Genomic DNA, 140861 nt, shown 5'->3' with positions numbered 1-140861 from the left:
GCTGCCGGAGCGAAGATCGAACACCTAAGAAGGCTTTGAAATTCTAGCAGGCCTGAAGGGGCTTGGAGAGTTCTGTAATTTGAGACTAGGACCCTGCTCCCAAGGCCCCTGGGACACTAGCCATCAGTGTGCCTTCTGAGGGAGAGCCCCAGGTTAGAGTCCCAGTCAAGGCACTGCACCAACAGCCCCCGTCTGTGTGTTAGTGAGACCTGTGTGTTTAATTAGGATGCTGAACGGGCTCTGGCAGACTAGACAGAAGGTCTGCTGATCTACTTCTGAGAGCCACCCAATGCACAGCCCATGGAGCACGGGGAGTGGGATCACGGAGAGGGTGCACGTCTGGAAAGTGTGGCGTCTGCACGAGTCAGGCCGACTTAGTGAGTGTTCACAACCACAGAGGAGCTGTGTAACACAATGGGTTACTAACCACAAGACCGATGGTTAAAAACCCACCTTAGGAGAAAGATGAGACTGTCTGCTTCTGTAAAGACTGACAGCCTCGGAAATACCCAGGGCCAGCTCTGCCCTGCCCGACAGGGTTGCAGTGGGTCGGAGGCAGGGCATGCGAGTTAAATTCTTCTCCCTGGCACCTCTTGGCCTGGCACGTTCCTCAAAGCAGGTCCCTGTGTCAAGTGCAGGGGACCTCACTCAAAGCCCACGTGCCATCACCACGCAGTCTGCCATCTCTGGGCCCTGGCACCCTGTACTGAGCAGGGCACTCAGCAGGCTGTGCTGACAGTTGGAGCTCCAGCTCTGCGCCCGCAGCCACTCTGTGCCCCAGCCATGGCCAGGCCTTCACCCCTCACTCTCACTGCTCACTGGAGAGACAGCAGATCTCTAGATGGACACACACTGCCCAGACCATCAGCCAGCGGGCCATCAGGTTGGCATGGGCCACGAGCCCAGAGCCTTGCCCCTCATTGCAGGCAGCAGGCACAGGGGAAGCTCTCATACCAGGTGGTGGGCACTGACCTGTCTGTGTCTCCTGGCAGGTAGGTTCCAGGAGGCCCGTGCTGGTCTGGACATTCTGCCTCCATGTTCAGAAGACATCTGGTGGGACAGTGGCTGGGGGAAGCCACATGGAGCGGGGACTGAGGTGGCTGCTGTAAGCCTTGCCACCTTTACCGATGCAGAGGCCCGGGGTGGTCACAGCCCAGCCTAACAGGTCCCTTCCTGACTCCAAAAAAAATGGAAAAACCAAACTCACTGCCATTGAGTCAGTCGACTCTGACCCATGGCGACCCTGCAGGGCAGGGCAGAACTGCCCTTGGGGGTTTCTGAGACTGAGACTGTAATTCTTTACTGACGTGGAAAGCTCCATCTTTCCTGCGGAGCGGCTGGTGGTTATGAACTGCTGACCTGGCGGTTGGTAGCTCAACGTGTGACCCACCGCAATCCCCCAGGGCTCCTCGAGCCCCAGGAAAGTGGCCACTGAAGACATCGGTGAGGAATGGGAGGTGGCTCCTGGGGCTTGCTCCTCCTGCCGACTGCTGGGGGAGGGATGGCCACCTGGCCCGGGCCTTCTAGCCCGTGGTTCCCCATCTCTCCTCCTTTCAATGGTCTGGGGATTTCCCTTGCATCTGCCCCTTGCTTGGGAGTTGTAGGGAGTGGAGATCAGAAAGCTCAGGGGAATTAGGAGATTCAATAAAATCACAGCCGAGCATCCGAAACCTTCCATACTTCCTCACTCCCTCTAACTCAATTTATTTTTCATTTTGTGGACAGAGATTTAGACCGGGTATTAGTTTACGATTTCTTTTTTTTTGCTGAAGGAATTACTCAACGCATCCACATATAAAAAGGAAATATTATTTTTATCATTATTTGGTGCCATGTATACCAGAAGAGAAGGGGGAGGGGGAGCAACACAAGACAAAACAACAACAACAAAAATACCCACAGAAAAAAACGGAGCGAAATCACCTCAGTACCGCTGTGTTTTTCATTACAAAGTTATTACATATAGAAATTACTCCAAATTATCTGAAATGAATGGAAATTATGAGGTTTAAATTCCCCAGGTTATAGCAGGCACAACTCTGGAAATTTATTTTGTCATCTTGCTGAACATAATTGCTACAACAAAATTTCTCCCATTTTACAACTGCAGCATAACTTATTTATATCGGTGTAGCTGTAATTTTACATCAATAAGTTGCATGGGAAGGAATACACAGGTGGTAATTGAAAACAATAATTTGTACGGAGGTCCAGGTGGAACGGCTGGCTTGGAAAAAGGCGCCAGTGACTGCTGGGAAGAGTTCTCTATCCCGGCCGCCTCTTCCAGTCCCTTGGACAAGGTTGGCCTGACCATCCAAAGTCCTTCCATCATGTCCCTTAAAGCAGCCATGGTGGGAACAGGCACTTCAGACTTTGAATGGGGGTGGGGGTGAGGGACGATGAGGGGACCGGCCCTGGGGAAGCGGGCTGTGCTGTCTCTGTGCCGACTCCCATCCTTTCCTTTCAGGGTTTGCAATCTGCCTCTAGGTTGGGTGCATTTAGGTACCCAGCGCTAATGACGGTGTTTGATAGCGCCTGCCAGAGACATCGACAATTCTAATCCCCAAACACAGCACCGAGTGCTGGGACCACTGTGCTTTCTGGTTACCATGCTCCCTCTCAGCCGGAATGTGCGGTCGGGGTGCAATACCCAGCCAGTCCCCAAACGGGCGTCCTCACTCTTTACATCGCTAATTGTTCCTGCTAAGCAGATACAAATAATGAATCTGCAAACGCGGAGGCGAAGCCCCAGCAGACAAAGCCATTCCTTTGAATCCAGAGGCCCAGGCCCAGATCGGAACCCCAAGCCCGTAAATCTGCCCTAGTTAGATGTCAGGCTGGGAGGGTGGTCTGCAGACTGGTCTGAGTCTGGCTTCTCCACCCCTCTCTGATGCCCCATTTTATGACCGTGTGGGGATATGAGGGGATGGGGGAGGGAGGTGGAAAGAGAAAAAGAGGGAGAGAGAGAGAGAGAGAGAGAGAGAGAGAGAGAGAGAGAGAGAGAGAGAAATAGGGATACACACACACACACACACACATAGAGAAAGGGAGAAAGAGATAGATAGATAGATAGATAGATAGATAGATAGATAGATAGATAGATAGATAGATAGATGGAAAGAGGGAGATAGAGAAAGATGGACATAAATTTTTATATATATATATATATATAAATATATATATGAAGAGGGAAATAAAGACAGAAATGTAGATATAGATAAATAGGGAGAGAGAGAAAAATAGAAATATATAGACATATATAAACATATATGTATATTTTAAAATATATTTAGAGAAAGAGAGAGAAAGACAAAAATATATAGAGAGGAATATATTTGGAAAGAGGGAGAGAGAAATATACTGAGAGAAGTGGAGAGGGAGAGAGAGAGAGAAATAAATATATACAGACATATGTTTGACATAATGGATATATGGATTGTTATACGAGCTGCAAGAGCCCACAATAAAATTATTTATTAAAATAAAAAAGAACATGAAAAGTCAAAAATATATATAGAGAAATATATATAGAGAGAGGGAGAGAGAAAATATATAGTGAGAGAAATGGAGAGGGAGAGAGAGAACAGAGATAGAGAGACAGGGAAATGTATATTATATATATAACCATAGAGAGAAAAGTACATATTTAAAGAAAGAAATATATATGGAAATGTATAGAGAGAAGAGTGAAAAAGGAGGGAAATATATATAAATAGAAAGGGAGAGAAAAATATATGAATAGATAAGTGTGTGTGTATATATATAAAATGAGAAGTAGAGAGGGAGAGACAGAGAAGAGAAAGGGATATGTATCTATCTAGATAGAGATAGAGATAGATAGATAGATAGATAGATAAGGCAAAGCAAGGGGTAACCCCCAAAATGGATTATTTTTCAAAGCTGTGTATTTACATTTTTTTTTACAAAACAACCTTATCACCTTCAAAGCATTCTCCATTATACTTAATACATTTGTCAAATCTGCATTTCCATTCTTGGAAATGTTTTTTTCAAACTCATCTGTTTGGATGGTTGACAGCACCTCCTTCATTTTTTTTCTTCACCTTTTCTATTTCATCAAATAGCTGTCTTTTCATGTCCCTCTTCATTCATGGAAACAAAAATAACTTGAAGTGAGTGAGGTCAGGTGAGTCAGGTGCAAGGGGCAAGAGAGGCATGCTGGTTTTTTGCCCAAAACTAGCACACTGAGATGGCTGCATGAGCAGGTGCATTATCATGGTGGCAAAATCTGTCCCCTGTCTGCCACAAATCAGACCTCTTTTTGCTGCACACTGTTATGCGATCTTTTTAGAATCTCTCAATAGAAAGTGGGATGAACAGTCTGACTTGGTGGAACGAGCTCCACACCCACTATGAGTCGACATTTTTGTCTGTTCGAAGGATGCTAGTCATAAATCGACATTTCACCTTTTTGAAATGAGAAAACCACTCATACACTCGATTTTTCCATTTAACGCTGTCCTTGTAAGCTGTGCTCAACATCACAACAGTTTCTGCGGCATTCCCCCCGTGAGCAGGACACAAAATTTCGCAGTTGCATGCTGTCCTTTTAAATTTGCTACCATAAAAAAAGAGGTTTGGGCGTAACTTCTTTTATGAAAAGAATCATTGTGAGCAGAAAGAACCTTCCCAGGCAATGCCACTGGGTGCACTAACTCAGAGAGGGTTGCTCAATGCTCACCTAGCAGGAAAAATGCATACTACGGAAGCTCTGACAGCAGATCATTTTTCTGGGTTTTTTTTGTGTGTGTGTGTGGAGGGTGGGGACGACCCCTTTGTATATATGTAGAAATAGAAAGAGAGAGCGAGACATAGAAAGGGAGAGAGAGAGAAAGGGAGAGGGAAATAGATAGAGAGAAATAGACATATATAGAAGTATATGTATATATATAGAGAAATATAGAGAAGTATATGTGTGTATATGTGTATTTATGTAGAGAGAGAAAGGAGAGAGAGAAAGGAGAGAGAAGTATATATATAAATATAGAGAGAAAGGGAGAGAGAAATATATATAGAAAAGGATATATAAATATAGAGAAAGGGAGAGAGAAATATATATAGAGAAGTAGATATAGAAAAGTTATAGAGAAGTAGATATATACATATATAGAGAAGGAGAGAAAAAATAGAGAGAAATATATATATATATGTAGAGAGAGAGAGAGAGAGAGAGAGATAGAGATATGTCTAGAGAGAAGGGGAGAAAGAGAAATCTATACAGAGAAGACTATAGCTAGAGAGGGAGAGGACAAGGACACGAGGGCTTTGTCTCAAGTTCCAAGAGGCAGTGTGTCGGCCATGCCCGCCTCCAGAAGCCAGGGGCTTGCCACCACCCTGCAGTCACGTTTTCCAGGCCGAGTGAGCTAATATCAGGGCGCACTGTAGCCCAGCCCTTCGTTTTCCCTGGTGGCACTCATTATCTTTGTTGCAGCAAATCGAGCTGCCTTGTAAATTGAGCTGAAAGTGTGTCTTCCAGCCGACGCTGTGCTTTTTCTGTACACAATGGAGCAACTTCTAGAACTTCCCGGGCCCCTTTAGAAGAGCACACCCAGCTTCCTCGCAGCCCCTGCCCAGACACACTGCCCTGCAAGACAGAGGCTTGCTTGGTGACCACTGGTAACCTCAGCCCTGGGCTAGGAAACAGAGGCAAGGCCGCTGAGGGGCCTTCCAGGGCGCCGTGTTCAGCGGGCAGCAGCCAGGCATTTGGGAAAGCCCTGAAAGCAGTCACAGGGAAGGGGGAGACCCAGCAACACTGCTCCCTTCTTTAGCTCAGGAAGGTGGGGTTGCCACATAGGGTAGGCTGGTTTTGATTTTTTGTTTGTTTGTTTTGTTTTGAATTTTGGTAGTCGCCTGCCCATGCAGTATCTACTAGCAAGCCTGCCTCTCTGTTCTTCCCGGATGGAAGGCTGCCCCGCTCTCCCTTCCAGGGCTCGCTTGGAGCGGTACCTCAGCCCAGGTGCCCGGGGTCTGGATTTGGGTTCTGAGTCAGTCTTTCCTGCAACTCCAGCTTGCTCCGCCTCAGGAGAGCAACTCTTGGTGAGCTCAGCCTCCAAGGAGCCTGGTTAGGAAGGTGGGCAAAACTGCCTTCAATGCCCGACCCCTGCCGGCTCCCAGTTCCAGACATGGCTGGCTCAGACACCACAGCAGTGGCAGCGAGTGACAGAACTGAACATTCCCCTCGGGATCTAGCTCTTTCCTCCAAGGAACCATTCCTACTTCCTTCCCCACGCCCATCCTCCTGCTCCATGGGGAGTGGATGGATGGCCACCAGGCTGCTGAATTCACATAGGCCTCTGTGTGTGTGTGTGTGCGTGGGGTATTCAAAACAGTGCCTGGCGCGTCTCAGCACGGTGTGTGTTCAATGACACCTTTGGGAGACTCACTGGCGAGGGGGAAGTAACACTGAGACCCTTTTCCATCACACACACACACACACACACACACACACACACACACACACACAGCATTTGGATCCCTGGGAATGAGGCTTGTGGTGGGGCCTGGGCGCCTTCCTGAATGATATTTCTCCCAAGTCAACCAATTGGGTGATGCCAACCCCAACCAAATTTGAATTGATGATTCAACTAAAGAATTAAAATTAGCAAGGCAAGAAAATTCCAAATGAGGTGAGAACGCTGTGGAAATAGTTTCAGATTGTCTAGTACGGAGCCATTCAATATCATCTCTGGTGACAGGGACAGAGCGAGGAACATTTGATGTGGGTGTGAACCTTTCTCCTAGACGGAGAGCTGGGTAAGGATTAAAAATATATATATTTTTAAAGGAAAATAATACATGATTCAGGAACCACGAAGTCACTTTAACCCCTTGTGGGCTGCAGCTTTACAGGCAGGGCGCATGGACGCCTCTAGGTTTTCCTGGCTGGCCCTTCCACCTCACATCGTTAAGCGTTGCAGGAACCCTTCCTTGTACTGAGCTGACTGATGTGACCTGCAGAAAAAGGGGAGGAAAAGGGGTAAACATGGAGCCACATTTTAACCAAAGCCAGGCTGTTACATCTGCAGCAGGGGGAGGAGGATCCAAACAGTCCTTGGAGGCGAGTTTTGTGCTCGTTAGCATCGGTGCCCAAACCTGCTACAAATCCAGCCACGCCTTGGGGGGGGCTTTTGGGGCACCCCGACACTGGCTGCCACCTTTCTGGAATGACATGAAAGAAGAGATATGCCAGGAAGGCTCCCAATGCCTCTTTTGTCTTTTGATGCTCCTGGGTTCGCCAGCTCCGAGAGATTCTAGGAAGGGGTACAGGCCATCTTGGAAGCCATAGGAATTTGTACAGAAAGATGATTTGAACAGAGCTTTGGTGGGCCACAGTTTCCTCCCAAGTTAGAACAAGTCAACTGATGGATCAGATTTATCCTCATCTCTGGTCCCTCAGGCGCACAGATACCGAGGGGCAGATATTAACTGACACACTTTGTCTGGGACACATTGGCAGACACACAGTGTTGGATACAAAGAGAACCGTCTATTCTTTGTTGGGGTGCTCTTTGTTTCAAAGCACTTGAAATCCTAAAGCTCAAGATGATTTGGTAAACTGCATTGTTTGAGTTTTTATATTGCTACAAAGTTACCTGGTTGCATTGCACAGGGTGGATGAGAGAGAGAGAGAGAGAGAGAGAGAGAGAGAGAGAAGGAAGAACACAACAAATAAAATGTCAATTTGATTTCTGCAGAAACACTGGCAGTTCAGATTTCTATCCATGTGTCTTATCTCGACGCTTCTCAATTTTTAATTTTTTTTGTGGGTAAAGATGTCACACAAAACATCCATGCACTGCAGACAAAGATCACTTTGTAGGGTCTTCCAGAGAATCCCAGCGCTAAGAGGCAAAGGATGTTAACCAACAAGTCTGGCTTTAGGTCACATGTCTGTTTAAACTGCCCCCTCTGCTCAGCTGTTCCACGTGGACCATAAGGAATGAGGGAGCTCTTATTTGGTGAAATGAGATTCTCTCCTATTTGATGAAGAAATTAAAAGTGGTGGAGAATATATTGGAGGATTAGTTGCTGGTAGACCCTGGGAAGTCACAAAAAGAATAAAAAGAGGCAAAAAAATATTTGTGGGTTCAAAGAACTTTGTCGTCTTCTCTAGACACTGCAGAAAAAACGTCACAGCGTGGGCTCTGAGGGCACCAAGCCCCAGAGTGGCTCCCAGTCCTGGAGCGCGCCTGGAAGGGGACTTTTCCCTGTCATGTTTTCTTCAGCATGGTAGGCACCCCTCCAAATGCGCTGGTCGCTTTTGTGCAGCAAGGTCACTTTTCCTGTATGGAAGCCTTGGCCATCCAGGAGCAGGTCGAGCGCTGGGGCCTGCTCGGCGGGGAACTGGATTCCTCAGGTCCCCGGGACTGGGCAGTCCGCAGCAGCACCTCCCTCCCCTCGCAGCCCGCACCCCCACTGGGTCGGCATTCCCGGGTCTGGGGCTGGAGGTACTGTGAGCTAGCTGCCAGAGGCCAGCAGGGTCGGCCTGGAGGCGGCTATTGATCCGACTTGGAACGCGAGGCAGGGAGCGCAGCAAGACTTCAGGGGGAGCTGCGACACCAGACATGAACAGCTTTCAGCGCTAGTGACGCCCGTGCCAGACGGGCAGAGGGGAAAGGAGGAGAGAGGAGCGGCAGCTGGGATCGCGCTGCCTGTGCCCGGCCGCTCGGGGAGAGGAGGAGGCGGCGGCGGCGGCGGCGGCGGCGGCGGCGGCGGCGGAGGAGGCGCTGGAGGAGGTGGCGGCGGAGGAGGAGGAAGAGGCAGAGAAGGGCGCAAGGCCGCCTCCCTGGGCCGCCGCGAGGTGGAGCGCGCCGTCGTGTCCGGCCCAGTGCCCTGCGCCCGCGCGTCTTCTTCCCGCCGTCGGGGCAGCGCGGGGCCAATGAGGAAGTGCTCCCAGGCCACCGGGCCCGCGCCGCCCCCTGCCCGCCACTTCCTGCCGGAGGATGGGGCGGGTGCCCCCTTCCCAGATCCTGCGCCCCTGCGCGCGCCTGCGGGGCCGCCACTGCCCAGGCACCAGAGCGCGCGCGCTGAGGACCCCTTTCTTGAGGGGGGTTGGGGTGGCGAACCCGCTGTAACTCGCCACCGAGGTGCGCTAGTCTTGTTATTCATCCCCCAGAGGGGGGATGTCTGTCTGGATTGCAGCCCGGTGGATAGGCGGCAGCATGGAGCTGCTGGCACCCCACGGGGTCGTGAGTTCATCTCGGATCCCCGCGTGCTGTGGGACCTTGAGCAAGACGCTAACCTTTCCTGGGCTACACACGCCGAGGCTCCCAGAGAGCGGGCCAGTGGGGGCCCCAAAGCTCCCGAGCCTAGGCTAGTTGCGCCAGCCTGTGTTCAGCTTCTGAAGAACTTTATCCGAATGGAGCGCGGGCACTTTCCTTACTTCGACCACTTTCTTGGGGTGGTTTTCACAGCGGAGAGCTAGGCTGGGTTGGACTTCGGACCACGTGGAGGTTGAAGGAGGACAGGGGTAGCCATCCGAAACCTAAGAGGGAGGTAGGAGTCCCTATCTGGATCCCCCACTCTCTCTGAGGCCCTGTCTGAGGTCCCCACTGTCTGCAGAGATGCTGGGGGGTAATAACGCTACTGCTGTTACTATTTTGGGGTGTGTGTGTGTAGGTGGGGCAGCGCCCTCCTGTCCTTGCGCAGGAGAGCTGCAAGCTTCTGGTGCAGGCGCCCCACCCAAGGCCGGGGGTGGCATGGGGGTGGGGACAAACTGTGTACCCCTTGAGGGAAGGAAGGCCCAAGGGAGGTGGCACGCTCTGAAGAGACAAGGCCGAAGGAAGGGGGGTGTCGCTGGCTCACCGCACAGCCCAGCCCTTAGCCAGGCCTCGACCCGCCCAGGCCGCCTCTGGGCCCAGGCGGTGGGAGAAGGTTGAGGCGTGTGGTGCTCCCAGCCGGCGAGGCCGCGGCCTGAAGCAGGGCAGGGCAGGTGTCCAGGGAAACGCCGCCTGGCCTCGTCCACGGGCCACGCACGGACCCCCACAACGCCGGTTCTCGCCCGCTGCAGATCCAACGACTGGCGAGGAAGCGGAGTCCTTCAGTCTCCAGTTTGGCCCCAGCTGAAGAGCGCGCGCGGAGGCGGCGGCGCTCCTTCCTAGGTGCACTTATTGTCCAGGTCAGGTAGGCAGCCTGCGGGGGGCTGGAGGTGGGGGCGGCGGGGGCGGGAACCAGGTGTCACCCAGCTGCAGAGCTGCCACGGTCTGGCCGCACCTACTCCAGGGTCAGTACAGCTCAAGTTCGCCTCCCACGTGTAGCTCCGGTGCCCTCACCCCCTCACTTCCCACGACCTCAGCGGCGTTGGGAGGGGCGAGTTTGACCCCAGGACTCAATGGAGTTAGAGGGTGGGCGGGGCGGAGGTCAGTCAAGGCTCCGGTGAGTGGTTCTTCTGGCCAGGGAGCCAAGGAGGTGGTGGTGGTGGGGGTCGTCCATCCCTCTGGCGCTCTGGTCCATTTCTTCTCTCAGCATCTTTGATTTTGTCCCTTCTCCCTCAGAGTCTGTAAAATCAGAGTTTCAATGGAAACACTTTGTGGAACTTTAACCCTTGCCCCCCAATAAAACAAAAGAAAAAGCAAGCCTGTCGCTTTTCTGGGGAAGGGAGGCGACTGACCATCCCCTTCAGTCCCCAGTGGGTCCAACATCGCCCCTCCCCTCCTGACTCTCCCCCCTCCCTCAGCCCAAATAAGCTTTCGGGTGGGTGGGGACTTGCATTGAATCAACTTACTTCCCGCACACAGCACCCCGCCCCCTTTCTCTGGGGGTCCTGCTCCCGGGAGGGAGGGGAATCTGGAGGATTTGCTTTCTTTAACAATCTCCTGCCCATCGCCACTCCTCCCCCCCACCCCCCCACCCCCGGGGCCTCTGCACCTCCGGTGCACTGGGAGCAGAGGAACGCACAAAAACGCGGTTTGCACGTGTGGTCGGCCTGGGCTGCGGGTGTGCGCTCTGGCTAGAGAGAGAGAGAGAGAGAGAGAGAGAGAGAGAGCGCGCGCGCGCGCGCACGCCAGTGTCTCTGTGCGTTCTTGTTCTCTTGCAGGGTACAATGTTAAAAAGCCACCGCTAGTCGCCCCCAGTGCTCCGACTCTCTGGGTCTTTTTGTCTCTCGTGCAGATTAAACGTCACGTCCGCACTTGAACTTGAATTTTATCCCATTGTACAGAGGCAGCCCCAGCCATAGAGAGACCGAGAGCTCCCGGAGAACCCGGACTCCGCCATCTTCACGTTGCAATCTATAGCTCCCAGTCCGCGCCCTCACCGACCCAGGCGCACTGGGCGAGCCGCCCCTCCGCCCCGCTTCCCCCGGGCCCGCGGCGCCAGGGGAGCGCTCGCGGGGACCCGGCAGCCCCTCCGGCCGGCGCCAGGCTGCCAGGTGAACTGGAAGAGCCGCTCCCGCAGTCCCCCACAGCCGCCGGAGGGTCCAGTCTCGGAGAAAAAGCAGGCAGCCCGCAGAAAACCCAGAAATCTCCGAATCGCGGCAGTTTTACAGTGCTTTGGGGTTTGTGAGGGGGCGGGGTGAGGGGGTACGAGACAAGTCCCCAAGTTTTTTTTGGCTTTTCCCCACCTTTCCTTTTTCTTCTTTTATTTATTTTTTATTTGTTTGCTCCCCCCCACCCCCCGCCGGTAGAAGTGCGCGCTCCACCTACCAGCCCCGAAGGAGTACCGGGAGCCAGTGCAAAATCGGTTTAAGTTCAAGAAGACATTTGCAAGTCCAAGAGGCCAAGCAGTTTGAAGAAGTACAAGATAATCTATTTTTTTCCTTCCAAGGAATATATTTGTAGAGAAACCAGCCAGTCCACGGCCAAGCATCAGCAGTTGTTTTTATTTTTGTGTTTTGGCCTCTCCTATCTCCGACCGAGCGGCTCTGCTCGCGTTTTGTTTTTCTTCTCTGTTTCTTTTTGCAAACAAAACGAAAGACAGCTTAGAGGACAGCGCAAAATAAAGAAGAAGAAGAGCAGGAGGAAGAGAGGGCAAGAGAGGAAGGAAAAAAAAACCGCACACACACGCTCACACACCAACCCGGGCCGAGGAGGAGGCGCGGCGGCGGCGGCGGCGGCAGCGGCGCGGCGGCGGCGGCTCGACCCCCTTCCCGGCTGCCCATCGGAGCAGCTCTTCGGGCCGATGCCAGAATAGATGCCGGGGCAATGTCCCGCCGCAAACAGGGCAACCCGCAGCACGTGTCCCAGAGGGAGCTTCTCACCCGTAAGTGTATGCGGCGTGCGCGCAGGGGCCGGAGCATGGGCTCGCGGCGCCCGGGGCTGGGGACCGCACGGCGGCGGGCAGCGCGGCGGCAGCCGGAGCTCGGCTTGGCGCGGGGCCGGCGGCCCGGGCAAAGTTTCTGGGCCGCCCAGGAGCCGGGGCGCGGCGCGGCCGGTGGCGCGGCGGCCTCGGGGGCCCAGGCAGCGGGCGCCGGGCCTGGGAGGGGGCGCGCTGGCTGGAGCAGTGTGTGCGCGCCCGGCCCGCTGGCCGCTCGCCCCTGCGAGCGGCGTGTGTGGCGGCGGCGGCGCTGGTGGCGGGGTTTGGAGAAGAGGGGGAGGGGGCTGGGGGAGCGTAGGGGGAGGGGGAGCTGGGAAGTGGGGAAAAGTTGGCGAGCGCGTGGGTCCGCGCTGACGGCGCGGGCGGCGGAACGCGGGGCGCGCGCGGGCCCCGGGGAGCCGCCGCTTCGGGCCGGGACCCGGGCCGGGGCCGGGAGGGCGCCGGCCACACAGCCGGCGAACGCCGCCGCCGCCGCCTTTCTCCTCCCCTCTCGGCGCTGTTTGCAACAGCACCGAGCCGGGGCTCAGCACCCCCTCCCCTGCACTTCCCCACCTCCGTCTGTCTCCTGGGATGAGCTAGTCTTCTTTCCCCCCACTCCCAAAAAAGGTGGGGGGTTTGGGGCTGGTGAAAAATCCCCGCCACGGGAAAAAAATAGGTTGTCAGCTAGGAGTGGGAAGAGCGGGATGCGCTCGTAAAATAGTTAAAAAAAAAGCGAGGGGCGCCCCATCCATTGTGGCTCCGTCTTCCCCTCGCACCATCTACCATCGCCCTCTCTAAATAAACAAGCGGGGCGCCGCGCCGACCAACCCGCGAGGGTCGCGTGGATCGCTGGCAAAGTGGCGGCGCGGGCCAAGTCCGGCTGCCCGGCAGCTGTGCAGCCGCTCCCCGCGCCCGGGTGGGGAAGTGGTGGGCCGGGAGTTAAAGCGAGCGCGAGCCGGCTAGGTGCCCTGGTCGCCCGAGCCTGTCCCGGGCCCCGCACCGCGGCGCGGGGAAGCTGGGCGCGCGGCGCTCCCCGCGGCCGCCGCCGCCGCCGCCGCCGGGCCAGTGCTCCTGCCCGTCTGCCGGCTCTTGAGCTGCCTGCCGGGGTCGCCGCGGCGTTTGTCTTCGCGAGCAGCTACGGGCAGAGATGGACACGTCTATGTATATTCATTTTTATTGCCAATAGAAATAAGACATCCTCTGGGCACTGTAGCGACCGCGGACAGCGTGTGTGCCTGCCAGCCCTCGCCGGGTTGGGGACGAGCTGCCTGCGCGGAGCTGCTAAGGGCTGCGCGCCCAGCCGCTGCCGAGGACTGGCTGCCAGGCAGCCGAGGGCCGAATATTTATGTTATATTTTAGACAATTTAAATAAATAAATAAATAAATATAAAGGGGTTCTTCCCGCCCCGGAGAAGTCGGCGTCGGACGCATCTTCTCGGGCTCACTCCTTCTCGTGCTCCTTTGTTACCGGCAGATACTGTAGTAAGAATCTGTGGGTCTAATTTTTGGGGTGGGGTGAGGGGGTGGGGAGGCTGGGTGGGAAAAAGGTAGATATTAACGTGGGCTTCTGGCTTGGGAGAGGGTTGCATCTTTTTTTTTTTTGAAGGGAGGACTAAGGACATCTCTTATCATTGTCCTGATTATTTTATGCCGTCCTCAAAGATCAGAGACCAGCTGGGGATGGTTGCATTTGAAACTAAATAGTCTGCAGCCCAGTCCGAGCCTGGTTCGTGTCAAGGTCTTTTTCTCTACTTGCCATTTTGAGCCTTACCAAACCGTGGTGGCCATCGCTTAGCCTGCCTGCTCCCCCCCACCCCCTCCCCATTATTATTATTTTTTAAGAGGTTGTCCAAATGACTGTACTTGCAGGCACCTAATTTGTCCAGGAGGCAATTTGCCTCGCTAGCCTCCGTATAATTGCAAGGGTTGTTTTTGAGGAGGGGCAGGTGTGGGCTGGAGAAGGCGAGGGGGGGGGGGGGGGGGGGGGGGGGGGGGGGTCCTTGTGGAGTGCGCTGCTAGGCAGGCTTCTCCAGGAACCAGGACAGGTAGCGGTTATAGTAAGGGGGGGAGAAGCAGGCAGGCAGGTTTGACTTGCATTCTTAGCTCTGGCCTTGGCTGGGGTTCTTGGGCCAGTAGGAGAAAGCCCTGGGCACCATCACTGGCTGCAGCTGGGCGTATGGTGGGAGGCTGGGCGTCCAGGAGTACCCGAGGGGGGCACCTACATTCTTTATGTGTTCTGTGTCTCTCTCAGCCTGCCTTTGCTGGGTGCTGGGGACAGCCTGCTGGGGACACTGACTGAGGATTCTGAAGCAGTGGCAGGCTGGGAGAAGAGGGGCAGATGGAAGGCCAAGGAGGTTCCGCCCGCCTTCCAGGGACACCCTTGACACGAGCAGGGCCATTGAGCAGGGAGAGTAGTCCAACCAGTTTTCACACAAGGCTGGTTATCACACAAAAAAACCAACACGATATCTCTTCCTCCTGCCTCCACCCAGGAAAGGCAGCAGCCTCCACTGCAGCTTTCTGCTGCTTGGCCTGTGGATGTGTCTCCCAGGCCACCGATGCGTTTAGGGTGCTCTGGAGGCCCGGCTAGCAAGATGGGTGCTGCCGCAGTCCGCACCCTCACCCCGGCTCATTGTTGAGATGAAATGTGAATGCTTTCAGCCAAGAGGTGCGACTCTCTCAGGTGCTCCAAGGCTGATGCAACTTCGCAGAGCCGACAGAGCGGGCAGGGACACACCAGTAGCTCCGGCCATCTTGTCCCCAGCCCTGACCAGCTTATGCAGTGTACAGAGAGGGCCATCGAGAGAGGGGTGAGCTTTTGAAGGGAGTTTGGGAACCAGCTGGGGGTGCTGGCCAGGATTTCTCCTTTGCCTCAAAATGTTTTCCCAAGATGCACATGGTTGTAACAACCGGCTGCTAGGCACAGTTACTCATGAAAAAACAAACCCACAAACTCACAAACAGCTCAGGGAGAATGGGGACAAGGAGGAAGAGAGAGGGATAAAAGACTGACCAGGCAGAGGGAGGAACCTGCCAGCCAGGACAGAACCCCGGAGAAGGAAAGTGGATTTCCCGGAAGGCCGGAGTACTGTTACTTGCAGAAGAAAAATCAGATGTCGGTGGTGCATCATACAACCCCAAACAAGTTGTATCATCCCCAATAAGCCACCAACAGGTTTCCTGGGAAGACGTGTGTGTGTGTGTGTGTGTGTGTGTGTTTACCCATTCTGATTCTGTGATTTGTCCAAGATTCCCTCTCCCCCAGACCCGAGATGGGAGCCCTGAGTTCGCTCACTGAGTTCAGTCCCTGGCTGACTTTCTAGTGAGTTTTGCTGTGGCTGTGCTTTGAAGGGGGCAGATTGTCCTTGTGGGCACTCTCTAGAGGCTATCAATGGAGTCCATCTCTAATTGTCCACCTGTCTTTCAAGACAGACGCACTCCCCCCCACCCCTGGTACCTTTCTAAGGGCTTGGGCCGTCTCTCTCTTTTTTGGGGTGGTGGTGTTGTTGGTGTGGGATATAGACTTCTCTCCACTGCACAGAAGGGAACCCCCTCTCAGTAGGTGTGTAATGTAACGTTTGCCCGCCGCTCCCATTCCAGGAGAGAATAAAGAAGGTGTTCATCCAAGGTGCGATGCCAGGTGAGGTTCTTCACGTGTAACTCACACCTGAGAGAACACAGCCCGGGGCATATTTTAACAACCCCTAATATTTTTTAAGGGCCTGTGTGTATTTCTTCTCTCTCTTTTCGGATGGGTGGCGGGGACTATGCATATTTCCTTTCTGTTTTGGGACAGCAGGGAGAGGTTGCTTGCCAGCCAGCATTTGGGCCTTTGGCAATTTGGTCCTGGCTTTGCACGCTTTCCCTCACCTCCTTGTCCACCTCGTCCTGCCTAGCGTACTGCGGGGGTGGGGTGGGTGGAGTGGTAGTGGTAGGGGCTGCCATTGCCCGCCTCGGTAACTATTCGGCCTTAGGAATACCGAGGCGGCTGGGGTCGGTGACGGCTGCGGGAAAGCCGCTGGACCGACGATGTGGGATGAGGGGAGGCCGAGGCATTGCCCAACGGTTCCCCGAACGGGTGCCAAGGCATATGTGGGTGCCCAGCACTTGGTCCGAATTTAACTCGCACCAGCGTTATCCTTCCCGCCAGCCCCCGACGACCCTTTGGGGTCCTCCTGGCCTGTGCTTGCGACCAAACACTTTCCCAGGTCAACTTTCCGCGCGCACCGCGGGCCCCGGCGCCGCGCACGGATGGGCGCCTGTGCCGGGTGGACGGCCGGCTGGGCAGCGGCGCCTGCCGCCGGCGCGGCCGCTAGGGGGCGCTCGGCGCCCGTGTGATCGCCCGGCTGCCGCGACGACGGGTGGACGGGCGGGCGGCCGGCCACCGGCGGGCGGGGGCGGCAGTTACGACGCTGCAAAATGTCTTTTAAGTGTGAAGTTGTAATATTGATTTTCCTGCCGAGAGTCGTGCCGGACAAAATGAGAATATAAGTTTGAGAACTCGGGTGGTCAGGGGGTCGCCGCTGATGGACAAGCCCGCGCTGGGTAGATGTGGGGTGGGGGTGGGGTGGGGAAGCGTGTTCTTTTGTAAAAAGAAAGAAAAGAGAGAAAAAAAATAGATGTGCTTGGGGACAATTAGCATGGTTAGCTGCTCTGCCGGTGTGTTCCCGCCCCAGCCGCAGGAGCCTGGGGTCGGGCCTGATGAACACACTGTTAGCTCCAGAGGCGGGGTGCGGGCTGTTGTTTGTGAAAAGTGGCTATTCTTTTGGACAGCAAGTCTCGCGGCCTGGGGAATGGACAGCTGAAAATCCCGCGGCGACCCGGAGCCCTCTCCCCGAAACCGCTGGGTCGCACGGATCCTGTCCGCTCCCGGTTTCTAACCTGGGATTCTCGATCTCATTGGTTAGGTAACCTTCCAGCCATCCGAAGGGAAATACACCCTACCCCAAAGAGATACAATGTCGCCAGCCAGCTCCAATCAAGTGCAGGACTTTCTTTGGGAGGGACTATCTGATCTTGCAAGCTGGCCCCTCTGGTTCCCCAACGTGGGGCTCTGGGCTGGCCTTCTGCTCACGGGCTTGCCCATCTCCAGAGTGATCCTGTCTAAATTGGAGATTGCTTCAGATAGTGCAGCAGCCATGTCTCTGTTCCAGAGCAGTTGATGGGCAGGGCTAGGGAACCAGGGACAGGACAGCGGCTTTATTCTAACGCAGGAATGGGGACCGGGTTGGAGTCAGGGCTCTGCTTTTGAGAGCTCAGGGGCCGGCCATGCAGCCAAACGCCTCTCATCTTCCTTGCCTGTTTAGATCCAGCCGGGTGGACGCTCAGAGTGGCCTCTGGTGCATTTGAATACTCCGAGGTGGGGTGGCACGCTGACTTTGCAGCCTTGGTGAGGGCAGTGGCCCCTGACTAGGGACAGCCATTATGGACAATAATAAAAAATAAGCAAAGAACTTGTGACGGGGCTTGGGGTGGGGGTGGTTCGCAAGCCCCAACTCAACCCAGGACACAGGCACCGAAAAATAACCCCTATATACAGAAGAGGGGAGAGAGGGTGGCGACAATCTGTCCTTTGGGGCCTGTCTGTCCTCATCTCCCTGGCTTCCTGCAGGCTGTTCTGACTGTCTAGTTAAGCCCATCTCCCACTGGTCTTTGGCCTGTAGGTTTAATGATGACATCTGGACAGATGAGGGGCAAACAGCCCTCCCTGGGGACAGCCGCCCTGCCTCACGCCATGGAGTGCCTGATGCAAGCAGGCCATCCTTTCGGGGTGAGCTGCTGGCTGTAGACACACAGACATTTGTGCATGTTGTCATTGGGTGGGGGGGGCTGTTACAGAAAGACATCATGGTGTCACCTGTAGTCACCCCGAGTGTGGCTTTCTCGTCACCTGCCAGCACAGTTCATTTGTGCCCAAGATGAGGCCTGGAGGTCTGGTGTGCCCTCTTCCCAGCCCCCTGCACCACCAAGCCTTCTCCTGCTAACCACCTTGGGGTCTGCTGCCCTCCCCCAACGGGGAGCCATTCTCAGAGGGTCTTCCGGGATGGGCCGTGGTGTGTGGGGGCTCCGTTCTGGGGACACGGGAAGGCCGAATGCCGTGGCCGGAGAGGGAGACAAGCAGGGGCCTGGGTGTCGTTTCCACTGGCAAAGTGACACCAGATGGAGGTTTGATTAACGGTACCACCTTCACGGGGACGTCGGCAGCGGCGGCAGCTCCACGCACTCGAGGCTTTTGTGTGTAGCTGCTGAAATTCGAGAAATTCATTCTTGGAGCCTTTTTCTTCTCCACTGCCTGCCCCCCCCTCCCGCCCCCCAGGCAGCCGATCATTCGCTGGGGTGTCGAAGGAAGCCGCCGGAGTAATTTCTCTGCGGCGAAATCCCAGACCACACAAAATTAAGCCACCTCGAGTAAAATCATCATCATCACGACCATCACCATTACCATGATGTTTTACATAACTTTTTTATGAGGTGCGAGTGCACGTGTGCACACACACAGACACACACACACACGCACGCGCACGCACACAGGCACGCCGCCCCTTCCCCTTCTGTGGCACCTCGGAAACACAGATGTGTTTGGGAAAGGATCGATTGATCGAATGGGCTCTTCCCTAAAAGAAGAACGGAAAATGACTTGAGAAAGTTGAATGCCAATGTCATGACGGCTCCCGGCTCTCTCTGAAGTGGGTGCCCCACGCAGCCTTAGAAAAACCAGGGAACAAGCTGATGTCTACACCACTCCCCTGGGGATGGGATGAGAGCTCGCTGCTGCTCCGGCCCTGGCTGCCTGGCTGTGGGCCCCAGAGGGCCCGGCTTTGCCCGAGCGGGCTTGTAGCTCAGCATCATGGGCACAGGGTATCTATCTCTCCTTCTCTCTTCCTCTCTCTCTCCCCTTCTGCTCAGCCAGCGTTGAAGAAGACAAACAGCCTCGCTTGGGCCACAGAGGAGGCTGAAGATGTGAGGCGTGCATCTGTAGTGGGTGTTTAGACTTTAGAAGGGTTTCTGTGTAATAATCATAACAATACAACCAATGGAGTTGATGTTTTATTTCTACAAACAGGGCCTTGGCTTCTCAGTGACCTCGTCAACTTAAGCGGGCCCTTGGAGAACACCAGACCTGTTTCTTATTCATTTGTTCCCCCCCCCCCTTTTAACCTCCTACTGCTAACCTGGAATTTTATGGGACAAGGAGTCCTGGGCTGGGGGTTGGGGTTGTTGGGGGAGGGTGGGAGAGGGGTGGATGTGGATGAAGTTTGTTCAGCAAGTTAGGGGGTGCTTCTGGGGGCAGTTTTCAGTGGGCCGAAATGCCCTACGGGCAGGGTGGATTTTATAGGACAAGTCTGTGTGTGCGGTGGAGGCTGCGGTGATGGGTGCCAATCAGCCTCTTACCATATGTTCTCCACACGAAAATTATGTTCACGAGGGTCTTCCCGTCTCCCAAAGCCTTCCCAGGTGCAGGCCCGGCCCGGACATCGGCACTCCTTGGTCGTCTGCGGAGTGGAGAGGTTGCTGGCATCCTCGGCCTTTGGCCCAGACGGCTGGCCTCCTGAGCATTTTGTGTTCAGGGCTGTGCTGACCTTGGCATGAGAAGAGAGGACTGCTGGGCAGTGGCCTCGTGTTGGTCTGGTCTCTTTAGTGGCTCTGTGGACAGTAGGGAATTGGTGGCCTTTCAGAAGATCTCAGGGAGACGGCGAGGCAGTTGGTCAGGGAGGGACAGATTCCCCAGCTGGCCAACAGTAGCTGTGGACTTTGACAGGTCGTGGACTGGCTGGGACTCAGCCTTGGGGCTCCCTGGACTGGGAAAGGTCCTGGCCCCCTGTGGTTGGGCTGGGGGCTGCCAGACACCTCTGACGGCCATCACGCTCGCTGTCCCCTTCTATTCTGTCTCTGGTCTCCCTCTCCGCCAGTCATTTCATGACTCTGTCGGTTCGGAGACCTTCATTCAATCCCTGTCTCAGCTCCAGTGTCATCTAGTCATAGGTTCTGTCTTCACCAAGGATTAATGTGACCCCCACCCCCACCCCCAGTGATTTCCCTTCTGTGAGTTGTGATCTGGGGCAAGGCTCCCTGGAGTTTGGGGCAGAGGACCCTGCCCGGAGGGAGCGAGGGAGAGTGGATGACTTGGGGCTTGAATGCCAGCCTTCGTAGGAAGCAGGTGCCAGGCCCCGTTAGAAACTGAGCTGCGGCGGGCGTGCGGGCGCCTATGGAATATTCCTTGTAAATGAAGCACACCAGGATGGTGCCCGTGACAGCCGCCATGGCCCCCGCCCCTGCCCCCTCATGGAAACAATACATCTGTCATGCTTCTCCCTGATGGTGGCTGGCCCACGGAGCGCAGCGGTGGCATGGGGCTGGTGCTAAGGGCAGGGGGCTCTGTGGACAGCAGGCAGCTGCCCCTTGCTGCAGTCCCCAAGGGGCAGCGGTTAGGATGACCCTGGAGTCACTGGCCAGGTAAGGCCAGGTCTAGCCCTCCAAGGTGCCAGGGGTTTGTGGCCCAATCATTCTGCCTCCTGCCCCAAGTTCCTGCACTCCTGGCCAAGCTGAGACGTGCAGTTTGCCTTGGGATAAAGTACTTCCTCCTCCTCACACCTCCGTGATTTGGGAACCCCGCTTTCACTGTACCCCAGTGCCTTTACTTGCTGGGGGCAGGCCCAGCCTCATCAACGCAATGTGGCCGGGCTGTAGAAGGAAATTGAACCCTGCACGCGTATGCCTGCGTGTGCTGTGAGCGCCGGCTTGCCCTGCACGTTCCGGTCACTGTTCTGGACCTCACTGGGCCCTCCGAGAGGGGCTGCACCCCAAGTTCTTTGTTTATACCCCCAGCCCCCCTGAAGGAGTTGGGCACTTCCGTCAGGGCATGCCGCGGCCCCTTCCCTCCAGCCGGGAGAGCAGCCTGCCTTTGGGGCCGCTAGTCTAGAAAGCAAAATCACACCCCCTGCTATAGGCCTCGCTCAGCTTCCCCTTGAGTTTTCAGGCCTGTGTTGGCCCCAGGAGGTGTCCTGGTGGGGGTGTCGGTGAGGGTGGGCTGTAGGGCTTGGGGATTTGAAAGGCTGCAGTCGTTTTTTGTGTGTGTGTTTTGTTGTTGGTATTTTGTGCTTTTCTCTCTTCCTGGTGTTTCCTCGCTGTCTCTGGGGGTGGTTTGAACAGTGCTTTGTGGTCCAGGCTGTCCCCCCACCCCACTGTGGCTGCGAAGAGCCCAGAGGCCCCAGCACCTACAAAGAACCAGCCAGGATGCTTCTGGCGGCCCAGGCCTCTTCCCACCGGGCCCTTCCCAAGGATGGGCAGGGTGGGTGCTTCTCCTTGATTTCTTCCTGATCGATGTAGTTGTAGGGAGTGCCATATACACACACACATATGTACACACAGGCACACACATGCACTCACACACGCTCCGTCCACGCCCAGCCCAGCATCCGCCTGCCAGCGGAAATGAAACCACAGCCGTCTTTGGAGGTGTCTGCGCCCCCTTCCCCCCGGTTCCCTCCCTCGGCCTTCGGGGGTCCCGACAGCTGTGCTGCTGTTTGCAAATCGTGGTGGGTGTCCAAGCTAGCACGGCTGCTGTTAGGGACACACATCAGGAACCAGCGCCATGGACTCTCACCTGTCCCAGGTCCCCCCATCCCCCAGCCCAGCGCCTTTTCTAGATGGTTCCTGTGGGTGGGATGGGACAAGGTCCCCCCTTTGTGTCTCCCGGCCTGCCTGCCTTCACCCGCGGCCGCGGCGGCTTGTTTTGAAGTTCTCCAGCGGTGGCTGTCGCATCCCTCCGACATTCTTTCTCTCTGGGGCCCAGTAGCGCCGCAGGCTGTGGGGCTGCTTTGGTCCGAGGCTCTGTCCAGCTGGGGAAGCACCCTCGGGGCTTTGCAGGGCTCAGCTGTCCTCGGTGTGCCAGGAGAGGGACAGTGTGGGGACCCAGGGTTTGCCGCTCCTGGGAAGTAAAGGATGCAGCGGCAGGAAGGGGCACCACCAGCCTGAGCAGTGTCGGGAGACGCATTCTTGGGGTTCCGGATCTTCTTCCTCTCCTCCAGGGGGTTTCTCCTCCTCTTCTCCTTCGCTGCAAGGGAAAGGGACTTGGGCTTTTTTTGTGTTTTCTTTGGTTTCTTTTCCTTCCTCAGTTTCAGCCTGAGCTGGGTTTGGGAGGGGAGGTGGGATGCAGAACAGCACCCATGGTGACCCTGAGACTGCACCCAGGAGCCCCACAGGGCCCTGCTGCCCCAGCCTGCTGGTGTGTGCGTGGGGCGCTGCCTCTGTGGACCGAGTGGCTGTGGGTACTTTCAAAGTCAATGAGTGTGGTGCGCGGCTGCATTGCAGGAGGAAGGTGAAAAAAGCAGGGGACTGTCCACAAAAGGGAAGAATACCAGATGTTACCAAAAAAGAAAAAAAATGTGTGTGGGGTGGGGGTGGGGGGAGCTCTGGTACAGAGTCCTTGGCAAAGCAAAAGGGGGAGGAGGCAAGGAAGATGGCTTGGGGACAGGCATGTCATTCCTAAACGTCTGTGCCGTGTTTGAATCAGAAAATGGGTTTGGAATGATATAACTGAAAACCCGGGGGCAGAGATGGGGCGTGGGGGTGGTGGGGTGGGTGGGGAGGTCCGGTGTTCCTGCCGGCTGGCTGTCACTCCCACCCAGGAGATCCAGGGATGGATGGGGTGGGCGGGCAGGACTGAGAAGTTAGCTCATTACAAGTGCAAAAGTGAATACGAAGTCAGTCCTGCGGCCCCACCACCTCCATCCTCAAGCTGATGACGAGACCCAAGCCGGCCCCCCACCTGCAGGCTGCCGCCTCGAGTTGTCACCGGACGCGCTTGCCGGAGGTGCCCCAGGCCCTTCAGAGCGTCCCCGCGATGGGCCGTTCCACACTCCCGGCCGCACACCTTGCTGGGGCACCACGTGAACCCCCAATTTTATTCTGGCCCCCTGTCTCATCTATCCAGCATTATGATTATTTTATTTTATGTTTCAGTTCATTTCCTTTGTGCCTTTTTCCCGCTGAAACCAAACAATATTTTGACACCCTCCTCCCGTTTATTAGAGCCCGTTTTCTCAAAACGGCGCACAATACGTCCTTCTATTTGTAAAGCACTGTTTTCACAGCCTCTCCTTTGGCTCTGAAATTATGTCTCTGTAATTGGTAATTAAAGGTGCGAGCTTTTCAATATACACAGTATTGCTCAATGCTGGATGGCGGAAGGGGAAAGAGGCTCGGAATAATTGCCTTTTACGTCCTGACAGGCCGATCCCAGAAACCCGGTTTTCCCCTCAGAACCGCCATGCAGGGTGAGGGGTAGAAGATGACTTTTTTTTTTTTTTACCGGCATTAAAGCCTTTTCTCATAAAACAAGCAGGTGAAATAATCACGTCACATTGTCCTTGGGACTCCTTCGGAAGTCGACTCCGATTCCCCTTTGGCGGGTACTGACGGCTTAGTGAGGGCCGTGTTGTCTCTTTGTGGGTCTCTGCAGACACAGGTTTGGGATTTCCTGGACGTCGGCCCCTGCCTGTGTGTGGCTTTGGACTCCAGGGCTCCCTCAGCTCTGGGGGGAAGCGGAGCCGCCCCATCTCCTGGGGTCATTCTGCTGGCCTCAGCATACCTCCAGGTCCCCCCGCTGGCCTAGGCGTCTGCCCGCACGGCACATGCCACACGTCACATGCCCTGGATTCCATTTTACACATGAGCTTGCCTGCCAGGGCCACGCCGGAGCCGAGGGTGGAAGATGCCACGGCATATTTTCCTCAAATTATCTGTTTCTAGGCTCCAGCCCGTCAGTAACTACTTTCCCTTGAATGTGGTTCTTGCTCTTCCTTGGCCTCCAGAACCTTCTGGAAAACACCCCACCACGGAAAACCGACCTGCTTCCCGGGGACCAGACCCTTTCCTCCCCCCTCCAGTTCCCCCCTCGACCTCCCCCACCCGGCCCCACCACTCATCCAGGCCGCCACCAGGGTCTCCTCTGGCAAGATTCCAGCCCCTTGTCACTCAGACCCCGAGGGCAATCTGCCCATCGATTCTTTATGACACTTAGGCTGCAGAACCCGCCAGGTGTCCTGGGTGGTGGTGGTGGGGGTGGGGGTGTCCACTTGGGGTGGCATTTATTAGTTTCAACAATATTTGAGCCCTCTTCTTCCTCCTCCCAACCTCCTCCTCTCTCCAAGAACAAAACACAACACAACACAACAAAACAAAACAAAACACAAGAGATACAAGCAAAGGGAAGCAATCCGTCGACTGTTGGAGGAACAGCACCACGTCGTTTGCCCCCTGAAAGCGTGGCGCACGTGGTTATCAAGGAAGGATTGCTGTCAGAGTCTGAAAGATTTTCTTTTCTTCTGGTTTTTTTTTGGGGGGGTTGTTTGTTTTCTGGCATGAAAATAACACCAGCAGACAAAACAAGACAGTGGGCAGCTCATGCGTGTGGGGAGATCAACAAAGCAAGGCCTGGCTGTCCCTGGACTTGTGCGTCTGGCAGGCCAGCGTCCCTCCCTACGTAGTCACTTTCTGTCCCTCTCCATGTCTGTGAGTGGACGCACTCTCACTTGTTGCTCTCTGAACACGCGGGCCTCTTCCTCCTATCCGAGGGCCACCGATGCCCATGCCCACCTGGGTGGGGTTCTGCGTCTGGGTTTGGGCACCGTCTGGGCTCAGGTAGGGGATGCAAGGAGGGGGGCATGAATAGGCAGCCCATGAATGAAAGGTGGGGGGAGAGCTGTGGAGGCCCCCCCTAACAGAGAGGGGCTCAGCTCCTGCTGGCAGTGCCTGTGGTGTATGTGTGTGTGTGTGTGGGGGGGGGGTGGAATCTAAAGCCTACTGTAGTGTGATGCTGTTGTTCATTAGTCTGGGGCATGATCAGGGGGTGGGGGCATCGTCAGGTGCTCTTTCTAGTGTCCCGGACGGTCCGATCTGGCTCTTTGGAAAACCAGGGTGTGCTGTGTGTTTGTCTGCAGACCAACCATGAGACCTTCTGTCGGTCAGTGAGCTCCTGGAACGGTTTCCGGAAGTGTGCACAGCCCCGGAGCCTCTGTCTGCCCATCTGTCCGTGGAGATGGAACGCGGGGCTGTAGGAGGGCGGGGTGTGGGGGCGGGGTGAGCTGGGGTCCGGCTTTGGAGGCCAGGTGTTCTGATTGCCTAAGCCCACTCTGTCTTCTCTGCCCCTCCCTCTTTCTGTCTCCAGCAGAAGCTGACCATGTGGGGACCACCATCCTCGAGGAAGACGAGGGTCTGGAGATAGAGGAGCCGCCTGGCCTGGGGCTGATTGTGGGGGGCCCCGACCCCGACCTGCTCACGTGTGGACAGTGTCAGATGAACTTCCCCCTGGGGGACATCCTGGTTTTTATTGAGCACAAGAGGAAGCAGTGCGCGGGCCTGGGTGTCTGCTATGGCAAGGGCCTGGACAAGGGCAGTCCGCCGCCCGCCGCGCGCTCCGAGCTCAGGAAAGTGTCCGAGCCGGTGGAGATCGGGATCCAGGTCACGCCCGATGAAGACGACCACCTGCTCTCGCCCACCAAGGGCATCTGCCCCAAACAGGAGAACATTGCAGGTACGCACTGTCGCCACTGCTCATACCACTCTCCCCGCTTGTCCCCTGATTGGGGCTGGTGCTGGCCGGGACTTGTGGGCCACAGGCTGGGGCTGACCCTTTCAGGTGGGAGTACCCCAGATGGGAGGGGATGGGCCCGGGGACTCAGGGCTGCTCGGCCAGCAAGGTGGCTCTGCTTTTGGTGAGGGGCCTCTGGCATTGGGCCCCATCCCCGGGGGATGGCCAGGCACATAAGCTAGACCTGTGGAAGTTGGCTGGGGGCTCTGGCTCGGCTGCTGGTGGCCGCCGTGTCCCTGGCCTTGGAGTAAGGCTGTCTTGGGTTCAGATCGGTGTTTCTGACACCTGGGTCTCCCCCTCCATGAAACCGAAGGGAACAGACTCCCACCCAGGTGGGGATGCTGGGAGAGTGTGCTGAGCCCTGGAGGCCTCAGTCTCCCAGCTGTCAGTACAGGGCCAGGCCCCGGACCTCAGGCCCCTTCTGATGTTGTCTGAACCCGATGCGCTGGGGCGCTGCCTGCTTGGGGAGGCTGGACTTGTCCTCTCCATAGGCCTGCTTGTCTGACCACCCAGACAGCTGGTGCCCACCTCCTGCAGAATAAGGCTAGTGGTTCCTCTGCCCTGAGCATGGCCTTGTCTCCTTGAGGGGGGGGGGTGTCACTCACGCTCCCGTCCCAGGGCTCATGCCTCCGCCCAGGGGCAGCTTTGGCTTCTGGTTTACAGGGCAGCTTTGGAGGGCTTTGAGTCCTGCTGATGGACTGCTTCTTGGGCCTGAGCCTCAGTTTCTCTTTGTGTCAGCCGGTGTGGGGGAGGGTATGTGTGAGATTGGGAGCAGATGCAGTGAGCAGGACTTGGAGAAAGTGGCTCTTGTCTCTGGGGTCCCCTCTGGTGGCCAGCTGGGAGGCTGGGAGCCTGAGCTCCCTTGTGTTTGGTTCTGGGGGCTGGTGAAGGCGTTGGAGGGGGCAGAGGCCTGGGGTGTGGTGGGGCTTAGGAACTGCATCACCAGGTGGTGGCCAGCGGGGATGGGGTGGTGGTGGTCCCTGTCCGCCCCCACTCCCACTCCTCCGGCTCCATCCTGCCCGCCTCACTTTGCCCACGTGTACAATGGGGAGGGTGGGTGGCTTGCGGAGTCCCTTCAGGGCCAGCCTGATGGGAGACGCAGGAAGCCAGAGCAGCTGGTAGGTCTGGCCAGGTGGATCCCAGAGAGTGAGGTTGGTCATTGGCCTTCAAGGGTGCAGAGGCCAGGCAGACAAGACCTTGGTCTCTCTGCAGACCCTGGTCACGAGGACCCGCACTGGCTGGTGAGGCAGGTGCTGGGCCCTCTGGTCTGTGAGCAGCCTTCCCCTTTCCTCCCAACCTCTTGTCGGATACCCCAGGGAGAGGGGTCTCCAGTGGACAGCTTTTCTGATGCAGGGGTGGAAGGGCCCACAGCGTAGGAGAGTCGGTCCAAAGGATGTCCGAGTGGGCCCAGGAAGGGCCCACTACTCTGCCAGGCACATCCCAATGCCCAGCTCCGGGAAAGGCAAGTTTCTTTCTGAGGGCCACAAAGTCTAACCTTGCACAGGGCCAGGTTCCTCTCTGCGGCCCCCAGGTCTCCCTAATTTTCGGGGTGCCCATACCTCGGCGGGATTGCTGTGTGATGTGTGCCAAGCAGAGACAGAGAGGTGCATTCAGGTGTGTGGATTGACCGACTCCAGGCGGATCTGGAAGAGCAGCCCTCTGCGTCTAGAGAGATGTTTGTTCACAGCATCTAGAATGTTGCTTTGATTCAAGGCCCCGCTGCAGTGGCCAGTGTGTTGTGACAGCCAGTCCTCCAGTTTCAGCAGCCCCGTCCCCAGCTCCCGTTCTCCCTCCCTCCCTACTTGGGCCCAACTTCGTGCATTTTATTCCAATCCTTTTTTATTTAATAAAAAGGGAAAGATGAGAGAAGGGGAACTTCAGTGGCTCAAATGCAGGAAGTACTTTCGTAGGGCGGGAGCATTAATTATTTTAGTGTAATTGAATTCTGAGGACTGCAGCCCCGGCGTTGTGTTGTAGCTGAGCCTTGCTTATTACTTCTCTGTTTAGATGAACAGTAAAGGAAACACAGATAACTTGCCCGTTATTTATTGTTAAATAAATGTGTCAATTCATGTGTAAAGCAAGCTGCTCGAAGATAATTGAGTCTTTATATTTGAAGGAGGGGGTTAGGGATGGCAGCCGGCCTCCGATGTCTCTGCCGGAAGTCCAGGCGCCGGCGGCTGCTGCCTGTGGCCCTGGCACACTGGCCTCGAGGTCCCGATTCCTGGCTTTGCCTCCCAGGGATGCTCCAGTCTGTTCCCAGGACAGTGGTTGGTCAGTTGGGGTCCATGGGTCCTTGGGGCCCTCGGCTGAGTGGAATGGAGCTTCCGGTGGTGGTGGTGGTGAGGGTCTTCGTCTTTCCCACTGTCCCCCAACCTGGCTGCTTGTAGGAGTCCGGAGGGGATGGGTTTCTCCAGACTTGGACCCGCTGGGATTGTGTGTGCATCTGGGGCTTTCTTCCACCGCTGGGCAGCCCCAGGGGGGAAACTGCTGGAACTCTCCAGGTGCCATCTCAGGGTGATCCTGCACGGTCATTCTAGGGTGGGGTGTAACAGGAGTGGGGAGGGAAGTTGGTCTTTAGGAGAGGGAGCATTCATGTGTGGTGCGTGCATGCATGCATGTGTGTGTGTGTGGTGCGTGCATGTGTACCTGCTTGCTTTCGTTCATCCGTCCATCAAGCCATCTGTCCATCCATCCTTCCATCCACCCTAAACCTCAGAAGCTGCTTTTCCCTTGCCTCCAGGTGTGCCCCCCCCCCACCTTGAAGGAGGAGACAGGGTCTTCAGGTTAGGAAGGGTGCTTCAGGAGAATGGGGGGCGGGAGCGCGCACCTGAGGGCCCCATCTGCAGTAGACGTGCTGAGGCCTTGGCCTGCTCAGGGAAGGCCCTTTGGATCCAAGGTTTTGGCAGTGGCCTGTATCGTCCCACCCGGTGTCCTTACCGGGGACTTGTTCCTGCGTCGACCACCTTGGGGTAGGCAGGGAAGCCACCCTCCCCCGCCGAGGGAGGCCAGGGACCCAGGACTTGTGAAGAGAATGCTCTACTCAAATTATGTGGGTTGGGAGTCCTGAGGAGGGTGAGGAAGTGGGGGTCAGGTGGGGATAGGGGTGGAGGGCCTGCATGGACAGAATGCAGCTGGAGCCGGGGCCCTGACTGGCACTCTGGTTGTTCATCTGTGAATGTCAAGTGCCCAGAGGCAATCACAGGGTTTGAACACAGTGCTTGACTTAGGGTCTGAGGCCGGCAGGACAAGCTACTTCTCCTCTCCTACTGCCCTTGCTTTCCTGGGTGTGGCATGATAGGCCAGGTGCTGCGCTGCTGGCTTCAGGGGCAATGGTTGGAACCCATCAGCCACTCCTGGGGAAAGAGGTGAGATTCCGCTCAGTGGAGAGGTACAACCCTCAAGCCGGTGGCTGTGAGTTGACAAAGGCTCGATGGCTGCGGGTGTAGAAGTCAAACCAGACCGAACCCATCCCTGTGGACTCTGCCGTAACTCCCAATAACCCTACAGGAGCGGGCAGAACTGCCCCCATGGGGTTTCCGCAGCTGTGCATCTTTGCCACATCGTTTTCCTGTGTGGGAAGCGATTGGTGGGTTTCAGGCCCCTGGCACAATGCTTAACCCACAGTGCCACCAGGAAGCTTCAGCTGCATGGATCTGCTCAAACGTGGGCACCACTTCAGCTGGCGCAAAACTTCCATGAGGGTCTGGGGATTCTGGCATCTCAAACAATATTGGGGTGTTAATACACATCCTTCCCCATCTTCCAGGGGCATACGGTAACACCTGCCCAAAGCCCTTCAGTGTGTGGGAGCGTGGCCAGAGTGGGAGGAGTCTGGCTTGTGCAGGTGGGGTGGGCTTGGGCGGAGCAGCTGCTTGTTCCTCCAAGCCCACCGTTCACTGAAATGTCTCGTCAAACAGATGCCTGAGAGTGGAAGTTTCTAGAAACCTTAGCTCAGCAGCTGGCATGTTCATGGTCATGTCCGGGACCGTTGGTCTCTCTTAGCAATTCCCTCCACAGCCCCCCTGACCGTGCCCCCCAGTAGCTGTGGAAAGAAAGCCTGGCAATCAGGGGTGATTCCTGGTTTCCTGTGTGTCTCCTCCCAGAGCGGACGAGCCCCCATCCTACTGCCTGCCACTCCCTCTGTGACCTCCTCACCCGAATATTCCATCTGCACCTGCAGCCCTGAATGTCAGGCACGGCTGGGGGACCAGGGTCCTTGAAGCAGGCAGATGGGGTGGGGAGAAGCCACATGGGGGTCCTCCTGATCCCACCACGAAGCAAAAGGTGTAGGAGGAAAGATAGTGTCTGACCAGTGGAGGATTTAGACACCGCCCTGAGGATGCTCATTTTGGACTTTCACAAAATAAGTAGAATAAATGAGAGGAAATGACTTGGCTGTGCTGGAAGCTGGAGATAAAACCCCACTCGCAGGTGGACTTAAATAAAGCCTGCCTCCAACATATTTGGAGTTGTTATTTTCCCTCCGCATTAAGATTCGTTAAATCCACGTGTGTTGTGGCACGGATGCTCTGTTCTGTTATTAAGTCGTGGCAGTTCATTAGTAGTGCTGTTGGGCAAGCAGGATGGTGCTTTCCGCTGAAGGGTGTGGCCGAAGCTCAGGCAGAGGGCGGCTCCGCAGGGCTGGCGCAGGTGGGGAGAGGACCCTGTGGCCGCCATGCTGGGCTGCTCCCTCCTTCTGGGTTCATTCCTCAACCTTGAAGCAAATGTTTCTGTCTCACTTTGAGGGGACACCAGCAGTTATACCTTGCACATCATTGTCTAAAACCCACCCTGGGACAAGGACCTGGCTTCTGCTGCCTCTGAGACCTGAGGGAGTCTGCCCGCTGGGTGACACATGTGGTCAGTAGGTGTGGAGTTGGCTCCTTGGCACTTGGGAGCCCGAGGATGGCACTCATGGTTAGTGTGCTGGCTGTTCCCTGAGAGACTGAAGGACCGTGTCCACCCCGTGGTGCCCTGCAGGAAAGGCCTGACTATTACAGAGAACGCACATGGGGTCACCATGCACCATGCATCGGCATTGGTGCCAAGCTGGCCACTGGGTCAATCTGGCTTCCTGATCCAGCTGTGAGGGTGACTGAGTACAGATGTCCACAGACTAGCAGAGCCGTGGTAAGGCAGGCACAAACCCTAGGTCCCAAGAGGGTGTATGTGGAACCCGTCTTGATGACAGCCAATTTAGCTGGGCATCTCCAGCTTGGAACCCCCCTGTGTGCAGAGCCTTTGTGCACTGCCCCCTGCCCCCTGGCAGAGGTCTAGAGGGACTGTGGCTGCATTCCAGCCCCCACTCCCACCGCCCAATGCTAGGCAAGGCAGGCAGGCATGGGTCCCCTGGATGGTGCAAACACTCCACTGCTAGCTGAGAGGTTCGTGGTTCAAGTCCACCCCAAGGACAGGCCTGATGGTGTGTTTTGGAAAGGTCATAGTCCTGGAACCACCCCCACGGCCCCTGGAAGTCCTCCTCCTCACACACGGGGTCTCTGGGAGGTGGGCCGAGCTCCAAGGAGACCCGTCACAGTGCCTGGCCTGCTGGCTGTGGGGATTGGCCAGGGACAGCCACCGTGGGCCCTGGCCCCCGCCCTCCCTTCTCTCATGTAGGGGGTTCTTGGCAGTGCGGCATGGACACCTCACCCAAAGCCAATGCTGCCGTGTCCATCTCGACTCCCAGCCACCCTATAGGACAGAGAGGAACTGCCCCCTGGGGAGTTCAGGGCTGTGGGCTTTATGGGAGCAGACGGCCATTTCTGTCCCACACCGAGCAACTGCTGTGGGCGGGTTCGAACCCCCGATCTTTTGGTAGCAGCACAAGATCTAAATCAGTGTACCACTAGGGCTCCCTTGGTTCAGACCAGCCTTTCCTTAGCTTGGGCCAGGGTAGGTTTCTTTTGCCACTCCAGACTGCCCAGCCATGGGACTTGAAGCAAGCCTCTTTGACCTTTGAAGTGGGGGTCCTTCCTGCCCTGCTGGCCCCCAAGGAACTGACCCAACTGCAGGTGCATTGAAACTTGAGACTCAACCCAGCAGGAGTGACCAGGCGTCGGCAGCCACGGAGGAGAGAGCTGAGCCTTGAGTCCCAGTTGAAAATTTTATTGAATCAAAGATTAACATATAAACAGAAACACACAAGTTACTGGTCAGCCAGAGGGCCTTTTTTTTTTCTTTTAAAGATCTAGGGTTTCTTTCCGTGATTGTACTGTATCAGCGAGAGGGAGGCCACAAGGCCCCCAAGGTGCAGCTCAATTATTAGTTATTAAGGTTTTTATTTGACAATAGATAGTTAACAGTTGACTTAAGGTTTTTTCTTTTCTTTTATGAGGCATTTGACAGTTTTGTTGTTGCTGCTAATTCCCATGCTGGGGCAACTCACAACTTCCGGCTCCCGGAGTCAGCTCTGAGTGGTTCCGTTGGCTTAGCTCTGGCAGGTTGCCTGTCATGCCTGCGTCCTGGGGTTCATCAGCGGGCACAGGGGGACCAGTGATTTTTCTTATTTGGGATTTGTGATTAAGCACGTGCTCCTGAGCGCCTGGTGTGGGCCAGTTGCAGCACTGGCAGTGGCGGTACAGGTGGATAGTGTCCGGCAGCCTCAGGCGGTCGTCCGTGACCCAGTGGAAGCACAGAGATGGCCAACTACTAGCAGAAGGTCACACAGCAGCAGGGGGAGGCCCCCTGGGTGTAAGCCCCAGCAGTCCCTGCGCTTGGAGTGCTACTTTCACTTTACAGATCAGGAAGCTGAGGTCAGCTGCAGCTCCCATACTTGTCCCCAGTAATGTCCAGGCCAGGGCCTTCACAGGGTGTTGGGCTGGGTCATCAGCCCCGGGTCGGGGCGTGGCTCCTGACTGCCTGGTGGCGCTGTGGACTAGGGCTTGGGCTGTTAACCGTGAGAAAGATGAGACTACTGGCTTCTGTAGCGATGGGTGTCTAGATGACTTTACCGTAGTGGGGGGGGGGGGTAGGAGTTGCCATGAACTGGAGGCAGTGAGCTTTTGGTTTGGAGCCCAGGCCCCTTCTTGCTCCTGGGCTGGGAAAGGCTCCCTTCTCAGGGTGGGTCTGGGGGACTTGGGGTATAGGTACACAGGACAGAGGAGCCAGGGTAGCTGTGCTTGTGTGCAGGCAGGCCCTGAAGCTGGCTGGCCCTGTGACCTCACCCTGGGAGATAGAGATAGGTAGGTTTACCCCCCCTCCCTTCCCAGGGCACTAAAGCTGAGAGGGGCCCCTGCCCAGGGCTGACATGCTGTGTGGACTTGGGCAGAGGAACCCCCTTCTCTGAGCCTGAGCTGCAACTTGAGCAGGAAGCTCATGAATGGTTTCCAACAGCTGCAAGATTGGGGGGTGGGGAAGGCCCTTGCATGATCTGCGGAGGGCTGGGGGCCCACAGCCTGCTCAGGGGCTGCTTTCCCACTGGGCAGCCCTGACATGCTCAATTCTTTCCACAAGGCATTTAGGAAGAGCCTGGTATGCAGTGGATAAAGTGCTCAGCTGCTAACCAAAAGGTCTGCCACTCCTTGGGGGTACCCTATGGCTTCTCCTTCCATGGGGATCACAGGCCTGGGAGCCCCGGGGGGCATTTCTCCCCTGTCCTACAGGGTTGCTGCATCAGTGGCCTCGATAGTGGGCTTGGGGCTCTAGCTTCCTGTCAGTCTGCCCTCCCTGGGAGAGTTTGGCTGACCTCTGGTGAAGTCATCGCTGCGTAAGCTCGGGGTCCCTGGTGTCCAGGCCCTCCTCAGAACCATGTGCCTAAGGATGCAGTTATGATTTGGCTAGAGAGCCCTGCCCTCCCACAGTCGATGGCCCCACCCCTCTCCCCGGCACTGGTCCTTACCCATTGAGCCCAAGGAGAATGAGCTTCCAGGAGGCTGTGAGGAAGGGCTGGGGGGCCCCGTGGGGAGTCTTCTGCACAAGGCCTGATGGGATCTTATTCTGTGGAAAGCCCAAGCTGGTTTCTTAGGACCCTGGCTGTCTGCTGCTCCCTGGTTTTGATGGGGGAGGGCGCCAGGAGGAGGAGCCTGGTTAACTGTAGAGCAGCAGGAGAGGAGGCCCAGGGAATGCAGAAGGGAACCCCCTGATGAGTGACTGCTGTCCTGACAGTGTGATCACGGACCATAGTCTTCTTGGTTGGGGTTGTGTGTGTGTGTGTGTGTGTGTGTGTGTACAATCAGAAGCCCCCTCTTCTGGTGTGGAGGAGACAGATATTGAAGGGGCTTGGGAGATATTGAAACTAAACCAACCCCCCTGGCACTGTGGTGGCTCTGTAGGACTGGGAGAACTGCCCTTTGGGTTGCTGAGACAGCACTTCTGTATGGGAGTAGAAAGCCATGTCTTAGGAAGATATGCCAGGGGGTAGATATTCTGATCCCTGGTAGCGCAGATGTTAAGAGTTGGCCTACTAGCCTCAAGGTCTGCAGCTCGAAACCACCAGCTGCTCCGTGGGAGAAAGACAAGGCTTCCTACTCTCATAAAGGATTCCAGTCTCGGAAAGGGATAAGGGGCAGTCCGACCCTGCCCAACAGGGTGGCTATGAGTCGCCATCGACTCGATGGCAATGGGTTTGTTTGAGGAGATAGTGAAGGAGGTAGGGAGATACAGAAAGAGAACGGTATCCAAGGAAGTAGACAGCGAAGGTGGTAGGCAGACTCTGAGGGAGGTTAGGGGCCCCCATGCTTCTCAATGCCACGGCAGTGGGTGACCTTGCCTGGGGAGCCCTAGGCTTGGGGAGGCCTCTAAGGCCTTCCAGGTACAGGTGTGGAGGTTAAGAGTCTTAGCTGCAGACAAAGAACCAGCCTGAGAGGTGCAGGGGCCAGCCATGGGGTCACTGTCCAACCAAGAAGACCCTAGGCCTAGATCACAGCCCAGTACATCGAGTCAATGGCGACTCATAGCCACCCTGTAGGGCAGGGTTGGACTGCCCCTTATACCTTTCCGAGACTGGAACCCTTTATGAGAGTAGGAAGCCCTGTCTTCCTCCCACTGAGCTGCTCCCACGTGGAATGAGTGAAGACCAGTATGTGAAGTCATCTCTCCCACCAGGCCACAAAACACACAAGGACCCTCCTGCCTTCCAGTCCCCAGTCTGCAGGGAAGGTGCAGGCTTTGATACAGGTCGTTCTGGGGGGCAGGACAGAGAATGTAGGTCCCCAACCAGCCCCACCCCCTCCAGGATCGGCTGTCCTGGGATCCGTGAGCACTCGGGAACACTGTGGTTCAGATTTGCCCTGCTTCTTAAGGGAAAACAGGACAAATCTTTGATGTGCCGCGGGGTTGGGAGGCTGGCAAGCTTCATCCAGCTCCTGGGTCCGCGGGCCGGCGGTCCCGCTCGCTGCCCCGCCCACCGACGCTCCATAGCCGGCCAATTCGGATTCTAGACCATAGGGCCGGTCCTATCTCAGCGGCTGACATCCTTGGCTTGTAAAACTTTCCGCTGTCAGGGAGGCGACTTCGACTCGCCCGGAAAAGCTGTAGGTCACGCTCATTTTCCCGAGCTGGCCTTGACACTGGCGACGAGGAGGAAGGCCGGGAGAAGTCGTTCGTCAAGACGCCCGGCCTGAGCCCCGTCCCTGGAAGCCTACATGCAAGCCCAACCCCGGGCTGTGGGGCGCGCCGCGCTGACCCTCGCAGGGGGCCCTTTATTCTAGGCTGGAAGTTGTGCTGCCGCACCTCGAGGCCCGCGTCGCCTGAGATTTTCTTTGGTGGGGGGCAACTTCTCTCCCCGCCCCCTGGGAACTGGGCGCCACCTGCCTCCCCTTAATGGAGTTTGCCTTTTGCCCTACAGTGGCCACCGGCTAGAAGATGCGGCTGCCCTTCCCCCTCTCCAATAGCGCCCCCCCCTGCTCCCCGCCCTCCATACACACAGCATCACCCCTGGAGGCCCTGGTCCAGCCTCCTCCCCTCACCCACCCCAGACAGACAGGCCCTCTCTGCTCCTGGTGGGGAGGAGTGGGGTCCGGAGCTCTGCAGGCCACGGCTGCGGGGGGAGGGGCGGTCCGGGCCTCCCAGGCCCCTTCCCTTGGGGCTCCAAGCTCGGGGTCTTTAGCTCCCCAGGCCGCAGCCAAGCGTGGCGCACGTGGCCGGGTCTTGGGCGGGTGGCCGCATCTCAGGAGGGCCCTTGCAGTCACCACCGCGCTGCCTCCTGGTGCCTTAGAGACAGTGAGCGGGCGGGGGTCTTCGCGGCGCTGCCCCCAAGCCCGGCCCCCAGCCTGTGCTCTGGGCGCTTGGCCGGCCACCCCCCTCCGCTCCCCCTGCTCCTCGACCTGGCCCACCGCGCACGGGGATTGGGTCCCTGGCGGGGGCCAGGGGGCGCCGCAGCCATGCATAATTCGGGCCTTAATGGGCCAGCTGTCCGGGCGAGCGAGGGGGCGGCGGGACGCGCAGCTGACCTGCCCGCTTCCCTTTCTTCCTGCCGGGGCAGCGCCCCTCCCCCTGGGCCCGGGTCCGAGGGAGGCGGGCAGGCGTGCCGAGGGCGGGGCTGCCTTAGTGCACCCGGGCCACTCTGGCTTCCAGGCGGGGGGCGTGCGGGTCTCCTCGGAGCCCGGCAGCCTGGTTCCAGAGCCCTGCGCCCTCGCCCCCCGGCAGCCCCTCAGTGGCCCCCCCGCCCCGCCCCACAGCCGCCCGGCGAGCTCTCCCCTGGCCTGAGGCCAGCCCCCTCCCTGGCAGCCGCCTGAGATGGATGGAGGCGGAGACCCAAGGTCAAGGGCGGGGAGCCCGCCGGCCCGGGGCCCCTTTGTGCACGCTGGGGCCACCCCTCCCCCGCCCGCTGCCGGCCGCTCGGGTGACCCAGCCTGGCGCGAGAAGTTGCATTTCAGGACCCCTGGAAACGCCTGTCAGGAGCCCCCTCCTCGAAACCACCCGAAGGCACCAGGGTAGACCTCACCCCGAGCCCGCGCCCGCGCCTGCGCGTCTAGTTTTCTTTCCGAGGATTTGTCTTGAGCCTCGGGGACCCCTCAACCTCCGCCATGGCTCCCTCCGCAGGCCAAGGCTGGTCCCTGGTGCAGGTGAGGCCTCGTGCGCTCCTGTCCATGGCCAGGTAGCCTTGTCCGGAAGCGGCTCTCATTGCCGCGGGTTGGATTTTTTTCTCCTTTCATTTTCCAGGGTAGGAGAAGGGGGCTTGTCTTTTCACTGAGTGACCCTGAGGCCGGAATTTTAACGCACTTACTGACGAACGTGTCTGCCCAATTATGTGGGCAGGAGCCCTCCACAGGAGCTACAAAATTCCCTTCTGGACTTAACTGGGAATTAGCGCCACTCCTCGCTCTGGCCCCTGCTTCCCTTACAATAAGCCCCTCGTCCCCGCCCCCCCCCCCAAGAGAATTTGTATGCAAATAGTCACCTTGCTCCAGAGTCTCCCTTTATTTTTGCTCCTTAAAAAATTGGCCTCTACTGATTGAAAGCGATTCCAGCAGGCCCTTCAAGACCCAGTGGCTCAGTGCATCTCCCACAACGCTCTTAATTTCTTGTTCAAACATTTTCCCAAAGCTGTTACTCGGGAAATAAAAATGTGTGCTGTGTGCCTATAGAAGATTAAAAGTTTACCATCCCAGTGCCAGCTTCCCAGCCCCGCGATGGCACCACGACTCAATTTTCTGTTATTCACTGGTAGATCTGGACCTAAGAGGTTGGTTCTAGCAAGAATCAAGGTCGTGGTTTTGTTTTTGTTTGGTGTGTGTTTGTTTTGTTCTTTAGTGGGTAGGTCCATCTTTATGATTTGGGTCAGAAATAGGATCCTGCACCTTCTGGGTGAATCAGGCCAAGGTCTTTTGTAAACCGTGCTTCAGGAGCATTTTGCGACGCTGTGGATCTTAAAGTCAAAGCTGGGGATTCCACTGAGCTGAACTTTGGAACAGAGAGAGGACCTTGAGGATGGTGGAATCTGAAGGTATTTGTCAATTTCATTGTTTGAAAAGATCTAGGCATAAAAGGGGAACTGTTTCCACACACTTGGAAACTCCAGGAGGCTCCCAGCCCTGGACAGAAAATATTCCTAACTGCCCGAGCTTGCTGGGGCATTTCTCCGCTGCTGGTTTCTTACAGCCTAACAAGATGGAATCTGCCTTTGAGTATCTGTAAATACGGGGAAAGATCACAGCCCGGACTCATAATGGCCCGAGAAGAAAAGGCAGATTCCAATGTTTGATTAATATTTATGTTACCGGATTTCTGTACAGAGTGAAAGGGTAAACACTCATTGTGCCTGCATGTGCGGGTTAGAGGTCCCCCCATCCCCCCGCTGCCCTGGCGCCCCCCCCCCACCTCCCCACCCCACAGGCAGACTTTGGTGTGATAGACTTCAGGGAGGACCAGCTCATCTTTGCCCACTTCTCTATGTGGACAGTATCACACAGAAACGAGGGATTTCATCTGAATTGAGGTTCAGGCTTGGGGCAGTGTCAGTGGGGTCTTGCCCAGAGCCCTTCAAGAGAAGGGTCCCTCAGCTCATTGCAGGGGGCACACCCCTTTCTTGAGCTTGGGGGTGTGTGATTTTAAGCTCCAAGTTGCACCTATGGGGCACTGGTGGTCTTCCTTGAAGTCCCCTTCACTGTGGGGACTTGGAGGAAGGGGGGCGTGGGGGGCTGTGGCAGGGGGGTTTCCACAGTCGTGCTCTCCCACTGCAGCACCCGCCAGAGTCCTGGTTCCCCCATGGGTAAATATTTGTAGTTGCTGGAGCAATCGGGTGGTGCAGACGGAGCGAACGTCTCAGGAGGGGAAGACTGGCCAGGAGCGAGCCTCGCCAAGATGTTTGCTTCCTGAGCAGCCCAAGGGCGGGCCGCTTGGGCATGTCCTTTCTTCACCTCTACACTGTTCATGGGAGGACTCTCCTGTCACTGTCCAGGTGTGAAGAAAACCATCGGGAGGACTGATTATCTCAAAGATGTGGTTCTTGGTGTGTGTGTGTGTGTGTGTGTGTGTGTGCGCGCACGCGTGTGTCGCTTGTGGAGCAGGTAGCATCGGGAGGGCTTGTGGTCCTAATAGGCGTGACGAATGACTCCACCTTTCCATTGATGGTGGTCCTTGTCCTTCCCCCGCTGTCCAGTGATGGAGTTATGGCCACTCCACGTGTTACAGTCTTGGGAATTCTCATGTGTCTCAGAAACCTTGCCAGGAGGTGGCTGGCTGCGCCCGTTGACCAGACATCCCAACTTCTAACTCTTGACCCTCCATGCCCTTGACAGGGAAGTCATCGTGGCTGACCTGGTGTTGCTGGCCCGAGGAGAGAGGCTGTCTGGGCTAGGGAATGATCTGTGTTGGGCAGGCCGAGCCTAGTGTGTGTGACGGGAGAGGCACAGGTGAGATAGGAAATCGGGAGCAGACCCTGGTGGCTGTGCCTCAGCGCCCAGTGGGTGGCAGGACCTAGTCTCACTGGGCCCTGGCCTCGGGTGGTGTGGGTTCCACTGTGTTGCTGTTTTCTTCTGGAGAATGCTTGCTTTCCCTGGTCAGTGCTGCAAGATCTCAGTTGTTAGGGTTTTAATCAGCAGCGTCTCTGGCTGGGCCTCATCTCACTGGTTTATTTGTGACGTGGCTTTTGCAAGACCAAGACCTCAGGTGTGAGTTTTGGAGTCAGGGTGGGTGCCAGGGGCGCCCTGTCCCTCTCACAGAGGACCTGGTGGAGCCCTTGTCTGTGGCGTCCCTGCCGGGGGGTGGGGCATGGCATGTACCCCAGTGTGCTGGTGTGGGCATGGAGCCAGACTGTGTCTGCCACTCCTTAATTGAATCCAGATCTTAGCAAAACCACATGGGCTGCCGTGATGGGCAGGGGTGGCGGGTCGTTCCTCCCCTCTCTCCCCCATGGTCTGAATCGGGCAGCTCCTAGAGCCCCCAGCCCCAGGAGCCCCTGCACCTGCCCCTGCACCCAGCCCCCATGGTTTGCGCAACAAGGGACAGGAAGCGGGTGACAAAATGCCGCTACGCCCCTGTAAATATTGTTTGTATGAACTGGGCCGTCCATCTTTTGTTAGTGGCAGTTCGTTAATTAAGCAGCAGGTTTTGACTATCCTCTCTCGACACATGCATGCATTGGAGGTGCGGGGCGTGATAAGCTCTTATTCTTCTACAATGAAGAAGTCCGGCCGATTGGGGAGGGAGTGCCCGCATGGTGCTGCCCACCTCACCCATCTAGCTAGCCCCTGCTCATCCTGATCCCTCATTTCTGTTCTCTCCTCCCCACCTTCCCCAGAAACCCAAGTGGGCTTCGGTGGCATGGAGGACAGACACGTTAAACACAGCTAAAGAAATCATGTTTACGCGTGGCCTTCTTGGGAGTGAAGACTCTGTGGGCTGTTTCCGCTTCCTTCTTTCTCAGCATTTGCTTCCTACCTGTTTTGAGCACATGCCCAGAATAGGACTTTTGTCAGATGGAGGGAGAATGCCAGCCAGCGCGTGCTCGCTGCCAAGTAAGCGGCTGGATTGCAAAAAAACAGAGTGACTTTTTTTTTTTTAAATGACACAGATGTGTGTGTGTGTGTGTTTCTCCAAAGAAATTAGGCTGTAGGATGAGGTTATTAAAATGAACTTAGGGGAAAGAGGGACCAGTCAGTCACTCCACAGTCCGGGAATATCCGGGGAGAGAGGACAGCTTTAGCGCTTGGCTCTGAGGACCCGGATGGCCAGGAGATGCCGCGGGAAGCTGCTGCCTGGGTGCCGGTGAGCTGAGTCAGGCCAGCTTGATTTTGGCTCTAAGTTGTTGGACAAAGTTGGGGGAACATGAACACACACACACACACACACACACACACACACACGCTCACACAGGCATGCACATTTTCTTTCTGATTTGTGTCTGGTGTGTTCCCCAGCCTGCCTCCTGCACAGCTCCAGCTGCGTGTCTTGCGGTGGTACCGTTGATTCTAGTGCAAACCTGGCTCGGCAGTGGGCCGCACCCGGCTGTATTCTCATCGCCCATAGACTGCCAGGGCCTGGCTCACCGTCATGCCTGGGGACCGGAGGGGAGTTGGGGGCATCTGGCAACCGCCCCATTTCCCGAAGGGCCCAGGTGGGTCCCTGGGTGCGCATGGCTGGGCAGTGAAGATCCTGGGTAATTACAGTCGAATGGAGGTGACTGCCTTTTCCTTTTTCAAAAAGATTTTTCATTTTCATTTCATTTTTTTTTGAACAGTTAAAATAAATGAGAGGCAAATGAACTCTGGGTCCTCGTCCCGGGAGGCCCCTCGACTTGTCTGATCACAGGATCTTCTTGGGGGTTTCTGCTTCCAGTTTGGTCTGAGGCCCAGCCTGTGGGCTCTGTTTCAGAGACAGCTGAGGGGAGGGGGACATAACCAATCACCATAACAGGCCCCCCAACAAAATCAAAGTCAGCATGCTCCGGTGTGTGTCTCCCCGCCCCTCGTTTCTAATGGGAATACTCAGCAATCGAAATGAAATTTCCATCGAGACGGCATTGCCAGCTTCCGTAATTACAGTAAATAGCGGTATAAACCTCCGCCGCCGCCGAACGCAAACCCTGTTCCAGGGGCTTTGGGAGCCAGGCGGGGCGAGTCTCGCTGAAGGAGCTGCCTTGCTGGTCGCGAGTGCTAATGTGCTAACAGTCTTTATTAAATTAATCCCGCCAAGTGTTAATTTTTACAAATCTTGTTGTGCACACTGTAAAGGCACCGCTGGCGGATTCAAAGATGAAAATGGATTTTACGTCAAAAAAATTTTTTTTAATCCAAGGAAGAAGGTTGCTGTCAGGCTGTTTGTTGGTGTTCCTCTTGGAAGAAAGACTCCTGATTTTTTTTTTGGGGGGGTGCCCCCCACCCCGCTGACAAATGCTACTCTGGCTGCAAAGACAGGCTGGATATGAGACACCATCTCTGTACAGAAAACTCGGTTCAAGGAAGAACTTCGCTGAAAGTAATTATAGGCCTGTTCCGCTTGTGTTTCGTCTCTGACATTTCAGTCTGGGCCTGGAAACAGAGAGAGAGAGACTCACGCCGCTCGTGGGTGGGATTTTTGTTCCTGTGTGATGCGAAACATCAGACCCCCTTATTCTCTGTATGCCGTGGAAAAGGAGGCAGGAAGGGGAGTGACAGAGACACTATGAGCCACGGAATCCAGAGGGGGACTTGTTTTCAACACCGCGGTCACAATTGAGTCGAACGCATCCGTCAACGCCACCAAAACCCAGCTGCTCCGTAGCAGGGCCCGCAGGCTCCCGCATCTTGACAATTCTTACAGTCGCTGAGTCCCTTTCTGGTCCTTTTTGACTGAGGTACTCGGCCGGCCTTCCGGATGGCTGCGGTGTCCTGGCTCCCCTGATGGAATGTTCTAGGCCTGTCTGATGAAGGTGGTGGATGCTCACAGTCTGGCACACCCACCTCTGCATGCACCAGGGACAGGAGTCCCCTCTCCTGGCTGGAGACGACCTCGCAGGATCCCGTGGCTGGGCATCTGACTTCTCCCTCTTCCGTGAGCTTGCTTACTGGCTGTGATGGGTGAATTTTACTTCGAATTCCCCAGCACGCTCCTGGCTCACACTTTCCTCCTGTTGGTCCCGGTCTGCACGTCTGCATGGCAGTTGAGCCGCGGCCAGCGCCAGAGCTCGTGGGATCTGGAAATCGCAACTACCTCCTGCACTCACCCCGTTTCAAACCTCTTTTCTACAGGCCAGCCCTGAGCTCGGTCTGTAGAAGAAGAAGGCAAGAGAAAGCAGGGGCCCCTAGTTCAGACCTTGACGCCGGCCCCCAACTTGCTACGGCTCTGGTTTTCTGTTCTCGGGTGACACGTCTGGGTGATGGGCTTTCATTTAATTTTGCTGTTGCTGCTGCTCAACTGGCGATCCATGGGGAAGTGGCTAAAGCCGCGGTTCTCAGCCTGTGGGTCGTGACCCCTTTGGGGGTGGAATGGCCCTTTCACAGGGGTCAGCCAATTCATAACAGTAGCAAAACGACAGTGATGAAGTAGCAACAAAAATAATTTTATGCTTGGGGTCACCGCCGCATGGGGAAATGTATGAAAGGGTCACGGCAATGGAAAGGTTAAGAACCACTGGGCTTGAGGATGCCCGGCTGAACTTGGCTTGGGGGAGCTGACCTCTGAATTCTATTGGAGGAGAGAACTTGGGGGGGTTTCATGTTTGACCCCAGCCCCAGATTCTTTCTGCTTAGGAAGGAAGCACTGGGTCCCTTTGCCCTTCTAGGATGGCTGGACCTTTGTCACTCTCCATGCAGACACGTGCAGAGCATGCTGTCCATGGCACTCCATGCCACCCTTGATGTGCTGGTCCCGGGGACTGAGGCAAGTTGAGTTTCTAGGTAGCAGCTGCAAAATGTTGAAGCCCAGACCTAGATAAATGTCATCCAAAGGCCTGACTCGGAGTGGAGAGGACATGTCAGGAAGTCCTCTGCTGGGCCACGGGCTAGTTATTTGTGCTGATGGCGTTCTGTCAACCCGTTTATCCCCATCCTCAGACTCTGCATGCACCCAGCTGTTTTGCCATGTCCATGCTGTGTGTGTGTGTCTCTGCGTGCACGAACAGATTGGCGATGTCCCCTCCTGCGATCCCTTGGCCTGCCCATTGCAGGAGGCCCCACTTGCTGAGAGCATGGGGCTGGGGGTGCAGTGGGGGGTGGCTCTTCAGCTTTTTCTCAGTTGTGGTGATTTATATTCGGAGCTGTTCTGGGAGCTCCAGGAATTTCCCTGGGAGGTGAGCCCAAGGAAGGAGCCAGGTTCACAGGTGTCTGCCGAGGGGGTGGTGTGTGTGTGTGTGTATGTGTGCTGGCCACCAGGCCCTGGGAGGAAGATGGCAGAGCACACCCTTTGGCCCGGGAGGACAGGGTCTGCACCTTCTGTGCACCCTTCTTGGGCTGTCCCTGGAAGACACTTTGGCTTATGGTTCAGGAAGGGGTTGTGCTATTGCACCTTGAGGAAATTGAGGTTGGCAGCCATGGAAACAGGTGCTTTTAAACCTGGTGGAGGTGTGTGCCTGGGAGCACGTGCCTGCCGACTTCTGCGTGCAAGACGCAGCTGATGCAATCGCTGGCATGGGTGCGGGCACGGGCTTTCCAACCCTGACACTGCTTGACTTTCATGGGGAGGCATTAGATGTGCAGCCTTTTGGGGACATTGAAAGGTCTCGAGGAGGTGATTCAGGGTGACTTCAGGAGAGCTCGGTGGGAGGAACCTCATGGCAAGGCAGCTGGGGCAGGGATTGGGGGTGAGGGCAGGGAGAGATGTGCTTCTGGCCCGCTGGGGAGGGGGTGTATCCTGGTGCTCACATAGCTCTGTGGGGTCCCTGGTGGTCATGTTGAGAAGTGACCGTACAGGAAGGGCAAGTCCAGAAGATGAGCCATTTTGCCCTTGTTCTTGGAGGCCCCTAGCCAGCTCTTACTGTCCCTCTCTTCCTGCAGCCTGCCACCCCTGTGCCCCCCTTCAGGCCTGCAGGCTCTCTGGACCCTTCAGCCCATGACAGGCCTGACCTGCCAGTGGACCAACTGCAGGGCATGGCGTGGAACCTGTCTCCCTTTGTGACTTCAAAGGACCCCTAAACGCATCTGGGCCAACACCCTGCGCCCTTATCCCCCACTTTGTGTCCTTCAAAAGGACACGTCCTAACCCAGCAGACAGGCCCCTGGAGATGGGGTGGCCCTTAGTACCATTGAATTAGAATAGCGAGGATGGACATGGCCGGTGGGTCTCCTTCTGTCCCCCCTGAATTTTGGGGTACTTTGGTGGAGCTACCCAGCTATGCACACCCCCACCCACTGGGTCTGTCTGGGGCGCATCCTGGACTGGCAGGTATCAGGGTGACAGCCCCTGGTGTCTCTTCCTGCCTTGTGTGTTATTTTCGTTCTTTCTCCGACCCAATGGCGAACAAGGTCTGGTCTGTGGTGGTCCCTGAGTCTCCTTGCGGGAGCCTCAGAAACCGACCCAAAGTCCTACCAGCCACCGAAGGCATTTATTTTCTTGAGTCGCCTCCAAGGCCCCTGGAGCTCTGAGCACAAGCCATACAGAAGGGTGGTGAGAGTCTTGGTCTTCTCTGTGCCTGCGGCCTCAGCCGCTCCCTCGGCCCCCCAAAAGGAAAGGGGTCAGAGAGAGGAGGCAAATGCCCTGCAAAGGGCTCGCCAGGGAAGGATCAGTGCCTGTCTCATTTAAGGTAGCTCTCCACTTCTTTCAAATAGGAAATTGCCCAAATGGATGGCATTGGCTGCTAATTAGATGTATTTTAACTGCAGGATCATTTTACCAGCTAATACTGTTATTGTGTGCTTCAATGTGAACCCATGGTGGGGCTGTTAAAATACGAGCGCATGGCCTTCACAGATAGCTAATGAAGCCTGCGGGAGGGTGGGGGCCCTTGACCTTGGTGGCAGCTGGTTCCTATGGCGTTTGGACCAGTGAAGGTGGCCCGGCCAGGCCGGACGTTCTGGAAGGGCCACGTCCTCTCAGCCTCTCTAGAAGGGCCTGTTTTCCTGGTTCCTTTGTGAGCATTTGACCCAGCACCTGCGTCAGGAGCAAGTTCTAAGCCTTCCAGCTTGTGCACCCCCAAGAATTTCACCCTGAGAATCCTTTGCCTTTGGGCCCTGGTCTGCCCTTAAGTAACAAATGACCCCACGTTAAGGATGTGCAGGAAGAGGCTGCACCTCTGCCCAGTGGTAACCCCACCCCCACCCCCATGGGCCCCAACCACAAGCACGGGATTTCTGTCTGTGCTGGTGAGACTGCCATCTTGCCCCAGCCAGCCGCTTTCCCTCTGGGCTGGGTGGGAGGTGGGCTGGGAGCCGGTAAGGATTTAGAAGTGTGCTGAACATGTGATTTCAAGCTGACTCCCCCTCCTGCCCCTCCCCCTCTCCCCCCCACCTAGCATTTTGATCACCCTTAAGACAAAGTCGCTCGCAAATATTTAACGGATCAGAAGGAACTGTGTGCGAATCGGGTTCTCTGCCTATCTTGCTGATGAAATTTGGGGGCTGCCTAGCCTGCCCAGTCCGAGCGCCTCTCAAATCTTTCCCGGGCTCCATTTCCATATTTCTGCGTGCTTGTTCTTTGTTAATCACTTGGCAAGCGCTTATTTGAATATTAAAAATTTCTTTAATCATCAAAGGCAGGAGCACAGCCTCATGAATATTCATATTATCCCCTCCCCCCCCAGACTGGATTCTAGCTCATTACCCTGCAGTAAAAGCCAAACAGCCATCAATCGCCCTCGTTACAGGCGCTGGCGTTTTGATTGGCTGCCTGCTGCCCAGAGCTTTTTAATTTTTTTCCACCCTTTTCCTATGAGCTCTCTTGTACCTGCCAACAACGCGCCCCCCCCCCGTCCAGAAAAATAAACAGTGCAAGAATAAATTTCTCTGGTTGAAAAACAACTTTGCAAACTTGTCAAACAGCTCTGGGGTCTACCTTTGCAACTGGACCACCAGCGCCATCGGCGCCCGCCCCCACCTGCCGCCTCAGATGCCCTTATGCTCCCCGCCCTCTCTGGAAAAAATGTGTGTGCGCGCGCGTGCGCGCGTGTGGTGTGGGGGTGGGGGTGGAGAGTGGAATTAAATAAATAAATAAAAAGGGAGAAACTTGAGCCTGGGAGATGAATATTTGTCAAGAGAGTTGACGTAAGTTTCATTTGCATAATGACTTTGTACTTCTGCATTAATAAAATTTGCATATGAAGCCATGTTAATTACTCCTGATCATGCTTTTTGCATTCATGCATAGTAATTTTCCCCGACTTGTGAGAATTAATGTCTTGGCATGGGGGGAGGGGGCGCGGGGGCTGTCAGGTTTCTGAGCCTGGATCCCCTTGCCCGCAGCCTCCGTGGGAGCTCCGGCCGGGGGAGCTCGGCCTAAAACGCACGGCCCGGAGGCGCTGCGTGGAGCAGGCAGGCAGCTCTTGCACTCTGCCCGCGCCGCTGCCCAGACCTCTCCAGCTGGGAAGGCCGAACCTGCAGGCCCAGGGGTTTAGGGCGGCACCCTGTGAGGACCCTCCCAGGCCCGCCGGGCTTCTCCAGACGTTTGGGGGAGCACAGCTCCAGGGTGGGCGCGTTCGGGGGCCGGCGGGCTGCGCGGTGCGCATGCGTGCGGAGGGCGGCGGCAGCCCCACGTGGAAGGCCTGGCTGGAAGCGGAGTCGGTTCGGACCCTGGTGGGATGCTAATGCTCACCACGCGGTGGAGCTGGGGGCAGGCAGGCGCTTTATTTGTTGCAGTTCAGCCGCAAAGCCATCCTGTGGGATGGCGTTGAACTGCCCCACAGTCCCCAAGGCTGTAGTCTTTATGGGAGAGCATACCTCCACCTCGTTCTTCCACCCAGGGCCTCGGTGAGGTCAGACCTGGAACCTTGAGGGTAGCAGCCGGAGTGCTTAGCTTTGGCGCCAGCAGAACCCTTTCTGTGACTCACCGCGAGCATGAGCATCCCAAGCCTTTCCTGCTAAGTCCGTACCTCACTCCAAGGGACCCTCCAGGGGCAAAGTGAAACTGCCCCTTGGGGCTTCCAAGCCAGTAACTCCGTACAGCAGCAGACAGACAGCCACCTCTTTCCGCAGAGCGCCTAGCCAAGGCGCCAGCAGGCCTCCCCGGGCTTTTGTTTGGTGCACCTGAGGCAGACCCCAGTCCCACTAAACCAGGAGGTCCGGTGAGTGCAGTCGTCCCCACCCCTCGAAGCTCCCTTGTGAGGGGGGGGGGATGTCCCCTTAGGAACAGTGCTAAGATACCGAGGTGTGCAGGAACAAAGCCTGGTGGTACAGAGGTTACACACACTCCGCAGCTAACCCAGAAGCCAGTGGGTGGTGGTAACCCACCAGCTGCTCCTTGGAGAAAGATGGACGGCTTTGGAAACCCACTGGGGCCATTCTACTCTGCCCTGCAGGCTGGCTGCGAGTCAGCATCAGACCCCCGGCAGCAGATTGGGGTTTGGTCCCCAATGTTTGGCCCCTTGGGCGCAGTGGCCATGGGTTTTTATCAGTAGATCACCAGCCCTTCCTTCCTAGTCCTTCTTAGTGTAGAAACACTGGGAAAACCTACTTGGCAACCTAACAACACACCAGGCTCCTCACACAGGCTTGGGCAGTGGTGGCTACATATGGTGTGCATTGGCCAGGACTTGAACCCAGGTCTCCCATGCAGAAGGCGAGGATTCCAACATTGAACCTCTAGTGTCCCCAGGGAGAACATGACACGACCGGCTGGGGTGAGGGGGGAGGGGTGTTTTTGTCTAGCCCCTGCATCCCACCTTAGGCTGAACCCCCAGCTAAATGGGGCCTGACTGGGTGCCCAGGAAGCGCCCCTACCCACAACCTCTATGATGTGGGGGGGAGGTAGAACAGGTGGGTTGCTCCAACCCTCCCCATTAAAGACGAGGGATGGAGCAACAGAAAAACTGACCCCCTCCCCCTTGCCTCCTCCTGGGGCCAGGAAGCAGCAGTGGGGCGAGGGCTTCCTCTTCCCGAGCATACACTTTGCTGGGTGTGTGTGTGTGTGTTCAGGCCGCGGCTGTCCTCTGGGACTCCTGAATTTCCTGACTGAACACTGAAAGAAAGGTTGACAGGCCTGTGGCTTTTAGGGCAGCGAAATCCATCTGAGCCGAAACCCGGCCGATAGCCCTCCTTCCTCCTCATCCGCCTCATGAGGTTTCTGCCTTGGATGGGGTTCTCACAGTCCGACCAATTCACTCTGTGTGGGTGGGACACTCTGGGGGCAGGGGTCCTCACAAAAGTGTGTGGGGGGGGGTTGGAAGGGGGTAGGGGAACCAGAGTGAACCACCAGCCTCCCCCTCAAGTGGTGGGTGGCCATCGCCCTAACAAGAGACCCCAGGCTTATCATCCTCACATCCCACCCCTCCTGGCATTCACTAATAAGCATATACTCCAAACCCAACCCAGCCCCTCTCAGACCCAAGCTCACTGCTACCGAGTCGATCGATGCCCACTCAGATGGAGCCTGTAGGACAGGGCAGAACTGCCCCCATGGGTTTCGGAGACTGTAAGTCTTCATGGGAGCAGAGAGCCTCATCTTTCTCCTGTGGAGAGGCTGGTTCTGAAACGCTGACCAACTCACCACGTCACCAGGTCTTCTGGGCTGTAGCGCCTCTCTCTGAGGGTTCCCAGACTGACTGGGACGAGCCTCTGGGCAGGTCAGGGAAACGGGCCACACCGATGGGTTTTTTGGGGACTGACTTCTTTCTCATTGTTGGCTCTTACGATGGCAGCAGAAGAGGGTTCCTGGGTCCCTTCCTTTGGGCAGAACTTAGGGTCCCAGCTGCTTCAAGGGAAGGGAGGCTGGGTAGCTGGGGCCAGAGGTCATTCATTCTACTGGCTGCCCTCACTTCTCTGCTGGCCCTGGACTGATGGGCTCCCAGGAGGCCTGTGTCCATCACGAGGGCTTGTGGAAGCCCTCTGCCCCCACCCCACCCCACCCCACACCACCAGAGTCTGGGGGCGGGCGCTGAGCTGCAGAGCCTTGCGTTGTGAGTGGTTTGTCTGGACACATTCTGGATCTTTCCAGAAGGATTATCTCCCTCTCCCACTTGCCCAAGAAGCCCCCGATAAAGACCCGCCCAGGAGCACCTTCAAGCCCCAGAGCAAGCTCTGTCTTTGGGAAAATTGCTCTGGGGCTTGAAGGTGCTCCTGGGCGGGTCTCAGTCAGGGTCCATGGCAGAGGCTGGGTGGTGTGGTCACGCCAGGGCTCTGAGCTCAAGCCTGATTTTGACGGTCTACGGGCTCCCCTGGCAGGACTGAGTCCTCAGACCTCTGCCTTGTCCAGCCCCAGCCCCACAGTGGTGTGGGGAACTTCAGGGATTCCCTGGGGGCTGGGCGGGCTCGCGGGCATGCTGAGTAAGTGACAGGGTAGTCTGGACTGACCAGGCTCGCTGGACAGGGCTACAGATAGGCCAGTGCTGGGGGATTCCTGGTGGCAAGGGCAGGCTTGCTGGGCCTGCATGACACCCGGGGCTTGTCTTCTGTTCGGCACCCGAAGCTGGGACCATTCATGGGTCCTCGACCCGCTGGACTGCAGGGCAGCTAGCCACTCGGCTCTCCACACCTTCCGCCACCTTCTGCTTTCTTTCTGTTCCGCCTGACGTGTCCCTGCTCAGCTGCAGATCCAGGGAAGGAATTTGGGCTTCTTCACTTGTGGTTTCTTCACGGGTGTCACATGGATGTTTTGCCCTGGTGGTCTCTTCGCCACTTAAGATAAATGCCCAAATCAAGCGCAGACCTTTCTGGGGAACCCTGGGAGCTGGGGTGGTGGTGGCAGGGGTGGGGGGGTCAGGCAGAGGCAAGGTGGCCCCGGGCCCCCGGGTGCTTGTGTGTGTCACCAGCCAGCAGAGGTGCCCTGAGTCCGGCTTAGATGCTCCAAGGGGTACGGACTGTGCACTGCTGGGGCTCTTAGGGGGTGTGTGAGTCGCTCTTAGGGATGGTGCTGTGGTCTTGGTGCTTGGTTCACAGAGGACCGAGGGCTGGTGAGGGCTCCGGCTTTAGCAGTGGCCAGCCGTCCAGCCACTGGAGGTTTGGCCTCTGGACCACTGACTGCACGGTGGGGCTAGCAGGGGTAGCTCCCTTCTCTGAGAATAAGAGGGTAACCCTACCTTCTGAGATTCCAACCCTCAATGGGGGCTGCTCTAGAACTCCCAGAGCCCCTGCGTGGGGGGCCCTTCTTGGGAGCTGGGGGCCCCAACAGGGCCTATGTGCCCATCCCTGCATTAGGTCACTCCTGGGCGGGGGTCCTGGCCCCAAGACAGCCCCCTGGCAGCTGTGGAAGTAGCCCCCCCTTTCCCCAGTGAGCCCGGGCCCCGCCCCGCCCCACCCCGTCCAGTCCAGGGCCCGACTGACCAGTCTTTTCTATTGTTTTCTCTCCAGGGCCGTGCAGGCCTGCCCAGCTGCCAGCGATGGCCCCCATCGCTGCGTCCTCCTACCCTCACACATCTGTGATCACACCGCCGCTGCGCGCGCTGGGCGCCCTCCCGCCCTGCCTGGCCCTGCCGTGCTGTGGTGGGCGCCCGCTCTCGGGGGACGGCACTCAGGGTGAGGGTCAGACGGAGGCTCCGGCCCCCTTTGGATGCCAGTGTCAGTTGTCAGGTAACAGACGCCGCTGCGGTGGGGGGTGGGCTCCCGGGATGGCGGGGGGGCCGGTGCCTGGCTACCACTCTGCCTGGCTGCTCCTCCCAGCCGGCCTGGGTCAAGGCCGGGATGTCAGAAAGGTGTTTTTTTGGGGGGGGCTCCAGGGGGCATGGCCAAGGCCTTTAGCAGAGCTGTAAATCAGCCCTCCCACCATGCTGTGAGCCTCACCCCAGTATGGCTTCCCCAGCCTCCCAGTTCCCTCTCTGGGCTGTTTAGCTAACGCTTAATTGGATAAAGCTTAACATCTGAGGTTGTCTTTTCTGGGGGGTGGAGGGACCTCCTCCCTGGCCTCCTGGACTAGGCAAAGATTCCTGGGCTGTCTGTGTGTGCAGCTCTGGAGTTGGCCAAGTGGCTGGGTCTCTGGGGGAGTGTGTGGCCTGTGGACATGGATTGCGGGGGTGGGGGTGGTCTCCAAAATCAAAAGGCACCTTTGAGTGTCTGTCTCAAGAAGGGGTAAAATGTGGCAGGGAGTATGGGGGGTGGTGTGGGCTTGGACACTAGTTCCAGGTACCTCCTGGAGGGCATTATGGCTCTGGGAGGGCCCCCTGCCTGCCCATTTAACGGATGGGTAGACAGAGACTGGTGCTGTCACTCGTGGCTTGCCTGCCCCCTCCCACCTCCAAAACCCACACCAAGAAGACTGCTGGGATTGAGGGGGCAGCCAGGGAAGCTGCCACAGAGGGTTATGCCTAGGCCCCCACCAGGGTTGCCTCCCCAGGGTGCCGATGGCCCATGCATGAGGTCGGTGGTGATAGCAGGGTGGGAGAGGCAGAGCCCAATAGGTGGGGTGATGTCACTGGCTCTGGGCAGCTCCCCGATACCATCCAGGCAAGGGACACTGGTCAGATTTCTGTTCCTCACTTCGGCCCCTTTCCCTAGTAGAGCTGTCTCAAGGGATTGTCCCTTTAGTGGCCCCTGCTCCAGGACTGAGGGCCCCCAAGGCCAGTGATGTCATGAGGTCTGGCTGCCAGGGAGGGCAGGGGGCGGGTTCTGCTTTCTTAGGGGCCTTCTGCCTTGAAAACCTAAAGCATAGACTGAGCTTGCCCTGTAAACTGACTCCTAAATGAGCCCCCTGGCCCCGAGCCTAAGGCCCCTCAAGGCCCCCCACGAGCTGGAGAAGCCCCCATGTGAGGCTGCTCTGGGTGGGTGTTCGGGATGCAGGCTGCTTTTGGTGTGTGTGTGTGGGTGGGGGGGAGGTGTTCCTGTAATTAGGGCCTGCCTGTGTGTGTGTGTGTGTGATGGCCTGGGTCAAGTTGTGCAGAGCAGAAACCTGATCTCCTTGGCAGAGTCCGCCCGCCTCTGCTTAACCCCGTGTTGGCATGAGCTCTGGGAGCAGCCTCCAAGTGGGGGACTGCTCAGCTGCCAGCACCCCTGTTTGCAGGGGCGCTGAGTTCTGGGCCAAGGTGGCAGGGCTGAGCTTTGTCTTTGGGGTGCCTCTACCGACAACCCCCTGCTTCTGCCACACCACTGCTGTCTGAGAGCCAAGCAAACCCTAACCCCCACCCCCTGGGGGAGGAACTGTCCCCAGGCATGCCAGGGCTGGACTCTGCCAGCTGGCCTGAGGAGCGGGTGGCTGGTGGGCTTGAATTCCAGACCTTCCTGTAAGAGCCAAGTACTTAATCTCCGTGCTACCAGGACTCCTTGTCCAAGTCCAGGGGGCAGGGAGGGGACCATGCCTCTGGTGTCTTCACACGTGACCTCTGCCCACTGCTGCTGCTGGAGCGGGCTCCCCCTCAGGGCCAACTCCCGTCTGACCATGCAGAGGGTTCTGGGGTCACCTTGTGCTTCTCGGGTGCCTCTGAGTTCCGTCCTCCTTGGTCACCAAGCATGATGGCCTTCTCCAGAGGTCGTCTTCACTGAGGGTGTGTCCAAGGTGAGCCAGTGGCCACCTCAGGGCCTCTGGATTATTATTTCTTCTAAGATTCACTTGCTTGCTCTTTGGGCAGTCCCCGAGCCCTGTGGCGTGGTGGTTACACATTGGCGTGGTAGTGATCACAAGGTCAGCAGTTCGAAACTACTAGCTGCTCCATGGGAGAAAGACGGGGCTTTCTCCTCCCATAAGATTGAGTCTCGAATCCCACACAGGCAGGCAGGCAGTTCTGCCTTGTCTTATAGTGTGGTTGTGAGGTGGGATTGGCTGGATGGCGGAGTGTGGAGTTCCCAGAGTACTCTCCCTTATTGCTCACCAGCGCCACCATGAGGGCTCTTCCTTCTCTGCGTTCATGGTGGTTGGGCTGCTAGCCACGGGGTCAGCAGTTTGAAACCACCAGCCGCTCTGCGGCGGAGAGACGAGGCTTTCTGTTCCCCTCAAGAGTTGCCGTCTCGGAGACCTGCAGGGGCGGTTCCACTCTGTCCTACAGGCTCACTTTGAGTGGGAATCCATTCGGAGGGTGGGACTTGGGGTTTTCTTTTAGAACTTCCTTGGGCCTGGGTATGCGACACCCAGGGTGCTTCTGTCCCAGGGCTGTCTGCGGAGGGCCTGCTGTGGGGGCTGGAGCCCTAGGGGTCCCACCGTCAGGAGCTGGGCTGCTCCCTGAAAGGCCGTGGGAGCCTTGGAGCCTGCCCCGTGCTGTCATTTGTAAGGATGGGGGACCCTGGAGACCTTGTGGGGCAGTTTTACCCTGTGCTGTGGAGTGGCTCTGAGCTGCAACTGACTTGGAGGTGGGGAAGGTCTGGCTTACAGGTGGTGGTTGAGTGCTCTCAAGTCAGCTCTGAGGCACAGCGGTCCTCTCGGAGCGAAACCCCTCCCCCCCCCCACGCCTCCAATCCTGCCTGTCCTCACGATCCTGCTTATCTGTGAGCCCGTCAACGTGGTCACCTGGTAGTCCAACTCGAGGGCCTTCCTCTTGTGCGCCGCCCCGCCAATTTACCAAGCACGATTCCCTTCCTGGGCCTGGGCTCTGCTGATGACAAGTCTGCAGTAGTGGACGATGTCTCTCAACCCTGGCCTCTAAGGAACATTCTGGCCATTCTTCTTCCGAGACAGCTGTCCTCTTTTGGCCATCCACAGTGCTTTCAGCATTCGTGCTTGGCATGTCCTTGTGTCCTTTCAGTGTTCTTCGCTCTATCTTGTTCTCAGCTGTGTCAGTCCGGGGACCATGGCATACGCTACCAAAGGGAAGCAGTTCTAGCCATCACAGTGGTGGTGGTGGTGGTCGGTGGTGTGGTGTGGTGTGTGTGTGTGTTCAGTTAAGTGTCTGACTAGTGTGGCCTGAGAATGACAAACGTGGTAAACATCCAAATGGCCGTTGACAGGAAAATGTTCGCGTCCGTGTGATGCGTGTCCACTCGTGACCCGACCTCTCCGCCAACTCCCGGGGGCTCCTCTGCCCACTACAGAGGAACCCAGAGAGGTTGAGGCCTGGCAGCTCACACCTGCTCCTGCCTCCACTCTTCCACCCCAAGTACCTAGCGTGTCGGGCGTGTGGGTCTCTGCCCCCGTGGATGCTGGAGAAAGGAGGGCCAACAGGGAGGAAATGTGCCAGGCAGGATTCCGCCAGCTCAGAGCACCTGCTTCTACCAAAGGGGCTGGCTCCTCTCTGGGCTTCTTGGGGAACCTTCTAGAATACACTGGATTGCAGAGCCGGGTGGGGAGCATGGGAAGGGGTTCCCCGTGGCTGGGTGCAGCTTCAGGGCTGACGTCCTCCTGACCCTGCCAGGGGCCTGCTGTCAGTGTCAGTGCCGGCCCTGTTCCTGGCTGGCTGGCTCCAGGTCCACCCTGCTGCAGGGAAGTCCCTGACGCTCCTCTAGCCCTTTGTGTTGCCTGTCACTTGTGCTGGGCTCTGGGCTTAAATGTTTTAGTGCCTGTTTAATTAGGAGTTGGAACAGAGCGACAAATTCCCAGTAACCCCCATCAGACAGAGACGCAGTCTGCTGGAAAAGACCAAACAGGGCGGCCAGCTCATTCTGCTCAGTCCTTTTTCTCATTGGGACGCATTGAACCCGCCTCTTCCGATGAATACAGAGCGCTCCCTGCCACCCCTTCTGTAACCCCGTTGCTCTGCCATGCTTATTTACAGGAGCAGCTGACTTGGGGGAGGTGCCCACGCAGGTATGGTGGGGTCCTTACTCTAGTCAAGCAGCATTCCCAAGCAGTCCTGCTTTGGGGTGCCCACAGAGGGGTGTAGGGTCCCCGTTCTTCTGTTGCAATAATGCTGGGCTTTAGGGAGGATTTCCTTAGCTCGCAGAAGACACCCCATGTGCCCTCTCTCCTAGCCCATGGTGGGACACGGACAAGGTAAAGTTCTCAGCCGGGCCTGAACAAGGCTGTCTTGGTTGTTGGCTGGTCAAAGATCACAACTGGGGAGATCCCAGTTCGATTCCTGGCCAGAGTCCCTCCGGTGCACCCACCACCCCATCTGTAGGTCAGTTGGCACCTACATGTGGCTTGAGTGGTGCGTGGGTTTTAGTGGCACTTCTAGACTGAGACAAACTAGGAAGAAAGGCCTGGTGATCTGAGTCCCCAAATCAGCCAGTGAACATCCCAATGGCCTGACAATAGCTCACAACAGTGAGAGGAGGGAGGACTCTGGAAAGTCTGTGGAAAATGAAATCAAAGACACTAGGATTTCCCCTCAGGCCTCCCGAAGTCCCCCTGTACTTAGCTAAACAGCAGGTCACCCTGGGGCATCTGTGGTTGCCTGAGGGACAGAGCTTGGTGGGGACCAGGCTGGAGCAGGAGAGGCATTTGAAGGTCAAAGAGCCTTGGCTCCCTGAAGTCTTGCCCTGCTCTGCAGCCTCCCTGCTTGATAGGTGGTCAGCAGGCAGCTCTGTACTTGACTATGCATGTGACCCCGGTTCAGTTGTGCCCCCGCCCCCATCCCTGTCCCTCAGCTCCCATCCAGAGGGTACTCTGCCTCTACACTGGCTCAGCTCCTGGCACAGACACACTTGATGTTGGTCTGTTTACAAGCCACACATGGTCACCAGCCCCGGGGATGAGTAGCCACCACCGGCCACGTCCGAGGTCTGGGGCCCTCTGTGGGAGCTCGTTGGCTGACTCCCGGGCCTGGAAGGGGACGTGTCTGGGTTTTATAGTGGGAGCCGGAGGCTGTCATTAGCAACCGCTGGACTGGTGGGGCAGTCTTATAGAGTTAAACTCCACGTGCTTTCCTGTGGAACGCATGCTGGCTGTGCTGGTCAACTCGGCCCGGGCTGCAGGGACAGTGAAGATCGAAGAATACCTGCTAGTCAACCGTAGGGCTGGCCAGTGGAATCTGCCATGCTCCCCGCCTCCCGTTAGACCCCGGGGTTTGAGGCCAGTTGGTTTATAGCTGGAGCTGTCCAGTGGGGCTCGGCGGTGGCTAGACCACCCTGGCTGTCTGTTGGAAGTTTGGTGCGGTTAATACAGTCTGTCTGGAAGGCGGCTTTTTCCAGGACACTCTCTATGGTCGGGTGACTGGTCGGTCTGTGTTGCACACCTTTCATGTCAGAGTGGGGAGCAGCCTGCGGGCCTGTTGTGAACTGGGCTCTGCGAACCCTGAGATGGCAGGGGTAGGGGAGCCTGGCAGCCCTGCCGGTGGAAGCTGCTCTTTCTCTGCCCTGGGCTCTGGGCAGAGCCTCCGAAGAGGGTAGGAGAGCCTTCCAGGAGACTCTGGAGGGGAGCGAGGAGAGAAAACCAGTGTGGGTGTGTGCGAGTGAGGGTATCTGTGGAATAGGCATCTGTCACCAGTTCACACAGCCTGTGCCCATGGCCCTCTGGGTCCTGCTGTGTGTGTGTGCGTGTGAGAGAGAGAACAGGGATGTAGTGTGGAATGAGTCATGAGTATATGGGGATATATGTAACGTTAAGCACATATGTGATCACATACATGTGTGAATGTGTGAGTGCATGCTTATATGTAGTGAGAACATATGAATGTGTGCGTGTATGAGGGGCTTTAAAAAGATTATTGAAAATGGAACGGAGGGGTAATAAAATCATTCTCCAAACTTTTTGGAGCTCTTGTGTGTGTATGAGTGTATGTGCATGTGAATAGAAGTGTGTGTGTATGTGTCAGAGTGTGTGTAACTAAGCATGTGTGAGTATGCATATGTGTATAAGCATGTGTGTGTGTCAGTGCACGTGAGGCATTGAGTGTGTTTGTAAGAGTGTGAGCATATATGTGTGCATATAGAGGAGGTTCAAAAAGAGAATTGAATCTTCCATGGACTTTCTGAAAACCCTTGTGTGTAAAAGTGTGTGTGTATGTGTATGTACATGAGTGTGTGTCTATGTAAGAGTATGTATGTCTGCATGTGTGTGTATGTAAAAGTATGAAATCTGTGTGTGCATATGTGACTAAGCATGAGTGTCTCTATGCATGTAAGTGTATGTGCATATGTGAATAAGAGCTCACCCACGTGTGTCTATGTACATGTGTCTCTGTGTGTACATAGTTAAGATCATATGTGAATGAGCATATATATGTATGTGTGTGCATGTGTCTGTCTACCGGAGTATGTATATGTCAGTGAATGTGTGTTATATGTTACAGTGTGTGTGTGATATTCATGCAATTGTGTGTGTGCATGTCTGTGCGTGTATTTACAAATATGAGAGTAAGTCTGTGGATATAGGTATATATAAGTAAGCTGTGTGTGAGTATCTATGTAAATAAGCTTGGTGTGTGTGCGTATGAGTTAACTTGTGTGTGCATGTGTCTAAGTGTGAGTGTGGGTATGCATATGTCTGTATGTGTCAGATAGTACACATGTGAGTGTGTATATGTATATGTGCGTGTGTCAATAGGTCTATGTATGCATGTGCAGTGTTTGTGAGTAAGCTTGTGTAGACATGTCAGTGAGAGTATGTAAGTGTGTGTGTGAGAGTATGTGTGTGTATGCAATTTTGTATGTGCATGTCTGTGTGATTATATATATATGTGTGTGTGTAAGCCTGTGTGTGTGTCTCTGTGTGTGTTCATCTGTGCATGAGCGTGTATATAGGAATGTATATAAATGTGAGTCAGCTTGTGTGTGTGTGCACGTGCTCATCTGTGTGCATGAGCGTGTGTATATGAGTGTGTAGTCAGCCTGGGTGTTTGTCTCTGTGTGTGTGTGCATGTGTGTTCGTCTGTGTGTGTGTGTGTGTGGACAGTGACATTGGGAACTCCAGCACCACTGCTGTCAGCGCCGTTCTAAACAAGCTGGTCCCAGTGGACTGGCAGCGGCCCATGCTTTCTGCCTGACAGCGATTCCTACATGTAGCTTCCTGGGGTCCCCAGTGACCCCTCCCCACTGCCCTTCAGCAGCACCCTGGGGTCCGAGGTGGACCAGCGCCACCGTCCCCAGTGGGTCCGTCTGTGAAGGCAGAGTGAAATCACAGCATTCAGTGCCAAGGGGTCTGAGCTGTGGCGGTGCTTGCTGGGCTCCGCTCGGAGGGAGAGGCGTTTGAAAGCGCAGTCTCTTCTCGCTCCCTTCCCTTTTTAATGGCCGTCTTAAAAAGGAGCTGGGCTGTTTAGCGCAGCTGGTGTGCATTACATTATGCGCTCGCAATAAAATAGCATGTGTAATTAATTTTTAATGCGGCGCTAGCTGCACTTTGAAGGAGTCAGTGGATGTGGAGAGCCAGCGCCGGCCACCGGCTGCAGGGACCAGGAGCCAGCGGCCACAGCCCCAGTCCTTCAGGGAAGCCTCATTGGCCGGCCCCTGCAGGCAGGAGCAAGGGACCAGGGGGGGGGCTGTCTTGGGGGCGATCTGCAGGCTTGAGTTCTGGAACCCTTTGGGATTGGGGAGGATGTATCTTGAGAGATCACCTGATCCAACCCCTCAGCCTGTCGCTGGGGGAACTGAGGCAGAGCATGGGGAACTGAGGCCGGGCATTGGGATGGGCTGACTTGAACCCAGCTTCCTCAGGACCTACCATTGCAGGAGGCCCAGAGGGGAAGCCACCAGCTAGCTGGACAACCATGCTTAGATCTAGCAGCTGGCGGAGTTTGGACTTTGGGGGGTCCGTCCGTGACCCAGGCTCTTGACACCTCAGTTTTGCCATCGGCACCCCTGGCCCTGGGATTGAGGCAGACTGTGATCCAGCTTGGATGACTGGCCCCTCTCCCCTCAGGACACTGTATGGATTTGTGTGTGTGTCACTGTGGACACAGGCCCTGGAAGACCCATGGGCATTGTGGGAAACTCCCGAGCATCCTTGCTCCCTGTGTTCTCCCAGTGGATGAGAGCTGTGGTCCCGGACTAGCCCCATTCCTCTCTCCAGCCCTCAGTTTCCTCACCTCTGAAGTGGGGTACGTTTAGTTCTTGTGTGCCACCCCACATGGCTGCCATCTTGGTGTGGCCATGCTGGGAAAGCAGAGGGTAGGGGCCGTGGGGGCAGCAGGACAGTGGAAGTGGAGCCCGAGCCCTTGGAAAACATGGTGGTACTATGGCCGTGGGTGCCCGTGTCCCCAGGCAGGCTTGGCAGCCCTTCCTTGGGAAGTGTCCAGATGTTCGACTTCCTGCCTGGGAGAGGCCCTGTGGGCAGGAGAGGGGAAGGAATCCACACCATGACTACTGCTCCTTTCTGGATAGAGGGCCTGTGGTGGCCCAGCCGACCCAGGCGGCCCCCTGACACCCTGCTCTCCCCTCGACCCTCCGGCTCCCCATGCTGAACTGCAGACAGCAGAAACGGAGATGGCTGCAGGGAGATTGGGGGAGACCGGGTCAGACTCAGACATGAAGGTCTGACTTGGGGCTGCCTGACCCTCAGGGACCTCCAGATTCTAGAGCCACTGATGGGCCTGAGGCCCAGGGAATCTCAGGAAGTACCCGGCGGGAGGTCAGACCCAATCAGAGGCCTGTTTCCTTCGGAAAAGCCCTCCCTCAGGGGCCCTGCCTGGCTTACATAATGGACTTGAGTTTAGGGGTCTGGAGACCCCGAGACGTCCTGAGCATGCCTGATGGGGAAGGTGAGCTCACTGGGTCCAGTGCCAGTGTGGACAGGGAACCTCCCAGGAGGAGTCTCACTCCTACGGGTGAGCCCAGAGGGGGTTCTGAGCTTTAGTCAGTAGTGGGGCACACAAGGGACTGACCCCCAGAGCAGTGGTTTTGGCGTTGAAGAGCACTGGGCGGTATGGAAGGAAGGGCTAATCCAGTGGCTCTCAAGTTGGGTTTCTGGGTCCAGTAGGACACTGCGCCTCTGTCTCCAGCCCTGTGTCCAGGTCTCTCCAGTGCCCAGGCTGTGGACAGTGAGGAGGCCGTGCCCACCTGGGAGACTAACAGGACCCCATCCTCCCAACCCCACGGCCTGTCCCCCTCTCTCCGCTCCATGGACACCAGCCTTGTCCTTCCCTCTGTCTGAGGGGCTCGTGTTGGTTTAGGATTGGCGGGCAGGGGCTACAGTGGACTTCCCAGACCAGCAGGCGGGCTCGCTCTCTCATCAGATCATAGTGGACCACGAAGTCCAGTGTCTATCAGTGAGCAGGGCTGGCCAGCCAGGAGCGGCCCCGGGTGGTGGAGGGTGTTCCACCCCTGGCATCTGTCTCGAGAATGGCGCTTTGTCTGTCACCCCACTGTACTGCCCCATGTGGGGATACTCTTGGCATGTGACCATGTGGGGTTGTCACAGCAGGAAGAGGAAGCAGCAGCCAGGATCCCCCCCCTCAACTCCCCAATTTGGTCATGGGACTATAGGTCATTGGGAACCTGCCCTCCACCGGTCCCCCTGCCCCTCCTCAGCTATACCTAGGAGCACTGGTGGTGCAGCGGGTTAAGCAGAGGGCTGATCCCTGCAAGACTGGCAGTTCCAACCCACCAGACGTTCCGTGGGAGGAAGATGAGTCTGCCTCTGTGAAGCCGACTGTCTTGGTGCCTTAGAAAGCCACAGGGCAGTTTCTCTGTCCTGTGGGCTTGGTGGCAGGGACTGGCTGCTTTTGTTTTTGTATTGGATTGTATGTCTCCTTCACACTGTTCCTTGCATATCGTACATCTGTTTCACACGATATTCCTTTATATTACATGTCTGTTTTACACATATTCCTTTCATATTATATGCCAGTTTACACTGCATTCCTTTCATATTGTATGTCTGTTTTACACTGTATACCTTTCACAGTGCACGCCGGTTCACACTGCGCTCCCTTCATGTAGTATGTTTTATACATATTACTTTCATATTGTATGTCTGTTTCACTTTGCATACCTTTCCTAGTGTACGCCGGTTCACACTGCATTCCTTTCATATTATATGTTTCACATTGTATCCCTTTCCTAGTGTACGCCGGTTCACACTGCAGACCGGGCCTCTACATCCTCTTGCCAGACTCCTGCTTTCCACTTCCCACTTCCCGATTAGGGTGTGGTCTTAGCTGCTGCTGTGAGTCAAGCATGCCACCCAACCCCCACCTCCCACCCACTCAGAGTGTCCCCACGCACCACCAAAGAACACCCTGTGCGGTCCCTGTGTGCCACCCTGTGTGCCATCCCCACCGCATCTGGGTGGCCTGCAACTCTGTCATACGTAGCATGGGTGTGAGCTGGTTTGGGGACATAGATTGCCAGACCTTCCTTCCTAGTCCCTCCACCTGAAACTCCTGTGACACCTGTCCACCTCACAGGGCCTCACAAACCTCCAGTGACAGACAGTGGAGGGCGACTGGACCTGAGGTGCTCCTGCTGGGAATCCCACCAGGTCTCCCACATGGAAGGGGAGATTTCCTCCTCTGAGCCAGCATGCCTCTGGAAGGTCCCTCTTCCAGGGTTCCCCTGGTGGGGGAAAGGGAACCCCAGAGGGAAGGTGACTTGCTTGAGATTGTACAGCCAGAGGGCAGCGGGGCTGGGATTTTAACCCAGGTCTCCCAGAGAGCATGGGCGTTTGGTGAAGCCCCAGCCGTTCTCTCCTTCTGGGCTCCTGGGCCGGCCCTCTGCCTGGTGGGTGTGGGTGGGCGTATTGGAGGGTGAGTGGGAGTCAGGGCCCAGCCCCCCCCCCCACCCCATTTCAGAGCAGGGATTGAAGGTGTGGGCTTCTTAAGGAGGGGAAGCAGAGGCAGGGCCACTTCCTGTGGACGCAGGGCCGCCAGGCTTGGGCTGGTCATTAGGGCATCAGAGGGGCTATCTGTGGGCGCAGGAGCCGATTCTTCAAGTTCTATTGAACCAGCTCCTTCTGATTCAGGCTCCTAGCCGCTGAGTCCTGTGTCATTGTGAATGAGAGGCCCATTTATTCTCCATGCCCTAGGGAAAGGACCCTATGGCTCTAGTCTCCCAGCAGCAGGAGTGTCCAGTGGGAGAGCTTCATGGCCAGGGGCATCAGGTCTCCAACATAGGACAGGGATGGCCCTATGTTATGCTGTGAGCACACCCCAGAGCCTAGATTTGAAGTCAGCTCTAACTTACACCCTGCTTGTCATGTAAATGCGTCTCAGTGATGGCGAAGTCCCCAGCAGGTGTTTTCCCTAGTGTGAGAGTTTGTGGACAAAACACATAAAAAACTAAGCTCACTGCCCTCCAGTGGGTTCTGACTCATAGCCACGCTGTGGGACAGGATGGCACTGCCCCTGTGGGTTTCCACTCCTCCTCCATCTTTCAGAAGGATACCTCTTGTTGGTTTGAGGGTCCCCCACCCCTATCCCAGGTGACCTCACCCCCAGACCCAGCCCGATGGCATTAGCAAAGCCCCTTTCTGGAAATGAGGTCACCTCCAGCCTCCCTGGTCCCCAGGGATTGGCATATCCACGTCTCTTTCCGAACCCATGATAGGCCCTCGCTGGGCTGTAGCCCTCAGGTCAGGAGCTCCCCTGTCTCCTCCTGGAGGCTGCCCACAGCCTGGGAGAGGTCCGGCCTGGGTGGACCCCCTCACCCAGAGTGCACGGGGTTGAATCTGGAGCTGGTCCCCGCTGAGGTGCCCCCTGCTTTCCTTACTCAGGGACACGTGTGTCCCAGTGGCCCAACCTTTAGTATTTAGGAAAGTCATGTGGTCACACCTGGTCTCCACACCGCACCCCATGCCAGGTCTGAGCATAGTACTGACAGGAGAGGACCTCAATTAAACAATACCCAATAGCTTGCCCTGATTACCAAGGGGGCGCGGGAATGGGCAGAGCTGAATAATCCCCAACCCAGTGCCTTCAAGCCGGTCCCACCCTGAGCAGCTCTGGGGGGCAGAGCAGAACTGCCCTGGGGGCCCGTAGGATCTAAGAATAGCGGGGACAGACTTGCCGATAATCCATTTTTTAAAGAGAAAATGTAATTATTTTTGTAAACCAGTGCTGAGGAGCCAGGAGTATTTTTAGCCTGTGCCATCCAAGACATGCTGTATCTTTTCAGGAAGAGCAGAGAGGGCCGCTGAACCAGATGTCACCATGTCAGGGATTTGGGGGTCAGAGCCCCGTGCTCAGCTCACTTTGGCAAGTGTGTGTGTGTGGTGTGGTGTGTGTGTGTGTGTGTGTGTGTGTGTGGTGTGTGTATGTATGTGTGAGGGTTGCGGCTGTAATGTGTGGGTGTGTGATGTGTGTGTGTGTGAGGGGTGTGTGTGTGATGTGTGTATGTATGTGTGAGGGATGCAGGTGTGATGTGTGTGAGTATGAGATGTGTGTGTGATGTGTGTATGTATGTGTGAGGGATGTGATGTGATGTGTGGGTGTACGATTGTGGGTGTGAGGGGTGTGTGTGTGTGTGAATGTGCACAGGTGAGGAGGTGGGGTAGATGAGAGGGAGCGTGTGCACTCGCGTGTGCACGTGGGAGTTGTGTTTATGGCGGATGTACTTCTCCCTGCTTGACCTCACGAGCCTCGGTAATTTTTCCCGGACTGTTGAGCGGGGTAGAGAGTCTCCACACTGAGGCCACCTCCCTTCTCCTTAGCTGATGGGGGAGACTAAGCCCTGGACCACACTTACCTCTGATGCTGACCGGCCCGGGCTGACCGCACAGAGGGCTCAGGTTCACGCCTCCTCTTTGACGTCCCGAACTCTCTGACCTGGGCCAGGTGGAGCCCTGGGAGCACAGCAGAGAACATTGGTGTATGGCTGCCTCACGTACTGTGGACCCCGGAGAAGGACATCGTGTTTGGTCAAGTGGAGGGGCGGTGCATAAAAGGAAGGCCCTGGATAAGCTGGTGGACACAGGGGCTGCAACAGGGGGCTCAGGCACAGGGACAACTATGCGGAGGGTGCGGGACCCGGCAGTGTGGTGTCTTGTGATGCACCGGGGCACAATGGGTCGGAGCTGACTCAATGATAACTAACAGCAACAACAATTGTAAACAGGATCAAACTTATTTTTCCTTTTCTGCTGCGACTTCCACGGTCCACAGAAGCAGCGCCGGTGCATAGTGGCACAGTGGATTGGTTAAACCCTGCACTGCCAACTGCAAAGTCCGCAGTTCTAAACCACTGGCCAGTCTTGGGGAGAAAGATGAGGCTTTCTACTCCTGTAGTTACAGTCTCAGAAACCCACAGGGTACTTCCACCCTGTCCCATCGGGTCGCTCTGAGTTGGCATCAACTGGACGCTGCGAATTTTTGGTTTTGGATATTTTTATAGGGTCGCCAAGAGTCGGCATCGACTCCGTGGCAGTGAGTGAGCAGGGGTGGTGGTCTTGGTGGGATGGCTTCCTCCCCAGACTCCACACCCTCCCTCCCTCCTTCCAGCATCCCTGCCTTCTTCTTCACTGCCTCCTCCTGGCCGGCCCTGCCTGTTTGCAGCCTCAGGTAGTTCCTCTCTGCTGATGCTGGGAATGGATGGAACCACGGTGAGCAGTCCAAAGGAGGGTTTCAGTTTGTTCTTCCCGGGCTGGGGTGGCAGGCGGGGAGGAGAGGGGCTCTCCCTCCCCACCCCTCTCCTTAAGGAGTGATTGGCTGAGAGTAGGTAGCCAATAACTTCGTGGGGCGTGTCACGTGTGTGGGGTGGGCAGCCCCTGCCTGGCCATCAGCCTCAGTACCTGGGCCCTGCATGCTGTCCCTTTAAGCCCACACTCCCGGCTCACCCTGTTATTCGGCGACGAGGCCTGCTTTCATTTAGGCTGGAGCCAGTCTTACTTGGTGCGAGCCGTCCGCATGCTGGAATTAGTCTTAAGCTCGCTTCGGTGGCGTTGCCAAATTCCATGTTTGTGTTTTATTTAGAATTCTTTTCACGGCCAGCCGATCCCGCTCTGCCGTACACAGGCCCAGCTTCGCCCCACGGACGAGAAAAGCCAGCTTGCGTTTTGCTTGGCAAGGGCCATGGCCACAATAGACTGCGGTCTCCGGAACATTTTTTAAAAGCTATTTTAACCCATAACAGATGCATAAAGTCGGCGCGGGCACGCCAGCTTCCTTACTTTTAATTAAAAAATAATTACAGTCTAATGGGATGTTAGTGACACATTTGGATGAACGGTGGGTGACATGATCTGCAACTTCTTAATGGTGGCCTGTCCCTCAGCCGGAGCAGGGCTGGGGACCAGTTGTTGGGAGGAGAGAGGAACAGAGAACGAGAGCAAGAGCGAGAGAGCTATTCTGGTTGCAAGGCAGGGGCCAGCGAGGCCCCAGGCACCCCTGGATATTGTAGGGTCTGGCAGGGGCCTGGATGACCGCTTGGTAGCACTCAGGGGGAATGTGTCCGGGCTGAGTGGTGGGTGTTCCTGCAACAGTGGGGTCGCCCCGGGGTGCTCCATGGGACATGTTCGTTGGATGGGGTGCTAGGGAGTGGGTAGCCTTCAGCTGGCATGTCTTCCTCGGGTCCCTGACTCGCCCCCCTTTTAGCAACCGCCCATTAGAGCAAACAGACTCTGTACGCCTGCCACTGTTGGTCCTGAGCTGGGAGGACAGGGGGCCCTAGATGCCCGTGTCTTTGTAAAAGTCTCCCCTGAAACGGAGTGGGGAGCTACACAGACAGTCAGGGTCACAGTGAGCTGGGTGGGGCACTGGGCTGGACTGATGGCCCCAGGGAGAGTGCAAAGCCCAACCATGGGGGCTGGGGCCCTGGCCAGGCTGCTGGGAGGTATCCACAGGCTGATGTGGGTCCAGAGAGGCTGTTCTGCCTGCCCTTGCTGGGCACTGGGCAGAGGGTGGAGTCAGTGTTGGGGTTCATCCTTCTCCAGGGACTTCAGGAGGGATGCTGGACTGTCGGGCTGCTGATGGGGCCAGGGCATCCTATCCACCCCAGCCTGGGCCCTTCTTCTCGGTCTTGTAGGGGGCCCTGAGCTGCCCTTCCAGATGCTCTTTGGGGTGGGTGCAGTGAGCTCAGTGGTAGACAGGGGAAGGGATGTGGCCCAAAGGGTTAGGCCTGCTGGCTCTAGACCCTGCAGACCCCCAGGCTCAGTCCAAGTCGGTGGAAGGGCGCCCTCTGGCCCCAGGAAGATCAGGGGGCACATGGGGTACAGCAAGCATTTCTCAGGCATTCGTTTCCCGGAGCCCAAATTCCTCAGAAGTGAAAACTAGGTTCCTCTATTAAAACCGTGAGTCACCCCGGCTCCGAGGAAAGGCCTGCTGGCGTTCCTAGAATTTTTGGAAGGGAAACGAGGCCTGCACGTTAATCCTCTCAATTATACCTCTTTGCTGAATAATCCCTGGGCGTTCCGCAGCGGGCCTTCTGCGCTCTGGTTACCGCCAGCCCCCCGCCCCCACCCCCTGCACCTGAACAGCCGCAGTGGTCCCCTCTTCCTGTCTCCAGGCGTCCTCAGTCCTGTGGTGGCTCTTGCTCCCCACCAGGGCTTGATGCTGCTTGGTCACGGGTCGTCTCTGGCTCCCTGGCCAGCGCCTGACTTGTCTGACTGCTGAGATGGTTAGGGCCCAGTCTGAAAGCTTGTGGTCACAAGGACTGTGGTCTGCAGCTTTGGGGTCCTGGGGGCCCCCAGAAGTCTCTGGTGACCAGGAAGCGGGCTGAGACCAAAGGGCTGCAGGCTGAGGGGCCGGCCCAGAAACCTCCTGTCTTAGAAGACATGGCCAGATAGGTCAGGAGGGCTACGGGGGACCAGTTTCTCATCTTTGCTGCTCCTGGGAGGGCACTCATGGCACTGAGTCCCTGCAGGCTTGGGCCCGGATGCTGCCCTCCGGGAAGTGTTCCATGACTCCCACCCTTTCCCAGAAGCCTCGAGTGGTCACCTCTCTGCCCACTTGACTTGAGCCACCTGACTGGGGTCAGCCAGGGTTTTATTGGCTCCTGGGCCCAGGCCCAGGCTGTCCCCGAGAGCTTGTTAAGTTGCAGCATAATGGGGTGTGTGGTGCACCCCCTCCCCCAGACCAGAGCACATGGATCCATTTGGGCTGCGGGCTGCCATTTGGATGTGGGAATGTGAGGGCAGAGGGGGGTGAGTCAGGGGTCAGACCTGTTGGAGGGCTATGTGGCCTCCCTGTGTCAGTAATTTGGAATTTGAGCATTGGGGGGGGGGGGAAGGGTGTCGGGTCGATTTTCCTTCCCTTCCTGCAGCAGGTGTGCAGTCTGCCCCCTGCTCAGCTAGCTCCTCGGCTGGAAGGCGCTGTGGAGTGTGCTGAGGACGGAGGTGGCTATGACAGTTGATGGGAAGGCTTTGGGGTTTGGAATTTGGTCCAAAGTGCGGTTTCTGAGTTGGGGTCCGCCCATCCTCTCATGGAGGTGCGTCAAGCTCGCGGACTTATAATGAAGTGAAGTTTCCTCTTCTGAAGAGTCGGAGTCAGTGAGATGCACAGGCCGGGGCTGCAGTGTCAATCTGCTCAGCAAAGTTCCCATCAACAGCTGAGGTTCAGTACGTGGGAGCATGGCTGGCGTCCTAGGGAGGGACCCTCTGATGGCAGTGGGGCCCACCGGTGTGGTCAGGTGGGGTAAGAGTGCTGTGTGTGTGTAGCTGGGGTATGTGCATCTTTGTGCAAATGTGTACAAACACCTGTATCAATGAGCAATGTATGCACATATGCTGTGCATGTCCCTGTGTACATGTATATTCACACAATAAACAGCACACACACAACATATACAACATGCACACAACATACACACAACACACGCAACACACAATACATACAACAACACACAACACACATGCAACACACAGCACTGAAACACAACATACACAGCACACATACACACAACACATGAAAATACACAATACACACATGCATACAACACACAGCATGAGAAACATACATAACACACATGCTGTGCATGCACCTGCAATCATATGTTCATGTGTGTGCGCACATGCACTTGTTGGCACTGATGTCCACATCTCATCAGGTGTGCACACACATGTTCATGTGCATGGTGTCCACATCGCTTGCTGTATGCATATTGCATTCACACACACATCCATTCACATGTGCAGCCATGTTCACATGTGTCCTCACAGGCACACCTGTGTTTGTGTGTGTATAGAGTGTTTCCACCCCTTGCTCTGAAGACATCAGACTTTCAGTGACCAGCGGGCTGTGGTGACTTGTTGGGGAGAGGGGTATGAACCAGGTGTAAACACCAGAATGGGCGGCAGGGGTGGAGGCAGCTCTTGGCGCACCCGGCCCCAGTCAGGGCTCCTGGGTACCCACCTGCCTGGAGTCTCAGTGGGTGGCCTTGCCTGAGCAGCTCTGCCCTTCCAAGGGCAGGCAACCTTGGCCTTGCCTTCTAGCACCAGGTCTGCTCAGTTCCTAGCTCGCCCAGGGGAGACATGATGTCTACCTGTCACAGGTACGATCTGGTTCCACCTACAGCTGACACTGTGGCTCTTACTGTCACAGGCGTAGTCACTGCAGGGGGCCTGAAGGCCATGGGCAGCTCTCCTGGGGCTGGGTTCCTGCCTGTGAGCCTCCATATCTTAGTTGACGTTGACGAGTAGGGGTGGGAGGAGGACTCTGGGTTTGGAATCTGATTCCAAATGTGGCTTCTGTGTTCAGAACCAGTGCTGGTGAGGAGGCTCCAGGTTAGGGTGTCATGCTGGGTGCCTGCATGGCACTCATCTGGAGCCTGCTGGCCTCCGGCCATGTGTCCCCTGGTGGGTAGCCCACCCTTAGCCTCCGGGCCTGGACCACCTGCTCTGGGGTCTCTCCCCGGCTTTGCTCAGTGATATCTCTCTCCTTGGGTGAGGCGGCCTGCCACCCCTGGGCAGTGGGTATTCCCAGCGGGCACCCGGACCTTGGGAAGCCTGCATCTTGGTCCTCCAGGCATCAGTTCCTGAGTTCCTTTGGGAAGCTGTTCCAGGCTCAGAACAAAGGGCTGGAGAGAGGGAGGTGGCTAGCTGAGAGCTATTCTGGGTGATTCCCTTTGGAGAAAGCCTTCGCTGTAAACACCTCGGCAGGCAAGATGGACGGAAAAACCCCGTGGCCTCCCATTTACTGCCAGTGCAGGAGGCCTGCCTCGGATGGATGGAAGCCCCAGACACCTCTTCTGTCCTCCCTCTCAACCTGGCTCATCCAGCCTACCGCCTCTCCCTGCCTGTTCTCTCCAGCTCCTGCTCTGTTTCTGTCTTTCCCTGTGGTCCAAGAGGCTGGGCCTTCACTGAGCACACTAGCCCCCTGACTACCCTCTGCATCCATAGCAGACATCACTTGTAGATCACAGCATGCTTTCTTCTGGGCCCTGGATACCTAACACTGATGCAGGAGGCAGCCATGACTAATCAATCAATCCTGCTTGGTCTGCTGTTCAGATTCTGTCCTGGCTCAAAGGAGTGATGGCAGGGGAAATAATTATTGCATTTCCCTCTGCCCTTGAGATGGGGGCCAGGGTCTTTCCTGGACCATCGAGAGGAACTGTCCCGAGGTCTGCACGGCTACCCAGCTGAGGGCTTGTGTGTGCTGGGCCCCAGTTCACTGTCAGCCCATTCCACTGGGGGTACTGTGAATGCAGCTTGCAGATGGAGCCCCAGAGAGGGAGAGATGCGGGTCATCAGGGGGCTAACCCAGTCTCATCTTTCAGCCCCACCTCAATCTTTGGAGTCCTGGCAACCTGGATTGGATCCCCTGAGGGACAGACAGGTCCACTCTTTGGGGTTCTGATCTAGCCCACTCAGGCCTCTGAGACCCCTGTGTAAAGGGGTTGCTTTTCAGGATTCTGGTCCACCCTGAGACTCCCTCCACCCTTCCATGTCCTCGGAGAAACAGGGCCAAGTAATTTTTGTGGAGGGACCATGAGCCTTCCGGGGGCCAGTCCCTAGAGTGGCCCTGGAGCTGATGCTCTCTCCACCCTGATGTCCCTGGTGTCACCCGTGCTCTGTGGTTGCCCAGCGCTGGGCTGGGCTGGGGCCCCGCACTGACCTCGCCAGGTGGCTTCTCCGTCACATGGCCTCCAGGTCCCCACGGTTTCTACCCCAGGGCCGTGGCCGCCGCCCCGAGAATTCCCTGCTGATGTCAGTGGAGGCTGTGTTTTGATCAACAAGGAGCGGGCTTTTGGGGGTCTAATAGGGATGCGGACTGGTCTCCAGGCAATGGGCACCCAGCCCTTCCTCTTGACCTGGTGGGGTCTGCAGCTTGTGGGGACCACCCGCTGCCCCTCCCATGTCAGAGGCTGGGAATCTGAGGCTGAGGATGGCAGTAGAGGGGAGGGTCTGACTGGTGAAGGCACTGGCCTGCTTCCCCTCTGCCTGGGACACCTCTTTGCAAGGCCATGTGGCCTCCACGCCCCACTCCCCCCTGCCTCCTGCCTCCTCTTGCCTGCCTGTGGGCTCCACATGCCTGCTGGCCCTGCTTCCACTCCTGCCCCTCCCGCCTTTGCTGACGCAGGCGCGCAGGCATCCTCTCCGCATGCCTGTGGGGCCTGGGAGTGTCTGGTGTGTGTGTGGGGGAGAGGTCTTTGAACCCACCCCCTCAGCAAACGTGGCCAACCTGGATCACAAAGCCCCTTCCTCCTGGCACGCCGATCCTGGGCTGCCTCGTGTCCACAGAGAGAGCAGGGGCACTTCTGTGGCCCCTCCAGGAGAGACCCCCCCCAAGGGGCTGGGGGCCCTTGAGAGAGCCTTTGACGGCCACTGTCCCCTGAGATGAGTGGGTGGTGGGACTGAGGCTCAGGGCTACATGTGGGGTGGGGCCCTGGAGCCCAAGCTTCAGAGTGACCCCACTCTAAGTCCAGTGCACAGCTCAGGGTGAGGAGAGCCAGACCCTTGGGTGCTGCAGAGGACAGCCAACACTGGGTGTGGGGGTCCTCACTCCGCAGGTCCTTCCCCTGCCCCTGAGTCACCAGCCACTGTGTCAGGGAAACCCCATGTGGGAGGCTCTCGTGAGCAGAAATGGTTTTCTCACTGTGGCGGGGAAGGGAGTTAGGTCGAGGGCCCCATATGGGTGGGGCGGTGCTCTGGGCTGGCTCTGGGGGCAGGTCCCTGTCTGCTCGGACCCTTGGTGATCTCTACATGACCCCCCGCCCCTCCCATTCATGTCTGTGTCCAGTCTGCGGTTCTCATCTCTAAAGGGCTTCCCTGGAAGCCTCGCTGTGGTGTGGTGGGTTAAGCGCTGGACTCTCAGCTCCAGAGTCAGTGGTTCCAACCCCATGGGGCGCTCCCCAGGAGAACAGTGATCTGCCTGCCCCCAGGAAGGTGTGCAGCTTGGGGCACCTATGGGAGCAGTTCTGTTAGGAGTGGGGGTGGGCTCCCAGGGGGGACGGTGGATTTGTTTGAAGGTTTTTATTGGTGTGACCGCATCAGCTTCCCAGAGGAAACCCTGGTCCCTCATCGGGTCAGAGCCGCCCCAGGCGTGGGGTGAGCGTCCCAGCAGGAATGCGGGCCACACTTCATCTGGAGCACAGACTGTCACCCCTTGTTGGCCAGGATCCTGGCTCTCATCAGGCACCCAGGCATAGCTGTCGGTTGGAAAGCCCCTCGTTGGGGCAGGCACTTGTCCCCGCCTCCAGGTGCACTGAAGTGTGGAAGAGGGTGCTCAGCCCATGCTTCTGGGGCTCCTGGGGTCACCCTGCTGGCACTGTTCACCCAGATACCCAGGGCTCTGCCTCAGCTGCCCAGGGCCTTGGGCAGGAGCAGGGCCAGGCTTGGAGGATGTGGGGAGCTCTGAGAGGCCCCTCTGCCACAGGGCCATCCTGGCCAGCAAGGCCCTTCCTCATGCACAGCCTGCTTCCTCCCCGGGGGGCAGCTCCCTGCTCATCTCCGGGCGAGCTCCCGAGGCAGCCGTGGTGGCATCCTGGTGTGTTTCCCCTGCACTCCAGGGCCCCAGAGGGTCTGCTGCTCGGTGCCTACCCTGAGGGCGGGGGCCGACTGAGGGTGGTCTTTGAGCTTTGTGCCCACGGGCAGCAGGGTGTGCCCGGCGTGGGGCTGCCACTCTCCCGGCATCCGCCAGGGTTTTCTCGGCAGCCAGAGGGGGTGTTATGGGGAAGGAAATAGTGGGGAGGAGTCTGGGAAGGCTTCTGCAGGCATGGGGGACCCCGGCAAGCCGGGCACATCACGCTTTCCTTGGGCTCTTTGCCCCCGTTCTTGCTCATAGTACCACCGAACACCTGTAATGAGAACAACACAAAGGGCTCTTCTGCTCGGACTAAGCAGTTACAAGAAGGAACCGCACGCTGGGAGTTTGGGCATCGTGGAGGGCTAGGGTTGGCCTCACCAGGAACCTGCACCCTAGCCCAGCACAGGGTTCAGCGCTGAGCTTCCTGGGAGGCTTGGCAAGAAGGGGATGTGGTGAGCTTCTGGGAGTACTGGGTGGGGATGGCGATTGCCACTTCCACCTCAAACCAGGACACAACATCCCAGGGTTGAGGGAGGATGAGGTCTTTGTCTAAGATACAGGGCCCCTTGCTGTCGAATCGATTCTGGGAGTGTAGATCTGTGCCCTCAGTGTCTGAGCCTGGAGGGCTTTCTGGAAGCAGGTGGCAGCACCACTCCTCCTGGCTGGTGGGTTTGAACTGCCGACCCCGAGGTTAGCCGCTGGTGCTTAACCCAAGGCACCACCAGGACTACTTTTGAGATAAAGGTCAGATCATTATTTCAGGCTCCCTGGCCCAGGTGGTCTCCGTGCCAAAGATTCCCTCTCCGGGATGTAACGCGGGACCGAGAAGCAGCGTGTGGATGAACGGCTGGGCTGTGTGTCAGTAGAACTTGATTGAAACCCGGTCCTCTTTTCACTTGGTCCTCCGTGGGCACTGCGAGAGGGGAGCCAGACAAGAGGGAGTGGAGGGTCTGGCCCCTTGTGCTGGGCATCTCTGGCCCAAACTCTGCCTCTCTGTTCCTGGCCACCGAGGCCCACTGGCCCTGGTCACCATGACCAGATGAAACTCTGGTCCCATCCTCAGCCTCTAGTTCCACTTGGAAACGCCTTTACTGACCAGGGGGGCTGGCTTCCTGAGGGCTTGACCTTCTGGGTTGTCAGCGCTCAACTCCGCACCCAAAGGTCTGAGCCCCTCACCCACTTCCTGTGGCCAAAGTCCTGGCGGTCTGCTTCGGTGAAGAGCAGCTTTTGGCAGCCCCGAGGGGCAGTCCTGGGGTGGACTCGATGGCCGTGGCTTCATTTGGGGTGGGGCGGGCAGGGGTGCTTGATCTCTCTCAGGAATAGGACTTCCTTTGTTTCTGGTGAGTTTCAAGCCAAACCACCTGTGTGATTTGAAAGCAGGTGAGAACGGAGAGCAGGCAGGTCAATGACATTGGATCGAGGAGGAGCCCAGGGAAGCTGCAAGGAGAGCGAGACCTTCCTCCAGGACAGAGCGGGAGAAAGAGAGCAGGGAGGGATGGGATGGAGAGCGAGAGCGAGAGCGAGAGAAGAGAGACTTCTTCTGGGTCCAGCATGCTAGAGTTGGACTTTCATCCTGGCATAATGGGTTAAACATTGGCTGCTAACTGCAAGGTCAGCAGTTCGAAACCACCAGTTTCTCCCTGGGAGAAAGACGAAGCTTTCTCCTTCCATTATGACGCACAGCCTCAGAAGAAGACCCTGCTCGTGCCTTGGAAGAAAGATGCCCGTCGAGAGTGACGGCCTTGGAAACCCACGGGGCAGTTCCACTGCGTCCTCCAGGGTCACTGTGAATCAGAACCAACTTGTGGCCGTGAGTTTGGTTTGGGGGTTTTGAGCACTCTGGTGGTCACAGCAGCGCCAGGTAACCAGGACACCTTCCTGCAGCCATGAGTTTCTGCCCAGGGTGAGGACTCCGAGGGGGGTGCCTTGGCATGGTGCCCAACTCGCTGGGGAGCCTGGCTCCTTGGTGGCTAGGAATCCAGCCTGGGTGATGGGCCAGGTGTCTGCTTGAGTCTCTTTCCCTTGTCAGAAGCAACTGCCGGACTCCTCTTCTAGGAGGTGCTAGGGCGGGGGGCATCTGTGAGCACAACGGGTGCCTCTGGGCCCACCCTTGACTGCCCCCAACGTCGAGGAACAGAGAAACCCCGGGGATGCTGTGGGTTAGGTGTTAGGCGCCTGGGGGGTGGGGTGGGGTTAGGTGTTGGGCGCCTAACAACGAGGTTGGTAGTTCAAACCCACCAGCCACTCCACAGAAGATAACCGAGGCCCATGAAGACATGGTTGGTGCTACTAGGTGCTCCTGCATTGGTTCTGATCCACAGTGACTATATGCACCACAGAAGGAAACTGCCCTTTCCCACACCAGCCTCACAATTGCTCTATGAAGCTGTTAGGTTCGAACTGCTGGCCCCTGGGTGGGTTTAACCACTGTGCCCCCAGAGCCTTCCCAAGGCACACGCCCAGGGTTGTTGGTCAGGCAGGTGTCTTTGAGTGGGGCATGGGGGCAGAGGGTCTCATTTTGTCTGAAACACTGGTCTATGAGCTCCAGCCCCTGGGGGTGCAGGGAAGAGGGAAGTCCCTGCTCCCGAGAAGGTTCTGGACTGAGTGCGTGAGTGTGTGACTGAGTAGAACTGCCACTGTAGGGGCCCGCCCTGTCCTCTCCCTCTCTCCTCAGTTGGCCCTTCTGAGCTCCCCTGCAGGGAGTAAGTGTCCGGGGACCCAGCACAGCAGCTAGGTTGGTGGCGTTTGCAGTGTCCCCTTGGTGTCCCTGCCTCTGTGAAGCCCCCGTGCAGGGTGGGTGGGCTCTGCATCTCCCAGGGTCCCCTTGTCCTCAGAGGGGTGTATGTTTCTGCAGGAGTCACAGGCTCATTTGGGGTGGGGTGCGGTCCCTAGCCTGTGCTGCCCTCCACTGGGGCCACAGGAGCTGGGAGCAGGCTGCGAGGGGCCTGCAGGTTCCCTTTTCTCCCAGGCCTCGGTTTCTGTTTCGGTGGAGTGTACACAGTAGGGCGCAGGGAAGGCGTTCTGGTCGATTACAGTAGGGCGCAGGGAAGGAGTTCTGGTCGATTGTACCCAAGGGGAGAGGGCCTTGGATGGCCAAGAGACAGCTGGTGTGGCTTCTGTGTGGCTGCCCGTCCCTGTGTTCCTGGGCGTGAGCCTGGGGCTCCTGGTTGGGGGGATTGGAATGGAGGCTGGGGGCTGGCAGGCCAGGCATCCCCCGTGACCAACGATACCCTAGCCAACTTGGGGTGATGTGAGCAGAACTCTCACCAAATATAAAGGTCTCACCAGGAAAAAGGCCAGCGACTTGGGGGACCCTCGGGGGACACGCTTAGCTGCCTAACCGAAGGTGTCTTGGAAGAAAGTCCAGGCGCTGAAAGCCACGGGGAACCCGGGCTCTGGGAGTCTCATGGGTCCTGCGAGTCGGGGTCTGGCTGACGGTGACATCCTTTCCTGGGTGGGCAGCTCTCCTAGACCCCGCTGGTGGGAACTAGGTGCACACTTTCTTTAGGGGTATGGAGGTGAGGAGTGCAATCCCAGGGGACAGCAGGAATACTCCCAGAGGAGCCTCGAGGGGGGGCAGGGGGAAGGGTCTGAGCCCGGTCTTGAAGGGCAGTGGAGGGGAGGCCATCTGTCCAGGGAAGGGCCGGAGTGGGGGTGGGGCCTTGTAAGAAGCTGGTCATGCTGGAGGCCCGGCTGGCTGAGCAGTTCCTTACGGGCCTGATAGGGGACTCTGATGGATGACCCTGGCCTGCCCTTCCTCCTCCACGAACTGGGGTGAAAGTGACGATGATGGGGTGGCAGTGCAGGTGGCACCTATCTCACCAGCACTGGGTGCAGGTATGAGCACACCTGTGTGGGACACTGGGGAGTGGGGAGGGGCAAACAGGGCCAGCCGTTCACTGTTCCCGGCCCCTGTTTGAGCCGTATGGGTGCTTTGACCACCCTAAGTCATCTTGGCCCCCCCCTCCCGCTGTGGGGTCTGTCCTCATCAGTCTCTGCATCCAACCTGGTGACCTCCCTCTCAGGGCTCCAAGTCATGCCTCCACCCCACTTCTCTCCTGTAGAAATGTTGGTGGGGGGGCAGTGGCTGCTTGTCCAGGGCCTGTGTGCTGCGTGGCTTTGTCCCCATTCCTAATAAAACTCCAGCCCATGGGGTGGCCTCCTTCAGTACCTTGCTTGTCCACCGTGTAGGTCTGACTGGCCACAGTGCCATGGAGGTGGGAGGCAGGCTCCCTCTGGCTAGCCTGTGGACTGGGCTGTCCTGGGCCAGGCCATGGGAGAGTCCCTGGTCTGTGGTCTCTAGTCATGCCTGGTGGAGCCTCCCTGGCTGGGCCGTGTTGATTCTGACTGCCCTACGGCCTCCTGCCCTGCACCCAGGCTGTGGGACTCTGGCCCGACCTGGAGGAGGTATTTTCAGGGGGCCCAGGGCTGTGCCAGGACATGGGCTGGAGGGGTAGTCCTTGCCCTGACCTAGAACCCCACTTTGGGGAAGCAGCCATGACACTTAGTCCCCGGAAAGAGGCCTGGCCTGGCAAGGGGACTTGCAGCTGTCCCTTGCCCCTGAGTGGAGTGGACTTTGCCATCCGTTCACTGCCCACAGCCTCTGGCTCGCTGCTTGGCCGTGGTGCATGTCAGAGTGGCTTGTGCAGTCAGGGGGAGCCCTTCCCCAAGAAACAGACTCTTCTAAGAGCAGGGAGTTTGGGGAGCGAGTGGGTGAGGAGTTTTACTCCCCCCTCTGCCTTAGGGAGGGATGCTGGGTAACCGATCCTGCAGGGGAGCGGTAGCAACAAGCCTCTCCCGCTCGGCGTGCGGTTCCTTCATCAGCGAGCTCATCCGTAATGGTCTTGTCCATGGTGTGATGTGGATGTGAGGCCCAGGAGGGAGGGCTCCCCCGTGCTTATGGAGACACACTTCTCCCTGTCAGCAGGTGGGTCTTCCTGCCCCCCGTTTAGCCAGACCCTGTGAGGGATTCTCAAAGAATCGATCCTGGCCATGATCCCAAACATCAAATTGGACCCTGTGATTCTGCTCCTGTCCGGAGCGTTCCAATTGGTTCCATGGAAATGAGAAGTCCCTGACACACACATGTACACACACGCACACACACACACACACGCCCTCTCAGCCACTGTCTGGGTGTCCATGTGCACACACACACTCACACACACGCACCCTCTCAGCCACCGTCTGGGCGTCTGTGTGCAGGCCCCGGGCCAGTGAGAATATTGACAGCCTTCTCTCTCCTCGCTGTGGAAACTTCACCTCTAATTGCAGCGGGAAAGGTAAACCGAGATCCAGGGCCCTGCGCGAGGTAATTGCAATAATTTAATTTAGCTATTTAACCTGTAATTCCATGCTATTTATTAAGGAGCATGGGAGAAAATGAGGCCATTAGGAGCCGAGATGAATACATTGAAATGAAAATGAACACTTCCAACTGCACTTGACCTTCGGTTTGTAGCCGTTTTTATTAAGCTGGTCATGGTAATTACCAGGACGGGGACCGGGAAGGGAAGTGAGTAATTCCGTAATGAACATCCTCACTCACTCGTCTCCCGATCTCCGGAAGTGCCCGCACATCGGCGAGGGCAGAGGCCACCTTCTTCTCACGGCTTGTGGTTAGTTTGTTTGCTCTTCGAAGAAATGATGGTTTCTGCCCAGTGCCCGAGGGTGGGGCATCTGGGAGCTGGGTGTGTTCTCGGGGCACACATGGGGGGACAGCTAGGCCCCACGCAGTGACAAGTGTGTGGGCATGACAAATGTGCCAGGCCACCTGGGTTTTGCAGAGTGACCCAATGCTTGGAAAGAGTTCTCCCAGGGTGAGGGCACACAGGTGTCCCTTGTCCTGTCCAGGTGGGTGTTCACTGGGGTGGACATTACTGGGCAGAGCTGGGGGCTGTTTTGGAGGACAAGGTCCAGGTCCCGTGATCTGAGGAAGCCTGTGGCTTGATGAAGGACCACCCTGGGCATTTCTGGTGTGGTGAGGATGGCCAACTCCCAGCTGTCCAGCGGATGGCCTGGCTGGAACCAGCAGAAGCCTCTGTGGGGGGTTCCTATGGGCCCAGTGTGCATCATCCTGCATGCCAAGAGAATGGAGCAGGCAGCGGAAATGACGTTGCATCACAAGCACAGACTTGAGATAGTCGGAATGACTGGCAGACTAAGACGAGGAGTGGAGGTGGGCACGAGGCGCTGGCTGAGGCCCAGCCTCCTCTTCTGTGTCCCAGGAAGCCCTTCAGCCCCGGGCGGTGTGGGGTGGGGGTGGAGGGTAGAACCACAGCCAGGGCTACTGATGGATGGGCATGGCTAAGTGTCCCTGGGCCTCGGGGAGCCAGCCTGTTCCCATGGTTATCACCTCACCCACCGTGGCCCCAGGTGGCACAGTTGGTTACCTGCGGGACTCCTCGGGCATCTTGGCAGATAGACCTAGAAGCCCTGGGCGGCCCCCCAAGGCCTGGGGAGCAGCCTCAGCGCACATGTCTTGGCCGGCGTTGGTGTCAGCTCACCCAGAAGCTGACACCGAATTCCCATGCCACTGCGGCCCGGGATGGGGGTGGGGTAGGGGCTGTGGGCCTTTTTGGAGCCCAGCCATGGAGTTGCTGGTTGCCACCTGTGAGAGTCCCCTCCCCGGTACAGTCAGCCGGTCACTCGCAGGCAGATTGAGAGATTAGCAATCAACGTATTCTATTCCTGCAGCCTGCGGGGCCGGAGGGTCCAGTCAGATACCCTGGCACACTTTCCTGCCCTCAGTTCCTCTACCTCCTGACACCCCAGGCCAGTCTGCTGGGTGGGGGTAAAAATGCCCATTCCCATTTTCAACATTCCAGCCTCACTCGTTTTCTTATCACATGGATGTTGGTTACACACACACACACACACACACACACACACACACACACACACACACACACACACACACACACCCGGTAGGTGTGTTGCTCACTAAGGGTGTTTAGTCCCTGCTTAGATGTGCAGAGCCCAGCCGGCTAGCAAGAGGGTGGGGGGCTCTTAGGACCCAGTGCCACCTGGCTCCTGGGCCCCCAAAGTCTGCCCCCCAGCCTGTCTGTGAGTCTCAGTCCCCTGCTGGGTGCTGTGGTTGAATGGGCCTCTGCCTGGCCCGCCACCACCACCTGTAATCCCTCAGCGGCGACATAGCTGGTGAAGGGAGACGCCCTGGTGCAGCTTATGAGGGGCACCGGCCAGGGCTCACGGAGCTGGACGCATGATCCGTGTCTGGGCCTTGGGCATACCTCTAGCCTTCTGGGAGCTGCTGTGTCTCTCCCTAGAGCAGTGGTTCTCAACCTTCCTAATGGCAAGACCCTTTCATACAGTTCCTCATGTGGCGGTGACCCCCCAACCATAAAACCATTTTTGTTGCTACTTCATAGCTGTCATTTTGCTACTGTTATGATTCGGGTGACCCCAGTGGAAGGGTCGTTTGACTCCTAAAGGGGTGGTGACCCACAGGTTGAGAACCTATGACCTAGAGAATAAAGAGGCATGCGACCCTCCCCTCCCACCAATCTCCCCGAATACATTTGGCACAGCGACGCTCTCCACGGTGAGCGGTAGAGGTTGGCTGTCCCACCCCCGCAGATGTGCATTAGAAGAAAGGTCTGGCCGCCTGGGGAGCTCAGTTCCGAATGGGTGCAAAGGCATCAGCTAGTTTGCAGGGTGCGGCCTTCGTCCTTGCCCTCCACTCTCCCGAGTGTTTGCTGAACCCAGGCGCAGCGACAGGCAGTAACCCCTGGGATGTGCTTCTTGTCTCTTGCTCGGCCGCCGCCGTGGGCGAGGTCCCCATGGCACCCACAGACCTGCCACGCTCAGCCGTGGTCTTAGGTGTCAAACCCCCTGATTTGTGGCAGGTTCTCGAAGCACTCCGGCTCGCCCAAGCGTTGGAATGCTGTTTGGTTTAGTGACGTGGGGGGTGGGCCAAGAGCCCCCAGGCCTCCTTCCCATCCACCTCCTCTGTAACAGCAGGCCCACATCTCCCCGACGCATGCCCGGCCCAAGGCCTGGGGTCCTGGAATCCCAGAGATGACATGGCTGCAGTATCAGGGTGCCTCCCGCCAGAGCTGTGGCATGGGCCCTGTCCCTGGGAAGCCCGCTGTCGGCCACCTTCAGTCCTTGAAGAAGGTGAAGTTAGTTGGTTGACCAGGCCCAGGAGGAGAAGCTCCAGTGCACTGAGGGTCTTTGTGAGGGGCCAGCAGAGAGAATGAGCCCGTGTGCACTGTTTACCCCCCTTATCGTCAAGCCGGGGAGCCTGAGGTTTGTCCTGTTGCCACCAGGACCGGAGCACAGCTGGCCTGGCTCCTGTGGAGGAACTCGGGAACCATCCTTCCCTGTTGCCTGGTTACGAGATGGGCTGTCACGTGCGCTCCGGGGAAGGGGGCTCGGCTGGGGAGAGCGGGAGGGGGTGTCGGCTGTGGGGAACGCGATGAGTGCATTGATCATATCTAATTCCCATTTATCTTGCGCCGGACAGCCCCACTGCCCAGCTGCCCTCGAGAAGCCTCGGCCGCCGGGTTTGCAGGCATGAATGGAGACTGGGAAGTGGGCCAGGGCCTGGCTCCTGGGTTTCTTCGTCGTTTATTAGCTTCTCGTTTTAATTGTTTCCCGACTCTTTCCAGATATTTATCTGGGAGGAATTGTCAGTTCTTGCTGCTCGGGGCAGACAGGCGGGGCAGGCTTTGGCTGCAGACATTTTAACCACTCCGGCGGGCAGGAGGGGCCATGGGGGGTGGGTCTGCTTAACAGGTGTGAGCTGACAGGCTACCCTGTGTCTGTCCATGGGTGCTGGGCGTGGGGTGACCTGCAGGGAGGCTCTGGAAGGGCCTGTCTGGGACGTCCCTTCATTGGAATTTGAGCCAGCGGGAGAAACCACGCCGAGCTCAATGTATGCGCTCTCCTGAGCCTGGGAGGTCCAGTGAGGGGCGCATTGTCTGTGAGGGCCGTGGTGGGCAGTGGGCAGACTTGCCTCCCGTGCAGGTCACTCCCGATCAGGATGCATCACAGAGTAACTTCCAGGCTGAGCAGGACTAGGAAGAAAGACCCGAGTCCCCTGCGGGCGGCCTTGGGTTCTGTTAGGTGTAGTGTCCCCCTGACTCAGGGTCACTGGGGGGCAGTCCACAGCAGCAGTTAGGGCTCGACAAGTAGTCCTCAGATGTCGCTCCAGGTCCTGTGTTGCCTTTGTTTCCAGTGGTTTTGCGAACAGGAGCTTGGAGGCCTGAGTGCCCGCTGAGCTGTGACCTGGGTGAATTTGGCAGGCCTCCTGTCTGCCTGGTCCTGTCTCCGTTCCCCCACCCCCCTGTGCATCGGACTCTGCCTTGAGTTCCGTGTGGGTGGAAGGAGGAAGGCAGGGGTGCCCGGGTTGCCTGTCCTAAGTGTCAGGGTGTGGGGCTGCAGGGACCCTGCTGTTCCTCCGCTCACCCTTCTTGGGGAGCCTCTGATGAGGGGCTCTGTGGACAGGGGGTCCCTGGTGGGAGCTGTCATCAGCCTGCTCCCTGGAGAAGAAGCGGCAGACTGCGCAGGTCCAGTTTCTGGCTCCTCCTGTTCCCATGGACGTCCTCAGATCTGTGGGTACTCACTTGTACCCGGGACAGAGAGCTTCTCTCCAAAGTTCGTGTGTCTGGGCTGTCTCAGAGCTGTGAGCCCTTGCCCTGGTCACTCAGCCAGCAGCCCATGGAGACAGAAGCCGGCTTGGGATCGGGACCCAGGAAGGACGACGGATTGCCATGCCCACTGACCACCTGACTCTGAACGTGTACCTGGAGTGCTGGCTTATTGGCTGACCCATCCTCCCCTGCTCGGGCAGGGGTCTAAGTTAGTGCAGAGGTGGGATTCCAGGGGTGCACTGTGTTCCCTTTGCTGCCTTGGGCCCAGCCAGGGACCAGGCTTGCATCTCCAGGAAGGGGACCAGGTTTCCAACTCCGTCTCCAGCCCTTACTGTCCACTGCCCTCAGCTGACTCAGGACCAGACTGACACCACAGGACAGATGAGAAGACCCACCTCCCCAAAGGCTTCCCAGTCTGTACATCTTCACTGAAGCAGGCGGCCTCGTCTCTCCCCCCGCAAACAGCTAGCAGATAGGAAGCACTGATCTTCCAGCTAGGGTCCTGGTGTTGGACCTGCTGCCACACCAGGGCACCTTCCTCCACCCTGGGATCCTTATTTTGGTTCCATTCTACCGTGTTTGCAGGAGCCATGGTGGCGCAGTGGGTTACGAGTTGAGCTGCTCACTGCAAGGTCAGCAGTTGGAAATCCCCAGTTGCTTCACAGGGCAAAGATGAGGCTTTGGGCTCCCGTAAAGTATTACAGTCTCAGAAGCCGGGGGTGGGGGAGGGGGAGGCTCTACCCTGTCCCACAGGCCACTATGGGTTGGAACCGACTCCATGGCAGTGAGTTTGGTTTTTATTTGAATATTTTTGGATCCATCATGTTTGGCAAACTGCTGCCACCAGGTGATTCCCAAGGAGGATGGAAGTGGTCTTTGTAGAATTCCCATTTTCTGGGGATCTTGTGGAGTTTGCCGTTAGCTTTTGGGGCCTTATCAACTGGGAGGAACATCAGAGACCCCAGGTCAGTCCCGTGGGTAGGGTGGCAAAGTTTGGAGCCATGCGACGGCTGGTCTGGCTACCTGGGCATCAGCAGGGCACTATGGGTGCCTGTGGGAGGAGAATGAGCCCAAGCCAAACCCGGTCCTGGGCCAGGCTGCTGCTTGAACGTGGGTCACACATCTGGTTTGGACCTGGAGTTTTTAAGACAGACCGGCTCTGAAATGTGATCGGAAGATGAATCTATACCAAGTGATGACAGAGTTTGGAAAAATAGTGGCCTCAAACTGGCTTTTGGACTAGAACTTCTGTGTCCATGCAGTGCGCGTGTGAATGCAGTGTGTGTAAATGAAAGATGTGTGTGTGAATGCAGTATGTGTGCGCGTGTGAATGCAGTGTGTGTAAATGAAGGATGTGTGTGTGTGTGTGAATGCAGTATGTGTGCGCGTGAATGCAGTATGTGTGTGTGTGTGAATGCAGTGTGTGTGACTGTGGGATGTGTGTTAATGCAGGGTGTGTGCGCAAATGCACTGTGCGTGAATGCAGTGTGTGTGTATGTGTGTGAATGCTGTGTGTGCAAATGCAGGGTGTGTGTGACTGCAATGTGTGTGTGACTGCAGTGTGTGTGACTGCAGTGTGTGTGAATGCAGTGTGTGTGGGTGCAGTATGTGTGTGAACGCAATGTGTGTGTGAATGCAGTGTGTGGGTGCAGTATGTGTGTGAACGCAATGTGTGTGTGAATGCAGTGCATGTGTGAACACAGTGTGTGTGTGCATGCAATATGTGTGTGAATGCTGTTTGTGAAAATGCAGTGTGTGTATGACTGCAATGTGTGTGTAAGTGCAGTGTGTGTGAATGCAGTGTATGTGTGAATGCAGTGTGTGTGTGAATGCAGTATGTGTGTGAGTGCAGTGCGTGTGTGAGTGCAGTGCGTGTGTGAGTGCAGTGCGTGTGTGAGTGCAGTGCGTGTGTGAGTACAGTGTGTGTGTGTGTGTGTGAATGCAGTGCGTGTGTGAATGCAGTGCGTGTGTGAATGCAGTGCGTGTGTGAGTGCAGTGCGCGCGTGTGAATGCAGTGTGTGTGTGAATGCACTGTGCGTGTGAGTGCAGTGTGTGTGAATGCAGTGTGTGTGTGAATGCAGTGAGTGTGTGAATGCAATGTGTGTGTGAATGCAGTGAGTGTGTGAATGCAGTGTGTGTGAGTGCGTGAATGCAGTGTGTGTGTGAATGCAGTGTGTGTGTGAGTGCAGTGAGTGTGTGAGTGCAGTGTGTGTGTGAATGCAGTGTGTGTGAGTGCAGTGAGTGTGTGAATGCAGTGTGTGAGTGAGTGCAGTGAGTGAATGCAGTGTGTGCGTGAATGCAGTGCGTGTGAATGCAGTGCGTGTGTGAGTGCAGTGCGTGTGTGATTGCGGTATGTGTGTGAATGCAGTGTGTGTGTGAATGTAGGGTGTGTGTGTGAATGCACTATGTGTGTACTTGTGTCAATGCTGTGTGCTCAAATGCAGGGTGTGTGTTAATATGGTGTGCGTGTGAATGCAGTGTGTGTGTGAATGCAGTGTGTGTGTGTGTGAGTGTGTGCGCGCTGCACTCTGTCACCCTGGTTTTTCGTGACCTTGGCTTTGGTTTATTTACTTATTTGGCTGGTGAAGGGCAGCGTTTGCAGGGAGAGACTGGGGCAGGGTACCAGGGGGCGGGCTGAGGGGCTCTTCCCTCCTCCCTCTGCAGCGGGCACTGCCTGCTCCACCATGTTGTGCCAAGTTGATTGTTCTTATTCCCCCAGAAAATAATGTCCTTTTTTTTTTAAACTTGCTTTTAACATTCTGCCCTTGGCATCTGTTCCAGGCATTGTGGACGGGCGTGAGCTGTGTTCTGACAATGGGTTAAAGCAAGCCCTTATTGAAAAGCATTCTCTACTTAATTACATTTCCTTCTTCTGGAAGCTATTTTAATTTTTTTTTTATAATCACATGTTAATTGTGTATTAGCGGGGCCTTTCTGATTAGTTGAAAACATAATGAACCCTTTGTAAACAACACAGAAAGAGAGAGGAGCGCTCGGAGTGGAGATGGTGGTGAGGAGCCGGCTCTGAGAGGCCCAGACCACTGCCTTTCCTCCTGCCTGCAAGGGGTGGGGCCTGTACCTGGAAGTCACCCTTTTGAGTGCCTGCTCCACGTCAGGAGCGCGCACAGGCTGATGGGAAGGTGGTCCTCTGGGACTGCCTGGTGAGGGAGTGGGGTGAAGCTGGGATAGGCCTCGCCAAGCCTACCCTTCTGCATCCATCCCCACATGCGTGCCTGTATCACCTCCACCCCCAACCATCACCAGCCAGCTGTGAGGCCCGGTCTTCTGTCACCTCATCTCCCACCTGCAACTGCAGCACAGAATTTCCCCCCACGGACTTGCCAGGGACCTGCAGCCATACTACTCTCTCTCCTTCGTGCCCCGCCACAGCTAGGCCTCGAGGGAATGAGATCCCTGAGGTGTCCAGAGCCACTGCATTGGGTCCCACAGTAGCTAGGCCCCTCACTCCTGACCTTCCGCAGGCCTGGGCACACCTGGTTCCTGCGCAGGAAGAGGGACCCACGTGAGAGACAGCCAGTCTCCTTTTCTGTCCTCCCGTGAAAGCCACTTCGGATTGTATTTGTAAACAAAAAGCACCTGCTCTTCTTGGTGGTCTCCTGGGTCCCTGCGCCCCTGCTCCTGCCCCGCTCCCCATTCCAGGGGTGGGTGCTGCAGTGTTCCTGGCTGTGAGTGGGGAAACATGGCCGGGGTACTTCAGATGACAGCTTCACACGCTACTGTGCGAGAGCGCCAGGCTCCCTGCACGCGCTCCGGGGAAACCTTGCCAAGGTACTGCTCTGAGCAGCCGCCAAGCCAAACACACACACGTCCTGGCCGGTGGAGCCAGCTCGCTCTGCACATGGAGGGGAAATTGGCTTTCTGACTCGGAGCGTTTCTACAACTACAAGACTCACTTCACCGATGGTTGCTTTAAAAACATGCAGCAGCAGCAGCGCCAGGCCTGGAGATCTTTAGCATGCCTGCACTGTGCCCCACGGACATCGTGGGGCTGGGTGCGGGGGACGTCTCAGGTTGTGTGTATGGTTGTTTTCAGTCTTGGTCCCACCACAGGAGGACGGCTGCTGCAGCCGGAGCCTGGTGTGTGTGTGTGTGTGTGTGTGTGTGTGTGTGTGTGTACGTTAGCCACGGTAGTACACTCCTGTTGCCCGCAGGTAGTAGATTTGGGTTTGCACCTCCAGCAGCCTCTGAGAGCTTGATCTGGAGCAGCCCCCATCTATCAGGAGGCTGAGTTGGGGTGGGGTGGGGGGCTCATGAATCGGCCAGGTGCCTCTGCCTAATGAGGTGCTGATCACCCTGGGAGCCAGGCTCCCCGCTCCGGGCATCACTGGGAATTGGGTGACCTGCACCATGGTGAATGGCTGGGATCCAAGGTGCATTTATTGTCAGAGGTGAATCCTGGTGGGTGCCCCTCCTCGCGTTCCTCCCCACCTACTCTCCTTTCCTCTGCCTCTCCCCATGTGTCTCCCTAGCCTGGCCACCAGGGATTCTCAGAGGGGCCAGCCCACTGGACTGTCACAGCTGTCCTGTCTGTTGCTGGGCAGCCAGCAGCATCCCTGCGTCCATCCACTAGATGCCAGTAGCAGCTCCCTCCCCCCACTGTGACAATCTGAAATATCTCAAGATGTTGCCAATGTCCCCTCGGGGGACAACGTTGCTCTCGGCAGAGAGCCATGGGTGAGGCCGGCTTCCCAGACAGGCACCCCTGGAAGCAGGAGAAGGCCCTGAGCACCCGAAGGTGGGGGTGGGATGGCTGTGTGTGGCAGCACACTGGAGACAAGGGTGCCCTCTGGCCGCCAGACGCCTCTGGTTTGGGGGCTGCAGCGGGGGGACTGAGGTGGATGGCAGGGTGGGGCAGGACGTACCTTCAGGAATTAGATGACCAGTGTGTCCTCAGGGCCCTCAGGGCTTCAGACGGTCCAGCAGTTCTCTGCACCAGCCATCCTATGATTGCTGACCCAGCGTGGGGGCTCCATGCCAGTGAGGCTACTGGTCACCTCTTTGGTAACCTGATACATCTGGGGATGGGCCACCTTACTGCTGGATGGGCAGGTCTGGGTATTGATCGTCTTGTGACTGGGCAGGTCTCATTGACGATGTCAGTGGTGAGTGGGCAGGTCAGGCTATTGATCATTTCATTGGTGAGTGGGCAGGTCTCAGTATTGATCATTTTGCCTGTCAGTGTGCAGGTCTGAGTATTGATCATCTTGTGAGTGGGCTGGTCTCAGTATTGATGATGCCAATGGTGAATGGGCAGGTCTGACTATTGATCATCTCACTGGTGAGTGAGCAGGTGCCAGTATTGGTCATTTTGCTCCTGAGAGTGCACGTCTGAGTAGTAACCATCTCGTGAAGTGGACAGGTCTCAGTATTGATTTCACTGGTGAGTGAGCAGGTCTGGCTATGGATCATCTCATTGGTGAGCGGGCAGGCCTGAGTACCAATTGTTTCCTGATGAGTGGGCAGGTCTGAGGAATTTGCCAGTGTGGTGGGCAGCACCATTTTGTCTCACTTTTTCCCCTCCTGCCCTCCGGAAGGTCCACACAGGGCTAGAAACCTGAACCCAGCCCTCCGAGGCCAGTGCCCATGGCATGTGAGCCGCCCACGCTGTGGCCCGGGATGTTGATTAGTAACTGGGGTGCCAAATAGGGCAGGCATTGGGGAAATCTAGCAAGGGGGGCCCTTGAGGTCAGCGCTGGCCTTTCAGGGGTGTGTGAGACGGTGAAAGTGATGTCCTGCTCTTCCAGAGCCCCTGCGCCCTCACCAGCTGGGCCCATGTCTGCCCATAGATGGCACAGACATTTGGGATTCGCTGGCCCTGGGTGCCATGGCCCCTCAACTTCCACCCCTTCATGCTGAGCGCAGCAGCCCTTCCTGCTGCCACCCCGCCCACTCCCCCAGCCTTTGTCACAGTGCAATCTCCCCCACCCTCCTGCCCCTGGCAAAGAGCAGCCGTCATCCTGCCCATGTGGGGTGGGTGGGCGGCAATGTGAGAGCCAGCTGGCACAGTCCCTTGGGTCACCAGCATCACAGTCAGCCCAGCACTTCCTGGGGTCTAGCTGCTGAACCACCCAGCCACTGTGCACAGCACCTGTGTGCAGAGAGGGGGCCACTTGGAGCATCCAGGGATGCCTCACCACCTTTGATTCTCCCACCTCTGCCCATGTGTGCATGCACATAAGTGTACTGTTAGTGTGTGTGTGCTTGCTTATATGCACTTAGTGTGTGCATGTATGTGTATATGCGCAGTTATTGCGTATGAACTGTCGGTGTGAACATATGTGTGCATGGTCCACATGGTGCATGCACACACACATGCAGTTAGTGTGTGCATGCATGCATGCACATGTGATGTTACTGTGTGTACACACACACTTGTGTGGAGGTGTGCACTGTTAGTGTGCGTGCACATGTGCAGCTAGTGGATGCACATGCATGCATGTATATGTTCATTCTTAGCATGCATGTATGCACTTTGTGTACATTGTGTGTACATGTGCACAGTGTGTGCATGATGGATGTCTGCACTATTAGTGGCTGTGCATATGCATGTGAACATGCCCATGTATGTGTGTGCTTGTGTGTGCTAGGGTGGGGTTCCTGGGTTCCCTTTCTCCATAAGGCAGCCCCCGGCGGTGTCTCCCACCTCTCTGAGTTCTTGGGCTATCTGCTTGCACCGGGAGACAAACCAGACCTCCGGTCCAGAAGCACCAGCTTCCGGCGCTGCCTGGCGAGGCTGACCAGCTCCCTGGCTGTGGGCAGCACATTGGAGGAAGCTGGCAGCGACGCAGAGGCAGAGCGTGCAGAAGTGCCGCAGGTTTTTCATATGGAAATGTGAAATAATGGGGTGATTAAATAGAGCTGTATATTAAAGTGCATCTGACATTAGAATTACCATAATGTGCTCTAGCCTTAGGCTGACTACTTTATTTGCCATCTGCGTCGGCCCCAAATCCCCCGGGGACGCGCTAAAATATTCTGAATAAACTCAGCTCCAGTTCTCATTGAGAGTAAAATACCATTTGTGGCACGTCGTATTGATTCGTCTTAATTGTGGTGCAGAAAAGAACATTCACCGGCTGATGACTTTTGTGCTCGGTGACAAGCTGGCTGGAGTTATTCTAACTAACACTGCAGTTGGTTAACCTGAGCGGCGGGCGGGCAGGCGGGCACATACCTCGCTGTAGCCCCGGAGGCCACCCCGCCCCCCGGGGTGCACAGCTGGGTGCCCCCACCCCTGCATGCCAGCCGGGGGCATGCGGGAGCCTGGCTGCCCATTTAAGGGCCCAGGAAATCACATGAGCTTCACAGGTCTGCACCCTGCCTCATCAGTCCTCACGGACACGCTCAAACCAATGGGGCTGGGGCAGTGGCGTGTCAGAGGGCCGCCACCTCTAGACTCTGCAGATTAAACAAGCAAAGCTGACAACGGGAGGACACAGCAGAGGCAGGAGGCAAAGGGGGCAGGGCGTCAGGGCGGGGGAGACGTAAAGGAAGAAGAGAAGAGACAGCTAACCAGGAGAAGCCACACGCCCTCACGGGCCAACGGAGGCTGTCGGGTCCCTGGTGTGTGGTGGTGGTGGGGTGCACAAGGCTTGGCACCCTTTAACAGGAAGCGAGTCACCGGAGGGAAAACACTGGTGATCCAGCCCTCGCCCCTGGCTCTCTGGGTCCACTCCTCACCCTATAATTGCCCATCATTAGACACCATTTAAATATTCCAACAGGCCACACACACACCGCGGGCTAGCGTGCTTTTATTGCCGATTCAGAACAAGGGAATAACCTTTAACTTGGGAGACGAATGAGACACATTTACAAGTGCATGTCTGCTGTTTTCTTGTGTTTTATCAATCCCCGCGGACCTGGGCACTTTTGCTGTAGCGCCACTCGGAACAATATACATATATTACTACTTGTTTGTAGTGTGTGCGTAACGAGTCCCCTCTGCATTGGCTAACCTATATAACTCGGCGCTGAGGCTCTCCATAACTCCACAACGTCAATTATCTCCTCGGAGCTAAACGAACAGGCCGTTCCAGCCAGATTTACCGCCCGGCAAAGCTGCTCGGGGGAGTGAGAGAGCGGAGGAGGTCGGGGTTGGGGGGGGGGGCAGTGCTTGCGTGGTGCAGGAAGTGGTGGACTATGGTAGGAGGGGACTTCCTGCACGGGTGTGCGTGGGGTGTGCCCACGCCGGCATGCACACACTCTCACGCTGACAGAGAGCTTACAGGCAGTAGGCTATAGACAAACATGCACTCAGCCATTCCCACCACTGCATGCACCTGCACAGCTCCCGCCTGCACATAGGGGATGTGAACACACACAGAGGGACATACATGCATGCACGTAGCCCTTCCAACCCTGACATGCCCGACAGACACAGTTCACACCCTCGTGCAGTATACTCAGACACATTCAAAGTCACACAGACACTCCAGGCAGTAACACTTGTGTATGTGCATACAAAATAGACATGCACATACGCACAGATGCAACTCAGACACGCTAACCCTCTCATCATGCCAACACTCACACAGGCCCATGTGTATATGTACCCTCCCACAGACACACACTCACGTTTGCGAGGGCACCGGCTGTACACGCTGGCACACAAATTCACTCCAGCAGCAGCCGTGCGCACCCCAGGACAACCTCCTCCCCCAGGTGCACTGTTTCCCATTGAGTAACAGAGACCTCGTGGGGTCTCTGCTAAATACCTGTCTCCAACCTCTAGAGCCCTCCAGGCACCGCTGGGTTCGGTGGGAAGGAGTTGTGCGTGCCAGGAACCCCCCAGCCCGAGCTCAGCTGTCAGCCCCCAGAGCCCTATAGAGACGGCCCCCTGGTCAGCCACAGGGAAGCCTGACATCATTCCCCATGCGATGTGTGGCCGGTGAGGAGTGGCGTCAGAAGGGAGACATTGAGAAGCACATGGTTCTTCCGCAGGCTGTGACATGGTAAGTCACCCTATGTCTGCCTGCGGCTCCTCCTCCGTCCCTGCCCGTGCAGTGTCACCGCTCTCGGTGATGGAAACTGCTTCAGCTTGGGGCTAACAGTCCCCAACCACAGAGCCGGGATGGGCAGGGGACAATGAGGCTGTTGGTGAGCCACTGGGCGTCCAGTGCCCGTGGCCATGGCGCTGTGTGACTACATGTTTATGCTTCTGTGGATCCCAATTCTGAATGGGGTAACAGACTGAGGGTGTCAGATTGGAGGCCAGCTGGAGAGGCTGAGTCGAAGCCCCCTTGATGCTGGAGTACCTCGTTGGGGTTTCCAGTCCCCTCTGCACTGTGGGATCATCATGGCATCACTGGCTGCCAGGTCAGTGGTTTGAACCCACCATCTGCTCCTCAGGAGAAAGACGAGGCTGTCTGCTCTTGTTACACTTTGCAGTTTCAGAAAGTCAGGGGACCAGCTCTCTATTCTGCGTGGCCCCTGCGAGTCAGTATTGACTATGGCAGTGGCTGACTTTTAAGGCGGGAGAGGGGTCTACTGAGACACAGAGCTCTGAGGGAAGTACCAGCGTCCCTTCAGTCTGTGCACGTGGACCTCGCATGCCCTGCAGGTTGCTGCTGCAACGTGAGTATCACATATACCGCGAGTCCCACAGAATTCTTGGGCTTCTTGGTGCTATACATCCATGCTTACACCCAACAGCCCCATACTGGTGGGCTACGCATTAGGCTGCTAACCAGAAGGTCAGTAGTTTGAAACCAGCAGCTGCTCAGAGGGAGCAAGACGAGGCTTTCTACTCCTGTATTGAGTTGCAGTCTTGGAAAGCCACAGGGGCAGTTCCACCTGGTCCTGTGCCATCCTCACAATTGTCCCTGTGCCTCAGCTCATGGTCTCAGTCACTGTCCATCCAGCTTGTCGAGCACCTTCCTCTTTCTCTGCCCCTCGACTCCAGCAAGCGTGATAGGTCCAGGGACTGGTCTCTCCCGACAACATGTCCAAAGTACCTGAGACCAAGTCTCGCCATCCTTGCCTCTGAGGAGCGCTCTGGCTATACTTCTTCCAAGGCAGATTTCTTTGTTCTTTTGCTGTTTGTTCCATAGTATTTTCAGTAGGGTTTATGCATTGGGCTGATGAACAGGTCAGAAGTTCGAAATCACTATCCACTCTGCAGGGGGAAAAATTAGACTTTCTACTCACGCCGAGAGTCACAGTCTCAGAAATGCACAGGGTGGTTCTCCCCTGTCTTGTCTGGTCACTCTGAGGCAGAAACAACTCGGCGGCCATGAGCTTGGTTGGGGTTGTTTGTTCAGGGGGCGGGCAGCATATTGTCATGATGCACAAGTTGGAAGGAGTGTGGGAATGAACCCAAAGGTGACCCAGAGGTGGGAGCTGCTCATGTGTGGCCGGAACCCCCGTCGGCTGTAGCCTTGCTGGGCTCCGGGCTGCCACACACCTTCTGTTTGCGGAAAACCCCGGGGTCTGCAGAAAGCCAGGTCTGCCTGCATGCAGGCGCTGTTCACAGGCCCTGTTCACAGGGTGGTGCAGGCCTGGAGCTTGGCTTCGACAGCAGCATCCTTCCTTCTGCTGAAAGGCTTCCTGGGCGCGGAGGGGACCTAGCAGCAGTGGCATCTGAGTCTCACCTGAGTCTCCTCCCTCGGTCTTTCTCACCCTCAGGTCCCTTCTGGGCCAAGGCCCCACCACCATGCCTTTGCATGGTCTTCTCTGCCATGCACTCCCTCTTCCTCCCTCCCTCCCTCCCCACAGCGACTCTTCTGCCTCTCAGGCTCAGCTCCTGGGCCTCCTTCTGCAGGAAGCCTGCCCCTGTCCCATGCCTGCCACACATCCCTTTCATTCAGGCACCTGGCAGCTCAGGTTGGTCCTCGCTTAAGGGTTCACTAAGGGCCCTCTGGGCTTCGGGCTTCCTGAGGACAGGGCCCAGCACCCAGCCCAGGCCCCCATACTTGCAGAGCTAGTGGGAGGGAAGGTGGGAGGGGCGGAAGCCAACTGCGCCTTCTGCTCCTGTTTGCCAGCGGCCGTCTGGCCTGCTGTCCGGCTGGGTTCCCCTGGCTTTCAAAGGAGTAGATGAAAGGGATGCTGCTTCCTAAGATCGACAATTTCCCACCTTGGGCTTGGAGTACAGCCCTGCCTCTAGGGCTTTGCTCAAGGACCAAGGATCGGGGATTGCACCAGATGGAAACATGATGAGCAGAATCCACTTGCTTGGCCTGGACCATGTGCTATCTGTCTGCAGGCCACACTGGCTGGCGCCCAAGTCCATTCAGACGGGCCTCTCTGCCTGGCAGCTTCCCCTGACCTGCCATGTCCCCAGGCTTTCCCCTAGGCTTGTGGAGGTTACTCTGCAGGTGCTGCCTTGCCCCAGACTGTCCTGTGTCCATGCCCACTCTCAACTCCCTCTTCCCTAAGCCACCTTATGGGGAGAGGTCATGGGTGATGGAGTCTTTACTCTGCTGTGCTAGCACCTGGTACCTGGTGGGTGGATGGATGTAGGGGTGGGTGGATGGCAGGTAGATGGATAGAGGGATGGGTAGGTGGGTAGATGATGGGAGATGGGTGAAGGGGGCAGCTGCATGGGTTGGGAGATGGCTGAATGGTGGGAGATGGATGGGTGGATAGGTTGGGGGATGGATGGATAGATTGAGAGATGGAAGTATGGTGGATAATGAGAGAGAGAGATGGATGGGTAGGTGGATGGATGCATAGATGATGGGGGGTAGTTGGGTTGGGAGATGGATGAATGGATAGTCTGGCAGAGGATGGATAATGGAAGATATGTGCATGGATGATGGGGGATGGAAGGATGAGTGAACGTGTAGGTTGGGGGATGGATGGATAGTGGAAGGTACTTGGATGTGTGGGTGGGTAGATGTTGGATGATAGATGGTAGGTTGGGAGATGGTGGGATATGGATGGATAGAAGGTGGGTGGGGAAATGGATGGATGGATGATAGGGGATAGGAACGTGAATGGCTGGGTATTTGGTGGGAGATGGCTGGATGGTTGAATGATGGATGGGTAGATTGATGATGTATGTATATATGTGTGATGGATGAATGCATGGATGATGGATGGATAGATGATGGATGGATGGATGCATACATGGATGATGGATGGATGGATGAATGCATGGATAATAGATGGATGTATGGGTTGGATGGATGGATGGGTGGGTGGGTGGTAGGGGTGGGTGAATGAGTGAAGGGATAGACTGATGTCACGGGACGGATGGATACATGCATGGATAAGGAAGGCCTGACCCTAGAGCATTGGGACAAGATTAGGTTCCTGTGCCAGTCACTTCCTAGGACTGCCTCTTGCTCCAGGTGACACTCACCTGCAGGCTTGTGCAGACCTGGCTCGCTCAAGGCACATTCCACGTAGCCTTTGCAACCGTAGCAAAGGATGCTGGGCATTTTCTCCTGACAGATGAAGCCCGCATGCTCACCTGGATACTGGCTAAGCTGACCATGGTGAAAAGCACTAGGCCTGAGTGTGGCCTCCTCCCTCACTTTTGGCTGAGGCCCTCCGGACTGGCCCAGTCCTGGCGGGTCTCCAGCCTCACTCCAGTGGCCGGTACATGGAGGTTGGCTGGCCCAGGCACGTCCACTGGGTCAGTTGAGGCAAGTGCGAGTGTGTGTGTGTGTGTGTGTGTGTGTATGTGTGTGTGTGTGTGTGTGTGTGTGTGTGTGTGGCCGCAGCTGAGGTACTGGGTTCGGCAGACTGGGATTTGAACAGCTGGCTCTGGGAACTTAATTGCTGTATGACCTTGGGCTGCTCACTCAGCTTTGGTTGACACCAGGTTCTTCCCTAAGATTGATATCCAAGCCTGTTTTCCCAGGTAACTCTGAGCACCCACCCGAGACCAGGAGTGGCACCCGCAGAGGGTTGCCCACTGACCCACCACAGCAACCAAGGGCATGTCATGATCATGTGGATGAGGTCACCCAGGTACAGGGGGATGCTGTGTGCATTCAGCATGCACACAGACCACTGGCCATCCTGTTGATGCTCACTCATGGCGCCCCTGTACGTCAGTAGAGCTGCACTTCCCAGAATTTCAGCCAGGACCAAACTCACTGCCAGCAAGTCCATACCGACTCAGAGCCCTGTTAAGGCAGTGGTGACACATGGGGCCACCAGCTGCAAGGTCAGCAGTTTGAAACCACCAGCCTCTCTGCTGGAGAACAAGGAGGCTTTCTAATGCCACCAAGTTACCTCCTAGGACCCCCCCGGGAGTTCTACTTCGTCCTGTAGGGTCGCTAGGAGGGTGTCAGCCACTGGCTGTTTTTTTGGAAGTCACCAGGTCTTTCTTCCGGGTGTCTGTGGGTGGACAGAAGCCCCCACCTTTCAATTAGCAGCTTCCTGTACCACGCAGACTCTGTGGGATGTGTCCTTAGGAGCCATCTAGCTGGTTGTGACTCATAGCGAGCCCACGGACTAGAGAAGGCAGCACTACCTACCCAGTCCGGCGCCATTCTCCCGGCCCTTGCTCTTGTTGCAGCCCTTGTGTTGATACATTTTGCTCAGGACGCCTCCCCGCCTTTCGCGGACCCTCCACAGTCCCTTTCCCCAGGGCCTGGTCCAGCCTGAGGACACTTCCAAAGGACAGGGGACAGAGGGTCACCATCCTCACTTCCAAGGAGCATTCTGGCTGCACTTTTTCTTCTGGTGGCCCGTGGTCTGCCCAGGGTTGCTCACCAGCTCTGTAACTGGAGCGTGTCACACGTCGTCGTCCATTTTCCGGCCTTGCCGCGAGGCGGAGGTGACTGGGAATGGCCTGGCTGGGGCTGGAGGCTCCACGAAGAGAACTTGGCTGCAGGCATACAGTGCAGGCTGTTGGAGGGGAGCTCTCCAGGGACCAGGAAAGAAAGTGAGGTGGGAAAGGTGAGAGGAGACACCACTGAAGGGGTGAGGGGCCAAGAGTGTGGGTCAGCAGTGTGCTCATATGTGCAGGCTAGATTCCTCTGGTGCTTGGGGGGTGACCTTCTGTCGCCCTAGCAGGGTAAATGGGCTGGGGTAGTTCTAGCTCTGTCCCAGTCCCGAGTCCTCTGAGATCCCCTAATGCCCCGAAGTCGGAGTGCTGCCTCCCTGCAGCGTGGGAGGAGCTGCGGGCTCTGCCAGCCATGGGAAGAGAAGCTGTTTGTGGAGCTGGCGAGCCCAGCCTAATGCGGAGGCGGCCGGGGCAGAACAGCCAGTCACGCAGTTCACACACCTAAGCAGATGCCCCTGCCCTGGGTGTTACTGACCTCTGGGGGCTCAGCTCTGGGAAAACAGGCAGGCAGATGGTGAGGGGTGCTGGAAGCCCAGTCCTGGCCCCTCCCCAAGGCATGCATCCACAGTCAGCATGCACGGAAGTAGCTATCAGGAGATCAGACAGAACATTGGATTGAGTCAATCTGACGCACAAGAGCTCTTGAAAGGGTTAAAGAGCAAGGAGGTCGCTCTGGGGACTAAGGGGCGTCTGACCCCAGCTGCGGGGTTTGCAGTCCCCTCTTCTGCACATGAGAGTCAGACACCGAATCAGGAAGCCTGAAAAAGACTTGATGTATCTGAATCGTGGTGCTGGAGGAGAATATTGAAAGTACCATGGTCTGCCAACAGGGCAAACTGATCTGTCTTGGAAGAAGTATGGCCAGAGTGCTCCTTAGTAGCCATGATACATCTCACGTCCCTGGAGAAGGACATCGTGATTGGCAAAGTAGATGGGCAATGACCAAGAGGATGATCCTCGAGGAGATGGACTGACACAGTGGCTGCAGCATTGGGCACAGACATTTAAATTGCAAGGCTGGTGCCAGCCAGGCAGTTTCTTTTCCTTCTGTACTACATCAGGTTGCTATGAGTTGGGCCCAACCCAACAACCCCTGACAACATCCTTATGCCGGTTGGCCATTGAGAGGAAAGGGCTGGCTTCACTGCACAGATGAGGAGCTTGGAGCTCCCCATGTCCAGGGTGTGGCCAAAGATCCTAGCTCCCAAGTGGCTGGACAAAGCCCAGGCCAGGTGGCAGCAAGGGCTCACTCACCTGGCTCCCCCACAAAGCTGGCACTCTGTTTGAATTAGTCTCTGTGGTGGGGCTTAGAGCAGGGACCGGTCCAGCAGAGCCCAGCCCAGGTACTAACGAACCTAAAATTCAGTAAGAACCCTGACCCCATCACTTCGAAGCTCTGTGAGATGCCACTGTGGATGAAGCTCTCGTGAGGCACAAGGAGACCCAGCATGGCTCCCGACAGATCCCCGACTTGCCAAACCTTTACCCACTTCTCTCTCCCCGACCCTCTGCTCGTCTCCCTCACAGCACTCACAATGATCACTAACAGAGTAGGCATGGAGAAGCCCTGGTGGAGCAGTGATTAAGGGCTCTCAGCTGCTCACTGTAAGGTCGGTGGTTCGAATCCACCAGCTGCTCCGCCAAGGAACGATGTGGCCATCTGCTTGTGTAGAGGTTGCACCTTGGAACTGATGGTGGGTTTATGGAGCTCCCTGTCTTGATCCGGACATGAGCCATCTCCTCAGCTGCCAGCCAGCTGCGTACCTGGCAGAGAGCTGCCCATTTGTTGCAGGGATGAAAGGCAAGTGAGGTCATTTCCTTAAGATACAGCGCCCACCCATTTAGTCAGCCCTTCCCCTCTTGAGTCTCCCCCATCCACCCAGGGATAGGAAAGAGGGGTCCCGCCCAGAGGCACAATCTGCTAAAGGGAACACAGGGCCTGCAGGGAGAGTGCAGGCTGGATTAGCCATGTCTGGCAAGGGCAGGGCCTAGAGGGAGAGTGCAGGCTGGATTAGCCATGTCTGGCAAGAACAGGGCCCAGAGGGCGTGGCCCTGTCAGAATGAGGCTGGCTCAGCACACAAGTCTCAATGAGGCCATGTATTGTTATTATTGTTGTAACTCCCACTGCTCTGCCACCACCACCACCCGCTGTGGACCACTGGCTCTGAAAGAGCTTTCTCTTTTCAACAAACGATACCTGTTCCTCTCGGTGAGCTCAGCAGTGTGATTTCACCGCCTTCCCGCTGCTCTGGCCAAAAGCAACACATTTCTACATCGTAGTTCATACCAGGTCGTCTCGAAAGCTAGACTCACGCTTCTTCTCAAACCTGGGCTGTTCCCAGCACACCCCTCCAGCACCTGTGCTCTGCGTCTTGTCTTGCCAGCTGTGTGCCCTTGGGCAGGTCGCCTGACCTCCCATCCAGACTCACCCTCTGCATGTACTCTGGCAGTGATGGCGGGCATGTCATACCTCAGGGGGTTGTTGGGAACCCGAGGTGTGAGGTCAGGCCTGCGGATTTCATGATGGCACATGGTCGGAGCCACTCCAGCTCTGCCATCTAGCTCAAAGAGAGCTGTGGATTGAGGGGCGCATTCAGAACCAGGGAGGGCGGCTATCATTTCTATGAATGACTAGGGTGTTAGGCTGGGCGGGCTAGCAAAACAAACCTGGTGATGTTCACAGTTGTGGAAGAAAGCTTTCTATCAAGAAGTGATCTTTTATCAAGAAGGCATCCCAGACCAACATACATCCCGGGTCTGGTCCTACTCCATTAGTCCCTCTTCAGCTTCACACAGTTACATACCAATGATGCTGAAAGATGAAGCTGGGTGATCACAGGGTGGTGGGTGCAGAGTCACGTGGATCCAAGGTCCATGGGAGCATGCAGGGCACCAACAGCCTTCAGATTGGACAGCCCATATGGGGCCACCCCTGAGGCAAGGCAAGGAGGGGGGTAGGGTCCCTAGTGTCTCGTATAAAGGGGCCACGCCTCCTAGGAGGCATCATCAGGCTGTGACCTGGCTGACAGGCTGGATTCCACCCTCCACAAGTGCAAACTGACATAAAATCAGACTGCCACAACCAGGCTGGGGGTCACATCCATTTGAAAACCTGCCAAGACCCCCAAACCAAACCAGTAGCATGGAGCCAACTGCAACTGAGCGGCCCGAGCAGGAACTGAGCCCTTGTGGGTCTCGGAGACTAGAAAGCCTCTTCTTTCTCCTGAGAAGCGGTTGGTGGTTTCGAACTGCAGACCTCCTGGTTCTTTAAAGTAGGTAGTAAGGGCTGGATGACTGCTCAGGGGAATGAAGGGAAACCACCCCTGGACTCTGTTGCCGAGCAGGCTCCTCACAGCTGTCCGTTCTCGCTTTCTAGCAGCCGCTCCCCAGTCCTTTCTGACCAGGGGGTAGCGTGGCGGGCAGGCCGGGGACCCCAGTGAGGTGAGCCAGGCACAGTTGTTTTGGTTCTCCGTGCACATGAAGTGTGCTAGGCGTCGGCCTGCTAACCGGGCAGTTTGGAACCACCAGCTGCTTTGAGGAAGAAAGATGAGGCTTTCTACTCTGTAAAGACTGTCCATCTCAGAAACCCATGGGGCCGTTCTCCCTGTCCTATTGGGCCTCTGGGAGCCGGCATCGACTTGATAGCAGTGAGGTGAGTTCTCACAATCGATGGAGAAGCCCCGGTGGTGCTGTGGGCTGCTCACCGCAGGGTCAGTGATTCCAGCCCAGCAGCTGCACCATGGGAGAGGACTGAGGCTGTCTGCTCCTGTGTCGACTGACCGGAGGGTCACTGCGGGGAGGAACCCGCTCACCGGCAGTGGGTAGGTTATCAGTGACACAGGCAGCCGCATGATGGAGAAGTGTGAAATGTGCTGCTGCTGACCAGCACGTGGCACAGGCGTGACATGTGTGAACACAGGCTGCCAGGCAATTTGCCGCCGGGCTTGTTCGATGCAGCGTCGCCACAAACCTTCAACCCCCAAACAAGACCCACTCCCATTGCGTCGATTCTGACAGACAGAATCGGCCAGTCCCTGTGGTTTTGTGAGAAGTCAAATTTTTCCTGGGGAGCAGCATCCAGTACGCCACCAGGTCTCAAAGAAAACGCAGTGTCTGCAGATCGCCGTGGAGCGAGGCCGGCCTGTGCCTTGTGGTTGGGGCCCCAGGGGTGGTAGCAGGCGTGGAGTCTCCATAGAGACTGGACACCTGGAATCCACACAGGCCTGGAAGTGCACCCTGTCGGCTGGCCCGGCGTAGTGAAGGCTCTCCCTTCTCACCCACCTGCCTCTCGGAGGGTGCACTCTGTGTTCGCTGGGGCCTCTTAGTGTGAAGCGGACCCCCTCAAGTTAGAAGGGACCCATGAACCTGAGGTGCTCTGGTGCCCCGCAGACTTGGGGTCAGGAAGCCCCAGGGGACGGTTGCCTAGGCCGACTGCTGTGTCTGTGACACGGGGACAGCCCTTTTCTGGCTTCAGCCGAGCGGTTCTGAGTCCCAGTGAGATGGCCTGATGCACCAGGAAACGCCAGCCCGGCCGTGAGGGGCCTGTGGTGCTTGCTCTTCCGACGTCCTACTGGCCCCTGTGCCTGCAGGCCAGCATGCAGCTCCGCTCAGTCTTAAGGACCCGGGTCAGCAGACTCACTCGCCTTTGCGGCTGAGAGAGACCCCCTCTGTCTTGTGGCGCTGGGTCATCCAAAATCATAAACCGAAACTCACGGCCATGCGGTTGGTTCCGACTCGTAAGGACCACGTAGGACCATGTAGAGCTACCCATCTTCCAGGGGTGGTGGTGGTGGTTGCTGTTGTTATTAGGTGTCGGGTCTCTTCTGACCCATAGTGACCGTACGCACTGCAGAACAAAACCCCACCCGGTCCGGCACCATGCTCACAATTGTTCCCATGCCTCAGCTCATTGCTTCAGCCTGATTCCGGCCCTCTCCTTCAGGGCCTTCCTCCTGCAGCTGCCTCTCCTCTTTCCCAAGCATGATGTGCTTCTCCAGGGACTGGTCTCTCCTGACCACATGGCCAAGGTACGTGAGACGAAGTCTCACCATCCTTGCCTGCCTCCAAGGAGCACTCTGGCTGAGCTTCTTCCAGATCTTCCAAAACAGACTTGTCCATCCTTTGGGCAGTCCGGGGTCCTTTTAATCTCCTTACTCAGCACCACAATTCAAATACACCAGCTCTTCTTCAGTCGTCCTTATTCAGGGTTCAATTTTCACATGCGATGTGGTGACCGAAAAGACCACGGCTTGGGGCCAGCACACCTGAGTCCTCTGAGTAACCCGAGTCCCTGAGTTCAACCCTCGAAAGAGTCCCTTTAACGCCAGCTCGTCGCTGAGGCTCCTTCCAGGACGCTGGTTGCCACCAGCCTAGTGCACAAAGGCTCCTGCCTAAGCGGCCGCACTCCAGGACTAGCCTCAAGGCAGATGATTCAAGCCCTCCCCTAGTGCTGCTGGAGAAACACCTGGCTGTCTGTGTCTGTAGGCGGTGGTGGTGACAGGCTGTCCAGTCCAGGCCGACTCACGGACACCCTGCAGGGGTAGACTAGAACTACTCCCTGGGGTTTTTAAGGCTTTGCCCTTCGGGCCTCTCTTCCTGGACACCACTGGATGGATTTGAACCGCTGAACTCCTGGTAGGAGTCCCCAGCGCTTATGCACTGGAGCCGCTCTGTTCTGTGATGCATAGGCTGCTGTGTTTGGAAGTGGCTCACGGGCCACAGGTTTGGCTTTGTGGTTTTGGTCCACGCATCCCATCCCTGGATTCGTTCGACCATCACAGGTGTGTGATGGTTGGGAAGCTGGTAGGAGGCCTGGTGGCATAGTGGGTTGCTAAACACAGGTTGCTAACCACAGGGTCAGCACTTCAAAACCACCAGGAGCCCCACGGGAGAAGAGACAAAGCCCCGTACTTCCAGAAAGTGTTACAGTAACAACACAGGTGTCTTAGTTTTCTTCTGTTGAGGTGGCCTGCTGGACCCCCATACGCCCTGCGGCAGGGTCAGTGTGAAGCCTCCAAAATCGACAGCGATCGTGAGGTGGGTCCCACGATTCAGAGAGACTTTTTCAAGGGTCTCTCTTTGTGGTTTCTGACAGCTGGTGCTAACCACGCTGAGGGTAGACAGCGGGCTCTTGGGAGAGACTGGCCCCATGCTCCGAGTGGCCCACTGGGAGCTGGAGAGGGTGTGTTGAAGTGTGTGTTGTTGGGCGCCTTGGAGGCATTTCTAACTCATTGTTACCCTGTGCATAACAATGAAACACTGCCAGGTCCTCCAGCCGATTCCGACACAGTGACCCGACAGGACAGAGGAGAATTGTCCCTGTGGGTTTCCGAGACCAGACATCTTTATGGGGAGAGACAGCCTCATCTTCCTCCCACGGAGCAGCTGGTGGGTTCTAACTGCTGACCAGCGCTCCTTCCTGGTGCCCCCAAACCCATGAGCTGTGAGCTCACGAGACTGTTCTCACAAGTCTCGGTGGCCGTGTGGCCCCTGCTCCTCTGGCTTGGAGGAGGTGGCGTGCCCAGAAAGGAGAGGGTGTTGCAGAGGAGATGTCTGGCCCCAGGAAGGAGTGTGGCCAGGCCCCAAGTCTGAATCTGTCGCGTGGACAAGGAGCCCCCTGCGACAGTGCACGCCGTGGGTTTGAAATGTGCAGCGAGGTTTGGAAGAGGAAATCATTGTGAGTGGCTCTTCAAAGGCCCTGACATTGTTCAGCTCTTGAAAGCGGGGTGCGCCAGTGCTCAGGGCGACTTCTGGGCAAGAGATAACCCTGGAGTGATAATATGGAAATGAGCACCTCGTTTAAAAACGGAGAGGGAGGGCAGGGCAGGGGAGGGAGGGTTGTCTAGAGAAGAAGGCCTTTGAGGGCTGGGAGATTTTAACACACACACACACACACACACACACACACACACACACACACACACACACACACACACACACACACACACACACACACACACACACCCTCTGGAGCTGTCAGTGACCCTGGCCATTGTGTGAAGCCAGGTGGCTTAGATCCGAAGATGCTCAGAGGCCCCAGGCAGAGCCTGTCCCGACCCAGGGCCCGAGGCCCACTTGCTGAGCAAACACAGCGAATTACAGACAGGTCACTTCCTCCCATGTCGCTCCAGGTCAGAGATCCCGAGGTCTCTCTTCCTTCGTTCTACACGAGCAGAGCACCCCCAGCGGGGGCTTCACAACATGTAGCCACATGCTTCCCGCCAACTGCCCGCTTTCAGATGTGTGTGCGCGCGCGTGTGTGTTTTGGTTTTGGTTTTGAAATTTTAATCAGCCGTAGAGCAGTCTTCATTCCCAGCCTGCCCTTCCCTCACCAGCCACAGAACTTTCTAGAAAAAAGCATGGCTGCCAGAACCAGGAACAGGAAGCGCTTGAGAGATACCCAAGGAAATGAAGTCGCTCAAGGCGGGAGATGGGGGTGGGGGGCAGAGAGGAGGGGCGGGAGCGTGACCAAAGAAACATCAGGAGCCCGAGCAGCTGCGCCTCACGAAGCCGTTACCGAGAGTGGCTGGGGCCAGGTGTGCCCTTCAAGTTCACGATCTGTGGTCTTGTAGGACATGGCCCTTCCACTGTGTTACTGGTTTCTGTGTCAGAGAGAGGCTTTTATTTGTGTCCTTACTGTTGGCTGAGTTGTCCTGCCTTGCTCTAAAATGGGAGCGGAGGTGTCGGCTTCAACGGAGCTTTTGGCCTGTTCTTGCTGAGAGGCTGTCGGAAGTGAAATGGTCAGCTTCCCCAATACCATGAACTAACCAGCCCAGGGCAGGCCAGGGGCATCCTCAGCTGACCCAGGGGGAGTCTGGCACCTTCTGGTAGCTGAGTGGCCTTGGGGAGGGGAAGTGGTCGGAGGCCTGTAGTCTCCCCACTGCCTGTCAGTACCATGACCGCCCAGGCCGTGGGAAGGCCTCCCTACCGGTTTCCAGTGTGGGCAGCTGATATACCTAGACGTAGTGGGAGACGGAATTACCCAGACACTCTGGAGAAAGAAAGGGGCCTCCTGGAGCCGTGTAAATGTGAGGGGAGGCTGGACGTCACTACTCTCTCGCCACCACCAGACACAGGATCACAAAGCAGTCTCACTTGTGAGTGAAGCGCCCAGTTATCGCCAACCTTGTGAAGTTGTCTGGGTTCTCTTAGTGTTGGCTCTTCGGGCCTGGCTGGTGCTGTTGGCCTGGCAGAGCCTCCACCATGGCCCTGGGACAGGGCGGCACAATGCATTTTTGTGACACTGTTAGTCTGTGAGGGGAGTTGTCAGAATTTTCTAGATGGGCTCACGGGCCCACACTCGTGACTCCAACCAACCCTTAGCTGGACCTTTGGCCCCTGGGTGGGAGCCCTGGTGGCGGTGTAGTGTTTACACATTGGGCTGCCATCCACATAGTCGGCAGTTCAAAACCACCAACAGTTTCCCAGGAGAGAGGCTGGACTTTCTACTCCTGTAAACAGTCACATGCTCAGGAGCCCACAGGGTGTCGCTGTGAGTCAGCATTGCCTCGATGGCAGTGAGTTTGGCTTGGGTTGGTCCCTGTCTTGGCTGAATTTTAACGGTTGGCTCCCGAATGGTTAGGTGGAAAACAAGAAATGTTCCAGCTCTGGGATTCCAGAAAGCCCTTTAGTCCCTAGTAGCACTGCTGTGCTGTGGGTTAGACATTGGACTGCTAACTAATTGCAAGGTCCGCAGTTCAAACCCACCGGCCACTCCAAAAGAGAAAGGGGAGGCAATCTGCTTCTGTAAAGATTTGGGGTCTCAGAAACCCCACAGAAGGTCCCTGTGGGTTGGGTTTGGGGATTTTTTTTAAGCTTCTCACTCCTTGTCGAAGCTGGGTGTGGCCATCCAGTGACACTGTCACGGGGAGTCCCCTGGGCGTCCCCTGGGCGTCTGTGATGTTTAAATCTGTCCAGGCCAGTGGGGTTTGGGAAAACAGAAGGGGTGTTAGGATCTTGGCTGTCTCAACTGTCTCTGGGGCGGTCTTCCTTCTCACGTTTCCTTCGCCGGCCAGCATGTATGAGGACAGAGGCAGGGCCTGTCCGTACCTGTCTCTTGTCTGGGAGGAGCTCTGAATGCTTCAGACTGGTGAAGAAGCCAGCCTCAGCCCCGCTTGGGAGAGGGCAGCCAGCACACGGCTTGTTTGATAACTGCCCCGAGGATGGACAAAGGCTGTGAAGTCCTGGCCCAGTGTGACCTGACCCGTGTCCCATACTGGTCACTGATGCAAGGTCACCAGGGCCCATGTCTCCAACACAACAAACTGCACGTGCAGCTGTCTGCCCTGTTAGACTTGGAATCATTTCAAAATTAATTAGCTGTTTGACAAAGGACGTTGGAATGCTCCTTTTGCTGCATGTCTCCTGACACCCCCCCCCCCGCCGGGGGTCTGGGGTGGGGTGGGGGTGGTATCTGATGGATGTTAAATTCTCCATCAAGGAGGGGTGTGTGTGAGAACCAAGGGGAGGGGCGCCAGCACCCAGGTGGTCACAACAGCTTCCTATAGGCGTTTTCTCTCCGGCTCTAGGTTTCTTCTGTTTTCTAGCGTCCTTGCCTGGTCTGTGCCCTCACACACTAGAGCTTCCCATCACTAGATCCCTGTGAATCACAGCTATTTCTTGTCTAGAAAAAAAAGGGGGTGTTTACTGGACAGTTCAGTTTGATGGGGTCTTGTAGAACTTCCTGGAATGAGATGTCCTTGGAATAAGCGGCTCTCCCCCAGAGGTGGTTTTGTCCCTGCAGGGGACATAGTCTAGCTGTCCTGTCAAGGTTGCTGACACAGAATCGCCTCGAGGGAGGGCAGGGGGGTGTTTTGTTTTGACAGGGCTGCTTTGAGTTAGAATCCACCGATAGTGTGGGGCTTCTAGTCTGTGCACCATTGCCCAGACGAGGTTCTGGGTTGAGAAAAGTATTGTGTTACACCATGAAACAAAAGGTGGGTGGTTCGAATCTCCCCCTGCAGCACCTCAGAAGAAAGACCTGGTGGAGTTTTCCTAGAATCACGGCCGTTGAACTCTCTATGGGGCACAGTGCTGCCCTGAACACGAGGATTTGTGGTTGGGAGACATTTTTCATCGCCAGGTTGCTTGTGGTATGTAGTCTGTTCCAATTCATAGCAACCCGACAGGGCAGGGCAGAACTGCCACGCGTGGGCCTCAGAGAGGCTGGTGGTTTCAAATGGCCGACCTTGACACCAGCAGCCCAACATGCATCCCTTGTGCCACCACAGTCCACTTAAAATGCCCCCCCTTCCCCTCCCCTTCCCCCAACAGAGTCCCAGAGCTCCAGGTTAACGTTGCCCAGCTTGAGAAAACCTGCCCTGGATGGTGCTTGGGAAGAGAGCCTGGCATGGCTGAAGTTTTCTAGACTAACCCTGAACAGGAGAGCAGGAAGCCTCCTCGATCTCACGGGGTGGGGGTGCCAGCTGCTGACCTTAGGTTAGCAGCCCAAGGTCTGAGACACCACTGGGTCTCCAAGGCTCCTGCCTTCTGTGGGAGGAGCCAACCTTTATAAAATACCACTATGGGACAAGAGAGGAGCCCTGGTGGCCTCATGGTTACTTGTGGGGCTGCTGGTTACCAGGTCAGCAGTTCAAAGCCAGCAGCTGCTCTTAGGGAGAAAGACAGGGCTTTCTATTCCTGTAAAGAGTTACAGACTGGGAAACTCGCAGGCCGGTTCTAGGGGCAGTGTGAAGAGTTGGCTTAGGCTTGATGGCAGTGACTTGTGTTTTGTTTTAGGGTATTTTGTTTGCTTGTTTATGGGACAATAGGTGTTACATAAATGGGCTCCTGGTGACATGGTGGTTACACCTTGGGCTGCTACCTGCAAGGTCAACTGTTCAAAACCACTAGCCGCTCAGAGGAAGAAATAAGGGGCTTTCTACTCCTGTAAGAGTAGAAAATTTGACTCCTCTAAGTCTCGACAACTCACAGGGCCAGTTCTACTCTGCACTGTAGGGTCGCTATGGGTCGGCATGGACAGGATGGCAGTGAGTCACAGTCACACAGGGGAGAGTCAGGGTGGCACGGTGGTTAAGTGTTTGGCCGTTAACTGAAAAGTCAATGGTTCGAGCCCACCTGCTGATCTGCAGGAGAAAGATGTGGCAGCCGGCTTCCATAAAGATGACCAAACCCAACCCAATTCACTGTCCTCGAGTGAGTTCCGACTGAAAGCCACCATGTGAAAGTCCCACTTAGGACTCTCAGGGGCAGGGTTTTAGGGTCGCTGGAACCGGCATCCTCGCCTAGCCTCTGGGAGCAAGTGTGGGGATGGAAATACCTTTTCCTTGGGGGATGAGGGAAGTGGGAAGCCCAGGCCTAAGAAAAAGGGACCTCTGTCTGAGGCTGCTTGGCAGGCCCGGGCTTTGAGCCAGGACACCCCCCTCCCCCACCAGCCCTTGGGTGGAGAAGAGCCAGTGGGGCCCAGGAGCTGGTGATTCGGAGCCCTGGTGGTGTAGCGATTAAGTCTCTTCCCTGCCAACCAACAAGTCAGGGTTGGAACCTCGGCAGCCCTGTGGTGGCCCAGCGCCCTCCTGCCCCCTCTCACCCGTGTCCGCCTCTCTGCCCTGTGTCTCCCCAGGTAAAGACGAGCCTTCCAGCTACATTTGCACAACATGCAAGCAGCCCTTCACCAGCGCCTGGTTCCTGCTGCAGCACGCGCAGAACACGCACGGCTTTCGCATCTACCTGGAGCCGGGCCCGGCCAGCAGCTCGCTGACCCCGCGCCTCACCATCCCGCCACCGCTAGGGCCCGAGGCCGTGGCCCAGTCCCCGCTCATGAATTTCCTGGGCGACAGCAACCCCTTCAACCTGCTGCGCATGACGGGCCCCCTCCTGCGCGAGCACCCAGGCTTCGGCGAGGGACGCCTGCCCGGCACGCCGCCCCTCTTCAGCCCGCCGCCGCGCCACCACCTGGACCCACACCGCCTCAGTGCCGAGGAGATGGGGCTCGTCGCCCAGCACCCCAGTGCCTTTGACCGAGTCATGCGCCTCAACCCCATGGCCATCGACTCGCCCGCCATGGACTTCTCTCGGAGGCTGCGCGAGCTGGCGGGCAACAGCGCCACGCCTCCGCCCGTGTCCCCGGGCCGCGGCAACCCTATGCACCGGCTGCTGAACCCCTTCCAGCCCAGCCCCAAGTCCCCGTTCCTGAGCACGCCGCCGCTGCCCCCACTGGCCCCCGGGGGCACCCCGCCGCCGCAGCCCCCGGCCAAGAGCAAGTCGTGCGAGTTCTGCGGCAAGACCTTCAAGTTCCAGAGCAACCTGATCGTGCACCGGCGCAGCCACACGGGCGAGAAACCCTACAAGTGCCAGCTGTGCGACCACGCCTGCTCGCAGGCCAGCAAGCTCAAGCGCCACATGAAGACGCACATGCACAAGGCAGGCTCGCTGGCCGGCCGCTCCGACGACGGGCTCTCGGCGGCCAGCTCCCCGGAGCCCGGCCCCAGCGAGCTGACCGCCGAGGGCCTCAAGGGGGCCGACGGCGACTTCCGCCACGAGAGCGACCGGTCGCTGGGCCACGAGGTCGAGGAGGAGGAGGAAGAGGAGGAAGAGCTGGAGGAGGAGGAGCTGCTGCTGGAGAACGAGAGCCGGCCCGAGTCCAGCTTCAGCATGGACTCGGAGCTGAGCCGCAGCCGCGAGAACGGCGGCGTGGGCGTGGGCGGCGTGGGCGTGGGCGCGGGCGGCGCCAAGCTGCCCGACGAGAAGGCGCTGGTGCTGGGCAAGGTCATGGAGAACGTGGGCCTGGGCGCGCTGCCGCCGCCCTACGGCGACCTGCTGGCCGACAAGCAGAAGCGGGGCACCTTCCTGAAGCGCGCAGGCCCCGGGGACCCCGGCGACGACGAGGACCCCGGCGGTGGCGTCGTGGGGGACCCGGGCGCAGGTGGTGCCATCAACGGGCGCGGCGGCTTCCCGGGCGCCGAGCCCTTCCCGGGGCTCTTCCCGCGCAAGCCCGCGCCGCTGCCCAGCCCCGGGCTGCCCAGCGCGGCCAAGCGCATCAAGGTGGAGAAGGACCTGGAGCTGCCGCCCGCCGCGCTCATCCCCTCGGAGAACGTGTACTCTCAGTGGCTCGTGGGCTACGCCGCGTCGCGCCACTTCATGAAGGACCCCTTCCTGGGCTTCACGGACGCGCGCCAGTCGCCCTTCGCCACCTCGTCCGAGCACTCGTCGGAGAACGGCAGCCTGCGCTTCTCCACGCCGCCGGGCGACCTGCTGGACGGCGGGCTGTCGGGCCGCAGCGGCACGGCCAGCGGGGGCAGCACGCCGCACCTGGGCGGCCCGGGCCCCGGGCGGCCGAGCTCCAAGGAGGGCCGGCGCAGCGACACGTGCGAGTACTGCGGCAAGGTCTTCAAGAACTGCAGCAACCTGACGGTGCACCGGCGGAGCCACACCGGCGAGCGGCCTTACAAGTGCGAGCTGTGCAACTACGCATGCGCGCAGAGCAGCAAGCTCACGCGCCACATGAAGACGCACGGGCAGATCGGCAAGGAGGTGTACCGCTGCGACATCTGCCAGATGCCCTTCAGCGTCTACAGCACCCTGGAGAAACACATGAAAAAGTGGCACGGCGAGCACTTGCTGACTAATGACGTCAAAATCGAGCAGGCCGAGCGCAGCTAAGGCGCGGCTGCCCCCCAACCCCGCCCGCCCCCCGCCCGCCCGCCTGCCCGGCAGCCCCTCCCTGTACAGTGGACCTATTGCCAACCGAGCGAATGCTGACCCCGCCCTGCCCGCCGGCCTGCAGCCCGGCCCGGCCTCGTGCCAGCCGGGGGTCCAGGCTGGGGGTGTCTGCAGCCGCGCGGGCCCAGGGAGCCGGGCCAAGGATGGATTGAGGCAGTTGACATTGTGGAGCCTTTTAACTGTGCAATAATTTCTGTATTTATTGGGTTTTGTCATTTCCTTTTGTTTTCAGTTTCTCTCTCTCTCTCTCTCTCTCTCTCTCTCTCTCTCTCTCTCTCTCTCTCTCCCTCCCTCCCTCCCTCCCTCCCTCCCTCCCTCCCTCCAGTCGCCTGTGCAGCAGGTGCGCTTTCTCCTTTCTGTTCAAACTCACCCTCCCTACCCCACTTGACACCGTCCTTGGACAGCCACCCGCTTCATCATCTGTTGCCCCCCCTCCCCCAAGTAAACAAAACTCAGTAGTCGCCTGAGCTGATTTACAATGCAGAAGGGAAGCGTCTCTTTTAAATTTAAATTATAATTTTTTGTGGGAGGGGGGGTGGGGTGGGCGGGTGGGAGGGGACAGGGTGGGGGCACTGCTGTTTTCTTATTTTGAAACTTTAAGCTAAGCATGTGTAATTTCTTGTGAAGAAGCCAACACTTAATGACTTTTAAAGTTGTTTACTTGTTTTAATTCCTTCGCTTTTCTTTGGTCCTGAGATTGAGAAGAAAAAAAAAAAGGAAAAAGACCCCACAAACAAACAAACAATAATGATGAGAGGAGATGAATGGCAAAGGAAATGGACCCAGGCCTGCGTCGTCGTCGGGGGGTGGGGGGTGGATGGACATGCACCCAGCGATCACAATCTTTGGAGCCCAAGCACTTTGCTTCAGAATTGTCATGGAGACCAGCCTTTGGGCTGTCCCAGGCGACAGAGACTGACCTGCCTGCCTGCCTCGTGCTGATTTCCACCGTCCGGTTCAATGAGGAAATCCTGGAGTGGAGAGTGAGGGGGACAGAGTGACACCTGGCCACCACCAGAGAAGCAGGGAGTGTTCCGAGCTGCCCCCCTCCCCTCCCCGGGGACAAATGACCCCAGAGTGTCCCATGACCAGCAGATGCCATTGATGTCACCGTCTTGGCTAGTGACCCTGCTGAATGAAACTTGGAGAATGGGGTGGAGGGGAAAGGCAAGGTCCTTTTGAGGGGGGAGGTAGATGGCTGCAGCCTGCAGGGACACATCAAGGGAGAAGCTTTGATGCGCCCTCTCTATGTGTCCCCCCACAGACCACCTCGAGGTGTATGGTGGTTCCACCGAGGGAGGAGGGCTGTCTGCATGGTGATGTGAGGAAGGTAGCATGCCTTCAGGACACCCTGGTGCTCCCTCTGGGAGAGGGCGGTAGTCTCGGGGATCCAGGGTCCCTTTCCCTGGGGACACGGGGCAAGGTACCTCCCTTTCTTGGCCCATTGTTCTTATTTTCGTGATTTAAAAAAAAATTGTTTCCCCCATCACATTCAGTTGGAAGGTGACGCCCCCCGTTGGGCCGATCGGATCAGACATTTGAATTCTGTTCACCCGCACTTTAAAAAGCATTTGTTTGCATCGCGACAGAACGGCTTCTCAACAAGAAATTGCCGCCCGAGTAGACTTCCGACCGGCCCACAGGTGGGTTCGGGTGGAAGGGACGGCTGACACGGAGTGTCGGTGCTGCTAAGCGTAGCATTCACGGCGCCGGCACTATAAAGAACAAAGTAAAATAATAATTTATTGGACAGTTTTTCTGCTGCCATCCAATGTGACACGAGTGCCTTCGGAACTGATCTTCCTATTAGAGTCTCTTGAGACAAATGCAAAACAACCTTTTTTTTCTTTCTTTTCTTTTTTCTTTGGGAAATGAGAAAAAGAGAAAAAAAAAGACTTCTTAAAAAGAAAGCAAAATGAGAAAAACAAAGTACCTTCTTTAGAAACAAACAAACCGAGCCACATTTCCATGAATTGAGAGAAGAAACAAAAAAAAAAAAAATCCCGGTTGAAGGCAGAGGACATGCAAATGCCATAGGACCCAGTCCAATGAGAAGTCCCGCCCAGCACAACTTGACGTTCATTGGCTGAATTATCCTCAGCCCCTTTTTGTTTGGGGGAGGGGGGCAAGGCTGCTCAGATGTGGAACAGAGGTGATTTACTGCTGAATTTATTCCTCAAGTGACATAGTGACAAGCTGATATTGCTGAATGAGAAAACAACAACAGCAAAAACCAATTCAGGAACAGCGGCTGATTTTTTTCTTCTTTTTCTTTTTCTTCTAAAGTTAAATTGAGTGCACTCTGTCTTAAAAAAATACGTTTACAGTATTGGATACAAGCAAGGGTGAAAAAAATTGTGTGTGTGTGTGTGTGTGTTTGCGTGCGCGTGTGTGGAGCAGTCTTTTTTTTTTCTTTCAAAGTTTGCTTAATAGGTTTTACAAAAATGCCACAGTGGCTGCTTGTATATTGTTTTCCTTGGGTGACGGGGTTTTAGTATATATTATATATATTAAAATTTCTTGATTACTGTAAAAGTGGACCAGTACTTGTAATAATCGAGAATGCCTGGGCATTTGACAAAACAAGAAGAAAAAAAAACCTAGAAAAAAAAATCCTCTTTCTTTTTTTCTTTGAAAATGTTGCAGTGAAATTTAAATGGTGGGTCTATCAATTTGTTCTTGTCACAGTAACTGTAAAGTCGGAGTTTTAGTACATTTTTTCTGCCTTGGGTGTTGAATTTTATTTCAAAAAATGTATAGAAACTTGTATTTGGGGATTAAAAACGGGATTGCTACACCATGTAGAAAAAGTATGTAGAAAAAAAGTGCTTAATATTGTTATTGCTTTGCAGAAAAGAATTACATTTCTGACTTGTACTTATTTTTCTCTTCCCGCCTCCCTCTGGAATGGATATATTGGTTGGTTCATATGATGTAGGCACTTGCTGTATTTTTACTGGAGCTTGTAATTTTTTAACTGTAAGCTTGTCCTTTTAAAAGGGATTTAATGTACCTTTTTGTTAGTGAATTTGGAAATAAAAAGAAAAAAACAACAAAAACAAGCAGGCTGCCATAATATATTTTTTTAATTTGGCAGGATAAAATATTGCAAAAAAATTTGTATGTGAAGTTCCTATTGTACAGGAGAAACCGGGTTGTGTACATCCTTGGGGCAGAGAAGCCACAGGCAGTCCTTGGCTGTGTTGGTTCACAGGTCATGTGAGTTGTATATATTTTTGTCAGGCTCGGCCTACCCAGAGAACTGTGGGCACCGGGAGCATCGCTTGCTCAGGGGCAGGGTGGGGGGCAGACCTTGGGGTGAGGTTCCCTGGCTGGGCCCCAGCCCTAGCGGAATCTGTGCTCCGAGCCCTTGGGACGTTGTGTTGTTGCAAAGATGTTGGTACATTTCACACTCTTCCCTCCCTCTCCGAGGTCCTGGCAGGGGTCAGGCGACAGCAGGAGAGCCTCTCTGTTCTCTGGCAACACCATCCAGGCGGCAGCCCCGCCACCCACCACTACCACCTCCTCTTCCTTCTCTCCTCCCCACCCACCCCCTCCCACCCTGAAGAGTAGGAAAAAGTCGCAAGCAAATCGGGGCTACTTCAAACCTTGACAACGAGCGAGTGGACTGGCTAGGTCCAGCTGCCAATGTCTGCTGTCCAGGCCTGTGCCAGCCCAGTACCGGAAGGGCAAGGCCAGGGCCACTGTCCAGACCTGTCTCCACAGGCCTCACTTCATCCCAGGAAGGGCGCTGCTGTCACCTGACTTTCTCAGCCACTCCCTGCTTCCCTCTGAACCTGCCTTTGGGCCACGGCCTAGGGCAGGCCCAGGTCCCCTCCTCCCCCCTGTGTCCCTGTCTCTCCCCTGGGGTCTTCTCTGCCCACCTCCTGCCACCCTGCCAGCCCCTCCTTGTCTGTCCTCGTTTTTCTCATTTTCATTTCTCTCCCGCACCCTGCCTCTTTGGCCTCCTTTCGATAAAGCCAAGTAGCTTTAAAATAACTTAAGTGGTGGTGTTTTTATTTTGGATGAGGGAATACTTTTTTTTAAAAAAAACAAAAAACAGTCCCTATACCAGGAAGCCTTTTTCATTTTAAGTTTTAATATCAGGAAATGTAAGAAAACGTTCTTTCAGGCCAGGGGCGTGGGGGCTGCTAGCCCAGCACCCTTTGGGGCAGGTCTGTGCCAGATGCCGAACAAGTCCTCCTGGGAGCCACCCTGGAGTGGGCCGGCCCGCCCACCTTCCTGCCACTTGGTCTTGCCAGAGTGGAAAGAAAGGGGACTGGGGGTCACCTACTCGGGTCTCTCCTACCCGCTCCAGCCAGAGACCCAGGGCCTGCCCTGCAAAGGCCACTAGAAGCTCCTCCTGCTTTTAGGACAGCTAGCCAGCTCTCACCAGCAGTGGTAACCCAGTCACCAGAACGCCAGGACTAAGCCATCCGGAGGCGCAGGGCCCGTGTCTCCATCGCCGGCAGAGGCACGGGCATGCTGCTTCTCTGTGTGTTTCAACCGCCAGCCCCTAATGCCAGAGGCCCTGCCCGTTGGGCACCCCTCCAGCCAACCTCAGGCCAGTTCCTGCACTGCCACGCCTTTCTTCCTGCTGCCCCAGCTTGGAACCTGCCACTCAGCAGGAGAGGGCTGCTCTTGGGGAGAACAGGGGCTGGGCCTTTCTCAGCCAAATGTGACATGGTGGGCAGGGGAGCGTCCTTTCCCCCCTGTGACCCCGGGGACCAGCCGGCGGAAAGTCTTGTTTCACAGGGCAACCTTCGGAGCTCCCTGCAAGGCAAAGTCACAGGGGTCCCAGTTGTTAGCTTTTGTACCGGCAAGGCGAGATATTTTTATTACCTTTTCTATCCCTTATTGTATGAGCTTCTGTTGTTTACTTGGAGGTTTCCTCTTTTACTACACGTTTGGAACTATTTATTATTGCTTGGTATTTGTGCTCCCGTTTGGAAACGGTGGCGCTTCTTGTCGTTGTTGGTTTTTTTATTATTATGGATAAAATGTTGAGATGACGGGAAGTCGTTTCAATATGGCTTTAGTAAAATATTTATTGTTCCTCAGATTCTCTGTACAAGATTTTGTGGGCCTCTTACCCTGCCCCCCGCCCTGCCCCCCGACCCTAATTGTCACAGTGTTGAGTTCAGCATGTGTCTGCCATTTCATTTGTACGCTTGTTCAAAACCAACTCTGTTCTGCTTTCAAGTTATGAAAATAAATTGGACATTTAACTTGATCTCCAAATCTCGTCCCTTTCTGTGTCTTTCAAGGGTGAGGGACGGGCAGCTTGGATAGATTATTTCCAAGGGGTGGGGGAGGAACAGAAGGCCGCTGGTCATTTTCCTTCCGACCCAAACCCGTGAGCCCAGATCTGGCATGCGAAGACATAAGAACGATCCATGACTGCTGGTCCCGTTGGCCTCTGGGAAACCATGTGGTTTCGGACAGTGGCTCTCGGCCCTCGATACCTGTGGGAACTGCCTAGTGCTTATGAAATCCCCAGTGTCGAGGCCTCACCCCAGACCAAGGCTATCAGAACTTCTCGGCTTGCTACCCAGGCCACAGGAGTCTTGAATCATGTGATTCTCATTCACAGCCGAGTTTGAGAGCAAGTGCCTTAGCACTGTGTCTTGTTGAACCCCCCCGGCATATCCTGAACACCAGTATTAGCCGCTGGATAAGGCTCAAGTCGACCCTAACGCATAGCAACCCTGTGGGCTTGTGAGACTGTAACTTTTTATGGGATTAGAAAGCCTCATCTATCTCCCTAGGAGTGGCTAGTGGTTTCAAACGGCCCACCCTGTGCTTAGCAGTACAAAACGTGACCCACTGAGCCACCAGCGCATGGAAGTGTCAAAATGCATTAGAAGACCCTGCCCCGAGACTCTCAATAGCTCTAGCCTTCGATGGGCCTTCCCGTTTGCCCTCTATAGAGTGAGGTTGGCGGACAAGAGGGTGCAATTATCACGCAAGATTCCAGACAGAGACTCCCAGGGGACTCTCCATGTGACCGGACAGGAGGGCCTTTCTTTGGGGCATCACCTCGAGGATCCATCCAGAAGAGAATGCGAGGTCTTGAGGGAGGAAGTAGTCCCCGTGCGTGGCTCTTCCCAGTCCTGAGACTGGGCTTCTACCACCACACCAGGAGCCTTTGGTTGTCTATGCCTGGAGACCAGCCCCTCCCCTAAGTCAGAGGGGCTCTGTGACCCATAACGCTATTGAGCCCCTTCCCAATTATTCTGAAACCTTCCATGCCAACACCTTCTGCGTGGGCTCCTGGGGCACTGGCCGTGTACTAGGCAGCAGCAGAGGCGTCTGCAGGGAGGCCTCGCAAGACAAGGGAAACCAGCTCCCTGCTAAGGTGTGCTGTGGGCTCTGCTTACCAGAGAGAGAAGAACAAGGGGCCTATTATCTGCTCCCATCCGCTCCCGAAGAACCCACCCTTCTCTCAAGGCCAGTGGAGGGGGGTTCCCACTCCTCACTCCAAACCAGTGGGCGCCATCCAGGAGGCCTGGCCCACGTCTCGTAGGGGCTCCAGAGGAAACCCTCTTCTCTCCGCCCGCTCTGGGCCTGGCGCTCTCCCTTGGTAGCTCTTGAAGCTGAGGTGGTGACGCCGTTGGCTTCCTTCTCCCTTAGGCGAGCCGTGTGGATGTCGAAGCCTGGGGGTTCACATCCTTGGAATATTTGGGGATGGCCTCTTTTCGGCCTGACTCTATTTTAGGCTGGTGGGCAAAAACCTAGATGGTGGCCTAGACACTCTTCCGTGGTGAGTGTGTGAACACCCGTGGTGTCGGTCCCACATAGCTCACACCTTCCGTCCTTCCAAGAAGGCTATATTTGGGGGTGACTTGTGGGCAATTAAACAGATACCAACCGAAAGCTACTGTCATCAAATGGACCCTGACACACAGCTGCCCAACAGCACAAAGTAGAATGTTCTCTGGGGTTGCCTCTGCCGCCCATCTCCATGGGAAGGGACACACAGCCTCATCTTTCTCCCACGGAGCAGCTGGTGGGCTCAAACCACGAACCTTTTGGTTAGAAGCCCCACATCCAACCCACTACACCACCAGGGTTTCTTTGGGGGGCGGTGGTTAGGCTTCACTCAGTTCTCATCATTGCTCCATTGCTAAGTAACTCGGGCCTGTCCTTTTCTGGTTCTCAGTTTCCCCAGCTGTCCAACAAGAGTGAAGGTCATCTGGACAATCCCATTCCGCTGCCCAGTGGTTGGACCTACAGAGCATTCCCCGTGTGACCTGGGGGACAGCGAGGAGGAGACAGCTGGGCGAGGCCTTGCCCTGAAGACCAGGATGTCCTGGCCATTGCTAGCGGTGGCTTGATGCTTTCAGCTTCTTTGGGAGTCACGGGGTTCTTGTGTTTCCCAACTAGCCCCCACTGTGGTTGGGGACATTTGAGCAGGCTGCTGAACTCCTCACACACGTGCCCCACCCATCCATCCATCCACCCACCCATCCATCCATCCATCCATCCATCCATCCATCCATCCATCCCAGCAATTAAAATGAAAAATCTCCTTCTGCTTCAGAGGTAAAACCCCATAAATAGAACTTTTTTAGGTTAATGTGTTGGAAATAGATGATGAAGCTCAAGTAACTTTCAAACCAGGGAGGCTGAAAAATTCTGACTTTCAGGTACATAGCCACTAATTGCCTGCCCTGCATAATCTTCTAAACACAGGATCCTACCTACAGAGCACGGAGCATGCTCTGAAGAAGCCAGACAGTGCAATGAGCTCCAAGCCCACTGAGTGTTCAAAGCCGAGGCCGAGCCAGATATGTCAGCACAGGGAGCTCCCTGCTCGGTGAGGGAAACACCGTAGGAGACAGGACTTTGACAGTGTCATGTGCGCTCTCAGCGGGGCCAGCGAAAAGGAGGATCAGCGAAGCGCTCTGCTCCTTGAAAGATGCGTACAGGTGAGGGAGCGATGGCAGATTCTGCTGAGACTTTGGCCTGAGTAAATGCATGGGGGTTGGAACTGCAGCTTGGAGATGCTGACTCCTTGAGTGGGCCCAGTCCCTAAAGTCATCGAGTACCACCCTACCTAGCACAGGAATGATTTCCCAAACCCTAAAGTGTAGCCCATCCATCCATCCATCCATCCATCCATCCATCCATCCAGTCACCATCTATCCATCCATCCATTCATCCATCCACCATCCATCTTCCATACCGCTTTCTGTTCATCCATTCATCTGTCCATTCTATATGGTACATCCTATAAGGCATGGTGGAAGCAAGTCAGCAGTGTTATAAAGTTATAAAAATCAGCAGTTCTCCTCTAGCAGCTGCTCCTCAGGAGAAAGATGCCGCTTTCTGACCCCGTGAAGACTTACAGTCACAGAAACACCAAGGAGTGGCTCTGCTCCATCTGACAGGGTTGCCATGAGAAGGAATCAACTCAATGGCCGTGGGCAGAAGAAAGTTGGGAAGGAAAGAAGGCAATTGAGAGTCAGACCTCAGGTGACAACTGTAACCCCTGGGACCTTCAGCGCTTAATACAGCCCAGCCCTTTCCCTTGGGTTTGGGGATCTAATTGAGGGTTCAGCCTGTTACCTAGCTCACGTTTCAACCACATTACCCCGTTCCCTTTAGAAAGCTCTGAGACCACGTGTATCGAGGGCCCTAACAATGCTCGGACTAGTTGTACTGCTGATGCCATTTTTGCAAATGATACCGAGTGTACTAATTAGCGATTCCCAGAAAGAGGAGAGCCGATATTTCCCACAAGGTCATTTCGGCATCTCATTAACTAAGTGCTTGTATCCCTAATAATTTGTACCTCATCTCTTTCCATGGGGCTTCGAGGGGTCAGTAGGAAACAAGCTAAAACACAAGCCCGTAGCCAAAGAACAGGCCTGATCAGAGAGGTGAGGAGCTGGCTTAGCTGTAAGACCCAACACAGAAATATCTGCTGGAGAAATGGACCTCCCGTTGGAACATCACAGTCATGAGTCGGACGCTCAGCCCGTCGGTAGCCAGCGGGGAGAAGGAAACGCATGCTGTTATTCTCAAGGAGAGCATGCAGCAGTGGGTGAGACGCAGTGGCTACATTACAGAAAGCAGGCTAGACAGCCAACAGAAGAGAAGTGAGTGGGGGCAAGAGCTTGCTCATCATGGGGTGTCTCCCCAGATATCGATCCACCTAACGTGAGGCAGTTGAGACGCTGGCAATGCTAATGCTCAGTTCGAACACTGCAGAGAAGGTCCCTGCACTGCGATTCAAAGTGACGTGGTTCGGTGTCCGTACGCAGGCCCCACGTCCCTGCCAGGGATGAAGCAGTAGTGAGAATGACTCTGTGGAAGGGGCTCGTGGGGCTGTGGGAAAGGCAGCTGTCCCAGAGAGGGAATCTTTGATGTGGCGGCGGGGGTGCAGGATGTTCTCCACAGAACAGTAAGTACAAGTCAGTCTGTGCCTAGCCCGATGACTAGTGTCTCAGATGCAGGGGATGGGGGGTGGGGGGGGGCATGGGTCAAGGGAAGCTCCCTCTCCATTTCCAAAGTCTCCCGGAAGGCAGTCTGAAGGTCCCTTTGCAGCTAGAAATATGCAGGCGACTAGCACGTGCTGCTAAGAGGTTGCCGGGGATACTGGTGGTGTGGCGAGGGAGGAGCTCAACTGCCAATCAGAAGGTCAGTGGTTCAAACCCCGACAGCAGCTCCGTGGGAGAAAGATGGGGGTAGTGTGCTTCTGTAAAGAGCAGGGCCGGGGAGCGGCAGGAAGTGGGGGGCTAGCAACAACTCATAGGAGAAAATGTTCCGAAACTGATTGTGGCAATGTGTTCACAAATCTTAACATGGTGGACTGATTAGCGGTGTGATGTGTGCAAAAAACAAAACCAAAAACTACTCTGAGTGATCACTTTGCAGCTGCTGTTCAAGAACACAGATGGTCGTAAGTGTCAGCAGAAATTCGGAGAAAGTAGGACCCCTGTCCAGGGCCATTGTGCACCTAAGCTCATGTGAAACTCTCACTTAAACAGCTGTCGACACCCTAGGGACTGAGACAGGTACTTCTCGATGGAGGCGTTCCTACATTTTATGCTGTTATTGTCATTGGTGTTGTTTCTGAGAAGTTTTTCTTTGTATGAAATTCAGGATAGGTAGATCTATAGAGACAGGAACTGCAGTACGAGGTTCTCAGGGTTGGGGGGAAGTGGGGCGCTAATAACGAGTACAAGAAAGATGAAAACGTTCTAAAATAGACTATAGTGATGATGGCAGAACTCCTTCCATCACTGTAAAGTACTGTCTGACATCTGCATTGTGTGAGGGGGTACCCAACCATCCTGGAATTTTTTTTCAAAGCTGTGTATTTTTAAAAAAACCAAAACAACCCAACAACCTTACTACCTTCAAAGTACTCTCCATGACACTTAATACCTTTGTAAAATCTGTGATTCCGTTCTTGGAAACATTTTCCAAACTCATCTGTTTGGATGGCTGATAGCCCGTCCCCAGTTTTTTCTTCACCTCTTCTATGGAAACAAAGAAGTTGCCTGGAGCAAGGTCAGGTGAGTGAGGTGCATGGAGCAAGAGAGGCTGTTTTGTTTTCACTCCCAATGGCACACTGAGATGGCTGTGTGTAAGCAGGTGCATTGTCGTGGTGGCAAAACCAGGCCCTCATCTGCCACAAATCAGGCATTCTTTTGTCATACGCCTGTTTACGCAGTCTTTTCAGAACCTCTAAATAGAAAGCTTGATTAACAGCTTGACCTGGTGGAATGAACTCCAAGTGCACTAGGAGTTGACATTTTTGTCTGTTTGAACAAGGTTTTCCATCAATCAACATTTCTCCTTTTCTGAAATGAGAAAACCACGTGTACGCTTGAGCTTTTCCCATAGTGCTGTCCTTGTAAGCTGCGTTCAACATCACAGCCGTTTCTGCGGCATTGCTGATGCGCAGGAAACAACATTTCACAGCCACACGCTGTTCTCTTAAATCAGCCATCCCAGAAAACCAGGTTTGAGTAAAACTGCTTTATAAAAAAAAATTCACTGTTACCAGAGAGAACCTTCCCAGGTGATGCCACTGGGTGCACTAAACTCAAGTGCATGGTGCCTGATGATTGCCTAGTGGGAAAAATACGCACTATGACCCCACTCCACATCCTCAGATTCCCAGCATCCAGGGCAGGGTGAGGGAGGAATCGCAGTGTGGAGTGTGTTCTTCAGAGCATGCTGATTGGGGGCTGCGCCGGGCTGGGTTTCCAGTGGCCCGGAGAGGGAGAGCCGCTCCTCATCCACCTGTACTGGGTGCCAGGGTCGGTTCCCCAGCATTCCAGGCAGCAGCCATCTTCCGCACAGCTCCTTGGTTTCTGATTGGGCTGGGGAGCAGCTGCAAACTCCCAGCTTCCTGCAGGGGTCCAGCCTCAACCACCGCTGGGAGCTCCAGCCCCTGCTTCCTTTTCAGGATCTGAAGGCCCAGTCTCCCCACGCTGACTTCCTGAGAGCCCAGCAGTCTCACGTGTCTCAGTGCTGTTGTAAAGCGCGTGCATACAAGGATAGGAGTGGGTGGCCTTGCGGAGCAGAGATTCATCGTCCTGAACTGTGCAGGGGAGACGTACAGGGCGCCATCAGCTCTGAGGAGGGGCTTGCTGGCAAGCAGCCCCTGGAGTTCTTTGGGATTCCTTCGCTTTCCTTGCCACCTGCCTTCCCTCTGTGTGTCTGCGTGCCTCTTCTTCAGTGTTTGATAACAAAGACGAAGAAGCGCTCATCTCCAGGCAGGCTGGTTACAGGGACAGGAGTCTGATTCCACACCTCACTCGGGGAGTCCCAGTGGAGTGCTCTGTGTGCAGAGCCATAAGGAAGATGGAAGAAGCATCGGTGCGTCCGAAGTCCAGGGTTGGGGGAACCAAACAGATCCGTCCTGGCAGAAGGCTCCTTAGAGATCAGCATGGCGAGGCTTGTCTCACGCATTTGGGACCTGCGCCTGTCCCTGGAAAAGGATGCTGTGCTTGGTGACGTAGAAGGGCCACAGAGGAGGGAAGACCCTTACTGAGCTGGATGGACACAGAGGCTGCAGCCACGGGCTCAAACCCAGCAAGGATTGTGAGGATGGCGGGGGACTGGGCAGGGTTTCCTGGCGTTGTAGGGAGGGCCTCCATGACTCAGTCCATAGCCTCATCTTTGTATCTAGGTATGTAAGGAGCCCTGGTGGCAGAGTGGGCTAAGTAGTAGGCTGCTAAGAGTAGTGTTGGCGGTTCAAACCCACTACCAGCTCTGTCTATCAATCCATCTACCCACCCAACTATCTACCTACCTACTTAAACTACTGTGTTAGTCTGGGTTGACTAGAGAAACAAATCCAGAGACGCTCATAGGTGTATAAGAAAAGGCTTTATATAAAACATCAATTGTATATTGAGAAAACATCCCAGCCCAGTCCAGATCAAGTCCTTAAGTCTGATGTTAGCCTCTATGTCTGATATCAGTCTATAAATTCCTCTTCAGACTCATGCAATACATGCAATGATGCCCAATGCAGGAAGATCACAGACCAACGGGTGGAAAGTCTTGTGGCTCCAGTGGTGATGGAAGCATCTCAGTGTTGGCATGGATCTCCACTTAGATCCTCCAGCTCTGGCCTCTAGCCTAGCTCCATGTATCTTGTCAGCAGGAAGATGAAGCAGACAGTGTGTCTGTATCTCCGTGGGGCCTCCAAATGTGGTCATCAAGCTGTGACCTGATTGACACGCTGAACTCCACCCCTTTGCAAGTTGACACCAGATTATGTAACTACCACATTTATCATCCACCCACCCACCATCTACATGTCTATTACCTACTTGTCTCTTTCCATGTATATGTTTATATAATTTTATCCACCTGGAAATTCTGGGATTTGGAATTTGGGGAAAAATATTTCCTGATAAGCTACTCTATTTCATTTTGTATTTGAATCACTAAGCCTCTTGCATTTCCCTTTTTACCATGGCTGCCAGGAAGCTCAGTGCAGCACAGCAGCTGAGTTCCTTTGAAAGATGCCTCGGCGGCCTTGACTTTCCTCCTTCCAGAGACCAGTGCAGGAACGGTCTATGCACCCGTGGGTCTGGTGGGGTAGCAGTGTGTGGTGATGTGTTGGGCTGCTCACCCCAAGGTCAGCGTTTTGAACCCACCAGCTGCTCCCAGGGAGCAAGCCGAGGCTTCCTGCTCTGGTGAATACTGTGAGCCTTGGCAACCCAAAGGGGTGGCTCTACTCTGCCTGTAGGGTCACTGAGGGAGTTAGTTTATTGTGCCAACCTGGCCGATAAACACATGTGGGATTAATTGAAGGGCGGAGAGATAAATGGCTCGGCGAGCCTCACCTTTCTGGTCTCTTGCTCTTTGATCATCGGGCCAGTGTGTGGCTGCCTTGCTTGTTCTTTGCCTCAATTTGCAAGCTACACTACCTGTGGGACACCTAACCCATGGACTGTGTCGCTGTAACTTGAGGTTCCTTCAAGACCTGCTTTGCCACACTACTGGAGTTTACATCTCTTGAGCTGGGAACTGTTGGACCCTGTCATTTGGCTGACTGTTGGTGACCTGCCTTGCTGTTTGTTGCCTGTGCCCGGATAGCCTGAATCTCTCTACAGAGGACTACCTGGCGGCCCTCAAGACTTGAAGGACTGCCAGTGTCTCACAATTGTCTCATGGGAATGAGTTGCACTGAGCCATTTGTACTGCTTTATAATTTAACTGTTCATTTCTTGTATTAATTTAATTAACTGTTTATTTCTTATGTTACACATTTATTTATTTGTATAAATATATATATATATAATTATTAGCATTCTGATTTTGTTTCTTTAGAGAACCCTGTCTAACACAGTTACTGTGAGTCAGAATTGACATGGTGGTAGTGAACTTTGGGTTTGATAAACTAGTTTTGATTTCTCACCTTGAGAGCCTTCCTGAATATATGATATCATTGTGTCCACCTCTAAACTTTCTGAGAAAACTTTCTGGGAGATGGCAGGGAAGAGAATGAGAAATGAAAAGCCCCCTCCCGTCCCGGTGCACGTCCCAGACGCCTGCTGCACTTCCTGTCTGAACCTCCCCACCCAGACGCTTGTGGCAGCTCTGGTGACGGTCATGTCCCGTGCTTACACCCGTCCTGTGTGCTGTCCTTGTCTGCTCCTGAGAGTGGGCGTCAGCGCAGTGGGCAGAGCGTGGCCTTCAGAAGTACTCACCCCTGAGGCTGTCCCTTCCCAGCTGGGTGCTGCCCACCTTCCCATCTCCGTGGCCCCAGCTTTTTCCCCTGTCACTTGGGCACAGAAGCACAGTGGCGGCAGGGATTAAACAAGGCCCGGTTGTCCAAGATGCCCAGGACAGGGAAAGGACTCTGTCCACTTCCTTTCTTGTCCTGGTGCCCCATTCTTAATGAGTCCCCAAGCCCTCCTTCCTCCAGCCCCCCTCCCTGCCTCCTATCTCTTCCCGCCTACCCTCTGCAGGGACCCAGGCAAAAGCTCTCTGAACCCCGCGCCCCCCACCATGTGTCCCTCAGGGAGCCTCTCTTGGCACAGTCACGGAGACACCCACTTGGCAGAGCTCGGAGTGCCCGGCTGCCTCCAGGCAGCTGGGCAGGGGGTGGCTGGCATGTGGGGAGGGGGCCAGCTCCGGGGGTGGGCGGAGGTGGGGCACTGATCCGGCTGGCTGCCCCTTGAGGGAAGGGTTGGGAGACCCGGCAGATGGCAGCAAGTCAGAGCTCCTGGTGTCTGCCCCACCCCCCTCACTCCCACCTCTTTCTCTGCATCAGTATCTCTGTCTCTTGCTGGGTGTGTCTGTCTCTCTGCCTCAGGGTGTGTGTCTGTCTCTCTCTGGTGTCCCTGTCTCTGTGTGTCTCCCTCTTGTTCCTTCTGCTGGTCTCTTTTCCTCTCTCCCCCGTCTCTCTCCCTGCCCCTGTCCTGACCTCTCTCTGTCTCCCTGTGTCTGTCTATCTCTTGTTTTCACTCTTGTTCTTCCATTCTCACCGTCCTTTGCTCCACTTTCTTGATGTCTGTCTGTCTGTTTCTCGGTGCCGCCCCCCTCCGGCCACCCCCCACCTGCCTGCCCTGCCTATGGTTGGGTATCCCTAGACTGCTTCCATCCCTCCCACTTCTTCTGCTGCCTCACCCTACTTGTCTCCGTTTCCCCTCTTGATTCTGTACACCCTCTTAGCCATCTCTGGGCCTCTGCCCAGCACCCCAGTCAGAGCCTGGTCACCTTGTGGAGAAATCACTCCCACTGCCACCTGAAGATGTTGAGCCAGAAACCCTAGTGAGTCTGGTAGAAGAATTACATGCCAGGCTTGTTAAAGATGAAGGTTCCCAGTCCACAGCCCTTACTGGGTCTGAGTCAGTAGGTCTGGGGTGGTGCCCTAACCCACATTTAAAAGCTAGACCCATGAGGCTTCTAAGGCCCTCAGGTGAGAAGCACTGGTGGGGTTGAATGCTTAGAGGTGCTCCCAGCCCTGGCTCTGGCCCCCAGGGTATCCTGCTGCCTTGTCCAGTGTTCTGTCTGAGGTCAGCTTGGGAGCAGGCATTGGGAGACAGATGGTTGATGTGGGAGAGAGGGACACGTGGGGCTCAGGTGCATCATATGGTGAGTGAAGCCTTGAACTTGGATTTCCTGAAACCCTGCTCTGCCCTATGCTCCCCAAGACCTAAGACAGGTTTCCTCCCATCCTTGGTCTGTTCCCACCTCTGCAAACTGGGGGGCACGCCCTTCCCATGGACTGTTGGGGCACGGACAAGGTCACACCCAGGGAAAGGTGCTCAGGGGTTATGTTGTGAGCACAATATGTAAATTATCTAAATTAAGTTAATCAACTAAAAGCCAACTGATGATGACAATCCCCAGAGCAGCCTCCTCTGCCACCCACTGAGTGAGCCCCCATGCCCAACCTCCCACCTAACTCCCACCCCCCACAACGGGCATCCATCAGCAATACCTGTTCCTTCCCACTTCTGCCTTATGCCACCTGTCCCTTAATGTCCCCTCTTCCCCCTGTCTGTTGGGTTCTGTTCTTCAGATTGTCCAAGGCCCGTTCTTCTTCACGGGTATGGTTATGCTGATCCATTTCCCTGGGGACTTGGGAGGAGGAGGTGGCCCTCTGTGCTGGATGGGCAAAGGGGATGCAGAGAATGCAGTGTGTCCCCCACATGAGCACCATCAGGCCAGCGTGGCTGGCAGAGGCTAGCACCAGGAGACCGGCACGGACTGTGGCTGAGGCTGCGCTGTGCTCCTCTCTGTCCAGGATGTTCTCTGTGCCCCCTTAGGTTGTACAACTCTTTTGGGTTTGCCTCTCACCTAGAACTTTTCTCAGGGGTCCCTCCGTTTGAACCTGGGGCCAGACCAACCTCACCTGGAAGCTGCCTCAGTTTCCTTGCCTGCAAAATGGGGACATGACTCTGACCTTCAGAATGCAGCAAATGCTGTAGAGGATCATTCCTATCACCAGCAGGTCCAATTTTGCTGACGACAATTCAAAAACTGCTGTGGTAATACATGGATGAGGAGCTGCCCAAAGAGCAGACCAGATTCAGGAGGGCACGTGGGAGAAGAGATATCATTGGTGATGTCAGATGGATCTTGGCTGAAACAGACCACCAGAAAGATGTTTACTGTGTTCTGTGGACTCTGCCCAGGCTTTTGACTATGGGGCCATAACAAACAATGGGCATCTTACAAATGATGGGAATTCCACACCACATCATGGTGCCCACGGGAGCTGCCCACAGATCACAAGGCTAAGTCTGATCGAAACAGAGCAAGGGCTGACCATCAGGACAGGTGTGCACCAGCGTTGTACCCTCTCACCATACTTATTCAATCTGCATGCTGAGAAAATCATCAGAGAAGCTGGCTTACCTCATGATGCGGGCACCATCAGATTGGAAGACGGCTCATCAATAATCTGCAACCCAAAGACGACACCACCTTGCCTGCTGAAGGCGAGGAGGACCTGAAGCACTTACAGATGAAGATCAGAGATGCAGCCTTCAGTCTGGACTGCAGCTCCATTTCGAGGGACTCGTGTGTAACATCCTGATGAGCGGAGAAAAGATCTCCTCTCGCTTGGCTCCACAGCCAATGCTCATGGAGGCAGCAGGCAAGGGCTCCAACATCAGGTCAGCTCCTGCACAAGATCTCTGTAAGGTGTTGAAATGCAAGGAGGTGACTTCGAGGACTAACGTGTGTGTGACCCCATCCAGGGCATTTTCAGTCACCTTGTCTGCGCGTGAAAGCTGGACAGAGAACAGGGGCGACTGATACAGAGTTGACCTATGGGAACTCTATGCTATAGGCTATCAGCGGACGATATTGAAATCACCACGCCGTCAGAAGAAGGCTCAAGCCTGTCTTGGAAGAAGGACAACTGGTACACAACTTGGGGACAGGGATGGCAAGATGTCTGTCTGACATACTTCAGACATGTTGTCAGAGACCAGTCCCTGGAGAAGGACACGATGCCTGGTAAAACAGAGGGACAGAGAAAAAGAGGAAGGCCCTGATGAGATGGTCCGATGCAGTGGCTGCACCCAGGGGCTCAAACAGACAGTGGCGAGACTGGGCAGGCCTGGGCAGCTTCGCTCGGTGGTGCGCAGGGTTGCTATGGGTCACTCTCAGTTGGAATCGATTCAATGGCAATGGGTTGAGTTGGGTTGTACAAGGAACCCTCGTGGCATAGTGGAGTCCACATTAGGCTGCAGCCTGCAAGGCCAGCAGTTCAAAACCACCAGCCGGTCTGAGGGAGCAAGATGAGACTTTCTATTCCCATAAGGAGTTTCAGCCTGGAAAACCTCCAGGGGCAGTTCTACTATGTCCTGTGAGTCAGAATGGGAGCAAGGACAGGAGCATCTCTGTGGTGGCGCAATGGCCAGGCATCGGCTGTGACCCAAAGGAGTGGGTCCCAGACCACCAGCCCCTCCACTGGAGAAAGACGAGGTCCCCTGGTCCCCTCAGGGGAGATCAACCTCCTCAGAAACTCGGAAGTGAAGCTCTCCTCTGTCTCACGGGGGCGCTGTGAGTGAGAGTGCCCTGGATGCCGGAGGGTTGTCTTTCTTCCCCTTTATTCTGAGCTGCCTATCAACAGCCACCCCCCACCCTGTGTTTGAGCCTCCAGGAGGGGTTCACCGCCTGTCCCCCAGGAATGGAAGGGGCTTCCATCCTTCCCCTGCTTCTGCTCAGGTGCCCACGCATGACTGTGGCCACCGATCAGCCAGCAAGCCATCGTTGTCTCAGTCATTTGTTGACGTTCGGTGACCTTTCCACGATATTTCTGCTTCCATCCCTGCTCCCTCCCCTCCCCCCTCCCCAGAAGTTGAACTTCTTTATCATCTGAGTTTGATCCACATTTTAATTTTTTTATAATGCGACTGCTCTGCAGAACACATTGCAATGTGGGGCGGATGGCAAATGCTGTTCCACTTGTCATCAGCATTGCAGATTTATGCATCTGGGACACACACACACACACACACACACACACACACACACACGCTGCCCCGGCCCACTTCGAGAACGGCTTCGAATCCACACACCTTCCAGCCCCTGACGTTGCTCCCGTTGTCCCCACTGTTCAGAGGGCTTGCTTTGCTTTTTCCAGGAAAAGCCATGTCTTTGAAAGAGACGCCTTTCACCAGGGAGAGAGGGGCCCTTTGTTTTCTCAACAGCCCCCCCCTTTGGCCCCTTTGGTGCAGAATCACCTCCAAAAGTCCCTAGGCAGCTTTGTCTAATCACCCCCTGAAGAGAGTGAGGCTCGGCAGCAATCAGTTTTGCCATCAGGTCCTTGCCATGGCACCAGGCTCCTCTGGGCCCAATTGGATGGGGTAGAACTGCTCTGGTGGGTTTGCGAGACTATCAATCTTTACGGCAGTAGAAAGCCTCATTTTTCACCCATGGTGTGGCTGGTGGTTTCAAACTGATGACTTTGGAGAGGCAGTGAAAAAGAGGAAGACCCTAAATGAGACGGACTGACACGGTGGCTGCAACAAGGGGCTCTGTGTGCATCCAGGTTGACTAGAGAGACAAATTCATAGGGACACTAATGTGTATAAGAAAGAGATTTATCACAGAGATCCAGGGTGGATGATACCTTCAGGACCAAGGGTGTGAGGGGCGATGCTGGGAGAGTGGAGGGTGAGTGGGTTGGAAAGGGGGAACTGATTACAAGGATCCACATGTGACCTCCTCCCTGGGAGAGGGATGGCAGAGAAGGGGGGGAAGGGAGACTCCGGATAGGGTAAGATATGACAAAATAACGATGTATAAATTGCCAAGGGCACATGAGGGAGTGGGGAGTGGGGAGGGAGGGGGAAAAAAAAAGAGGACCTGATGCAAAGGGCTTAAGTGGAGAGCAAATGCTTTGAGAATGATTGGGGCAGGGAATGTATGGATGTGCTTTATACAATTGATGTATGTATATGTATGGATTGTGATAAGAGTTGTACGAGTCCCTAATAAAATGTAAAATAAGAAAAGAGGAGGAAAAAAAAGAAAATGATTAGGGCAAAGAATGTACAGATGTGCTTTATACAATTGATGTATGTATATGTATGGACTGTGATAAGAGTTGTATGAGCCCCTAATAAAGTGTTTAAAAAAAAAGAAAGAAAGAGATTTATATAAAAGAGCAATTGAATATTGAGAAAACATCCCAGCCCAGTTTAGATCAAGTCCCTAAGGCCGATATTAGCCCATATGTCCCATACCAATCTATAAAGTCCTCTTCAGACTCACACAACACATTCAATGGAAGATCACAGGCCAGTGGGTGGAAAGTCTTGTGGATCCAGTCGTGTTGGAAGCATCTCAGCATTGGCGTGAGTCTCCAGTCTCCACATGGCTTCTCCAGCTCCAGGGCTCTGGCTCCATCAGTGTAGCTCCATGTGGCTTGTCAACAGAAATGTGTAGCAGAGAGAGAGTGTGTGTCCCACCTCTAGGGAGGAATACAGGAATTCCCAGAATCCGCAGGAGAAGGCCGTGCCCATAAAGAAGGCCTCATTGGCTATGACCTGATTGACAGGTTAGACTCCACCCCTTCTCAAGTTGACAGGAGATGATGTCACTGCCACAGGCTGCAACACAAGAGCACAGGTGAGGCTGGCGCTGGACCGGGCGGTGTTTCCTGTTGTCCATTGGGTCGCTGTGAGTCAGAAGTGACTTGATGGCGCCTGATAACAATAGGAACTGGGGCACCACTCCCTGGGAATAAACATCATCCAGCCACCATGTCAGCTTCCCCAGGACACTGGACCCCAGTCACTGCCCTCAGAGAACAGCCCAGGCAGCCAGTTCCACCGGGACGTGACACTGATCTGGTGTTTCTTCCTCCCCCCTATGTGACGTCACCTGTGCCAGGTGTGGGCTCCTGCCAGGTAGTGACTTTGCTTCCCTTCTGGAAAAATAAAATTCCCCTTTTTGGCTGCTTTGAAGGGTCTGGAAGGAGCACCAGACTGCCGTGCAGTGGTGGGTGAAGAGAGATCTGAAATAAGCCCAATTGCGTCTTGTGTTGGCTCTGGTTAATTCACGTCAGATCTCGTTCTCCACACGCAGAAAGTGTGGATCACAAAGGAGATAACGGATCAGAGACAGGTTTCGTGGTTTGGAAACAGGAGCAAGACTCAGAAGGAGAGAAAATGTAACTTGGACCCGAGGGAATGACAGTGATCTTACCATTGGATGGCAGGCTTGGCTTTGAGCTTCTGGGCTGCCCGAGGGAAAGGGATACTGTGTCCGTGCAGAAGAAGAAACTGTAGCAGTTCTTCAGGGGAAACAAAGTATTTCCTCTGAAGAGAATCTGAAAGCAGTTTCTCCTGTGAGGATCCCTACTTGGTTGTCCTTCACGTGTGATCCACAGCCCACCGTACTCCCACTTTGATAGCGACTCCGAGGAAAGCTGGGGATAAGTCTTTGCATGGACACGTGTTTTCATTTCTCTTGAGTAAATACTTGAGATGTAGTGGCTGGATCTAATGATGAGACTATGTTTAGCTTCAGCAGAAGTTAGAAAACCATTTCTCAATGGGTAGATGCCTCCCCACCAAAAATGTGTAAGTTTTGATTGCTTCTTATCTTTGACAGCACTTGTTATTACTCATCTTTCTAATATTTTAGTGAGTGTCATGAATGAATATGCTTTGAGTTCATATTTGCCTAAGGACCGATAGCATTAAGCATCCTTTTCACACACATTTGGGCATTTCGTATATCTTCTTGGATAGAGGTTTGTTCAACTCCGTCACCTCGGTGTTTGGATCTTGTCTTATCAACATGTTGGGGAGAGCATGTTTTATATCCGTGATACCAATCATTTATCTTCTATGTGTTTTGAAACTACGGTCTCCCAATCCATAGCTTCCCTTTTCATTTTCTAAAATGGGTTCGATGGTCTTACATTTAAAAAAGTCTGCCGGTCTGTTGGATGTCTTCATTTGCATGATTCATGTTGTGTCTGAAAAACATTTCCCCAGTGAGAAAGCCACCCAGCTTTCCTCTTGATCTCAGTAAGTTGTGTCTTTCTAATCTTTCTGCTGGCCTGTCCCAATAGACCTTTATCGCCGTGATCCAGCTTCTCAAAGGACTATATTTTGATTTTATTGATGCCCCCCCATGTTAGTTATTTTGATTGCGGTGTGCTTTATGCTCCTATTCTCATTTCTTCTGATACTTTTGAGTGTGATACCTTTTTGGCTCCTCATGTGCAAGACTGGACCGCTGAGTTGACACCTTCTTTTTTTTCCCCAGTGGAAGCACTTCATGCTAGTAATGCCTCTTTGAGCCCTGATTTAGCTACAGTGCACAAATTTCGGTCTGTCTTGTCTGCATTTTCATTTGTTTAAAAATAGTTCCTAATTATCCTTGTGATTTCTTCTCTGACCCATGGATCAACGAGAAGTGTGATGTTTAATTTACAAGTCGTTTGGGAATCTTCCAGGCATTTTTGTTGTTGTTGGCGACTGGTGCAACTTTGCTGTGTTCAGAGAACGTATCTGGTTCCGGAGCCTTCTTTCACAGCCCGATGCACATTCTATCTTAGAGGAGTTTCCTTGGCTCTTCAAGAAGACGGTGCATGGAGGGAAGGTCTATCATAAAGGCACAACTCATTTCAATTGATACAATATCTTAATTTGGATGGCTGTAAATAGATAAATATGTTAATATCATCAAAATATATTAAATTTAGCAAATGATAGGCAAAAAAAAGAAATGCGCATTTTGATTTGGTGAATGGGCATGCTCTGTGAATGGCAATTGGGCCCCATTGGTTCGGGACATGGCTGATAGTGGTTGCTTTACTGTATCCAGGAATGAGGTAAGGGTATTGGGAGAGGCATTCAAATCTCAAGCCCTCGTTGGCAGTGTTTGGATCTTGATTGATTTTTGCTGCTCAGAGTTTGAAATCCCGCACGTGCATTTAGAGCAGGGATCCTCAAAATTTTTAAACAGGGAGTCAGTTCACTGTCCCTCGGACCATTGGAGGGCCGTACTATAGTTTAAAAAAAGACTATGAACAAATTCCCAGGCACACTTGATGAGTCAGCTGCTAAGCAGGACAGGCAGCAGCGGCAAAAATACCCAGTGGCCCGGATAAATGTCGTCGGCGGGCCGTAGTTTGAGGACCCCTGATTTAGGGTGATTGTATCCTATTCGTGAATTACACTGCTGTGGAACAGATCGGGCAGCCCACCAAGGTGGAGAACAGGATCCCATGATTCACTATGGCTCCTTCGTCTCCATTTCCCAAAGCAATTGACGTGGGGATTGGTGGGGCGGGGGGCTAACTGAGGCTAAACCAAGTTCTACAAACATGAGGTTGTGGTTGTCAGGACTGACACTACCCCACCCCCACCCCGCCCCCAGTGGGTTCAGGTGCATAGCAACATGACATACAACAGGTCCTGAGCCAGCTTCACAGTTGTTCCTGTGCTTCAGCCCACTTTGCAGCCATGGTGTCAGTTCATCTCAGCGAGGGGCTTCCGCTTTTTCATTGTCCCTCCACTTCACAAAGCATGATGTCCTTCTGCAGGGCCTGGCCTCTCCTGACGGCATGTCCAAAGTGTGGGAGGCGGAGTGTCGCCATCCTTGCTTCTGAGGGCACTCTGGTGGCACGTCTTCTCGTGTGTTAGGCGCAAGGCTGAAGATTGATGCTGGACCAGTCGCCCAGCCTCTATTCCTGTGAAAGAAGGCTCCGGAACCAGATACATTCTCTGAACACAGCAGAGTTGCACCAGTCGCCAACAACAACAAAAATGCCTGGAAGATTCCCAAACGACTTGTAAATCTAAACGTTCCATTTCAACTCTGGGCCTGCGCCCTTGCTCTATAGGAGTTTGGCCATGTCATCAAGTGTCAAGGGTGTGTGTGCAACATTCTTTCTGGTAGAACACTAAAATAGAGTAAATACAATTCTAGAAATGCACAAATTTTAATTTATGGAATGCGTATTTGGGAAGCTTTAATAACTCGGTACGTTACTGTTAATGAGGCCCAGTCGTCTTATCAAACTCCAACTTCACTGTCACCGAGTAGCTGCTGACCCATAGCATCTAGAGCACAGGGTAGAACTGCCCCTGTGGATTTCCAAGAATATGACTCTTTATGGAGGTACAGTCTCGACTTTCTCCCTCGGAGCTGGTGGTGGTTTCGAACAACAGACTTTTCAGTTTTTAGCCCAACACATAACCCTCCCCCTTGGCATCACTGGGGCTCACATCAGTCCATCACATGTGGGAACAAAAGTAGATGGATGAGATTGTGTGGCTCTCACTACTCAGAGGGGCATAGTCCCCTCAGTCACCCCATCCCCATGAATCCACTGTGGGTCTTTTTCCCTAGGGCTCTGCTGCACCCACAACATTCTCTCTCCAATCTGGCTCAATCTCACAGGCCAGATCCTTGCCAGCAGCAGAATCCTACAGTTGCAGGGCAGACGGGGCCTGGCTGTCACCTCCTTCAGTGGGTCTCAAAGATATTTGGGGGTGAGGGCTCCCATCTGAGGGCACTGGGGCTCCTTGCAGAGCACTGGCAAAGGGCTGTCTGGCTTCTTTTCAGTCGCATGGATAAGAAACACTGTCACTCCCATGACAATTGACTGTGAGGTAGAACCGCGCGGATAACTCCCTGGGTAAGCATCAGCAAGCCCCCCAAACTGTGGGGATTGACCCAGTCCCCTCTCCCAACCATGTCTAACACCTGCCACCCACTTGACACACTCTCTTTCTGACCCCAGCCACCCAGAGTTTGGGCAAACCCCATGGCTGTCAGGGCTCGGCAGCCTTCAGTGTGGGGGTCCCCTTGATACCCTCACTTTCTCCAGCTGGCTCTCTCTTTTCCTTTGGGCGCGATAATGACCAGTGAGTGAGTAGGGGATACTGTTCTTGGGGTGAAAGATCGACTGCATAGGACACGCCCCAGGGTTGTCAGCAGGGAGAGAGACACACAGGTGAGACTGTGACGTGGAGTGTCCCACACTAAGGGAGAGGGTGGCACCTCATGGCTTTGAGCATCTGGGTGCTGGGCTCCTATTGGCCGCTCCTGCAGGCTGGGCCTCCTGAGAGAAGCTGAGATCAACCTTGCAGGGCATCTTTCCTGCTCTGGCCAGAGCCCCTTCGCCCCTACCAATCTCCTTGTGGCCTAGAAGCCCGGGATGAGGCTCTGAGTATGTCCCAAGGGCTGTGTCTCCAGAACAGGGACAGAGGGAGCTTCTCATGAGATGATGGAGATAAGGAATGAGCCAAGGGGACAGAACAGATGGAAGCCTGGTGACCACAGTCTCCACCCCTCAGAGCCCTGCCAAGAACTTGCCGGAGGCTGCGGGGTGCAGGGCAGGCTGAGAGGCAGTGACTGGGCACTGAACCTGGGTCTTTCCTGGGTCTGGGACTTGCGGATGGGTTTGGAGCAGAGAAGTGTCTCGGCCGACCATCCAGGCTCTGGTCCAGACATTGCTTCAAGCACAGGTCTGCTCCACTACCTCCACGTGCACACGTCGGTGGTCCTTCCAGGGGACCCCTCTCTGGTGGAGCCCCTCCGGAGTCTGTTGCTGTAGGGAGCCGTGACTCGGGGGTGGGGGTGTAGGAGTGAAGGTGGGGTGGGGGGTCGCAGGTTGTGCCTCTGTGGCTGTGATCCTTCCCCATCCCCACCTGCTCCGGAAGGGAGACTAAGAGGCTGAGGCTGGCGCTGTGGAGGGAGAGGGAGCAGCAGGACTTTGGGGCTGAGTTAATTACCACTTCGTATGGCAGCAGGAAACAGGGCCCCTGCGGTCTAATTCTACCCTCGGAAACATTTGGACATTTTATGGGAGATGCCGCTGCCGTTTATGACCATGCACAAAACAGGTAATGGTTAGCAAAACGAGCCCGTGAGAACGTGGTGACCTTTGCGTGGACCAACGGCTGGTGGCTCCGGCTGCAGAGGAAGCTAGCCTCGGATCACCCCCCACCCCCAGGGTTCCTCCCTCCCCTGCCCACCAGGGTGGCCGGACCCGTGCAGGGGAGCTCGTGGCCTCCTTCCTCGGACACTCCAGCAGGCTCCCCAGTTTTGGGGAAAAAGAAGAGCCGCGTCCTACCTATGCAGCTTCCCCTGGCTGGGTGTCAGAGGCCCAGACCAATGAGCTGTTTGTGGACAGAAGCCCAAGGCCCTGATGATGTGCGGAGCCTCTGAGTGGGGTCCCCAGGGGTGGGTCCTGAACCTGCTCTCCTAGATTTGCCTCTGCGGCTGTTGGGGGCCACAGAGTCAATTCTGGCCCATGGCAACTCTGCACAACAGAAGGAAACACTGCCCAACCCTGCACCCCCACGCCCCACACCCCCCACAATTGTTCCTGTTCTCACCCCCATTGTTGCAGCCACTATGCCAATCCACCACCTGGAGGACCTTCCTCTACTTGACCAATCAGGACGTCCTCTCCAGAGGCTGCTTTCTTCTGGCCTCCTGTCCAGAGTCCATGAGATGAAGTCTCTCCAGCCTGGCCTCTAAGGATCCTTCTGATGGTACCTTTCCCCAGACAGATCAGCCTGTCCTGTAGGCAGTCCGTGGTACTCTGTTCTTCTCCGGCACAAGTCAGACGCCTTGGGTCTGCTTTGGTCTTCTTGCTGTGATGTCCCCGCTTACAGGTGCACAGGAGACCATGGGAAATAGCAAGGCTTGGGTCAGGCACCCCTTAGTCCTCAGAGTACCTCATGCCACCTGTGACCTCCTGACTCCCATCTCCAGGAGTAAGGCATGACCCCTGACTGCACATGCTGCCCTGGTGTTTCTTTGACCTGCGAACAAACGGGTTGTTGGTAGCTTGGGGTGAACCCCTTTTAATAACAGTAGAGGAAACAGGTCTGATGGAGAAACTGGGGGTCAGTCTCCGGGCACAAGTGGAATCAGGGCTTGGAGAGCTCCCTTCCAGAGTCTCTCCACCACTCCCACCTCCCTGCGCACACTCCCTTCTCTGTTTCACTGTGCTCCGCCTAGTGGGCCACCCGGCCACCTGGCACCACAGCCACAGCCACAGCCACAGCTTCCAAGTTCATCAGCCCCGGCTTGTCCAGCCATTTCCACACAGTCCTGTGACCAGCGGTGGGGATGGATTGGGGGGGGGGAGGTGTCACCAACCCCACAGAGGAACACAGGAGAGGTGGGCAAGAGCGTTATGCAGGGTCAGGTGGCCCTGGTTGTAGAAGGTAAGGTTAAGGGTGTCTTGGGGGCCCCTTGGGGAGCAGACAGCCAGGAGAAGACCCCCTGAGTGAGCCCTTCATCCATGAAGAGCTGATGCCACATCCAGGGAGATAGTGGTTGGGGAGTGGGGAGGAGCTGGGCAGATGCCCCAGGTGGGGAGGACAGGCAGGCTCAAGTCTCTTCAGGGGTGGGCTTCCTCACCAGCGTCAGGGCCAAGGGCATCCCAGGTCTCTGCCCAGGAGGATATGGCTCAGGCCATACCTCACCTGGAAGGACAAGGATCTGTGGTGACCATGCACATGGGTGGGGCCGGAGGGAGGGGTGGCAGGCTGCTCTTGGCCAATGACCTTGAGGTTCAGAGGCTCTCCCAATCTTTACAGATCTTCACTTGGACACCCACCAGGCTGGCATCTGGGGCCACACACCAGTGACCACACAGCCTAGCCCCAGGACACCCCTACCTGGCACCTTTCCACTTAGCTATAGGCTCTCCATCACCCCAGGAGGGATCTCCAAGCCCACCCTACACTCCAGGGATGGCCACTGGGCAGCCCTGGGGACCTTGCAGGGAACGCCCCCTCCCATGGCCCAACCTTGGTTCTCAGCCTGCTTTTTGTGCGCCCACACCCCCTTCCCTCCCTCGGGGACTGAGTGCATGCGTGTGGAGCAAAGAGGGCCAGGGGAGGGCTGGGGAAGTCCCGAAGCCCCTGGGTGGGCAATTATGCTGAGTTTTGGCTGTCTAATCAAAAGCACAGCTCTTTGGAAGGAGAGAGAAGGAAATTCTGTGATTGGTTTCAATTAAAGATTTGCTACTATTTGATTAAGATGTATTATTGATTTGGGATTGTTCCAAGCACACTGGGTGGCTTCCTGAGGGGGAGGGGTTTGGGAGTGATTGGTGCCTGGTTGGCGGGTGCTCTGGGGGCCAGCTGTACCCCCACAAACTTGGTGATGACCCTGCCACAGTTTGGGCCAGAGTGATCCAGCCTTCAGGAAAAGGTGATTAAAAAGAGAGGAGAGAAAGATATGATCTCTGTGGATGTCAGAAGAGACTCTGAAACTGGCTCTTCATCACAGAGTAGTGAAGGCACGTGGGAGAAATGAGGAAGGCAAAGAACTGAACAAAACATTTCTAAGGCAGGCTGAAAAGACAAAGTAAAATACTATAATGTAAGCAGAAGGCAAGGACAAGCTCAGTAAATCTTCAACTGAAAGAGCTCAAGAACATTTTAAGCCTTGAGTTGCCATATTGATAGAATCTGTGGGCAAAGTATTAAAGGATACACGAAGCACCAAATGGAGATGGAAAGACTATGCGGTCGCTGTACCCAAAACAACTGGTCGACATCCCACCATTGCAGGAGGGAGCATGCGAACAAGAACCAACGGTGCCGAAGGAGGGCGTTCAAACTCCACGGAAAGCATGAGCGTAAAACAAGGTCCTGGGAATGGACGGAATAGCCATCGAATATCTTAATGAGCTGGTGAAACACGAGAAGCACTAACTCATCTGAGCCAGGAAATTTGGAAGACAGCTACTCGGTCAACTGACTGGAAGAGATCCATGCTTGCACTTGTCCCAAAGAAAGGTGACCCAACAGAATGCTCACACTGTGGAACAGGATCATTGGTACCACACGCAAGTAAAACTTTGCTGAAGATCATCCACCAATGGTTGTAGCAGAACATTGACCACAGTACATTGACAAGGTGCCGCCAGAGGTTCAGACAAGATTCAGAAGAGGGACTAGAACAAGCGATAGCATTGCTGATGTCAGATGGGTCTTGGATGAAAGAGGAGGACACCAGAAAGATGTCTACTTATGTTTTCCTGACTACGCCAAGGCATTTGACTCTGCGGATCATAAGACAGTATGAATAGCCTTCCGAAGAAGGGACTTGGACTTTCAGCATCCAGAGTGGTCGGAACATGAACGTCTGTCCTTTAAGCCGCTCACCTGTGGCATTTCTGTAGATCGCCGGGAGGAAGCTGGAATGCTCCTCACTTTACCAGTGAGGAAACTACACAGCAATGGCTCTCTGGAGTTCCGACAGGTATTACGAGAAGGGGTTGGGAGGCGTCGGACAGTGTAAGACATGGCAAAATAAGAATAATTTATAAATTATCAAGCTGGTGGGGCAGGGAGGGAGGGGAAAATGAGGAGCTGATACCAAGCGCTCAAGTAGAAAGCAAATGTTTTGAGAATGATGATGGCAACAAATGTACAACTGTGCTTGACACCATGGATGGATGGATGGGTTGTGATAAGAGTTGTATGAGCCCCCAACAAAATGCTTTAAACAAAGAAAAAAGAAAATGCCAGGACTTGGATCAGGTGCACCACAGTTCTTAATGTGCTATCTCTACTTCTTAATACTTTAGAGAGTGCCGGTCAGCAGGTCCACCCAGTGCCGTCCGTCCTTGGACTTTTTGGCCATTTGATTTCTTGACCACTGCCGCCATGGGAATTGATTGATTATAGATTCAAATAAAATGAAATTCTTGACAAATTTAAAAAAACCAGCTAATGAAACCCCTCTGCACCCCAACAGTCAGATCCGCCTGTAATCCTGGAGAAGGCCACATGTCCTCCCACGGCGCACGCGTCAAGGGCGCCCTGGGCTCTGCTGACCTCATCCCATTGCCCTTGTTTCCGTCCTCCTCCCCACCCGCTGCCACGACCCAGACAACTCCTACCCATTTGTAGAAGATGATCAGCTCGTCTGCCTTGGTTTTTTACTGTACATATGCAGTTTGCATCTGCTTTCATGTTGGTATGGATTATTGTGCTATAAATGCTTGCTTCAAGGAATACTTGCTGCGTGGTTTGTGTTTGTCACGTGTTTGTTAAATAGATTAATTTCTCCAAAGTGGGGAGGGGGCGGGTGGAAGCGAAGGAGCTGGGATTTCACTCCACAGCTGAGGGGCTCCAAGGCTATGCTCTCTCCCTACCACCACCAGCCTACACTCACAGCCGTGAGGGGAGGGTCCAAAGCCCAGGAGGCGTGGGGAAGCAAGATGCTTCATGCCCCCGGTTAGTGGTTTGAGGGTGGTTAATTTGTTGGTTTGTAGGTTGGTTGGTAGCTTGGGTGACAGGTTGACTGGTAAGTTCATTACTTTGTTGGTACATGGTTTGGTCAATTTGTTGGCTGGCCGGCTGGTTGGTAACTTGGATGATAGGTTGGTAAATGGATTACTTTGTTGGTATATAGGTTAGTGAGTTTGTCGTTTGGTGAGTTTGCTTATTGGTAGTTTGGATGACAGGGTGGCTGGTAGGTTGGTTACTTTGTTGGTACATGAGTTGGTCAGTTAGTTGCTTGATCAGTTTGTTGGCTGGTAGTTTTGTAGGTAGCTTGGATAATTGTTTGGTAAGTTGGTTACATCTTTGGTACGTGGGTTGATAAGTTCGTGGGTTGGACAATTGGTTGGCAGGCTGGTTGGCAGCTTGGCTGATAGGTAGGCTGGTAAATTGGTTACTTTGCTGGCTTATGAGATGTTCAGTTTGTTGGTCGGTAGGCTGGTTGGTGGGCCTTTTGGTTGAATAGGTAGGTCACTTGGTGATAGTTTGGTTGATAGGCTGATGGGTTGCTTGACTGGTTAGTAAATTGATTGAATGGACCTTTTGTGTGTGGGGTGTGTGTGTGTGTGTGTGTGTGTGTGTGTGTCAGTAAGTTGGTTCATTTGTTTTGAATCACCAACATAAAACCTGACATACACCCCACCCCACTGTACTGCCAGTGAGTGGATTCTGACTCATGGTGACCCTATAGGATGGAGCAGTGCTGCTCCCAGAGGTTTCTAAGTTTACACAAGAGCAGACACCCCCAATCTGTCTTCTCCCTTGTTGTGCTTGAGGTTAGCAATCCATTAGCTTAACCCACTGTGACACCAGGGCTCCTAACCAGAGGTAGAGTGATAAGGGGACCCTAATTGCTCTAACACCCATCTCATCACTTGACTTTCCCAGTGTCTCCGTGCTCAGGGCAGGAGAGGAGTCTCTGACTCAGAGAGGGACAGAACCTTTCTTGCAGCCCCACAGCCAGGAAGGGAGAAGAGACCCCAGCTCCGTCCCCACAGCCACCTTGGTGCGTTTTCTAATTCTCTGCATTAAATGCTGGTGCCAGGCTGGGACTGTCTGTCCCACGGAAGAGGGGCAGGGAGTCACAGCAAGGCACCAGAGGCCAGAAACAGCTCTGAATCCCCGGATGCAGGGTCGGAAGGGGCTGGGCGCTCTTATTCACCAGCCAGTCTCTCTCTGAATGCCTCTAGGAGACCTGCCTGCCAGGTGTGCAAACCCTCAGCCCTCCAAAGCAGAGAGAAAGCCAATAGGGCAAAAAGAGGTGAAGGGGCAAAGCCTACCACCCAGCAGGGCACAGACCACACCTCCAACAGTGCCTCCCAGGAAGCCACATGTGTGATCCTGCCAGGCTGGGGCTGAGGGTGGCCAGGACAAAGACGGGAGGGGGAAATGGTCTCTCCATGGGCCTCTCACACCAAACCCTGGCCTGCCAGCTTGGACCTTCCAGACCCGAGGACCAGAGAGGTGCTGGGGGTGCAGGGTGTCCTACGGTGAATTCAGGCAGAGCAGCCTGGGTTCAAGTTCAGTAAGTCACGGGCAGAGCCAGGAAGGACTTGATCCCAGGGTCCCTGTTCCCAGCACCACCCTCCGCCTCCTTCCCAGCTGCTCTTCCTTCTGACGAATGAGGGAGACCTTTTGCGGCAGCAGCGAGGAGAGTTTTCTCGTTACCAATCAATCCTGCAGTCTTTGGGTTTTCTTCACCTGTATTTTTGGTCTGCTGGTCAGACCGAAGCACGTACCCTCCGGACACCCTGCAGACTCGGTCAGCTGTACCTCCCCTGTGGGCTCACCTCACCTGGCTGCCCTGCACCTACGTGGTGCACCCGTCATGGAATGACCACCCAATCTCAAAGAGCCAACTCATTCATCCTGTTTCTGCCCCAGTTCTGCTGGAGGATGTGTTTTCTGTGCGTCCGGCTCATCTATTCCTTGATTACCTCCAGAGACGAGGACCTTACTACCACTTGGATGGGCTGCTTCCATTCCAGCCCTTGCAGGCAGCCTCAAAGGCGGCAGACCACCGGCCTCCCCCAGACTGCAGCATAGAGGCAGGGAGACTAACGCATCCCCTGACCTGCTCCCCCATGCCGACCCAGCCCGCCAGGCCACGCTGGCTTTAGTGAGCATCAGCCCCTGCACCTCCACTCGCTGGCCAACCTCAGGCTTCATGAACCC

At 55.7% G+C, this 140861-nt stretch overlaps 1 protein-coding gene across 1 annotated transcript; it reads left to right on the top strand.

Moving 5' to 3' along the window:
* Positions 1-23521: 23521 nt before the first annotated feature.
* On the top strand, positions 23522-109405 carry BCL11B (BCL11 transcription factor B). The gene is made up of 4 exons (XM_075531613.1): positions 23522-23528; positions 25421-25786; positions 50635-50853; positions 106865-109405. The coding sequence occupies exons 1-4, from the start codon at positions 23522-23524 to the stop codon at positions 108901-108903; spliced, it is 2631 nt and encodes an 876-aa protein (XP_075387728.1). The 3' UTR covers positions 108904-109405.
* The last annotated feature ends 31456 nt before the right edge of the window (positions 109406-140861 follow it).

The sequence above is a fragment of the Tenrec ecaudatus genome, chromosome 14 (genome assembly GCF_050624435.1).
Source record: "Tenrec ecaudatus isolate mTenEca1 chromosome 14, mTenEca1.hap1, whole genome shotgun sequence".
Taxonomy (NCBI): Eukaryota; Metazoa; Chordata; class Mammalia; order Afrosoricida; family Tenrecidae; genus Tenrec; species Tenrec ecaudatus.
Note: the sequence above shows the minus strand (reverse complement) of the source record. Positions and strands in the feature narration are given on the sequence as shown.

Excerpts from the sequence above, each read along its gene's own strand:
- BCL11B (XM_075531613.1), top strand. Across the intron at positions 25,787-50,634 it reads CAAACAGGAGAACATTGCAG|GGCCGTGCAGGCCTGCCCAG; the intron begins GTACGCACTGTC and ends TTTTCTCTCCAG. Across the intron at positions 50,854-106,864 it reads ATGCCAGTGTCAGTTGTCAG|GTAAAGACGAGCCTTCCAGC; the intron begins GTAACAGACGCC and ends GTGTCTCCCCAG.